The 144,179-nt window shown below is 39.3% G+C and overlaps 2 protein-coding genes across 9 annotated transcripts; one reads left to right on the plus strand and one right to left on the minus strand.

Annotated features, from left to right (window-relative positions):
• The first annotated feature begins 2,556 nt into the window (after positions 1–2,556).
• Positions 2,557–45,649, plus strand: GATB (glutamyl-tRNA amidotransferase subunit B). 8 transcript variants are annotated; one of them, XM_075149502.1, is made up of 14 exons: positions 2,557–2,687; positions 4,761–4,911; positions 16,016–16,063; positions 18,222–18,335; positions 21,417–21,615; positions 22,620–22,742; positions 26,513–26,626; positions 27,708–27,792; positions 28,164–28,208; positions 29,654–29,843; positions 36,362–36,495; positions 36,910–36,988; positions 42,507–42,641; positions 45,178–45,649. In XM_075149502.1, the coding sequence occupies exons 1-14, from the start codon at positions 2,584–2,586 to the stop codon at positions 45,304–45,306; spliced, it is 1,650 nt and encodes a 549-aa protein (XP_075005603.1). In that variant the 5' UTR covers positions 2,557–2,583; the 3' UTR covers positions 45,307–45,649. The 8 variants fall into 8 exon arrangements, with proteins under 8 accessions (XP_075005603.1, XP_075005605.1, XP_075005604.1 ...); XM_075149504.1 differs by lacking the exon at positions 26,513–26,626; XM_075149503.1 differs by lacking the exon at positions 16,016–16,063.
• Positions 45,650–50,431: 4,782 nt separating this feature from the next.
• On the minus strand, positions 50,432–94,916 carry FHIP1A (FHF complex subunit HOOK interacting protein 1A). Its single transcript, XM_075149501.1, has 11 exons — positions 94,815–94,916; positions 92,784–93,410; positions 87,693–87,851; positions 85,284–85,370; positions 72,565–72,732; positions 68,864–68,943; positions 67,218–67,405; positions 65,669–66,709; positions 61,306–61,484; positions 60,878–61,016; positions 50,432–56,794 (listed from the first exon to the last, which is right to left on the minus strand). The coding sequence occupies exons 1-11, from the start codon at positions 94,914–94,916 to the stop codon at positions 56,544–56,546; spliced, it is 3,021 nt and encodes a 1,006-aa protein (XP_075005602.1). The 3' UTR covers positions 50,432–56,543.
• Positions 94,917–144,179: the final 49,263 nt, after the last annotated feature.

Raw genomic sequence — 144,179 nt, forward strand, 5'->3', positions numbered from 1 at the left:
AACTATCATTGTACAAATCTTTATGCAGTGCTGGAGATATTTTCCTATTCCAAGCCACAGCATGATCTATAAACACACTGCAAAGTAGAGGCTGCTGCCCAGGGTACATAAGGAACAAATATGTAGCCTTTCCTACCTCAAAGTAAGCTGCGGGGAAAGGCAATTATTCCCTGCTTGTCTGTGATTGATCAGCTTCCTGTATATGGATGTGTGAGCTTTCATTTATTACCTGCTTGGTCACTGGCACAGGGCTGCAAAGAAAAAGGTCTTTCTAATAGGATTTTTCCTGGGAAAGGAATTAAAATAGCATTGAGACTATTTAAATCACAAACAATGGCACTTTCCAATCCTCCTCTCTATGTAAGACAATACCCATAAAGCTAAAAATTCTAGGGGAATTGTTTGGGATGCAGAAAGTGGACTTCAGCCTCTTTGTGCTTTTAAATAATATGCGCAAAGGGCAGAATGTGCAATCAAGGCAGAGTAAGGCTTTAAGTAACATGATTTTAATATTCATAAGGTTTTAACTTCTTAGTGATTATTTATGAAATCTTCTATTACATCAGGGTAACAGGCTTAAAAGAAAGTAAAATGATCCAAAACTTAACATTTTTATACCAGTAAAAACATTTTAGAGCTATATTTAGAACCTATCCTCATAGCTGCATTTAAATGATCTGTCAATCCCTACAAAGTATCAAATAATTAAATCCAGAGTTCATGGAGGACAATTGTTAAAGGAATAAATCTGTTGCAGAAATAACAATCATATACTAAAGCTTCAGCCTGAAATGCACTCTTCATCACAATACATTGCATAGGCCCCCACTAAGTCCAAAAGACAATGGGGGTTTCCTCATATCAAAATTATCAAAAACTCTTACCTTTTCCATTGGCCTAAAGACTGCTATACAGGCTTTACATTAGGTTATCTCATACGTGAAGAGGTTCACCACAGGAAAGAAGGAAAAGTGTCGCTCCAATGTCCTTTCATTCTCCACAACATGTCCGAGATGGCCTGTGGCCAGTTCTTCTTTACTGGAAAGGAATTTTGTCTTTGTCACACTTTGATGTACAAGGGAGGGATATGCCACAAGAAAAGGAATGTGACAAACTAATTAAACTAAGCTATATTGTACAAGTAACTGTAGATCAGTATCTGCTGAAGGTATCTCTCAACTGGTTCTTCTTATAAAGAACCTCCCCTTAATTTCATTCATTTAAAATATATTAGAAAATTAGTGCTATGGAACAACCATTATAAAACATTTTCTTAGCTGGATAAATTATCTTCCACATGATTCTGAACCACTCAGCATCTCATATTTGAGCTTGGGAAGACAAGAGGGTGTAAAGGTTGCAAGATACCGTCAAGTGCTTATATGCACCACTGTCCTCTGCTGGAAGAAATCAGTCTTACTCATATGTTTGTGACTAATGAGCTTCTATTAGCAGTAGCTGACATAAAGCAAAGATGACATAAGCAACAGCTAATGTACCTTCCCGTTTAAGCTCCACAGGCCTGTGGCTTAGGACAGAAGGTTGTTAATTCTATTGTCTGTGCAATGTAGCTGCATAAACAGCGATTAGGATGTTTGCATATGCCCCGGACAGTGTTTTTTATTACCATGTATTTGTACAGCAGTAACACACCCAGGCCCTGCAGAGACTGGACCTTGCTGCTCTACATACATGGAATTAGGATCCAAGATTGCAACTGCATGATACCATATCATTTGATGTCCAAGATTTGCAAAATGCCATCTATAAAATAGCAGCAGGTTTTGTATCAGCGTGACACCAAAGGAAAACCATACACAACTCCTTTGAGGACCTGAGCCCAAGACATTTTAAACAACAGCTAAAAGAAGGACACAAATGCAGTCACTGTCTCTTGCTCCAGCATTTCTAGGACAAGCATTGATTTTCTCAGGATAGGCACAGGACCTGTAGACCCAAGTATCAAGGCCTCTTGAGACCCTCCTCAGATTGCAGTGTAGCTGCTTCCCACACTACCACTACCACATTTTTGGGTGCCTGGCGAAACACCTCTCTGAGAGGAGGTAAGCAGGAGAGCTGCATGTGAGGACTTGCACCCGCCTGGCAACAGGGCACCATTACAATGAGCCATGAAGCCAGGAAAGGCCTTTCTACAGCAAGGGTGAGGGACAAGGGCCCCATATTCACCACCAGCTGAGCAGAGCCAGTCTTCACTCAGCCCCTGGTGAAGGCGGGGAGGCGTGCACCTGCAGCTGGCTCCCCACCTCTTCCCTGAGGTGTAGAGACCCTTACGGGCCCTTATTTCACAGACCCTTCTCCTCGCCAGAGCCCCCTCCGCCACAACTCTCACCCGGCTCGCCCGCCCGCCGCTGCCGCCCTCCTGAGGTGGCGCGCGGGGGCACACCCCGACCCTCCCCCGAAGTGCCGGGCCGTGCGGGGAGGGCGGAGCCAAGGCGAGGGGCTTGGCGGGAGTTGTAGTCCGTCTCCCGCTCCGAACCCGCCGCTCCGCGCAGCCATCCCGCGCGCCGGACTACATTTCCCAGGGGGCGCTGCGGGAGCCCGCTCAGCAGCGAGCAAGGCAAAATGGCGGCGGCGGCGCGGGGGTACAGTGGGGTCTGGCGCCGGGCGTGGCAGCGGGCTGTCGCCTGTAACGCGAGAGGCGGGGCGGTGCTGGCGGGGAAGAGCGGGTACGGTGCCGGGCCGGCTTGGGGAGAGGGGCCGGTGGAGGTGGTTCTCCGCTGGGGCATCGCGCCCTCGGGGCGTAGCCGCAGGGTGGGGGCTAGGCCCGGTTTCGGTTCACCGGGCTTGTGCGCGAGACCAACGGCCGCGGGAGCTGGGCGGTGCCGGCGTGTCGGGTCCTGGAGGTGCAATTACGGTGTCACAAGCAGCTCGCAAGGTGGTAGTGGCAGGGCCTGCTTTAAATACCATCTTCTGAGCGGTGTAAGGCATCTACAGCTTGCTGATGGCTGGCAGCACCTTCTCAGCCCGCATTTATCTCGCACACCCCCAAAACTGCATTTGTCTTCGCAGTAGAGCTGTTGTCCTTTTGATACGTTTGGCTATGGTAAGATTTCCACACAATGCAAGCAAATTGGAAAGCGTTAGTATTCCCACGTTCGGAGTATAGACAGCAAGGGCTGCACCAATTTTGCTACGTATTTTTTGAAGCGTTATTCTGGTCCAAAGGAAGCTTTCTCCTCCAGTGGAGAAACGTGAAACTTTGACAGTGTGCCTGGAACGGAGCATTTTATTCTGCGTGCTGCGACTGAAAGTTAGGGCATGTACAAGCTTTCATATTCTTTGGTGAGATTCAGGTTTCTCTCTGCATAACTGATCACCTAAGTGAAGTTATGCAGACACCAGCAGAAGTATGCTGCTGATTCTTTAGAGACACAAGTAAACATAAACCATGAACAAACGTGGCAAGAAACTCCAGGTTTCCCATCAGTGTTGTTAGTAGGACTCGAGGACTGACTGATGCACATATCTTTTTATCTGAGTGTAAGCCAACACACTAATTAAGTGAAGCCTGATGTAATTTTTAATGCCATGATTTGGCAGGGATGCATTTCATAAGAATGTGGGAAACAATGAAATAAATTGGCCTCCAAAGTTAAAAAACAAGTTTTTTTTTCTAAACCTTGAGGTATTTTTATGAATGGTTGAAAATACCAAAGAAAATATTATGTTTCAGTAAAAGAAAATGTGTTAGCTCCTTTAAACATCTGAACCTTAATCCTTTATGAGAATAATCTTCCTAAAGCAGTGATATAAGTGGCACCTGCATCACTATTTTGGTGTTTGTAGGGATGTCCTCAGCTGTTGGAGGGCAGACAGAGAACTAAAATCTTGGCAATGTATTATGTTCACCTTTGGAAGGAACACTGTACTTGATATATTTGTTTGATGTTTTTCCATAGCTCGCTTATCTCCTATAGCTATCTGGGTACTTACACTGCTGAAGTATTCTGCCATAGAAATGTGATTTCATCACTGAAATATTATTTGTGCCACTTCATTTGTACAAGGCCAGATAATTACTTACAGAAACTGTCAAGCAATTCATACTGTAAAGGTGACCTTTTTCTCTTGTCCATATAAAGGTTATGAATGTGAGAATTGCAATTACTTTTTAGATGATATGGAGAAGCTTTATTCTGTGGAGTGTGTTCAGAGAGCAGTAGCTCTCTAGTTGAAATTATGATTTCTCTATTACCGGATTACTAATGTTTATGCTAATATGCTACTAACTGCTCAGGAGAGCCACCTTTCCCAGCATGCAAGTGGCTAGCTGAAAAAGAATATATAATTTATTATGCCACATGTGTGTTGGAGTTTTATCAAACTACCTAAGAAGTAATTGATATTTATGATGATTTTGTGATTTTCACGAGGTACCAAATTAGGGTTCATCCAGCATGCAAGTTTGCCTCATTAATTTCTCTAAGATTTATCATGTAGGGAAAAGTTAAAAGTTTCATTTACATTTATTTTTTACGGCATTGTTTTCTGTATATAATGAAGACTTTGCCATACAGTCCCCTCCGTATATATTGTCAATTAGTTTCAGTTCTCCAGTATTGCAGCACAACTTTTGCCATTACACTGTAGATGTATTTGCAACATCATTTACAGTTTTTTTACAATTACAATTTAATTTTTGTTAAAAGAATAAATGAAAAGTTCTTAATTCTTGTATTATTAGATGTTTATGGGGTTTATATTTAAATTGTATTTCCCTTCTCCTCTTTCCTTTTTAGGCTTGCTCCATGGGTACCAGTTGTGGGTCTGGAAATTCATGCACAGATCAGTTCCAACTCAAAACTTTTCTCTGGTTCCCAAGTCCAGTTTGCAGCACCTCCTAACTCTTTGGTATCTTTCTTTGATGCTTCTTTACCAGGAACTTTACCAGTAAGTTATGCTTCAACTTAATTTATATCAGGATTAATGTCAGACAACTTTGAGTATGTTTCTAATATTCTGTTCTTCCCAAGATTTGGCTATAGAACTACTTTTACATATTTTTCTATTTTCTGGTTGTTTGGTAACATGAGATGCCTGGTACTGTTTCTTTTCAGTTTACTCACTCCGTAGTTATCACTACAGATACTTGATATTCTCTGCAAAGGAAAAAAATAAGAATTGTCTCTTCAATGTATTGAATGAATCACGGTATTTCTCTGATGCCAGAGTGGGTGTATTTGGTTAGTATGCCACACAGGAAATTCCTTAAATATGAGAGATACTTAAAATCCTGAGAGAGAAGAACATCTTAGATTTCCGAGTGGCCATTTGATGTTACTTTGCCATATGTTTGTTTACATAGCTGTCATTTGCCGTTTGGAATGACTCACTATGGAGGTACTTTTCTTCCTAGTAGAAAGTCTCTGATTTACGAAAGTGTCAACTATTCCTATTTCCAGGGCAAAACAATTATTTTTAAAAAAAAAAAAAAAGGAATCTCACTTAGCAATGAGATTTATTAGTGACAACGTAATAAATTTTTGAAGTCACAGCTTAATTATAACTTTGTGATGGCTATGACAGTACTGCTGTCTGTCAGAGTAGAATTCTCTGGGAATCTAACAAGTTCAATATAAAAATAATAGTTTAAAAAGTATAACATAAGCTCTTACTATACAGTGAAAATAAATATTGAATAGAGTTAGCATTGCCTCATGCAACAAGCATGCAGAGACTGTAATGGGGTCAAATTATTTAGTGCAAAAGTGTTTCACTGAGTATATTTATTAGAGTGGAGGTTTGAATTCCAGTTGCAGATATATTTTTTTAATCTATTGGAAGCTTTTCATCACCATAATACCTTAAATAATAGCCTTAAATAATATTCTGAAATTGAGAATTAACTTACAGCTGGATTTCTAGGGTCTTGATATATGCTGTGTGCTCCTTAAAATGAGAAATGAGTTGATATATTCATTCTGTATTTTCAAAGGTATTGAAACCTAAGGAAGTGACTTTTAGATGCTGATAAAATTTGGTCTTCACTCTGGTCTCCGTGGCAATTCAGGGCTGAGTTTCAGATCTAACTATATGGAAATTTTGAACACTTTCCAGAGAGAATGGGAATCTTATGCAATCGTTTGGTTTTAGAAGAATCTGGTTAGACTTAAACACGCAAAATTAGTTCCTTTCATTTGGCGGCAGGGCTAGGTTAGGGAGTTAATAGTCACAAAATTTAAAAAGGTTCAAGATTTTTATTTTATACCTTCTACTTAACGTTCTGTTAATGCACACAAATCCTGGTAAATTGTCTAATGCTTATCTTCAGTCAGGTAGAAAAACTGTTCTTGAATGAACAAAAACGAGTATTTATGAAGAGTATCATTTTATGTATGTTACTATTTATCTGGGGCTTTTTTTTGGCTTTTTCCTCTGTTAAAGTGCTTTACAAATAAAGCTTGGTATGACCTTTGTGAGAAGACCCCAGTACATATGGGCTTTGGCGGAGAATATAACTGCACCTGAGAGGCAAAAAATGGGATGGTTAGGTTAATTTAAAAGTAGTGATGCTATGTTAGCTTCTACCAGCTGCTTTTATCGATACAAAGAGAAGAGAGATTTTTCTCACTGTAGTACTGGTGAAAATAGAGTTGAAAGTGAATGTTACAAAATACATGTTCTTGCATGTTAGAATGTGATACAAAATCCAGTCAGTAGTCATAGCTTTATTTTCCCGTTGTATTTGCTGCACAGGAATTAATGTTAGAGACCGATTGTTCTGGAATCAAACAGTTGGGCTTATTTTCTTGAAATAATTATATGTGTGTGTATATGGCAATAGTATCTGAAGTAGAATTGGATTTTGGTGAATTTTGAAAGAGGGAAGGTAGTTTTTGAAAATTTCCAAGTATTTGTGGGGGGAAAAGAAAACACAACAAAGCAACATTTTAACAAATATTAAGATTATTGCCTGATAAGTCTGTTTAGAAGGTAAATATTTGGCCTTTCCTTTTGACTCTGTTTTGTTGAGAAACGAAAAAAATAGGAGCAAAGTTTTCATATAGTAGTTGTGCTGTCTGTAGCTGAGAATAACTGCTGTTATAAACTGAGAACTATAGGGGCAGTTTTCAATGTCACAGGGGTTTAAATTTACTGTGGGACCATGAGATGGTTGTGATAGACAACCATGCTAGTATTTGCTGCTTCATGAGACCAGAAAGAATGGTGCTAAAGGGAGCTTTTCTGGTTGCTATACATTTCTGGCTCACTAATGAGTGTGGGCATGAGCCTTTGCTGCGCTCTGTACAGGAGAGGGGAAACTAGAAGAATGTGCTTAGCCCTCCTCCATATTTTCTCTTTATATTTTCTTCCTATACTGTAATACAGCTTATTTTATGCTTTTTTGCAAGTAGACCTTAGGAGGACCATCACAGTGTTAGTGTCATGGCCATTTCATTATGCTGCTCTCATAATGTGCCTCTGAGAGACAGCTACAGGCAAGAACAGCTATGCAGGTGCACTCCTGTTTGGCATGAGACAGAAAAAGTGATGTGGCAAAGCTTTGATTAAAAAAGTAGATTTAAAAGTAGTGAGGCTGGACAGCGCATCCCATGCTACTCTGCACACTTTTTGTGCCCTGCGGTGATGAAGCCCCTCACCACTAGACCAGATAGCATCTTACTCAAATTACTGTAAGGATCTCCTTTCTTTGGGACTACATGACTACATACATTACATTTCATGTAATGAAATGTGCAAAGGCCTGTTTTTTTTATCTGGTGAATGGACTTGGCAATGATGTTAGCTTGGTGTCTTTAAAGCACCTGTTATAAAGGAAGTTTTATGCTACACGTGGTAGCATATAGTGCGTCATTCCTCCAGATTGATGTAAAATTCTTCTGAGGATCATAAAGGTGGTTGCACTCCCAGTCTGATTTGTCTTCTTTGAAAATTCTGAGAATCTTTATAAAGGTTTATAAAGATAAGACTGGGCTCACAGACGGAGAATGATTGAGGTGGCTGACTAAAGGTTAATTATAGCTCAGCCACAGGAATAAGATGGTAGATCTAGTAGCTAAAGGCTGAAACCTTTTTGTCTGTGCTTACAGTCTTTGTTGCTAATCACATGAAAAGATGCACATTTTATGTTTGTCTCCTGCATGACTAAAGTGAAAGCCTGATCCTATTTCTTTGTCTGCAAGAGTACTAATAATCTAGTATTAACATAACCAAGGCTTAAATTAATAAGATTTGAATGAATGTTAGCCCTACAGTCTTAAGTATTTCGAAATTTTTGATACCTTCTCATGCATTTGAATTTCATTCTCTTCACAGTGTGAACAGCATCTGTTTTATCTTTTCTTAAGATAGAGTTTTTGGAAACACTTAGTAATGATCAAGCTCTCTTTCTAATGAAGAAAAGATAAATACCTTCTTACCTCAAGAAACAGAGTAAGATCTGTGTTGAACATTGCTGTAGAATATCATGTGAGATGCATGATTTTACCTGAATATACAATTTTTTCCTGCTCCACTGGACATCCTTCAGGGCTTGACAACTCACTCATTGCTGCTATCCTGTACTGAGATTTTCATACCTTCTTGTTTTAAACTCTTTTAGTTTTCCCTCTGTAAATAGTGTTAGAAGGAAGCATTTGGGTCCTACTGTATCTTCTCTCACCTGTATAATGACAGTCGGGCAACCAGATATGCCTTTTCATGGAAGCAAGCAGGGCTAGAACAGCTATTAGCCCTTTTTCCTTCTGGTATTGCACCATTGGCAACTTAAACTCCAAACTCTGACTTCTCCAAAGCTGAGGAATGTCACTGCAACACTGTGCAGTACCAGAGAGCGCATGTATCGTGCTGTTTTGCCTTCCCCACCCTACAGTGCTGCGCTGTTGAGATGGCTGCCCAGGGACGTGACAGGGTTAATACCCAGTTTGGGGCTGTAGAGAGTGCTTTAGTTCCCCTTCCTATATTGGCACTGCATCCATTCTTGGCAGTGGCAGATACCCAGTGTTTTTCCAGATGTCTTGGGTGATAGATTATCGAACTTTATATACAGAATTTACCTGATGCATTTGCTTTCAAAGGCACCGAGAGGTTTGTGTGAGATTCTGGTGGATCTGTCTGTCAGCTATACATACTGGAACAGAAACGGCATTTGAGACCAGAATTTATACTTTACAGCTTTAAACTAGATTTTTTGATATCCTGTGCCTGTTAAATCTGGTAATTGCAACAGCTGCTTTACCAACTTGTGATTTCAGTTTTGTTTTGACATTCCTGTTGGCATGCATATGAATTTACTCCTTTCTTGTACTACTTCGCTTTAAAAAAAATGCTGCTTCTTAGCTTGACTTTTGATAATTACATTTTTAATTGCATGTACCTTTCTTGGGGTACATGGACAATCTTCTGATCTTTGTATACATGTTGGTTTAGCTTCCATTATATAAATTTTCTTCTTTTCTTTGAAAACCATGTGATGCCTAGGTTGTATCCATGAGCTCTCCTCTAAAAATAAATTAGTGGCAGTACCTGAAGGAAAAAGTGAGTTCATGTTTGTTTTAAACCATTTGCTTATGTCGCGGTTCACTTTAACTGCTTGTTACTTCTTTCAATAAAACTGTAATAATTGTACTTAGGGGAATTAGGAGATATTTTTTTAGAAATTGATGGTACCTTTCTCTTGCAGTCCTTTCTTTCCTGATAATATTTGGGTTTGTGACATGCATTGTATCATCAGTGGTTAACAGTCTTTTGTTGCTCACACAGTCCCAGTTTGCTGGACTTGCAGTCCCAGTAAGCCTCTAAAAAGAAAATCCCACATAATTTAGAAAAAAACTAGGGGAGTGAAATAGGCTTTCAAACCATTGCTCCCTGAGAATGCCTTTGCAGTTCATAGACCCTTAAATTTCTGAGTGCATGATGGATTAAAGCCTGCCTGCGTAATTTCAAGCTGTTAATCAGTTCAATGCTGTTGTACTGGTCACAAGAGGTCTTTGAAAGATGAGGGAGGCCTGCTTCAGGTGACTTTCAGGGCTGGGTTGTGGTGGGGGTTGTTCCTCATTCTATTTCTTTCTCTTTTGTAGGGTCATTCACAGACCCAGGGTTACCTGTGGAACTAATCTCCTTCACTGGGATCTGAGAAGTGTTATGCTTCCTCAGTTACTGCAGTTGCTTAGCTCAACTTTATTTCATACTTAACTATAAATGCCGTTTTTCTGGAGTCGCCGCTGCTTTTGTGCTTTGAAGTATTTGGTAACATTTGTTGCTCTTCTCTCAAGCTTTGAAGGAGTCCCCTGTAAGGTTTTCTCTTGATTTTTGCTATGTCTTCTTTGTGAGAAGTTCTGACACTCATTCTGGATGTTTTAATCTTTTTGTCAAGGCTAACAATTCCTGTAGGGCTCTGTCTCCTTAGCACCTCAGTAACTGTGCTACCTATTGAGCTCTCTCTTTTTGTTGTTGGTTTTCCTGTTCATCCTTAACAGGTCCCTCTGGCTCATGTAAACTTGCCAGTTAGAACAGCATTGAGTTGATAAAACATCTTGCTATCACCTATTTCAGTAGATCCTTCAATGCATCAGTGATATTATCTGTGTATTTTCTCTTATCTCCTTTTGTGTTGGTTTTTCTTATTGCTTTACCTTTTGCTTTATACAGAGATTTTTCTACTTCTTAGTGGGGAGCAGGAGTTTGCAGTATCTTGTTCCCTTTCTTTCACACAGTTCTGTTAGTGCAGAAAGTATCCTTGATACTTTTGGACAGCACAACCATTACATGATAACTAGACAGATTGATGTCCCCTCTTTCTGGATTCAGTCTGAAATTGCTGCTGAAACGCACATTAGCTTTTTGCAGTAGTTTTTCTCAGTGGGCTGGGAATTTCTTTATTTTAAGTTCGAACCATGAGTGGATTTTTTGGGACAAATTTCTATTGCTTCTGTTATCAGTCACTGTATATGCTCTGGCATCCTTAAGTGTTTGATTTAATTTTCTCTCAGTATGTAGACAAACAGTCTGGTTCCAGGTGACTCCCTTTGAGGAAATCCAATGTAGGATATTGTATATATGTGTATGAAAGCAGTGCTCTGTTAAGCGAAAGTTTCTGTAACAACCATGGTTCTACCAATTTCTTAGCATTTTAACTTTGCAAACTGACATCTTGTTTCTTTGTTCTTCTTAAGAATTTTTCGTCGAAGAGTATTTAGGAAACATTGTCCGACAGTAATGACAGATAATTGTAGACTGGATCTTTGTTCTGTTCATGGTTAGCTGTCTCGTGTGTAATGTTGCGTAACTGTCAGGTTTATGTATTTTGTTTGAAACTTATCTTGGTGCAATTAGGCTATAATTGGTTCCTGGGGTAAAATTAATTTCTTTCTTTCTATAATGTCTCTGATTATCAGCCAGCTTGCCACCTTAAATATATTATGACTATGTATTTGATTTTGAGAAGATTATGTAAGCTTCTGCAACTGGTGTTTATTAGTTACATGTGCAGATTTTGCTACTGCAACTATTGTTTTCTGTACAGAAACACTAGTTTTGCAATTTCACTGCTAAGTTCAGCCAAATTTGCCTCAAGAAATTTTAGGTTTGTAGAGGTTTTTGCGAATATATTAGCAAGCACATGAAGAGGAAATTAGCAATTGAGTCTCTTCTCCCCACTGATCTCACCTTTATTCAGGCTGCTGCTATTCAGATATTTGTGACACTTTATACTCAGTTTGGGATGTTTGATGAAATGGGGAGAAGACGGGGGAATCATTGAGGAGAGAGTGTTGAGGTCACTGCTTAGGTAAAACAAACTAGGGCAATTATTTTTAGGAAATTAGTCTTCGTTGGTTCTGCTGTTCCAGAACAACTTCGTTAAAAACAAAGAATTTTAGTTTGCTTTTTTAATAGCTTTTTGCAAGACTTGTTGCATTATGTCGCCTATTGTTTTCCTGAATTAGTATATTCTTGTCTCTATGTGTGGTAGACCACTTCTGGTTTACTCTCAATTTGTATGTTGTGCTCTTTTAAGAGATCTGGGTCAGTCTGGAGGGAAAGATAGCTACCTCTTTGGGGAGAAAATAAGCGTGTTTCAGGAGGCGGCAAATGGAGGAAAAATGAATAAGGGAGTCAGAGCAAAGGGCTGGGAGTTTTTAGTGTGTGTTTAGTGTGGGCTCTCAGACACACAAGGATTGCAAGAAGGAGCAGAGGGCAGATAGCCAAGACTTAGAAATGATAGAAAATGGCAGTCAATGTGTATCAAAGGTCAGAATTTGTTACAACTCAGAAAAACACAGAGCTGTCCCTCACCAAGCCTACAAGCGAAGCACCATCTGCAAGGATAAACAGGGCAGGTGTTGGTTTATAAACTCTATTCTGTCTAAGTGCTCTGAATTTTCTCTATTTAACAGGCAACCTAGGTTATATTGAAGAAGGCAGATGTTACTCATGTTTAAAAGCCTTTTTTAGCCTTTTTTGTGGAGCTCAGTGTAGGAAGAAAGGTCTGAGAAGGTCCACCTCAAAGCTCTGGTTGACTTTGGATTTGATCACATTCTGTAACTTAGGTTTTAGCCATTGCTCAGTTCCCTACCTCCAGAAGCAGTGAAGTGTTTTCACTGGATCTTCCTGTATTTAACTTGTTCTGGATCAGATAGCATTAGCGATGGTTTAAATTTCCATTGGCACAAGAGAGGGAGCATCCTTATGACAGGTCAAAAAACCCCATGTGGCAGACACAAAAGACTGTACTGTCAACAGGGCGGGCATGGTTTTTAGGGAGATACTGGACTTCTTGATGGGAACACCATAGAAACACAGTGTTTGATTATGGATATCATAAACCGTTTATCGCCATTGCGTTGTTCTGTCTTCCTGTGGGTTCTCCTGCTTGGAATTGGTTCTGCATGGTAGAAGTTTATTTGATTTTAGCCACTGATGATGGGATCTGAGACACGAAGATTGCTGTTTTGGGCCAATGCCACTGGATTGGCCGGTTCCCTACCACTTGAGAAAATAGGTTTATTCCATTGAGACCATTGAACGCTTTGCCCACGCAGTGGTCTGAATGATTTTTTTCCTTCTGTGTTTTTTTTTTTTAGCAACCCATGTCTCAAAGGGCTGAGAAACGTAGAAGTCGGTCAGTATTTAAATAGCTTTGTGTCTCGTGATATCTCTCCGTTTTTCTTACTCCCGGGGTCAACATTTCTCCATACTGCTGCTGAATTTTTCTGGTCATCACTGACACTGGACGATGCTTCCTTCAATTCTAAGCCTTGTGATGGGAGCCCTCAGACTAGCTCTTCAGGTTCGAGGGAGTGGGCCCTCTTATTCTTTGACTACACATAAAGTAACATGTTTGGGAGCTGGGTACTTCTTAAAATGTCGGAGTTGCCTGGTTTTAAGATATGACTTGAATGAGTGCGTGCTGCATCACCAGAAGCCAACTTTGTCACCAAGCAAGGTTAGGAATAATAGTAAGTTTTGTATAGCAGCATATGTCTTTGGTGTCAGACTGGAGAAAGATAAAGTTACAGAAGATATTAAGGTATATTTAATGCCCCTCCCCCCAATCTTCCTTTGCTGCTTCAGCTTCTCAGTTGCCATTTTGTTCTCTTTTCTTAAGCTGGAATCTCCTTCTATTAATCTAAGATCTTGATTTAAAATGTCTGGTGCTTCTTCCCCTACTCTCTTGCCCCTTTCCTTAGGGATAAGAACATAATGCTCATATTAGGGCAGGAAATATGCTGTGAAGTAGATGCTGGACTGAAATGCAGAAGACCCTAAACTGAAGCTGGCCTTCTTTTTAAATTTCCCCCGCAGTTAGAGACCTCAGTTTTTGGAACATGTGGGCTCTTTGCAGACCAAACAAATGACAAGACTTAGGTTGGCTTGGTTTTTAAATTTTTACTGTATGCTTAGAGGGATGAGGTCTGATTGTAGACCTATTGAAATAAATGGATCATTTGGGAAATGGTTAGCTCTTCGTTTATTTTAATGTACATTCTGTACATGCACAGCTACAAGATAGTTACGCCCTTCTGTGTGTGTGGGAGGATGCCAAGGAAGAACGCTGCGTTGAAGTACTCATCTGCAGTGTCAGACTGAACAATCGCAATTACATTTGGACTAAGTAGATATAAGAGTAGTTTATTTTGAAGTTTAACTTATGATTGCACTTCCAAGAACCATATATTGGAGCAAGTTGGTACTTCTATCACAGCAAGAATAGTAAGACTGAATATATCCATTAGTGGAAGCAAATAAAAATCAGAGTGATACGAAATGGGAGTACTGGGAAATATGATTAGATATAACTGTTGAGGTTTCTAAAGATTACTGCCTGGTCTACAGAGAGCTGGCTAAGTACATTGCACTACTTCCTTCTTCCAGCTGTTATTTTGAATGAAAAGGAGCTAAAATTAAATGTTTCTTAGATAAACAGTCCTGTAGTTAATCTCATTAATGCTGATTTCTTCATGATTTTAAGTAGGAATGAAGGTCTTAAGATAGCCAATTAATATGAAATCTACTTTATTAAAATGTATGACCTAGAATAAAAAACTTTTAAAATTTCCGAGGAATTATTTTGTTTTTACTGTGTTTAGTACAAAGAATACTTTGTTCCATAACTTAGGCTTCCTGGGTGCCACTGTCATAGCAAAGATTACTTTTTTTTTTAAAAGTAGCAAAAATAAACTTCTTCCAGGAGAGAGATCTAGATGTTTCTTCCCCCCCCCCCCATTTATCTTATATAATACTCATTAGCAAAACAAGAAGCTGCATACCTACTCTCTTTAAAATGTAGAAATGATAATTTACTAAATTAGAAACATATATCTTCACCTAAAAGGGGGCCAACTTTCTTTAATGTATTAATAGAAGGAGTAAACCTGCTGTTAAAGAAAAAACTGTTAAAAAATTGCTTTTGGTGGGAATTTATGCCGTTGAAGGTATTGTGTATAGTTTTGTATAGTTATTGAATAGTCTTGTATTTAAAACCAAGGTCTTGACTAAACTGACCTTGCAAATAAAGACGATACATTTGTAAAAGGAATCTTTCCACTTGTGAGCTAGATGTAAAGAATAGACAAGTATCAGAAAAAGACAGAACTTGGTTGGATTGTTCTTTCATTCCTTTAGCACTTCGTTACCATGGTGCTCTAGCAGGATAGTGGAGCGACAAGGGAAATAGTGCTGGTGTTGTGATGCCATTGTTAAGGTTTTTCATGACTTTCCAATACAAACAATTTACATTTCCTTTTGTGATAGGTCTCTAGGAATTTCTTTAAATAAATACCTAGGAGAGACGCTTCAATTTTAGAAAATCAGAAATATTTAAGACGGCTTTTTAGGCTCTTGTGTTTTGTCCGAAGCTATTGCAGGAACTACATAGCTTTCTTTCAAGGCCAGTACTTTGCTAACATACCAGACTGGCAGCTTGTCTGTTCAAGCCAGTAATTTAAATCTTTGGTGCTAGTCAAAGCTGTCAACTTAATAACAGCTTACTGCATAAACAAGCTTGGGGGACTTATTCTAGGTCATTAGTATGGGAAGTTTCACATACTGAATTGATGTTTATCACTGCAGATTATTTGAAAAACTAGGCTTGTTTGAAGGAAAAGTAGTAGTTTGCTTAAACAGCTCTGCTTTATGTGCACAGCCTTGATCACTGGAATGGGTAGTAGTAGTCACTTCAGAAATGGAGCAATATTAAACAGATAAGTTTGGATTTTTGAGGAAGTAGAGGGTCATCTGGTGTTTTTTTTTTTTTTTAAAAAAAGTCAAACAGGGCTGAGGAAGCAAATTGGCATGTTAGACATCTCAGTAGGCCATAGTGGGAAAGATCTGCTTTGCAATGCCTTCTATGACCACGGAGGTCGATAAAGAAGTAGCACAGGAAGTGGCACTAGTGCATGAGTAATGGTGCATATACAATGATTTGGCTAGTATGACCCAGTACACTGGGGACACATACACAGTCATCTAAAGGCTTAGTAATATACATAGAAAATAATCAGTACTTCACATTTTTATGCCATTTTTTCCCCAGAGCCACCAAAATGGTTCATCAGCAGTAGTGCAAAAGCTTCTCACTGGTGTAAGTAGCATGTCTGGGGGAATTATTTCCTTCACCTCAAAACAATGTTATCCCTTAGGGCGATGAGTAAGATACACTCTACCTTGTTTGAAGCAAAAATTGAAGAGCAAGTGGTCAAAGGCAGTAGTTGTAGTGTAATCATTAGCTAAACTCCACCTGCGTTTGAAGAATGCGCTATGAGGCTCTGACTGACTGTGACTCGGGAGTTGGGTTTTGTCTTACTCTACGATTACAATCAGTCACAACTCCTGCACCATCAGGAAACACAGCAAGACACCGGTTCACTACTTTGGTGCAGTGGTGTTTTAAGTCTACCCAGTCCTTATGGAGCCTTAATGTTTCTGGTGACCAGCTGTTAAAGGGCTGACTGGCATGGTTCTCCCTAATTTGTAAAGCTGGACAGGATCATGCCATAAGGCTTTAGTAGAAAGAAATTTTGCCTGTGTATTTAGAAATATTATATTTTAAACATTGAACAATTTGACTAACACAAGCTTCCTTAAACAGTAAAAAAAAAAAAAGTACCTGTATTGTCTGGAAGCATTTAATTGTTGAAAACAGGAGCATCTACTATATAATGAACTGCAGCTATGATACTAAAATAAATTAGTATTTTGCAGTTACCAATTTTACTTTAGATTACGGTCAGGACCAATTGCGTTAGTTTTGCTGCAGATCAGTATTTCAAAGGGAAATTGTTGTCCCTTTTTTCTGATTTAAAATTTGCTTTATGTATCTTTTAAATTTTTTCATAAATAAAATATGCCCAAACAGATGTTGTGTTCTAATTAGCCATATATAGCTACACTAAAGATCTGAAAGTTCCCTCGTTAAATGTCTTAAATATTTAATTTCCTGTCTGTATAAGCAATTTTAAGTTTCTGTTACATGAAGAGTTTCTCATATTTTCTCTTATTATTTTGATTTTTGAAATATTAGACGAGTAAAGCCAAGAGATTCTTTTTCCAACTGAAGACATGGGATGATGGGAAATGTACAGCTGCTTAATCTGTTTTCAGAAATCAGGCTGGGGAATATAAAAAGTACATACTGTCAGAAACATAGAAGAAAACATTATTTAAGCCTTTTATGTTCTGGTCAAGGCAGATGAAGTCATGTAGATTCTTTTACATAATGTGCCCCTTTAATGGTCCTGCTGGAAATTGACTTCTTGGCAGCTGTACAGTGCAGAATAAGATGGATAAAGTTCTGTTCCTGTTTCAAAATACTGTAAGTGTGAGCATCTCAGAGTTGTACTAAGACAAATTCAGTCTTTTTTTCTTTTCAATTTTATCCGTTTGATGTTAGTTAAACCAACTGTTAAATTAATAAGAGCACATTTGAAAAAAACCATAACTTTGAAACATTGCTTGTTAGTCCTTTTCGGAGTGGAATTTTCTTTCTCCTGTGGATCCTGACCCTGCTGAGGAGATAGAAGGGTGTAGCACTGAGTGGTGGGTCCATGGTGAGAAACCACATTTAACTCCGTTATTTCTTCATGCAGGCCTTGCTGGGTCTTCAGATAACGTGGCATTCTGCAAGAACCTTAATCCCATGGGTTATCTGGGTGCTGGAAATGATGTATATTTGTAGCCATGGGATCAGTTGATGTCTCTTTGGTTCTGTTTTAGCAAAGCATGTAAGCATGCTTAATGTCATCTTGGTTAAGAAAAGCATTGAAATCTATGTGTAGATACTCATGAATTCACTGTGGTTCTGTGGTTACAGATGTTCTGAAGTGTTCTACTGAAATGGCACTGCAGTCCCTAATGCAAATCTTCTGTGTTTCCAGTTCTCAGTATGAGTTGACAGCTGGTTACAAGTCAATTATCATTTGCTATGATTTGTCTTTTGAATCTTCAAGGGTGCAAGAGTACTGGGATGTTTGCGAAGGTAGCAAGCCAGAACAGAGCACACCTCCTTATGTGGCATAACAAAACGACTGAATGAATGGCTTGTTTTTTCATCTTAAAGCTTTGCAGATTTGTAGCTACCGTGACTTTAATGATGAATAAGAACTACCCACACAAGGCAAGAGATATAATGGTGGCTGAAGGCAAGCAAAATTGAATATATGCTCCAAATAAGGCGATGTGTGGGAGACACATTTGTTACCTGCTGAGTATCTTGAGCAAAACCATGTGTCATGTTCCCTTAGGTTCTCAACAGGAGATGTGTAGAAGCAGCAGTGATGACAGGCCTGGCACTCAACTGCAGCATAAACAAGAAGTCCTTGTTTGACAGAAAACACTATTTCTATGCAGATCTGCCTGTAAGTATGCAGTATAGCTGGTCCCTTTATGGCTGTAGGAAAGGACAAGTCTGGAGTACGGGTGGCAACAGAGGATGGTGAAGAGATGCTTTTTCTGTTTTCAGTCAGTGTTCTGCTCACCCCAATAGGATGCTGTGCTGTGCCCTGATGAATAGGCAGCCGGACTCTGGTGCTCACTGATTGAATGATTGCTCTGATTGCTGACTCCTTGCTTAGCTGCACGATTCCAGTAGCTTAATGTAATTGAATTGGGAGCTTTGCCCCTCAAGTTCTCCATTCCTGGTGTTTAGTACTAATTGTCTGTTAGGGTAAAAGCAGTCTGATAATAGTCCTTCATTTAAAGTGAATGTATAACAAACACAGGTTCCAGTGGTGTAAAAATAATAGCGGGGTTTTTTGTGTGTGCTGAGGGACCTAAAAATATTTAATTTCCCTTTAAAACTTTCTCAGTCAGTAGTTCTAATAAATGAAAAAAAAAAAAACTGAGAAACTGAGTCTTTGCGGTATGGTTTGTTGGTAGCTTTCATATTTGGTAGAAGGTGTCACTGGAAGTCAAATGCATTTTGCCGCACTTGATATAGGTGTAGAAATATTGAAATCATTTAAGAACTTGACTTCTGTCATTGCAACAGGATGGTTGAGCCTTTTTTTTAATTCTAATGAAATTAAACCTTTCTAATTTTAAACATTTTTTTTTCTGTCAGCTTATTTGTTCTGAATGTTCAGTTTAACGCTATCCTATCAAAGGGAGGACACTAGTTTTACTTACTCTGATTTTGGGGTGAAGATCTGATGACTGCATTAAAAGAAAAAAATCTGTTTTTATTTTATCTGAGAAGGATCAGGCATGTTAGCTTATCTTCTTTTTAGGTGAGGTGTCCCGGACATCCAGAGGAGCAGAGTGGGAGATTTCTCAGGTCCCAGATTAATGTGGAGAGGTGCTGTATTATTAACGAAACTTTCTTTCCCACTCTTTTGTTCAAGCATTGGAAATATTTTGAAGTTACACAAAACATATTCAAATACAATTGCTTCCCACCTTAGAAAGAGAATTATGTTATAGTTGTCCACTGAGACCTGGATCTCAGAAGAGATTTCTATTCTGTTTTCTTCTGTGTTGGGAACTTGTGGCTCTTCTGTGAAGTTGATGTAATTAACTGATTTGGTTTCTGGGGATAACTTTCCTAATATTTGTGAGCCATTAAGAGGCCCTTTTGTTGGAGACCCTGTAGTAAGCTACTGGGAACGTGAAACACAAACTTACCAGTTTGAATTGCCAATACTTTTTTTTTTTACTTGTAAAACTATCTTAAAGCGCATTTCCAGAGCTGAAAGAGAAAAAAGTAAAATAGCGGGAAATAAACATGACTTTTAGAATACCTTTACACATCATAATGAAACAGCAAAAACATCACAGACTTGTTTGCAAGCCACTTTGGTGTTCTGCTGTTAAACTGAAAACAGTCTCTCATATTCTTGTGATGTCTGCTGCTGTTGGTCTACTGCATGGAAGCTATATGGAAGAATGTTGTCATAGGAAAGAAACTACATCCATGTGTTTAGAGGAGAAGAGCGAGGTGGAAGAAGGTGTGTACAGCGCCAAGTGGGCTGCCGTTGTCTGCAGACATGAGTTACAGTATCCTCTGGTCAGATAAGCATGGAAGTTTGGTCAAGGAGATGCTGACACATTTTATTAGCTTGAAATGTGTAATTCTGGCTTTCTACTGGCTGCCTTCTGCAGTTTAAGCACTGACAATAAACTGCCCAACCTGCATTTCATAGTGAAACAGTCTAGTCAGGAACCCTGTAATAAGATGCAGAGTTGAGGCTAATGAGCTGTATAGAACAGATAAAATAAATCCAGCTCTTAGGGTCATTTGACAAGGGGATTATTGTTACTCCTGAAAATGGGGCTTTGGATGGGAAATGGGATTCTTGTTATTTATTGTCACTCACTATTTCAGGCTTTAAAAAAATCATTTTAATGAGAAGTTTTAGGAGATGGGAAGAGCTGTGTCATTAGCATAGGCTGCATAGAGTCAGTTATTTTATTTTTCTTATAGTGATTATGGCTAGAAGGTCATGCACTTCATTGCATATATAAATTGAGCTGTTCACAGGGCCAGACCATTGTTCTCCATTCCAATGCACTGTCACCATCTCTACATTTTAGAGTAAGCTTGTTCTTCCTGCAAAATATGCAAATGCTCTTCCCAATTCATTAAAATTGGGCAGGCTTTTTTTTAATTCTCACCACTGGAGGCATGAGCAGGCAAGGAAAGAGGAAGAGATGGGGACCCTACCTCAACAGGGTAACTTCTATATTTTTACATCATTGGGATATTCCAATACCTTGTCACTGGCAGCCCCTTCTCTGGCTAGCAGTTTGCCCTTTGAGTGGAGTCCCAGGCATGAGGTGGCATTTATCAGCTGTGTGCCTTATGGGGGGTTGCAGTGTCTGTCTTTTAAATTGCTACATTAATGAAATTGAGCTTTCTCATTTTCTTGATTTCCACACCCCCCCTTCCCTCTCCATCTCCTCCCCTGTAATGAGTAAAGTTCTGAACAGGCGGAGACGGATATTCAGCCTGATGGGAGGATGAGTGATAGTCCCAGCTTGGGGATCGAGGTACGGTAACTGGCTTCAGACAAGATTTAGCATGACCACGGAACACAGGCGTGGAAGAACCTCTTGTAGTCCATTTCCTGCCCTAAGGGCAGTATCAGGGAAATTTATGTCATCCTTGACAAGTGGTTGTGCAGTTGATTATTGATTGTTTCGGCATTTAGTATAGTATCTTATACTTGCCTGTATTGAGGAGTGCTCTTATTTTTTCCAGACGTCCAGCTTCTCACAGTTATGTTGAATTCTAGACCCATCTTCTAGCTTGCTTCCTTTCCAGCTAAGCAAAATAATTTCTGAATTTATGTGTGCATGTGTTCTATCCTCTTATATAGGTCACTGTGGAAGATGTTGCATTTTCAGTTTTATTCTTAGTCTATAATATTTGCACTTGGCTGTGCTGCTACTTTCTGAAAAGTGAATGTTTTATTTGAATATAAAGCTAATTTTGTTGACAGGCTGGCTATCAAATCACTCAGCAAAGAGTTCCTATTGCGGTGAATGGAAGTCTGTCATACAGTCTCTGCATAGACAACAAAATGAGCCAGATGGTGACCAAAACTGTGAGGATTAAACAAATTCAGTTGGAGCAAGACAGTGGAAAGAGTCTCCATGATGACACAAGGAGCCAGACTCTCGTTGACTTGAATAGGGCTGGTAGGCTTGGATTGTTTTCCTATTTTTCTCCTCCTTTCTGTCTAAGATGAGTCTTTAAAGGTAAATGGGTGACAGGGAACAGGTGAAAAATAAAACCAGCCTGATGTCTCTCTCCTTGAAAATAAAAATTCATCAAAATGACTGTTACACTTGAAGCAAGGGAATACTTGAATTTTTTAATGGCCAGTGGACCTTTCCCATTGCTGTTCGTTGATGGCAATTGGCAATAGCAAGTTAGAAATCTGTTGGCTCCAGTTTGCTCAAAACTGTATGTGTCAGTCACAGACAGCCACTCAGCTATTTAAGCTCTTGCCGCTATTTGCATTGTTGTTAAAAAACAAAAACCAAAAACAAACAAAAAAACCTGCAGACCTAGTGAATCAGGTTTTTGTATAGAAGGAGCAGCTGTTGGAATTTGTCAGTGCATGAGTCAGACATTTCTTTTAATTATTAGCTTTGAAAAAAATGTAGATTTTCTCTTTAAACCTTGAAATTGTAAACGGAATGAACCAAATTAGCACACAACATGGGCAGCAACCTGGACGGCCCAGCCTAACCGGGACGCAGTGCTCCGGTGTCCACTGAAGTTAAGAGCTGTGCTCATATTCTTTGAAAGCTGAATCCTGAAGCTAAAAAACTAAACTACATCTGTTCACAGTTCTGTCTGTTCCAAAATTAGTTTAAGATAAATAAATTTGAGTCTGGAATCAGATTGGCTTTAAATGGGAGTTCTCCCAGAGAAAGGCAGAAGAGGAATGCGTCCTTGTGATCTGCATGTCATCAAAGGGTGGAGGATTGTCTGCCGTTTGTCCGTTTCTTTAAAAAAATAGGAGGAAAAGGTTTTCATGGCATTCTGCAACCAGGTCCATAGTGACAGTTACTAAATAATACATGGGGGTTTATTTTTTTTTAAAAAAAGCGCTTTCATGTGTTTAGCCAGTTGCACTCTAATACGCCGAGATCAAAAGCTATTGTTGAAAATCTCCTGTCTCTTTCCCTGGTAGGAGTCGGCCTCATGGAGGTTGTCATGGAGCCTGATATGTGCTGTGGGGAAGAGGCAGCTGCAGCAGTCAGAGAGCTTCAGCTCATTCTTCAGACTCTTGGGAGCAGCCAGGCAGTCATGGCAGGTACAGGAGGGGGAAGGGCACGTTCCCTTGTCACCAGTAATTCTCTGCATTTCCAGGAGTTTTGCAGCTTCTGGTTATTTTGCTCTGTGATTGCTTATAACGCATAGTCTTTTCTAGCTGTTGTTTTTACAATCCTCAGAGCCTGTCCTAATGTCTGCCATGCTTCAGGTGTCCTTATGGGCCTGCCTTTGTCTGCAGAGCTTTGCAGTGCTAGATTTTATATGGCCTCACACAATAATTTTACAGGATAAACCTAGGCAGGAAGAAATGTCCCCAGGGTTCTTGTGGTGTTTCTCCCTGTCTGTCCTCATCTTGCTTGCACAGCACTGCAGCACAGAAGATCTGTAGTAAGGATTAGTTGTAGAATATGGAAGTTATGGGTCAAAGTAGTGTGAGCATGGATCATCTTGTAAGTTGCGTGTCAAGTCTCAGCTAGTCATAAAATGGATGTAGGCGGTAAACTTGTGCTGATGTCATGGGTGAGATGGAGTAAACGACAGCGCATAGCAGATATGGGTGCCGGGGTTAATTTAAGAACCAATGAGATTACGGCTTTTACCCTACTTGATCATTTCACACACTCACTCTGTCCCTCCCTCCCCTCCAGCATTATGTTCACTAGGTCTCAAATTCTCTTCCCACTAGGGAGATCACTGCTGGTCTGGGGAGGTGGGCCAGAAAATTGTGTTTGTTCGTGCTGTGCAGCAGTCTTGCAGATACCAGTCTCAGATGTTAGAGGCCAGGGTACCTAGGCATCCCCTGACATTTGTCTCCATGTATCTCGCTGATCTTTGGAATCCTGGATCCCCTCCAGGATCTCTCTAGCCAAGATTGCTACTATCTTTCTAAGACCACTTCCTCTTTTGGGAACACCTGCTTTTGGCATCAGCTTTTCTTTCTGGAACCCTAAGGCCCCAATTTTCGCAATAGGTGATGTGCAGAAGCACAGCGTGTGATCAACCTCCTAACTGATCATTCTGTCTCATGTCTCTTTTAATTGGAGGATTCAGGTCATGCCATTTTTGCTCAGTCCTAATGTTATCAAAATTCCAACCAGCCCGTGGTTACAGCTAGCAAATAGCAGGCTTCTGCTTGAGACTTTAAAAATATATTTTTGGGCATTCATCCCCTTCACACATACACCAAATTATCAGCTGTCTATTAGTGTTCACAATGTAAGCTATATTTTTGCCTGTGGCAGTTGTCCTCACTGTTCTGGCAACAAATTCAGGCCATAGTATAAGTGGATGCATCTCCTAGAGAACTGAGTCAGAGTGGTGCATGTATCACCCAGTAAATGGGATCCAGTAAATATTTGCTAGTGATGCAAATCTGATTTAATATAGGGGGAAGTAATAATTGCTAGACATTATATATGTCTCTGAATCTTTTCTCACACTAGTGTTACACATGTCAAATGGGGAACAGTTAATATTAAGCAGCCAGTTTGCATGCTTCTTCAAAGGGCTTTGCAGATATACATATATACCATCATTTATCACTACTGAATTTGGCCCTAAGATTGTGTCGTGGTTTAACCTGGCAGGCAGCCAAATACCACGCAGCCGCTCACTCACTCCCCCTGCCCCCCCAGTGGGACGGGGAGAGAATCGGAAGGGTAAGAGTGAGAAAAACTCGTGGGTTGAGATAAAGACAGTTTAATAGAACAGAAAAGGGAAAATAATGATAATAAATAATGATAGAATATACAAAATGAGTGATGCACAATGCAATTGCTCACCACCCGCGCTGACCGATAACCAAGTAGCGATCGGTACTTCCTGGATCACGCCTACCCTTCATATACTGAGCATGACGTCACATGGTATGGAATACCCCATTAGCCAGCTGGGCTGGCTGTCCTGATTATGTTCCCTCCCATCTCGTGTACCTAGCTCAGTCAGTAGGCACGGGAGCTGTCCTTGGACTAGGAGGGCACTTAGCAACAACTGAAAACATCAGTGTGTTATCAACATTCTTCTGGTACTAAATCCAAAACACAGCACTAAGAAGAAATTTAACCCTATCCCAGCCGAAACCAGGACAGATTGGCATTGGAATTGCACTATGATATCTTTTATTGCAGTGAGATTTCTGACTTTAAGGAGAATTCCAGTGTTGGGAATATTTTTCCTCCAGTATAGTTGGCTTTAAAAGTATTTGGATTTTTTTTCCAAGGTGGTGTTTTTAAGGGCTTTCTACTGTGGTTTTCCCTTATCATAATTACTTGCTTTCAAATAAGGGCTTTACGTTCTCATATTTTACCTTCATTCTACCTGTGCGTTCAGTAAAGACAAGTGCCCAGTTTTATGAGGTGTTATTTCGTTAACAACAAGCAGATGAAAAGATGATTTCATTGCCAAGTGAAAGGAAAAGAAGCTAGGCTTAAACTGGGCTTACAGGAAAAAAGCTTTTTTAAGAACATTTGGGGCCTGGCTTTCTTTTCACTTATGCCTGATTAACTTTATTGTCTTGTCACATTGACACCTACATCCAAGTAGAAGCAGGTCATGTCTCAAAATGAAGCAAGGGCAGGACAAGACTATTCCTCTTTTGGAACAAGTACTCATTTCACCCCAAAGAGGGAGCACATGCAAAACACTTCTCTTGAAAGAGATGTTGGGTCATTCCAGCACCTTTGTCCTTCATTTGCATGTCTGGCAAGACTCTATGAAGACAGAGGAAATTAGTGCGCTATCATCCAGCCTACTTTTACACAGTGTACCAAGGCCTCTCTAGTCAATTTACATCTATTGACCGGAATGGATTCTGAAGCTGTAGACGTCTTCACAGGTTTAACTCTGAGCTATTTTGTGCTCTGTTTAATAATGCCATTGTATCTAAACAGTGAGTGTTTGTTTCTTTTTATCTGTGTTTGAAATTAAAAAAAAAAAAACCCGAAGAGGAAGGCTACAGATGTTCACTGTGCAATGTGGGAAAAATGATGTTTCTTTTTAATACAACCTCTCCTCTTTGTTTATTCCCACCAGTTGAATAACTGTGGCAAGCCTTTTCTTCTCAGAAGGGATGTCTTTAGAGGGACAAAACTTAGAAAGATACAATTAGGAGTTACTTGTGGTTGAGTCATTAAAGATCTCTAAGGACATTATTCTGTTTTGGACTAAAAGCGCAGGATGCTTTTATATATAACTTTGTATTCAGTTTCAGTTTTTGGCAGCTGGGGAAATTTGGGGTGGGGAGGGGAGATTGCAGTTTCTGGAAGGAGAGGAAGAAAATTACAAAAAAATCCACTACTTCTCACATTTTGTCCTTGAGTTGTAAATTTCCAAGAACACCTTAGTAAATCTGTTCAACATAATTGTAAGTTCTTGTGTTCCATGCTAGGGTAGTATATATCCATCAAATTGTAATTCCAAAAGGTATTTTTATGCTGCTTTTAGAGGAATGGAAGCTCACAATCCACCACTTTAAATTGCTTGTCTAATTCTGCCCTTTATTCAAGAGCTGTGAATCAGAAGCTTTTTTCACTATATGGCTTAAAGGATCTGTGCTGCACTGCACCATGCAGTTTTCTCTGAGAGGAATTATGAGTAATAATTTTTTTTTAAAAGTAGTATTCTCAGAAAATTTTGAATGATTGGAGGAATCGCAAACAGAACGCTATGATGAGGTGGTTGTTACTCCTTTCTGAACATACGGAAGTCTACTATTAATGCTCTGCACATAACATGCAGTTTATTAATGCATGCCAAGGTTTTTACTCTAGTTTACAGGGCAGACAATTCTGTTGACGAAGTTTCCTTTTACAGAGGGTCAGCTGAGAGTGGATGCCAATGTTTCTGTGCATCACCCTGGAGAACATTATGGAGTGAGGACTGAAGTGAAGAATATCAATAGCATACGATTCCTGGCAAAAGCAGTAGGTAAATGATGGTTGCTTCATTACAGGAGCATTGTAGATATTTTATGTGGTCTGACATGAAATATGTCAAGCTCCTGAATGCAGTAATTGGCCTTAAATGCCCTGACTAGCATCCTCTGGGTGTCCCATCCATGCAGCTTGCCCATGGGTCCAAAAGTCCCATTTAACCTTAGGCTGAGGCCTTCAGACTTCGTCTGGGCTACATCACAGGTGTGCCAGTTTTCAATCCTGGCTCCTGATGGACCTTGGACCTGTTCTGTAGTCTTGTTCCCAGTCCTGTCTCTGGACTTACCTCCTGCTGCTTCTGATTGAACTCCCTGGATGGACCCTGGACCCAACTCATCCCCTCACCTTGACTGAGACTGTCAGTGGACCCTGTTAATAGCACATGCCTCTGCCCATGCTGTTCAGACTAGTGGGACTGCACCAGACAGTAAGGGCACTGCCTGTGCTGTGGTCACCCTCAGCTCCTGGCTTATCCCTCCTTGTGGAGCAGCCCTGCTCTTGCTGCTTCCTGACAGAATAAATCTTAGTATGGGGTGGTGTGGGGATAGCAGCCGTGTAAGTCTGCAGTTTTCTTGCAGAGGTAGCCCTCTGCCTGCAAGAAGAATAAAGGAAATGTTTCAATGCCTAGCATGTTTAGCACTGAAATATGTTAGAGTAGCTCTGTGTCCTCCAATGTAGATGATTGCTTTCCACTGAGTAGGTAGGTGGCGTGTATGAAGTTCAGATGCAGCTTGAGTATGAGCAAGAAAGGATGATTATTACATCTCCAAAAGAAAACTCAACTGGGTGATTGGAAGGTCACTGGGAATGTATGGCTTGGCTGCCGAGCCTGGGAGAAAATGTTTTCTATTTAAAGGGAATGAAAGAAGATGAGGAAAACACACAAAGAAAGAAACAGTGCTGGAGAGAGAGACAGTGATTGATAATTCTGCCTGTAACTACTGCTGTTGATTTCATTAAGGTTAAAACAACAAACTATTCCATTATTGCATAGCAGTGAAAAATGAAATAGTGGAGTGTACAAAAGCTAATAGTGCAGTATAACAAGCTTACTCTTTTTTTTTTGTTTCTATCAGACTATGAAATAGAGAGGCAAATTGAAGAACTTGAAAATGGAGGAACAATTCTGAATGAAACAAGAGCCTTTGATTCCAAGCTTGGGTGAGTTTTTATTTTGGAGGAACATCAGGAATAGCAGCGTTAGAGTGCCACGGATACCTAGTGACATGATCAGGAGAGGTAACATGGTATTGCTCAGCTTCTGTCTTCTAAAGCTAATGTTCTCAAGCATAGTCTCCTCATAGGTAGTAATTTATTCTTAAAGTTGAGGCTTTTTCACAACAGATTGTGTGCTACATCAAGCAGTGTCTGTGTGGAAATGACTGCCCTCTTACATACACACATTTTCTGAAATAACTTTAAGAAGCTGTCCTGATCTTCATGAGGCAAAGTTTTTGTTTTGTGTTTTTGACATAAAACTAATTCTGTGGTGTACCTCTTACCACATCTTATTTGTTTTCTTTTTATTTTAGGTGCACTGTACCAATGAGAGACAAAGAAGGAAAACAGGATTATCGGTATTTTTTTTTAATAAAGTTAACATTTCAAGAATTGAGAATTTATTTCATTTCTTAAGTGTGGTTAGTGTACTGAGCATGTAAAGTTAGTCAGTATAGTGAGTACATATTGGAAGTTTACCTTCCACTGGAAGGGGAAGAGACCTATCAAAATCAGTGCTAGTCTGAATAGTTCAGATCTAGAACTGTGTCTCATCTCTGCTAAAACCCATAGACCTTTCCCAAAAACTAAGCAGGAGTACCTTAGCTCAAAGTGGGTAAGTTGAAGGTTTACTTTGTGGCCAGTACAAGTGTATTCTTAAGAATGCCTGACATAAAATGTAAGAATATTCTGAGTTAAGCATTGCTCCCGCTTTAAGTAAATACTGAGGGAAATGATTTTCAGACAGCAGGCCCTGCTTCTCTATGCTTAAATCTACGCAAATTCTACCACTGATCTTACTAGAGCAGAGCAAGGATTTTGAAAACAACCCACAGACTTTAAATTTAAATCTGCTTTTTAAATTATTGTTTGTAGAAATGCAGCAGAAAAGGCAGTGATCATTTTATGAGTTCCTTATTATGGTAGGGGCTGGCACGAGGATTATTTAACAAGACTAATTCAAACAAATGCAAAAGAAAATTCATTAAAACCTAGGCAAAACTGGTGAGTCTACGATATTTCAAATAAAGACCAGAAAGATTATTACTAGTACTAACATTATTATCAGTATTAAATGGTGTTTTTCAGACTTTTTGTAACTTAGTGCTGCACATTGTACATTAAACTTAGAATCTACGTTTAGGCAGATTTGAAATAAAAATTATTGTAGTAAATGTAGAGGGTGCCCAATGTCCTTTATTCTGATATTTTTGAACCCTTCATTTGATCATGTAAGAGTGAGTTTTCTGCTTCAATTGCAGTTACTCGAGTGGTTTGAATTGGCCTTCTCTTTAAGGGAGCCTTTTGTTCTGTGATGGCACCCTGCTGAGCACAGTAACTTTGCTTTTAGCACAGCATGAGATTTCATCAAGATTTTTGAAGTTAGTCTGGAAAAGGTTGCAACCTGCCCAGATCATTCCTGGCAGTTGGCTGTCAATCTGTGTTTTTCCCTGCCAGTCTGCTCCCGTTTTGTCCAGATCCACAGTTCCTGCTTGATACCAAAAGGAATGGGTTGTTTCCATATCTATTATTGTTGTTGTTATTTATTATTATTATTTTGGGTGCAGAAGTGTTTTAATTACCCCTTTTCTATCACTGACTCTTTGACAATCCGTGGCAAATACTCAAAGAAAGAAAACACGGGGCTGATCTCTTATTACTTAACAGTGATATACTAAGTCATGAATTCTTAATATTTTGTTTGGTTGAAATAGTAATACAGCTTCCAGGTAAGCATAAACTTGTGATATAAATTTTATTTCTTGTTGTTTAGCTTCTGACTGAAAATAGTCATTTTCACTAGGTTCATGCCAGAGCCAAACCTTCCTCCATTGATTCTGTATGATGCTAAATCTTTGCCGGCTAATATGAACCATCAGCAAGTGGTAAATATTGATTGGATTCATGAGAGACTTCCTGACCTCCCCAGTGTGAAGAGAGCAAAGCTCGTTGAACAGTATGGGATTCTTCCTGAGCACAGCTTCACCTTACTGGTAGGTCTATTGATCAAGTGCTGAAATAAGCCTAGAAACTTCAAAGTTGCACAGTTTTTGAAAAGATTTACAAATGTCATATTAACCAGCTGTCAGTTCTCATGGATGTTTTTTAGTTGGAAATATGTCCAATGCATGCTTTGTACCTTGGAGCCATATACACAGAAGGGTGGGGAAAAAGAAACCATACACGTTGTGCCTAGAAGAAGCATTCTGCATGCAAGGTGCAGTCAAATAACTATTATTTAATATTGATCTTGTCTGTCTACACATGGATGCACCCGTAACTGACTGCAGCAAATGTACAACTTCCTGCTGACAAATCCTTGTCTGCAAGTGCCTGCTCTTCTTGTCTTCGGTTCTGGTACAAGGCTGGGCACATTGTCAGTATTTAACAAATTAATAGATGTGTTTTCCTGACTGCAGAAGCAAAACCAAAGTTTAAATCTTTCGGGTTCACATGCCCCAGTTGATCTGGCCTCCATATTATTTTGAAATAAACCAGACTTATTCTTAGGTAAATACACAAAATAGCTGTACAGTATCAACTTTGACCTCGCAATGCAATTTACCAGGGTTAGGTTCAGAAGAGGGGATGAGAAAGAAAAGGATGTGGCAAATATGGATATAAATAAGGAAATGACAGCAAAATCTCGTAAATTATTCTAAAGGACTTTGAGCTTCTTAAATACAAGCTGCATCATCTCTGTTTGCCAATGATAATGCTGTGTGGGGGCTAGTATACCCACCCAAGATTAGACATTTCACATAGCCAGTTAAGCTAGGACAGTATTCTGCTATGGTTACCTCTGTGATTAGTGGAGACAGAAGGAAAAGTAAGAGAGTAAGATTCAGAGCAGAACCATAAGTACTTTAAATTGTCCTCTGGAGGAGTTCCTTTCCTTTAACTATAAATGGAGGGAGAGCAGTGCACCTAACTTAACTACCTAATATCCTTCCTTTGTATGTCTGTAATTTAATTCACTTGTACAATAGCTGGTTCTACAGAAAAAAAAAATTGTTCTTTCTTCTGAAGAAAGCTGTTAGGAAAACTGCTCTTGTGGTGGTGTGCCATTTTAGTGAGTTGCAGATCTTCTACTGTTTGGTGGGCAGGTGAGTCGTAAGTCTCATCAAAGTAATGAGGCTGCAGTGATATCATCAAGAGGTGTCAGTAGTATCCTACCTTTCTATTTCGTTTTATAAGCTGGAAAATGTGATTTCGCAACCAGTATTCCTGTCCATGTATGCATTTTTTCACATCAACGTATTTCTCACATATTAAAATAAACCGAGCTCAGAAGGACAGGTAGGTCCTGAACTCTTCTTTCTGACTTTTTTTATTCTTCTCCCCCTCTGTGGTGGGTTGACCCCTGCCAGCTGCTAAGCACCACAGCTGCTCGCTCATTCCCCACTGCGGGGGGACAGCGGAGAGCATAGGAAGAGCAAATGTGAGGAAACTCATGGTTTGAGATAAAGACACTTAAATAATTTAAGGAAAGAGGAAGGGAAAAACCCAAAAGTGATGCAAATGCAATCACTCACCACGTTCCACAAGCAGATTGATGTGCAGCTAGTTTCCGACCAATGACTACCTCCCGAAAAATTCCCTTGCCTCAGTTTTTCTTGTTGAGCATGGTGTTGTATGACATGGAATATTCCCTTGGTCAATTTGGGTTAGCTGCCCAGGTTGTGTCACCGCCCAGCTTCGTGCCCACCCTCAGCCTACTTGCTGTGGGGGGCAGAGTGGGGAAAAAGAGAAAGCCGTGATGCTGGGCAAGTCTTGCTCAGCAGTAGCCAGAACGCCGATGTGTTGACAGCACTGCTTATTCACAAATCCAAAACACAGCACCCTACAGGCTGCTCTTAAGAAAATAAACTCCATCCCAGCAAGACCCAGTACACCCACTCCTTTCACTTGGCATCAACCCACTTCTTGCGTGTTTCAATTTTGCTCATATTGATGGCTTCTGCTGTGTGGTTTCTGTCATCTCTATCGACTAGCCCTATGTATTTGCCTCATCAACTGCCCTTTCTTTCCAGTTGTTCTCTGAAATCCACTATTGCCTTTGCTTTTCCCCTTTTAACTTTTTTTTCTTTTTTGCAACGTGTAAGACAATTAATGAGCTCGAAGCTGAAATTTGGGATTCAGCTTGTAATAAGATAATGCATCCATTTGAATGCATGAAGTGAATGTGTTCTTCATTGCGGGTCTTCTTTTATTGTGCATTAGAATGTCAGCATGTATACTCTCCATAAAAGTTGCTTGCCTGTTCACTGGGAGACTAGTTAACCTTAATTCATCTGAAAACGGTATGTCCATTGCTGTGTTAAGCTTACATCAAAAGTTGCAGAAGATTGCTGATAGGGCCAGATGCACAAATCTAATGAGCATTCTTTTAGGTTAGAGCGCCCAGGAGTGCTCATTAAATAAATGGCAGTGGTAGAGGGATGACTCTAAAATGCAAAATCTCTGTTCTGCGCCAACTTGTTAGAGAAAACATTATGCGCCAAAGTTATAATAAAACAATACCATATTTCAGCATGCAAGTTAGTTTCTGAGTTTACTTCACGAGCTCTGTTCTCATATACAATAGCTACCTGTATGTACTGCAGTACTGAGAATCTGAGACTCTTGCTTTGCCTAATTACAAGATGTACTGAAATGTAAGGAGACCCTTACCTATTAATATCTTTATATTTGAAATTTCGTAAGTATAAACTGCTACATTTTTGACAGTTTTGTATAAATGGCAAAAATAAATGAAGTTTCTGATTTTCTTCATGCAGAACCCTTCTTACTCGTAAAGATACTATTCTTTGAGCCGCATAGACTCCATGGTATTTGGGTACTCAATTTCTGCATGCAATTTCTACTTTGCTGTGTAAACTGGTAGGCTGGCAAATACTTCAGTCAAGAAGGATCTCTGACAACTTTGCCAGTTATGGTATTATAGTATTTTTGTCTTACTTCCTATTGAGTCAAAAAAATAATATGTATTGGCATAGACATTAATGTGACGTTTTGTTTTCAGAAAGCATGCTGAAGTCCAGGGAGGTCCAACTGAAAAATAGATCAGTTGTCACAGTACAGCGTTACTAAAAAACAGTCTGATCACTTCCTTTCTCATCTGAATTCCAAGTCTTCCTGTACATTTACTGCTCCCCTGCTTACTCAGATAAAAGCGGCGGTTCCACTTGGGCTTTGGCTTATTGCTTTGGTGGAATAATTTCATTGGTGAATCCTTTGAATAGTCAAAAGTGGGATGCTGTAGAAGTTGTTTTTGACCATTTTGTTTATGACATGCCATCCTCATACACGTTGGTGCGCAGGTGACTTCATGCTTATTTTTAGAATTTAAATCATTTTATAAGAAACTGTAGGAAAAAGTTTGAACTTTCTTTGACTGCTCTGCTTGTCTGCTTTAATAGGCTAGATTTTCTGTTTTTTTTTCCCTGACAATCTTGCACATTTTTGCAGCAGTTGTTACCTCACAGTTGGTTATTGTGGGAACTGTGATGGTGAAAATGGGAATAAGAAAGCAGAAAATGACATTTTATTTGTTAACATTGATGTAGTTTTCTTCTTTGGTTCTTTGGGAAACATTATTGGTCTTTAAAAGCATAAGTTTGCATTACAGACCCAATGTCCCTAAAGATTGTACCTGTGGTAATTTGTAAAACAATGTATTGTTTTAGACTTGTTTAAAAAGCACCTGGAATCACTCCACCACTAGTTTTTTTGACATCTCAGTACAGTTAAATGGTTGTTTTAAACTATGTTTAAGAAAGAAATTTGCACCTGGTTGAAATACTGGTATGTCAGATTTCATGCCAGTGAGACTCTAATGAATAAGTTACAGTGTATTTGGTGTGTAATGGGAGCACCAAGTGGGCCTGGATCACAGACATGGTGCTGCAATTCCAGATTTCTGGTTTTCCTTCTATGAAGATTAAAATATGTTATTCAGAATTAAGTGAGAACAGTCAGTGTTCCTGTAAACCAGCTCGTTAGAGCGTGCAGTGGTTTTCAGCTCAGATCTATTGCAAGGGACAGGTGTGTGTGTGTTAGTAGTTGGAGTGAATTTGGCATGAAGAAAGTTGACCAAAATGCAGAATAAATTAAAGTCAAGTTCAAGTAGTACAGTATCTAGAAATTGAAGCTAATCAAGTTATGCCTGCATTTTTTTAATATGGCAAGAAAATAAGGAAAATGTTTCATTTCTGTCAGTCATTTTGATGTTTTGACATCCTGTCGTATTCATTTCAGTCCAGCATTGCTGGGTTTTCCTACTTTTTGGCTACAGAAAATGACAGTCACTTTAAAAAACCTAAAATGAAATGCAAAGGAATTTTAGGGAATATGTCTGGTTTTATGTGCACAAGTACTGGGTATGGGGTTCAGTACCTGGTAGCATACATAAGTCTTCTGTCTGAGTATTCCTGGGCTTTTCTCTTCTTGCTGCCTGGAAATCATCTGATTAAAATGTGAAGCCTGGGTGTGTTTGTCCTTGATTTTCAAACGTCTGGCAGCAGGGTCGGAGCTGTAGCTCCAGCCAGGTTGTTGGTATCCAGAAGTCTGAATGTGCCCGCTGCTAGAGATACGCTTTCCAGCCTATACATGATGAAAGTGTTGGACATGCTGCATCTGACTTGTCTAGCCTGCATTCAGACGTATGGTATCCGCAGGCACTGTTTTCGTGTGCATAATGTTGGAGCTAGACCTACTCTGCCTGGAGTGTTTGTAAAACCTTCTGCAGCATGTGTAAAGAACCCAGCATTTATATGTGCTCACTTTTTCCTACCTAAATTGGACAGGTGTTTTTGTGGAAAGGAACCTGCTGTTTAAATAATCAGTGTTTGTTTGTGCTAATGAATCCTGAGGTGAATTAGAAAGAGTACAGTATTTAGTAATGCATCATTTTAGTATTTCCACTTCACACACACACAGTTTTTGATCAAGTTTACTGTAGTTCGGTAATCATGTCATTCCTTTTACTGTTTTTTTTAAGCCAAATTTGTTCCTCTAGTCTATTTAGCCTTAGATTTTACATTATTTGATTACAAAGTAACCGCTAGTTAAATTTGTAAGAACACTGGAGAAGGAAATTATGTCTGTGTGTATTAGATAAATAGGGGGAGTTACAAGATTTACCTTGGTTCACAGAAGACCTCAGTGGCTTTCCTAGGCTGAGAACTTGGTTTCTTTGCTCACAGTCTCAAGGTAAAGGGGATGGGTCTGGTTTTTGTCACACCAGTTTTACAGCACATCAACCATTAATCTAAGTACATTTTGTTCTGTTTCACAGAACAGAGAGCAGTAGTCTGCAGTCTTCTCAAAAGCCATACATCATTACCAATGAAAAATGTGGTATCTAGAGCTGTTGGAAGTTTGTGTTGTGAAAGTTTTGAGGAGGAAAGTCTAAAATTCTGTATTGCTGTGGTGACAAATTGCCTTTAAAACAAGGGCAAGTGGGACTGTTTTGACAGGATGTGTTTGAGTGGAAAAGTCAGGCCTTGGTTTAGTGTGTACCTGCACTCTTTTTGCTCAGAACTGTTTAGAGAGATCTGGCTGCAGTCAGTATGTGCTTGGAAAATGTTTTTGCTGTGATGATAGTATACTTAGAATAGCTCCTTGGCTGTCTCTAAACTGTTACCTCTCACAGCGTCTGAGACCTGGCTTGTCCTCCTGTGCATTTATGCCACACACTGCAGAAGTCCAGTGGCACTCTGGATTTGGATTCCGTCTTGAAAAGGAGCTGCCACTTAGTATCCCTTCAGCCTTCAGTAGACCTAATGAGTTCTGTGCTACAGTTAAAGATCCATCAATGCCTTGATGACAAACAGCACAGCGTTCAACAGACTGTGCAGTATCTGTTCTTCTAAAAACAATCTCAGATTTCACTTAGGCTATAAATTGAATCCCCTAGTGTCATACCTTCTGAGCATTTAGGGTGCTGTGGAAAAGCTTACATAGCTTCTCTGAAAAAACTAGAAAAATAAAACCTTGCTTATTACAGTGTGACCTTTCCATATTATTGAAGGGCGAATGCAAGCTAAACTTACTCCTTCAACCCAAAATAAATAGAAGTGATTGCAAGATCAAGAACTATCTGTAGACAGTTTCAAGAAAAATCTCTTCTTGGTAAGAGGTAGCACAACAGCCTGTTAGATGGAGCATTATATTTTCTAGCATTATACATATTTAAAACACATGAGGAGATGGGAAAGCTTCTCCCCAAATGTTAATTTTAGGGAGGAGTTAAGAAAAAAAGATCATTTCTTTATTTGAAGTTCTGTTGAAACAGCCAGGCTGGCAGATAAGCTGTACCTATTCTAGACGTAACATAGTTTGTTTGCAGTTATATTAATAAAATTACTCCGAAGTCTTGTGACTTTACAATGAATTCACAGAAACAAGTTTACTTTAGGATTGAGTATTTATACTCCGAATGTAATTGTATAGTTAAACATGTTGGCACTCTGGTATCTTTTTGATGCATTTAACTTTTCTTAAACAGAATGAAGACGGATTAACAGAATTCTTTGAAAATGTGGTAAAACAGACCCAGATGAAGCCAAAGAAAGTGATCGGCTGGATTCTAAATGACCTGCTCAGTTATTTGAAACAACATTCCCTTACAGTAGAGGAAAGGTCAGGCTTCTTGATTACTACAGTGGTGAAACAAAAGTGATCCTTTTCTCATGTACCATGAATAGTATCGTGTCACTCCATTGCTCGCTTTTGCTTTAGTTATTATCTGTGAAGTTTGTTAGGCTAGGCAGTACTACGTAGGTCTTGACGCTGTCGTGCTGCATGAAGTTAACCAAATATCTTGCAGAGAAGAGGACCACATAGTTAAGAGTAGTAATCAGAGTCTTCCTTCTTTGGAATATGAAGATGGTAAAGCGTAATCAGGCAATCAATACCAAAGTTGAATATAGTGTATCATGAGGAAAAATACTAGCTTGTCATGCTAAACTGTGTGATCTTTAGGCAAGCAACAGTGGCCTAGATATATTACTTCACCTTATTCTCTGAGGTAACTTCTGCCCCCTTTTTCCCTAGCCCAGTCAGTTCTGTTCTCTTGGCTGACCTTCTGAACCTTCTAGAAAAAAAAGAAATTTCTTCTACAGCAGCAAAGCAGGTAAGTACCTTTTTGATTTTACCTACTGTACTTTGAATCTGTGGCTGCTTACTTCATTCGTGTAGCAATTTTGTAATCAGTTAGTGTGTACCAGTACATCAGTTGCTTTAAAAGGAAATTATTTGGAATGTTGATGAAGGATAAATTTTGTATCTATTATGTACATAGAATAGATGAAAATGCCTCGTGTGTATATAATCTTACAGATACATCTGCATATTCAGTGTTAGAAGGGGGCACAAGCCAAACAGTAGATTTAAGCAATGTCAACTGAAGTTCTGCTTCTCAACAGACTGGGCACTAGATCTCAATTTCACAGTTCAAGTCAGACCTAAGTGAAAGGTCAGTGGGAGTTAATCCATGACTTGCAGTTAAGCTGAGAGTATCTACTAGGTACTAAGGGACAGTAAGGTCTAAGTTCCCAAGCATTAGCGTGTGGAAAAGGATATAATTCACCTGAGTGTAGTCACAAAAAGAGTTCTGCTTTGGTGTACCCCTGAGTCAAAAGTGGAGAGGTCTGGCCTTTCTTTTATCCTTGCTTCTTTGAGCAAGTGCTATCATGGACCTCTCAAGTGATTACTGATGGTAAAGCTAGCTTTCCTCTCCTTTTAAATATCATCTTGTTTAGGACAGTCTGAAAAATCAGCTCTTGATGATCTGTATCTAAAATTGTGAACTGCTTATGATGGGTACAGTGACTGTTTTGTCTATAGACAAAATTTGGAGGTTTTTTGTGATAGGGAATAATCTGTCATTCACCTTAAATTGTTGCTGGCTCATTTATGTGCAATGCATTGTCTTTTCAGATTAATTATTATCCTCTAGGCAAGTACATTAGATGACTCCTTCTTCTCAGATGTCCATCAGTGAAACTGTTAATGCAGATATTCTGCTTTCAAGCTTTTAACACTCTGAAATACACAGGGCGGATTTCCATCTTTCTACCACATAGTGATTTAATCCAAGTACAACTTTGGAATAGTATTGAAGTCAGTTCACTTTTTTTTTTTTGTGTGATTATAAGCCAAGTTTAACTGTTGCAAATGTGGCTCTTTACCCTACTTGGAGACACTTAAACTTCCTGGTTTGTTGTTTTCTTTTTTGGAGATGCTTGGGCTTCTTAATTAAGTTGGTCTTGTTGTTGGTCTGCTTCTGTGAATAGCCAGCTGCATATAACAGGCGTCATAAATAAGGATTTAAGTGCCTGACTTCAGGCATGTGATTTGGAAATTTTGCATTGGAAAAGTAAAAGCTTCAAAAAGGAGATAAAGTATTAATAGGAAAAACATTGGAATGCAGCACAGTCCTGTGCCTGCGGGGTTATGGCACACCCATCAGTTTGGTGTTTGCATTTGAAAGGAAGCTTAAGAACTCCAGTCTTAACACTCGGCTTCCTTGTGGAGGTAGAGACAGGGTACTAATGCTCTTCTAGGGGAGTTTCTTGCCTTATGATATATTTGTGTGCCAGCACTTCTGACAAGTTATGAAATGTCAAGAATTTCAGAGATGCTTTTCTTGTTTAATTACCAACTCCATGTAATGTGCATGTTGTCCTCGGTGTTCCGAAATTGGACACAGAGGAATAACAGTACTGTTTGCCCTCACTGAGTGATGCTATCAAACTGCAGAAACCTTGCCACATTTAGAAAAGTATTTTGGTTGCCTGGATGTCGGAAGAAAAACAAATGTTTATAACAATTCTCAGCAGTAGGCAGAGATACTGGATGGCCCGAGGGCAGAAAAGGCTATATATACACAACAGCAGATGGATTGCAGCACTTGGGGTGGGGGAGAATGAACTGCAGTGGTAGAGACAGATCCAACGAGAAAGGATGGAAGGGTTCGATGGGGTGAGCGCGCAGACATGCATACACATACGTGCTCGCTGCAGGAAGCTGTTAACAGTTTAAATTTTTTAAGAGGTTTTGTGTTTGCTCTCTGCTGTATAAGGCACTAAACACAGGCAGATAAAAGCTGTGAGCGCTGATTATAGACACAGAACATGGTATGGTAGGATGCATATGCCAAGGAAAGGGCACTGTGTGCTTACATAATTACCACTTAGGTAATTACAGAGCTCACGCCCAACTTGCCATCAAATATAGCATCCTACTCCAGAGGTCTCCGAAGCAGTTTCAGACTGGCGTGCCTGTGCACAGGGGAGCAGCTTCCAGCTCTGCTGGTGTGCGGGGCTGTGGGGTGAGCGTGTCCTGGATCAGGGGACCTGCGCAGGCACGTGCCATGGCCCACCCCAGAGGCACCGTTTTGAAGCCCACAGTGGGAGCTGCCGGTGCTGGTCACCCAGGGCTGAAACCAGTCTGATGGGGAGTATGCCCGAGCTGGGGCCTCGGTCCTCGTTTGCAGGGCTGGCAGTGAGTACATCTCTGGCATAAGGGGCCTGCCCTTGAGTTACGGCATTGTGGGAGGAGGCTGGTTCCTGGGCCAGGGAAGCAGAAATTTGTCCCTGCTGCTGAGCGCCATGCTGGAGCAACTCCGCGTGGACACCCTTGTCACGCGTTCATCGGGGATCTGTAGCAGGGTATGGAGCGGAGCAGACCCCAGGTCTTGTTTGCTTCTGCAGTTGCATCGGTCACCCACATAGGAATAACTAAAACAGACCCACTTGGCACCCCGACTTTAAAGGAAATGAGTACAGCACACAAACCTAAACAGAACCATCTGCTTTGACAATTACGGGTATACCATCTGGAGGACTGGACCCAGCCTGCCCCTCACTTTTGTCAGAGGCTGAGGGACAACTGCCAGACATGGAGGCTTCCATCACTGGAAGGGAGAGATGCCCACAGGACTGACTCGAGTGGTACTGCCTGCTGCTTCCTTCCCACCCTTGGCAGCAAATCACTGCAGATAGGGTTTCCAGTTGGAGCGTTCTCAGGCACAGCAGTGAGCTGGCACGTTCACCAGTTGCAAAATGTTTGATGTGATGCCCGTGGCAGCCAGACGTGTAAGTCCTGATTAATTCATCTTGACCAATGGTTTGCTGCTATGCCTGTGTAGGTAGAGACCACAGAACATCATTAAAATCTAATCACGCTCAGGCAAGAATCAATAGTAGAAACTACTGAGATTTCAGTAATGGAAATGGGGCCTGAGATTCTCGTTTTGGCTCTGGAGACTTCATAATTTGATCCTCCTGTTCTGGTGCAGGCAGTTTGTGTAAATGAGTTGAAATCATTTTTTAAACTGCTTTCTTTAGATTCGTACTCCTTGCCAAGTGGAGAAACACATTTTTAAAAGTGCCTCTTTGACAGGTCTTGGCCACATCTCTTTCTGCTTTCCTACATACCTGTAAACAAGCAAGGGCCTTGATAACATTGTTGCTCTACTAGCTAAGTGGAGATGCTTGTTACCAAATTGAAAAGTACACATGGTGCAGATGTCACAGGGAAAATCTGGTGCCTTCAAAGTTTCTAATGGGCAAGCTTTTCTCAGTGCCAGGAGACGTTTGGCATAGGAATAGCAGGGAATCAGAGCTGGATGTCTGACTGTCAAGCTGTCCTGCCCCTGATCTAAGTCAGCCTGATGTATGAGTTGCTCCTGGGTAACTCTGCCATGGTCGGCTGCTTAGATTTTGTTTGTTGCAGATTTCCCCCTCCTGCAGCCCATGGCATCCTGCTTGAATACAAACCAGTCCTAAAAATCACATCTGCCTTTTTCCAGGAGAGCGATATGGCTTATTCATTATCCAGCCCCTGATTTGTGCAGCGCTTCAGACTCTCCAGGGTGTTTTGCTATGGGCTGTGCTGTGTGAAGAGGACAGGGCTCCCTCTGAGGGGTGATGTACCGTCCCGGTGCCTCGGGAGGCCTCGAGGACAGAAAGCTTCTGGCCCGGTCCCTCAGGGAAGGAGCGGGTGGGGGCTGCCTGGGGTAGCAATGGAGTGCAGCAAAAAAAAGGCAAGCGGCTGCAGACAGGTTGAAGCTCTGTTGGATGTATTTCTTTCTAGGGGTATTCCAGGTAGCACTGGCATGATGGTTTTTAAATACTGCACTAGAAGGAAGATCTTGTAGAAGGCATCATATACTGCACTGATTTATTTAGATATAAACAGCTGAAAGCTTTACTTATAGCGGTTGTAACTCTGGCTGCTTATCAGTAACTTTAATATTGTGATCTGCCTTTAACCCTCTTACAGGGAAAAAACAAGATGTAGCTGCCACAATACAGCTGCGTCTCATTACCCTCTCTCAAGGTCTCCAGCAGAGTGATAAGATCCCATAAAAAGCTTTGGGGTACTGCTGGCAAACAAATCTCCTCTTGCAGGAATTGTGTTGATGCATGGTTCTTAAATACCTGTTGTGGCTACAAAATTGTTTAACTGCAGGTCTTTTGTACCAGAAAATTCTTTATGCTGATGAAAATTGCTGGGGTAGTTAAGATACCATCCCACGTGCTTCATTTTTCCTAAGTTGTCTTGCTGCCCTGCTAATTATTTAACATGCAGTTTGAATGTCCCTTCTCGTGTCCCCATCCCAGCCTTGTCTCCATCCCACAGTGAGTATTTAATGCTGAAATTTTGATGTGACATCCATTTCCATATTGGTACATAGCAATGGCCCAAACATACAATTATATTTTCAGCTCAGGATGGAGCACAGGCAGCTGTTTTCATACGGGTTTTCTTTCTCTCCTTCCACAGCTCTGAAACAAGAGCAAAGGGAATACAGAAAATGACTGCCCAAGGAAATTGGTTTTTTATAAATGTTCTTTTCTCTCAAGTTTATTCCAGGGCGATAGCCCTGCTACAGCGTAGGAAAACACACTAGCATTAACAAGTGATTATTCCGGAGGCCTGGGTTCGCCCGCATTCCAGTACTTGGAGGTGATGCATAGGTGGGCTGGAGCTGCTGCATTCATTCCGCTCAGCACTATTTGTCTTCTGCTTTGTCATACGTATCCTTATTACAGCTTGCTGATGAGGACTGGTAATGGGATGAGTTACCTGGCATTGGACTTGGTACAATAGTCAGCTAATCGTCAGTTCCTAGGCAGAGACATTTCTCATGGAAATGCATCTTCTTACTGCTCTCAGGCAGTTCTTCTGAATAATGTGAGACGAGCGCGAGTACTGCCTGAGGAGCAGCCTTGCAGTCAGCGACAGCCTCTGCCCTGGTGCCCCCCTCTCCCAGCGAGGGGGCGGTGGCTCAGTGCAGCGAGGTAGACGGGGGCTGCGCTCGGCAAACTTCTTTGAACAGGTGCCGTCACTGGCAGTAGCGGGCAGCTGCCGGTAGTGCGGTAGGCTGCAGAGCACCAGTTGCGAACCATTAACCTGCTCTCATGCAGTGAGTGAAAATGCTTGTTTCAGGATGCAGAAAAGGAGGGAGGGTACAAGAGCTCTTTCAGCAAGGCATAGGGTTAAATCTTAGGTTTGCTCACGTTTAGACAATCTGCTCTTGCTTTAACTAAAATCTGGCTTCTTGGATCAGTAACTGAAATACTGCATGTAAACGACATTGATATGTCAAGACACTGACCTTCGCTATTCATTGTGATTTTCAGGTGCTTGCGGAATTGTGGAAGGGAGAAGGGAAGACTCCTCTTGAAATTGTTAAAGAAAAGAAACTTGAACTGATACAGGATCAAAAAGAGCTTGAACAGATCTGCCAGGCGGTGATTGATGGACAGGAAAATGAGGTGATTATGATGGTGCTGGGAAGCTTGTGCACTATGGCAGTCTGTGGCACTAAAAAGGGGGTTAAAATGGCCTTTTTTTTTTTTCTCCTTTTGATTGGCATTTGAGCTCTAGAGACAGTATAGGAGCATTAAAGCTGCTGCTCAGATATTATAAGGCTTTTCTTCTCCTTTCTTATTTTACTAAGTGTTTTTGTGGAAATTGAAGCATACCCAAAATGATCAGCAGAAGAAATTATCAGTCTGGCTAATGTGCTAAGTCATTCTGAGAGACCATAAAAATTTAATGCAGAAATCCCCAAAACTGTGGGGCTCTTTCCCTCTTCGGCTATACTGCCATTAACCTGACCTGGCCACAGAACTCTGATTTTTATGTCATCTGTTGTGATATTAGGGCAACACTGTTAAACTGTTCTGAAGCCGGAGATTGAAGTTAACCTCCAGCAAGGCATGTATTAGTTATGGAGTTAGAGACTCTATTAGAGGCTGGCAAGGCAAAAATTTTACTTGCATCTGTCTCTTCGCCATGTCCCTGTCTCCCTCCACTGCCACAGAGATGAGTCTAGCTGCCTTTCCTGCCTGACAATGTCTGTGGGGTGGGGAGGAGCCGGACCCCCGTGGCAGCGGCATCCAGAGCTGCTGTCCGCCCTGCTGTTCTGCTGCTGGGCTGTGGCAGCAGCGCAAATGCTGCAGCAGGAAAGACGGGGTTTTGGCTCTTCCCCATCTCCTTGGAAGGACACGCAGCAGCCTGCGTGGCTCATCGGTCTAACGAGGTCTGAGCCAGGAAAAAGGGAAAAAAACCCTTGTTGATCATGAAGGGGAGGAGTGGGAAGGGATCTTGACAGAGTCTAAAATCTGCTTTATAAAAAGCAAAATGAAAACAAGTGCTTACATGTTCTCTGGAGCGAAAATGTAGAAGCAGAAGTGAATAGCTTACTTCTAATATAAACATTGTCTAGATACATTTGCCATTTGGAAAAAACCATTAACATCTTTTGAGAACAATACCACCCACCCCAGATCTCATTGGGGGATGCTAACAGCTCTGCAAGAGCTTTTGATAAAGAAAATGAGCTTGCAGTAGGTCGGTGTGACCTCCATCAGACTGACTCATTTGCAGAGCCTGATAAAAGTGCTGCTGTATTTTCAGACTGGTACTGAAGCGCAAGTGTGGATAGAAAGAACATTAGAGCTGATTGGGAAGTGCAGAAGCCGAAGGTCCATAATACACTCCCATTTCAATAATAATGCTTTCTCTGAGAATGTAATTCCTCTCTGTTTTCCACTGTTCTAGTCAAGCCAAATGCAGCAGAATGGCCTCACTTCCCTACTTTTTCTAGGTGATCTTTCGCCAAGGCAAAAGCTGCCTTGAAGGCCTGTAATTCATTGCTTTAAATTGCTGCGAGAGCTTACCTTACAAAATAGTTAGCTGAGTACTTGACAGGGTGAAAAAAAAAAGTATGCCTTGCTTTTTGACAGTAGATTTCTTTAAAATGAACTAACTTACAAACAGTTGCTCAAGCCAACACTGAGCACTTTATGAAAATGCAGTATCTGGATTGTACTGTATTCTGCCCCATATAGGTAATTTCTAGCAGATCAGGAGTAATGAGTCCTTTCCATATTGTGACATTACAGAGAAGATTTTAGACTGCCAATAATTCGGATACTGTAATGAGTAGCAATATTTGCATTTGTGCTTGGTATTGGCACAGTGGCCGATTCATATGTTCTCAATCCTTCCCTTAATATCTGTAAATATGACATCCTGTTTAATTGAAGCTATCGTGTTTTGCCCAGTAACTCTGACAATGTAGAGAATGTCTTCCCTGCCACACAAACAATGTGAAGGCCAGAAGCTTGTCTTTAAGCAGTAGCATCTCCTTTAGAAATGCCCAGAAGTTAAAATGCTTTTTTCAGTGTCTTTACTTAACTTTTAAATATGGCCCTTGCTATTTTGCAGGTGATTGTGCATCAAACACTAGATATCTGATAGGAGGTCATACTTCTGATCAGTTAATTAATGGCTATATTGCAAAGGATTCCTTGCTTAAAGGAAATAGCATGCTGTTACAAAAACACCTACGTCTGCACTTGAAGGACCTCACAAATACTAACAAATAGATTGTGATTCAATGCAAATTACTTGTTGTAACTGAACAGTATATTGAGTAAAAAGGTAGATCCTATTAGCAAAAAGAAGACAGTCTCATTTTGTGGACCCTTTTCCAGGAAGTCGCTGATTCAAGTTGCAGACACTGTTAAAATCCAAAAGTGTTTTCTGACTTTTTCAATAAGAGGAGATCTTTCTATTAGTTGTAAGGCCCTGCTGCTGTAGGGACTTGCTGTTGTCTCATGGGAGCAGAGCAGGAGCTTATTGCAAAGCTGAAGGCAGTTTTTATAAATAACACCTTAGCCCAAAATATAGTATTCTACCACAGTGGTCAAAGGACAAAAATATTCATACCTTGGCTATGAATGAGTGAAAATGTCCAGGTTTACTCTAACAGTGGTGTCTGTTGATTTTTTTTCTTTAAAGGTTATGGCGATAAAAGCAGGAAATCGAAAAGTTCTAAATAAGTTAATTGGCCTGGTTCAAAGAGAAACACAAGGACGATCCAATCCTGTTCTGGTGAAGCAATTATTAGAGAAGAAGCTGTCAGAGTAGCCGAAAGAGAAAACCGCCCACGTGTGTCTACAGAAGACATGTGCTTCGTTCTGTCTGGTTCACTGCAAATGAACTTTGGTGCCTCCTTGTGTGTCATCAGGATTGTTGGTTATACTTCAAGTGGCATGACGACCTAGCCTTCCCCAGATGCATCAGCCAAAGGCAGATGAGCAAAAGTATAGCAGGAGGTGATACAGCCATTTGCATCTCCCTCGCTTCGGTGTGGCATTCGGAAATGTGATTTCCACGCAGCCATGGGAAACAAGTTCCCAGAGGTGCCTGTGAGTATGCAGAGAGCGGAAGCTGTAGTGCTTAGTTTTGTAATAAAGCAAGTATAAACTCAGCTTTTCTAGCTGCTTTTTTGTGAGAAGGGAAAGTCATAGATCTTGAATGCAAAATCTGGTGGTGCACACTAGTAACTCACTGTAAATTAGTGTGAGCACACTAGTAACAATGATTAAAAGACCTAGCAGTAATTGAGAAGACCACGTGTGCCTCCGTGCCTAGCAGATGGGGAAAAAAAGTCCACTGCTATCATTTTTCCTGTTTTCTGAGGGATAGGGAAAAGATGAAGTCACTAGCCGCTTAAGTGCGTGCCTGAGGCTAGTGCCACAAACAGGTGTAAGTGCCTACATCTAAGAATGAGCGTCAGGTTGTTTGCTTGCCTTCTCCTTGTTGTGTGCCCAAACATCTGCTTTGCCTACTAGCAGCTCCTTCCGTTCTGAAGAGTGCCTAACGCATGCATGCCTGAGCCCTTTTGAGGCTCACATCCCATTTTTTTTGGCCTGTGAGGTTCAGCATAGCAGACGTGGTTCTGCTGGCACTGCACGACCTTCACAGGAACAAGTATTGCCTTTCTCTTATGCGGTAGCTAAGTAAAGGGACTGTTTGCTCCAGTTTGATTTTTCTCTGCTGATGAGAACTTGTCCCTGCGTTAGAAATGCTCCAAGCCCAGGGCTGCATGCTTCTCTGGCACGTGACTTTCTGCACCACGTTGTGGAAGGAATTGAACATGCAGTTGCCTTACCAAAACTTAGCAGGATTCAGCTGGATTCCAGGGTCTGTTCCACTGTTTAATCCTAAGGAGTGTTTTATGCTGGTTTTTTTTAATACCTTCCATTTTTCACCTTCTAACTTTAAGTACCCACTGAAATCCAGGGTCCTAGAGTTAACTTCCCAGTCCCAACCCACTTTAGCTGATTAAACCATTAACAGGAAATGCAACTAGAGGCAGCCTATCAAATTTACATTTGCTAGGGGAAGAAATCCCATTTAGTACCAGGGGTTTGAAGTTCCTAAATCGCTTCTGGAGGCTGCTAAGCCATACATTTTAAAGACCACATTTACCTCAGAGATATGCCTTCAGAATTGTTCTTTAGGATCTGCCTGCAGGGCAGACCTTGTCACAGGAGTGCAGCAGGTATGGCCCTGGGACTTCAGTCACCTTTTGCAAATATGGTGCTTGCAACACTAGTTCAAACTAGGTTGATGGCGGTTCATTCTCATGACTAGTAGTGCTAGTGTATGTCTCGAGGAGGACATTTCTGTACAAACTGGCTCACGGTTCAAGTGTGAATTCTTAATTAGAAGGAAAAAACCCCCATGGTGTTCAAATACATTTAATGAATAAAACGTATACCCATTATTCACATAAAAATAACTTCAAAATTCAAAAGTCATACAGCTGACAAAAAGCAGTAACATAGTTGCAATCAAAAACTGTGACCCTCCCCGCCCAAACCTCCAAAACCAACAAAACCCCAAACCAACCCCTCCAGGATTTTTCATGTAACCTTCACACAAAAGCTTTTACTATCACTTTTCACGTCATGAGCAAAAAGTACCATTTTTCCTTACGGTGGTGTGAGTTTTCAGGTAAGTGTTCAGTCAATAAAGGTTTAAATTATACAGCAAACTTTAAATTTTGGAATTCTGTTCAACTCTTGCCATGGCAGCAAGAAATGAAAAGGCACAAAGGCTTCTGCATGAAATCTTGAATCTTAATTTAAAGGTGCTCCCTCAGTTTAGAAAAACATGATTGTTTCCAAAAAGTGGTCCTCCAAGGTTAACGCCTCTTGTTGCACAGCTTGATGCTGCTGTGCTGAGTTTCCCCTCTGCTGTAGTGGGTGCCTCTTAAAAAAGAGAAAAGCAAAACAGCGATGTATTTGGAAGAAGAGTAATAATTAAGCTGTATTTAGAAGAGGGAAGGATCTCCACTACTGTAGCATGCCTACTGCTGGTAAATGTCTTTTTAATGGCTACTTCTTCTTAGCCACTCTCTTCCTACGTAATTACACTTTGCTAATATGGTACAAAATCTGTTAAAAATCATAAGCCAAATTCTATACAAGTACAGCGTTAGATCTTTAAATGGATTTACTGTAAATCTCAATCTATTTTCACCTCCACCTGCTAGACACAATGGATAACCAGAAAGGTTAAAAAGGGATAATTGTAATATTCTTACCCTTCCAGGGAAGGGAAAGAGCAGCTATAGTCTGTAAATTTTGCACTGTATTATGAAACGGTCACTTCTAAAATTTTTAAAGAAATGTTTTGCAGACACACACAAAATGTAAATTTCTTTCTGATAGAAAAAAGCTGTTTGAGTCAAATGAGATCAAGATGATGAATCTTTTTAACATTTGTGGAGAGACCAGCTACCAACTTTGAAGCAGTAGTAGCTGGCAGTGCTAGGACTGAGAGACGAGAAGGCTCAGCAGGGCCAGCAATGTTAAGTGCTCCCACTATGGCAGCCTGCATTAAGGAAGGGGCTCATCAGTCACCTTACACCATTGTGATCGAACCAATAGAACCAGAACACCGGATCCTTTTTTTGCCTGCCAAGGGCCTGATACAGCAGCCTGAGTACAACCACCACCACTCTCTGTGTCCAAAATGGAGCTAAAGGCAAATTCTAAATACTCCACAAGTGAACTCTGTACTGCGCAAAACACTTTGGTTTATATTTGTATAGCAGTAGTAGATGGAGCACATTAAAAGACAGAAGCAGCAGCCTCAAGGAATTTAATATCTGCTATTGTAAAGACAAATAAAAAAAGCCCCATAGGACACATGGATCCGCAAGATAAAAGGCAGAGCCTGACTATGAAGTGTTCGATGTCAGAACATTTTGCAGACCAGGAGGCTTTTTTCAGTGGGGTTGTATGGAGGCTAGGAGCTCAAGAATTGAGATTGAGGCTTTGACCCCAACTTGCAAGTCTTATTCAGCTACAGTACTGATTGCAGATGCCATCTGTGCAACAGCATTAGGCGGGGTGAATTAAGGACAGTTTCGTGCAGATTTTCGGCAGTAACCATCCATGAACAGAGAGCCAAGGAAAATGCTTGCAAATTAAAAGCTGACACGAGACACTGTCACGACAATCTCACGTACTCGTTGCTGGAAGTCCGTTAGGAGGTCACTTCTGATGGTGGAGAAATGATACTTGCTATCCTGTATAGCTGGAGTATCCCATATCCGAGGTTGCAGAGGAGGAGAAGAAAGTTGTCGAAAAAGATGCTGGCAATGCTGAAGTAGTGAAGAAAGAATTTCTAGTGCTCAGCCTTGGCTGCAGAGTTTAATTTTAACTGTGTTAAAAATAGAAGCATATGATAGGAACCTTACCTAAAAAATTTACAGCTAGAGTATTCACGCTGTGATTTCACTGTGGCCCCTTTCCACTCCACTTCTGCGGTGTGGTGTAATATTTTCATTTCTGTTCTGAGCACCCCTCTACCTACACACTTTCACAACCACTGACTTCAGCAGCACCTTTCAGCGACTTATGGCCTTGTGTGAATGCTCGACATGCAGAGTGTGTGGTTTTTTTCACATAAAGAAAAACAAATGGGGTTTTCACTCAAACTGTGTGAGGAAGATGGAGTACCATGCTGGTGGTCTTTTTGCCCTTGTTGTCTGCATCTTCCTCGCAGTGCTATTTACAAATACTCCAAAGTTCATTGGATTCTGCTTCACATAATGGCCGTATAAAGCCAAGTTACAGCAGACATGAGGTCAAGATTCATCTTAGAAACTTAACCTGCATTGGGTTGGCTGTTGAGTGCAAGTTGTCCCTGTACCCAGGTAATATATATAGAGAGGGAATTCTATGGCTAAACAGTGTGAGGAAGGCAATAAAATACAAAATCCCAAGTTGTCATGACCTGTGATTTGCTGCACCTTTTTCTGCCCATTGCGATGACAACTTTAAACTCCACATAGAAGAGCCCTGGGCTAAGCCAGATCAGTAATTAGGGAACACAAAACCTCTTCTGACTGTGCTCCAACACACACCTGTCACGAATGAGTGGTTTAGAGGCCGCTTAAACACCCCACATCAGGCTGTACAGCCTGAATTTTAACTGCAATAAAACAAACCTACAGCAATGCTCAGGTGCTGCCATGAGGGAAAGAAGATGCAAAAGAAGGTAGAGTTTAGTGAGCAATGCAACTGTGCATGGTCCCAGCGAGTACTGCCCGAGTCCTCCCTCTAGGACTGTCCTAGTCCCAGACCCTGAAGATCTCCCATAGGATGTACAGGCATTTCACAATTGCCTGCAGCATTTGCTGACCAGTTGTACATATAGATGACTTTGCTGTCCCTCCCCTTTATCTGTGCCTGTGAGGTCCAACTCATGACCCTGCAAATGATTCCAGCTGCTGGCTTTTCCCCCAAAAAAAGACTGGTGACAGTTGTGCCAGGCCCCACGTTACATACAGGGGCACATAGAGGGGCAGCCAGTTATTTCATGCCACATCCATTGCCTTGTCATCGCAGCCTTTGGAGAAAGGCCTAAGAGCTGGATTCAGTCCTTGGAGCTGCAGAGGTTGTACTACCATGAGCTAATCCTACAAGAACGCTTCAAGGCCAACAGTTTCACTGTAGGGAACGCTCCCTCCATGCACAGGTATTTTGTGTAAGCACGAAGGAAAGGTTCTCCTGACATAACAGTCGCATCGGCCACAGCTTTAATCATCTAAGGCATTTAGACCCACTAAGCAGGCATAACTGTCAATAAGTTACATTTTACTTTCTCGTTTCTAAAGCTTGAGGGGCCGTATTTTCAGACTGGTCTTAGAGGCTGCTAGGTTTTTCACACTGAAGCTCAGACTGATGTTACGGGACAGGAGTTTTATGACAGACACTGGTCAGAGTTGCCAACACCAAGCTGCGCTTGGACACCGAGAGACACGAGTCCTTGGCTCAAGCTGCAGCAAGGGATACCGAGACCCGGAGCCGCTCCCTCTCCTTTGAGGACGAGATGGCATTTCGTCTGAGCTCTGGCCAAACTGACACAGCAGCACTGAGCTGGACACAGTTTAGTTGTCTGGGATTTGACTCCTCCATGTTATTTTTTGGTCTATATCCAAGCTAGTTATTTTTAAAGTAGACTACAATAAAATGCAGCTGCTGTGGAATTGGCTTTGTCAGAAATGTAAGTTTGCAGGTATTTAAGTCCACAATATGTAATTGTATGCGGGCGGTTTGCCGAAGCCCAAGAGAAAGTTACTTGGTTGAGAAATGCAGCCTTTGCACAAAAGTTTCATCAGGGCTTTTAGCCCAGAGACTTCAGTCTTAATTTAATCCAGCTGCCACACAAGAGCCATTATAATCAATGAACAAAAAGAAGATTTGCACAGTCAGCAGCAAAACGCCACTTCAAGTACCTACATATTTGAGAATCCAAGAAATGCTCCTATTCATAAATAAGAGGCTTCCAACTGAGCATATAACAAATAAAGTACATTGATGCTGGGCCACAACGTGTTTAGAAAAGCTGGGGGCCCCTAAAAAATAGAGTACATTTAGTCAGAGCTGGGCTTTCACCGCCAACAAAATCACTGAGATAGCGTTGCATTCTGCGGCTGGCTGCGGTCTGACAGCTGGCACCACCGTCATATTATCTGAATACCTATTTATGCAGGTCTGACACCACCTCAACGAGCAATTTTTACCCTCCTTCGCACAGTTCTGGCCCAAAACATTATATAGCAGTGCTGCCCACTTGGACAGTTACCATAGGATGTTGTCATATTCATTTTTCAAGTTTGCTATGAGCTTTTTCTTTCTGATCCCTGGTAAACCAGAGCAACACAAATGTAAATTCTTACTGCATTTCACACAGAGGCAAGTGCCCCCTGCTAATCTGCGGTGTTTTACCTTTGGTTTGCTCATTAATGTAAGCAGCCTGAGTGTCACGTACCTTCCATTTCTGCTGATAATGCTCAAAAGGTGCAAGGAAGAACATACTGTAATTATCTAAATCGGATCTGGACACAGCAGCAACATTACTGTACTGTGCCACAGCTATCTGAGTTAAAAGAAAAGGAAGAGGGAAATCCCAGTATTCTTCTCATAACCGCGGATGCAGTTTAAATGTTACAAATGTAATAGGAGCTGTCATAAAAACTGCAGGCATGACATAGCAATTTCAGTAAATACAGCACAGTAAATTGCTTATTAAATCAAGCTGCCCTCAAACAGGAGCTGTGGCTACAAATTCAAATGATACAATGACATAATTTAACTGCACCAAATCACACCGCTCCCATCCTTTTCTTCCCAATCCTGAGATTTTAGAGCTTCTTAGAGGAGCCAAAAAACCTTCCTGAAGCACGAAACCTTCTGTGAGGCATAAGCAGAGTGCACAAAAGGGTCGTGAATGCGTACGTGCTGTGTTAGATGGTATATATACTTCTCTTGGTAAATAGAACTTAACCTCTTGAACTTAAGCCCTTGGACTCTGCGGGATGCAGTAAGTTTGTTTGCAAATGTTTTTCTCTGAAGGAGTGAACAGACCACTTGGGCATTACGCCCAGGCCAAAGAACAATTAGAATGGCGCTGGTGGTAGAAACGCTGTTCAGGCTTACTGCCTATCCAGTCCTGTTCCCATTCTAAAGCATGGCCCCTGCCGATGTCCGAGGTCCACCCCAATCACACCACGTTTTCTCCCACTCTAGGAAATTTACCAATCTTACTAAAAAGATCAAATCGCATCTGAAAGACAAATGCACCAAGCGGGTATGGCAGCACACCACCACTGAATTCATCAGACTTTTTACAAAGTGACAAACCCCAATGAAAGAGGAAATGAGTAACTTGTGAACTGGATGCTCTGAAGGATGTATCTGGGTGTGCTGGTGGGAGGGACAGCGCCTGCCCTCTACTGGGAATTTTCTCATCTCCATGGAATACAGCTGAGAACAGAAGCTCTCAGTTCTGTTCTTCCAAACCAAGGTCAGAAGTTACCAGGACAAAAAAGGCAGTGCTTCTTTCACATCCGAAACTGAAACACCAACAACTTGATCCCATTTGAAATCCCATATTTTTCTTTAGAGCACACATGGAAAAGATCAAATTTAAGAAAAATGCCTAAATACAATAATGAAAAGGCAGTAAGTAGGGCCAACAACACAGCACATAAATTGCAACTGACTGTACATGTCCAAAGATCAGCACATGCAAAAGGTAATGCTGTTTTGAATGAAAGTTGCCAAGTGCGTTAGCCCAATTAATACAAGCCGTGTGTGTGTGTGCGCGTGTGTGCTGAGACTAACCCACAGGGCATCCAAAAATAGTCAAAAGAGAATGACTACAACTGCTTTAAGACAAAGTGTTCACTCTATAGGTAGGTTGCAAAAAAAAACAGGTTGAAATTGCCAGAAAGATTCCTTGCTACAGCAGAACAGCTTAAAAACACACTCAAAGGCTACATCACTGGAAATGTGGCATTCACAGTTTGAAACATCTAGCAAGAGGCCGGAACTTAACTTTGGTACCACTGAGCCACCACCTGCATGTTTTGGAATAGATCTGCCAACCCCAAGACACTTCATTTGTGACTGACACAATGCACCGAAGAGGGGCTGCTCTAGTCACCCTCACGCGTGAGGGTGGGGAAATCCAAACCATAGAGCACTTCCTTACTCTTGGAAAGACCAGCTGTGTCTTCCGGGGGCCGACCAGCTGGACCACAGCTTGGACCATAGGCATAAGGTTTTTTTTGGAAAAAGATGTATCATCAGTGAGAGACGGGATAACACGTTACCTAACTGGAGGGAAGCAGCTTATTAAACAAGGATTTGGCTGAAGAACTTATGCACATAAAGGTGATTAATCTCAAAAGATCAAAATTTTCAAGCTAAATGACAGGTTCTGCATTTTGAAGACAGGAAGGTGCAATTCCTGCCAATATTTTTTTTTGCTGGGTGCTGGACATTATGCTAATATCACAACTAAGACATAGCAGCAAGTCTGATCCCACTCAGGAACCAAGTTACACATATCATTGCCATCTTTACAGTCCTGAGCCAGGGTCACTGCACTCGTCCACCTCTTCCTTTTGGGGACCTGATAGATTCCCCATTTACAAGGGGATGCTGCGCACAAACACAGTTCTGGCCTTCCAGCAAGAAGTCTTCCACACGACTCCAGATTTCAAAGGCTGAATTTATCCTACTGGATGCAGAGCATAAGTTCTGCTACAGCTTATGAGGTAAATCCTCCCCTTCCTCAAATTTACAGATGCTTTTTTGAGCAGTCCACGTTTTAAAATCCCCATGTAGCTTAATAGACCTGCTGAGATGAAACTGCCGTGACTTCGTGCATTTGTTGAAAACACCAGTTAAAATTAACAATCTCAAAAGAAATCCCTTCTACCCAGCAAATAAAGATTCTTATTTTAGAATAAAAACAAGGGAAGGGAGTGTTCACATAGTAACCTTACTGCCTTGAGCACTGGTCTGCAGAATTCTTTGTTAAAAAAAAAAAATTCTTTTTCATTCCTTTTTAAAAAGTCCTTCAGAAAAAGGATTGGATTGCTTCTGCAATTTAGCACTCGTTTCTGAACCACTAAAAGTTAGCTGATCACACTCATTTGGTACTTTTTCTTTTGCTCACATGAAGTTCCTGCCAGAGGAGGTGAGGAGCCGAGCAAGCACTGACCCTGCATCCGCAATGCTAACACACTTTCCACACACAACACTACTGAACCCCTTCAGGTCAGGCCTGCGAGTACAGCATGGAAGACAGCACGACTGGTAATACTGGGAGCGGGAGCAGGGGAGTCGGGAAAGAACCCACCACGTCCTAGGACCAGGTTAAAAAAAATAAAGATGATCTTAATTTGCTCATTGCCCATTTACAACAACAATGCAGGGAAAAAAAGAAAAAGAAAGAGCTCTCTCAAACCTGGATAACTAAGATTTAAGAAAAAACCCACAGCCTCGGCTTCAGCTTCCAAGGAAGCTTGTGAGGTGAAACAGGGCCATGTGGAGGTCAGTAGGTGATTTACAGGATGTTGATGCAACGGTGCCTAAAAAAAAAAGCAAGTGAGAAGTGAGAGGAAACCAGAAAGTCAGCTAGGAAGCAGCATGACCCCCAGCCATCGCGGAAGTGAAGACTATACAGCAAACAAGTGAAGGTGGACCCAGAGAAGTTCTTGAGGTGATTTTGTTAGAGGTACACTTTGGGATCTTTTTTTCCTTGGAATAGCCTACACAATGTCTGACATTGTCCTAGTCTGACACAATGAATGACACAATCACAGCTTGTAGATTAAAGGTACAACTTTTCAGAAGCATCTAAAGGATTTAGGAGCTTAAATTGCACAGCAAATTCCACAGGAATTTGACCTGTAATTAATTAGACTCTTCTGGAGTGTCTTTGTGGTTTTTTTTTTTTTTAAAGTGTTCTTTTCCCTTGCAATCTCTGAGAAAGCGTGTTTCAAAATCAGGATGTGATTAATTGGAGCGTTACAGAATTACAATGAGCAGGAGAACTAATGTATGCAAGTGTTATTTCTGATTTCTGTTTCTTCAGATTTCCTGGAGTCACTGTTAGTTTCTTCCCTGGACAAAGGGGTTTAAGGCTTTCTTGAACTAAGCCCCTCTTTATGTAGCCAGCTACAGCACAATTATGCTACTAAGATAAGACGAAATGCAGTGGTGATGCAGCAATTCATCATGTTTGGGTTCTTCTAATGAAGCCCATTACTCACAGAAGAGAATTTTCTCAAGCAGTTAGTCACCAGCAGACAGATTTCCCTGTTACTTCTTCCTTTTCTACAGCTGGTGAATAGTCTGGTCCTCCCCTCACCATCCCAAAAGTGCAATATTAGGAAAAGTCAACACCTAAATTAAAAGTAAACAAACAGTATTTAACTTTCCCTTAACCAAAAAAATTAACAATAAAACAGAACAGCTTTCAGGAGCAAGCCAACCTTTTTCATTTAAAAAAAAAAAAAAAAAAAAGACAAAAACAGCCTGCTGTCCTTTTAATACTACTGAAAGATATTGAATACCTTTCTTTAGCTTATTAAAAGAAGCATAAAAACCAAACTACATACTAATTACAGCTTGCATAGAAACATTTTGTTTTGTACTTTGTGCAAATCTTACTAAATAAGGCATGCTTGAGAGTTTAGGTAGCAATGCAGTAGTTATCAAAGAATGCTGAGAAACTGCAAGGAAAATTCCAGGCAGCCTGCAATCCACATCCACTTACACAGTTCATTTGACTTCAAAGACCAACAGCTGATAGCTGCAGATCTGTCTGCAACATAAGGCAATATGGTATGTGTAGGGTCCAGCACCTGCTTTCAGCTAGTCATGGGTTTAATACACATAAGATCACTTGAATTCAAAAAACCTGAGCTGCTAGTTAAAAAGAGGGCTTCAGAAGTGGATTGGTAAGAACCCTGTTTCAGGGAAAAGGAAGGGAAAGGGGGGAAGAGGACAAAGACATGAAGAAGCACAACCCTTCGCATAAAGGGGTTTTGTGCAGATTTTGCATGTATTTTTATACCCTGAACTGTCTCTGTGAGGCAATGTTTTTACAAACAAACTGTTTTCTAACAAGTTATCCAGAAGAGTATTTCTGGAACAGAAAAAGCTAAAACATTTGCCTCTCTTAGCCAACCTACAAGTGTCTATTGCAGAAATTCAACAGGAATCAGTGACACTAAAGAAGGGTGGCTGCGTAAAGAGGAGGAGGTGAAGTAGGAAGCTGCAGTAAGAGCAGTATCAGAAATCTCTCAAATAAGTTATGTAGCACAGAGGGAAATTATAAGACCTAATAGAAGGTAATGTGGAATAACATTTTGCCTCGTTCTTCCCCCTCCAAATCAAGTATTTTCAGGAAATATTGAAGTAGACCTTCTTTTGTAAGCAGCTTTGCATTGAAAAATCTGTTTAAACTCCAAAAGCTTTTTTAAAACACATTTAAAAAACCCACTAATAATAATCCTCAAAATCCCCCAGTATTTTGTAACATAAAATAGAATGTTCCTGGGCAAGAGCTGCCAGCTCCTTCAGGAACTCCGGGAAAAGGGCAGCTGCGAGTATGGCATTCCTCACGTGCGCGGGAAGGCCAGGATGAGCCAGGCCTTTCTTTCCCTTCTGTCCCAGGAAAGGCTGGAGTACAGCCGGGTAAGCTTCAGAGAGGTTCCTTCCTTTCCCTGCGTTGCTGCTGTGCTGGACATTACCTAAAGCCAGGAAGAGAGGAGAGGAGAGGAGAAGAAAGAAAAAGAAAAGAAAAGGAAAAAAAAAAAAAAGACTCAGTATATTAAGCACACACAGTATTGGTACAGTGTCCAAGCCCAGTTTATAAGGATTGTGTTTAGAGCTGTAGTTTGCAGTACCCAGACCGTGCAGGGAGATACTCCACTAATCCAACATTTTAAAGTTTTACATGGCCTGATTCTATTGCATTTTTTATTAGCTATCTTTCCCCAGGTTGTAAATTATTCAGTTCCAGCTCTGATGAGAGAAATATGTGGGCAGAAGAGGAGTCAAGGGAAAGAGTAATATGGATTTACCTTATGAAATAGCAGATAATATCTACCCATCTAGACCCAGCATGGTTGTCTCAATCTAAATGATACTGTGCTCTAGCCCTCCCCAGATCAAAATATCGTTTGGACTCTACTTCTCTCTCTCTTTCTCTACTCTCATCATGTAAACGGGTTTCAGGCTGAGCTATCACATCACCATGGGAGTTTGAAGTAACGTAGAAACTAAGGGGAAAAACATTTGAAAATTTGATTTTTCTACAGCTGTAGGCCCCACTAACTACACTTACCTTTAACTCCCTGTAAAGCAATTAAACATTAAAAAAAGAGCAAGCGAAAACCACCGTGTGCTCTGCTATATGATCTCTGCTGCCAGAGTTCAGAGGATCAGGGCTCAAGCATCAGAACGCATGGAATTATTGTGACAGCAGCACTTAAATTTCAATCAATTGCTTCTTGTTTCAACCTGAAGCAGAACTGCACTTTAATTAGTTGATAATTAATTTAGTGAAACTAAAAAGGTGATAAAATTCAACACTGATGGAAATAAATACTTTACAAAGAAAAATTAACCTGCAGAACTCACTGCCACAAGATGTCATTGAGGCCAGAAGCAGAGACAGACAAAATCCTGTCTAACTTACACGTGGATGTTCTCATGAGCTGTATAAGTCAGTCATTAAAAAAAAAAAAAAGGACTGTCATATTAACTCACATACTGCAGATAAGGCAAACGCTACATTGCTGCATTAAGAAGAGGTTTCCCTTGAAGTGTATGCAGTTTATGTTAAAACAACTCAGTCTCAGGTTACACCACCATTTTTCTGAAACCTCTCCAAGTAGCTAATGCGAGGACCCGTAGATGAATGCCTCACCTGACGCAGCAGAGCAATCCCTCTGTTCAACAGCTTTGCGCTTTTGTTCCTTTCCTGTAGTTCTCCTAAGGCACTGTGGAATTACTGTATGCTTCCAAATCTCGAAAGAAATTTCCATCTTAATCATCTAACAGAGTTGTACTTCTCTGGAGTTTCAAAAAACCTTTCCAACTCCAGACTTATCAATCATTCATATTGTTATTCTACAAATTTTTATCTGCTAGAGACAGAGTACAGGAATTTCAGTTCTGTGGAAAATTCTGACTGTGGGAGGAAAAACAACTTAAATTATGAATTACAATGAAAAGATGAAGTTTTGAGCTTCCCTTAAAGATTTTTTTTTTAGATTTTCTAACATCAAAATGTTTCATAATTAATATTTTAAGTTTTTTAAATAGTTTAGCCAGTATAACCAGAATGCTAGTGTATTGTCAAAGCTTTTCTTTTTTTTTTTTAAACTCTTCCCTTCAAAAAGCATCAAAATTGATACATTTCCCTAAAAACATTTTCATTTAGATTTAACTGCTTATTGAAAAAAGAAAAGAAAAAAGCACAGAAAGCTAGTCTAGGGACAAGAGATTTGATTTTTTTCTTTGACCAGGATTGTCCACTTCTTTCTAGGGTCAGGATGCAAACTGATACACACAACTGAGAAATTATGAAAATGAGTACTCTGGAGATATTGTTACCAACGCACTGAAAGAGGGCAGCATTTCATATGGGATCTACGTCATGACAGGTCTACCAGAACCCAAGCTACTGTGTAAGGGAACCACATACTACTGCAAGCAGAAAATAACAAATCGTCCATTTCTGCTCAAACACCTTCAGAGACCATCACCTTCAAGAGAAAGGAAATGCTCTGGAATATGTCAGTTTTACATTTGCGCTCCCCACTGAGTCTGGCTGCCACTTTTCAGATGTGAATTCTGTAGGAGGCCAGTTATGCTCAGACCTGTAGAGAAAACTTTGGGGTTATTCCCCACTTCCGTCTGGGGAAAAAACCCTCAGAGAGAGCAGCTAATTTGCATGACACCCAAAGGTGGCATTCAAGCTAATGCAAAGAAATCCTGCGGGAGTTCCTCTTTTTTTTTTTTTTTTTCCATTTACCATTATTGTAGCAGTTCCTACCTTGCGCTTCTTAATCAATATAATGAACTCCTGTGGGTTGATGGACTACTGAGCCAACTTGCCCCAAGGATTACAGTTTGATTACTTGCATCACCAGTCTTCTGGGGAACCAAGTCTGTAGTTATCCAGGCATTTATTTACTCTCCATCTGTTTGTCAAGAGGTGCCGCCTTTGCAGGAGTTGCCACAACACAGAATAAAATGTACCAACAGGGTGACTAAGCAGCCTTGTTTCAAATTCCTAAATAATGACCAGCATGAGTCAACCTGGCAAATTCTGAAGCCCACAGAAGAAAACTGACATAAAATAGGAAGTATAAATAAATGCCATTGGGAATGCATTATATAAAAGTTCTTATTGCCAGCACCTGAAAAAAAGGACACTAAATGTTGCCTCCTAATCTCATCTCCCACATGCTAGCTACAATACCATCTAATTGTAAGGCTTTCTAATCTATGGCACCAGAATGTAGTGCCTAAAACGCTACCAATGTTTGCAATACACAGCTCCTTTACAGCAGGCACCTTCCACAGACCAATTCTTCAAGAAGCAGCCTTAGCAAGATGATAATTTTACAGACTAGATGTACTCCAAACCTTAGAAATACGTACCGTGCTGACTAGAAACTAGGTAACTTATTATTCAGAGCCTCGAAAAATGAAAACACAATTAAAATGGCATATAAAAAGTCCCGCTTTCCATACCTGTGGAAATCCAAGAAACATATCAACATCTTCACAGAGGTATGGGCAGAGTGGGTGATTATTAATGACTCCCAATGATGAGTAAGCACACACCTGTAAATGCAGCCTCTCTTGAACCCGGTTGCTGAGTCAGCTCTTAATCACTGTGGTCACTGCTTTCACCAAATTCGACACATTCTCATCACATGGGAAGTTGGCTTTTAAGGGAAACCTGCACCCAACATTGCCTGCTCAGCAGCAAGCTAAGAACAAGCACGGCCCCAGGGCACGGCCCCAGCTCTACCAGTTGCCTGGCTGCATCTGGGAAGTTTTCAGTTAGAACACAAGATTCTTCATCTTGGTTTTTTTTACTAGTTTCCCCCATGGCAGTGTAAATACTGGTAACTATCAAGAGAGGTGTAGTGTGCACTGTGCTTAAGAAGCAGCAGATGTTACAGAAGTCCCCTGAAAAGCTGGCTTGTTGGGATGATACCTGTTTAACTCCCCACAGCTCTCGAAGTGTCCTGACTTTTACACTCACCCATCCACCCCCTTTTTTTTTGTTGTTTTGTTTTGTTTTTCATTCAAGAAAGCACATTCAAAGTTTTCTAGCTAATATCTATCTTCTTCAGTAGTAGCCCAAACCATGATATGAAGCTTTATTCAATTGTTGCAGAAACCAATTCATTCTGGACTTCTGTCCTCCCTAACATTTATCAAAAAAGAACCAATGACTAGCTGAAGGTCAGGCTAAAAATAAAACGAAATCATGCACATATGCCATCTCACCTCATGCCTTGAAAGCAAGTTTGTTTACAGCCAACTGACAGCAAGCCAAGAGCTGATTTTGTTACTCCTTTAAACAGCCATTTTCTGTAGCAAATAAAAGCTTCTAAAGAGCAAAGAATATCCAGCTAAATCCATATACCGTGGCCTGCTGAGCATCATCAGTTTAAAGTCAGAAGGGTACATCTGGTTAATGATATTCACAACGCACCACACCTACTTTTAATCATGCTGTAGAAAACGAGAGAGGTAACTCGTGAGTCATTCCACCCAGCACTCCTCCGAGTGTGGTTAACATTTACCTTTGGTTAGCAATTCTTCCGCAGCATCAGACATGTCCACACGAAAAAGCAAGTACTGTTGGGCTTCCAGGAGAAGACCTGGGAAGTCTTTTTCAATGGAAGCAAAATGTTCAATTTTATTTTTCACAGATGCCAGCACCTGCCAAAACAACAGTAACAATTACTTCTTCCTCCCTTGCTCCCAGTGCAGCCACAGACTGAATACTCAGGCTTTCTCTAGCTGCATTAAAATAGAGTTACAACAAAAGTTATGGTCATACAGAATTTCCAGTTCTTTGCACAAATGTAATTAAAACATCAAAATGAGATGAGAGGCTCTCAGACAGGTGGGAAAGCAACAGGTGGAACTGAAAAGAACTAACGTAAGGTTTAACGAGACACCAAAAATACTGTTCCAATAGGCACGACTAATGCTTGTGGTCAAATACCTGATAAAGTGACCGCACACTAGGCTGGAACACCATGTTGGTGTTGAGCAGAAAGGAGCGAAGAAGAGGCTGTGGATAACTTGCCAGCTGAGTAATAATCCCAATAAGCATTAAATTTACATGCAAGGAATTCTCCAGCATGTTCTCCAGCTTTGACAACACTACACTGATGAATGGTCCTGCAAGAAAAGAAGAAGGAACCAATGCTTTTGTTTTCACAGAAGAAAAATCCTAAGATCTAGGAAATAGCCATTTAAAAGGAATTTTGACCAGCAAAACCAACCAAATCAGACCTCCCACACGCTAATTAAAGCCAGCAGGGAGAAAAACCAAACTGTATCTGAGCAGACAAAACAGACTTAACAGAGGTGTTAAAAGCTTTCATGAGTAGAAGCACTTTTGCTAGCTAGCCAATGAGTTTACATTAATGCCATATTTAAATGCATAACTATTCTACTTTACATGTGCCAATAAGGATTTAGCCTAATATGTTCTGGTCCACTGTTCTATAGTCCTTGAAGTTAATCAGAATGGTACCATTAGTTTCAATGCAAACAGAATCTGCCCTTTTTACACTTGTGCCTAATTTCTATGCAAGGACCGGGCAAAGTAAATTATAGCTAGCTTTCTTGTTTTATCAAAAAACTGGGGTGTTCTAAAGAAAATATGAAAATGCTACTCTAAACAAGAAAATCAAGACTTGTGATAGTTCACATCACAAGAAAAGGCATTTTTAGTACTGCAAACAGTCGCACAAAACAGGGAAGACATTAAAATAGATTTATAAGAAAAATTATTGGTAGATGTAGGCTTTATCATATAAATGTCACCAATAAATAATAGCTTTAGTTTGTGTATTCATGCTACAGGTTAACCACTGAAATACAGAAGCATTTACCATGAAAGTACATAAACCTGTAGTGTTCAAGCTTAAGAAACCTTTGCAAGAATGAGCATGACTTTAACCAAATAATACATATCATTAGATGCTACAGCCGGTGAGATGCTTGAGGCAGTCTGTAAGAGTGACCTAATCACAAGTAAAGTCTTAGAAACATCCCTTGTCCCACACCCAGCCTCACCACACTATTCTGGCTGCATAAAAGCTAGGGAAACCACACAGAAGAATCCCTGGGTGACGCAGTGACAGCATTGCTAACTTTGAACACCCCACCCTAGTCCCCGGCACAAGATGCATGCCACAGGCATTTCTAGGTTCAAGCAAGTAGCCATAATCCAACCCCATTCCAGCTCCTTTCAGCTAGCAAATGGCTGCCATTCGAGCTACCTGGGCATAGTTTAGCCCAAGTTTAATACGCCTGCTGTAAACGATGGCAGAGGCTAAAGCAATTCTGGGCCAGCGCAACAGTAAGGATCAAATCAGAAGTGCCTACATTGCCACTTCACCTAATAGAGCTAAAGGTTGAAGTCTATCATGTTTTATAGTGACCATGAGTACAAAGCAAGCACCCCCTCAAGACTCATCTATCATGGCTAATGCCAGCACAGCTCCACTCACAAGAGGAAACGTAGGAGGGCCAGTGTTGACAAGGCTTTATGTGGCTGCTACCTTTCAACCACCATGTCAGCCATCAAAGTGAAGGTTGTGTCCTGGTTTTGGCTGGGGTAGAGTTAATTTTCTTTCTAGTAGCTGGTACAGTGCTGTGTTTTGGATTTAGGATGAGAATAATGTTGATAACACACTGATGTTTTCGTTATTACTGAGCAGTGCTTACACAGAGTCAAGGTCTTCTCTGCTTCTCACCCCACCCCACCAGCGAGGAGGCTGGGGCTGCACAAGAAGTTGGGAGGGGACACAGCCGGGACAGCTGACCCCAGCTGACCAAAGGGGTATTCCATACCATATGACATCATGCTCGGTATATAAACTAGAGGAAAAGCTGACTGGGGGTCCACTGCTTGGGAACTGGCTGGGCATTGGTCAGCAGATGGTGGGCAATTGCATCGTGCATCACTTGTTTTGTACATTCTTTTATCATTAATATTATTTTCCCTTTCTTTTCTGTCCTATTAAATTGTCTCAACCCATAAGTTTTACCTTTTTTTTTTTGATTTTCTTCCCCATCCCACTGCGGGGGAATGAGCGAATGGCTGTGTGGTGTTTAGCTGCCTGCTGATTTAAACCATAACAGTCGGTATCACATCCTGCAGGAATTCCCCCCTGCCTGGGTACCCAACGGAGCAGCCCCAAAACCTTTTGCTGAGGTAACAGTTTCTCCTGTCCCACACAACCTACTGCTTCCCCTCTCATGTTCATGGAGAAATTTTCACAGAGCTCCTGAGGACCACAGTGCAGTGGGAGCTCTACTGTATCAAGAGGGATGGCAGGAGAAGGAGTTCAGATATATCACTGTTTCTGTCCTCTAGGTCAGACTTCAAAGCTGAAAAGGTAAAGCTGAAGCTAGTACTTGTAACAAAAGTGCTGTATGCCACTGCAAGAGAGGTTACCAAGATATATTAAAAAATTTCTCGGTGGTAGAGTGACTTTTTCCCCCCAAGAAATTATTGGAATGAGAATCAGAGGAACTAAGCAGAGTTTACAAGCTTTGTAAGAAACAGGGTAAACAGATGAGAAGTCAAAAAATTATTCCTTTCCTGACTGTGCATCTCTATGTGGCCTGAAGTCAAGCACTGATTTGGGGCCGTGGGAGGAGAAGAATCTAAATTCCTGTTCCTGACCACCACATTCTTTCTTGCTCAGGGGAAAATAGGGATGATGGCATTTAATGCTTTTAAACTGGACATAGACACCAATAGAACATTTTCTTCATAGATCCGTAGGCCTGAAGAGAGCACCTTTGCACTGCTGACGCTTACTGGTTGTAGGAACCTCTGTCTGGTTATTCAATTCTGCAGAGAGAAGCCTGGTTATTCGATTCTGCAGAGAGAAGCCCCATCCCATGACAGCATCCCAAAACAGTGAAAGCAACCAAAAATCCTTGTCACACACATCTACAAACATAATATAGCATTCCAAATTAAATATATTGTTATATTTGAAAAACACTGCAATCTCAACATTTCTGAGGTATTGTTGTGAGCACCTCCTTACTTGCAATCACTAAGATCTCCATTAAATCAAGGTAAACAGCCTAAGAGTAAAATATGTTGTGGATGGGGAGCAAACAGCAAGGCTTTTTTTCTCTTCCCCCCCCCCCGTTTTACTCAGTTGTGGGTTTTTTGTGGGTGTTGGCAGCGGGTGGGGGGGTGGGGGTGCTGTTGGTTTTGGTGGGGTTTTTGAAAAGAAACAAATGAAGGGAGGGACTAGATGAAAAATGAGAGACAGGGACAACATTTTTGAGCTACAATTGACAGCAGATAAGGGGAAACAGAAAGGTTTGAATATGATTAGCTTCTGGTACAAGGAAATTGTCATCACAGCAAAAATAGCAAATTGATTGAAAGGTTGGATTTTTCAATTAATAAATGGTGCCAGGCATGCTGACCACAGCTAACCAGAAAGGGCTGCATTTCAATGGGCACAAATGAATGTTTTCCCCCTCCTTTCAAATGAACGAGAAGCCATCTTATAGAGGTTTTGTTTTGGATGAGGAAACCTAGCTACATTGTTATTTTTTATTATTTGCATTACTGTGGTACCTAGGAGACCTAATTAAAGCTCAGGGGCCTGCAGTGCAAGGAGCTGTATAAATACAGATCAAAAGCCCACTCTAACCTCCGGTAGCACTGTCATTCCTGAATGGCTTGGACAGTCTGCGGAGACCAAGCTTAAATTGCTGCCTGCCACAAGACAGAAAAGCATACCAACAGCGAGGGCAGACCTGACATTGGAGGAACAGGATGCCAAGGCAGAGCATGGAGGCAGGCACGTCCAGCCATGGCACCAGTGCTGCCACCTCGTGCTAAAATGTGAAATAGCAGAGAGGAAAAAAATGGCAACGTGATACCGCATCCATAGCATCAGAGATGATCAGAGAAAGCCACCAGAAACAAGTTATTTATCCGGGCTCTGTATATTAGAACAGTTACTCCAATCCCCTTTCGACTGCAAAAGCTTTCTCTAGAATGATGAAGCTCTCACATACAAACAACATAACCCCTGCTCAAGATTTTAAACCATTACAAAAAAAAAGCAGCCAAAAAACCCCCTGAGCAACCACCATTTGCTGTCACCACACCAACTGCTCTGCTCTACTTTCACGTTGGATCTCTCACTCTCCTTGGACCGGTCTCACCTATTTGGGCTATACCCTCTTTAGTGCCAGGACTGTTCCTTGCTCTATGCTTGTGCTGTGTGCCGCACAGTGTGATCTCATCTGGTCACCTTTAATCACCATGCCTTCCTGTGTTTGTTATGTAGGTAATTAACAGGACATTCTACCTGTAAATGGAGCACTCTGGTTCCTCGCAGCGTGCTTGGGAGAGACATCCTCCTTTGGTCCAAAGGGAGATGACATGCTCTCCGCAGAAGGGGTGTCTGCTGAGAAATTCTCAAAGTCCTCCTCCTCTTCCGCAGGAGAGGCAGGGTCAGGAGTATCCAACTTCTGCTCCTCCAAGCTTGCACTGTTTGGATCCAGTTCCTTAATAATTTTGTCATACTGTGCAATGAAATCCTCACTATCTGTGCTCAGCAGTCTTACACTTAAGTTACGATCTGTCTCCTGAGGAGAAAGCTTCAACTCTAAGTCTGGCTGTGGATCAATCTCAATCATTTTCTGGTTTATTTGTTCTTTCATTACACCTTGAGTCAAGCTTGAATTTCTCTTACTGTGCTCATCCAAGTCCATTTCCAGCTGGCTCTTTGCAAGAGGCCCATTGACTACAGTCTGGCTTTGGACCTCACGTTCTCTGGCTACATTTAAAGTTTTCTCCTTAGAGTTGTCATCATCTTGAGTATCCTTCTGGGCACATAACCTGTAAACCATAACATCATCCTGAAAGTCTGATTCCTCTATGTAAGATCCTTTGATGAGCATTATGGCATTTTTTTTCATTTCTTGAATGTGTTTTGGTGGCTCTGCAGGTGGTTGCATCTCTGCGCTTCCCAGATCATCATACGGTTGCGGTGAGCTCACATCAGAACCAGGAGAAATCCCTGTGTCATAGCTATCATCCCATTCTAGCTCCAACTGCATCTTCTCACCGAATGGAGTTACTTGAGAGGAGCTACACACACTAGGTGTCCTTTGCTGAAGCCGAAACATGGGGTGTTCTACATCTGTACTGTTCTCCTCAGCAAGCGTTTGGATAAAGGTGTCTGGATCAGGGTTTACTCCATCATACAAGGCAGACCAAACCTTACAATCTTTCAGACACTGGAGGATGGCTTCTTGAGCTTCCCCCAAGTACTGCAAGTAGCTGATGTCCACAGCTCTTCCATATTCCACAATGCAAGTAGATTCAGAAGAACGTCTACCAGAATCTGAAAGTAAAGAACATTACTCATATCATGACATAATAAAACAACCCAAAAGTTCTCTAGCAAGGGACTAAGACATGGCAGGTAGAGTCTTTAGTCCCAACCATCCAGTAAAGCAGGAAGATCAAATCACAAAGATTAAGAGATTTGCTCATAAACATACATAATTTGTTCCTACTGCCAAGACAGAGCTGTAACTCAAGATTTCCGAGAGACCAGCCTGCATTCAAACCTTAAAACAGCACTGTCCACTCTGAAGCAGCAAGAGTTGCAGTCATGTATCTGTACATCACTTCCATGAATGAACATTCAAGTCAGAGAGCTGTTAAAATAAGGTTTCAATAGACCTGGACACACGGAAGGAATTAAATAAGCTTTCCAGTCCAGGCTTGCCCAGTTTATTGTTGCCCACCACATTTCCTCCCCCGCCTATCGTTCCCCACCTCCACCCATGAGCTGCTACCAAATCAAACTTAGTTCATGATCTGGTCTTCCCCTGAGCACCAATTACCTTTAGTTTGTACTGCCTTTGTCCATAGAATATAATCTTTTCCCTGGCTTTCGAGTGTCAAGGTGATCCCAGTGGAGCAGCAGACTGGTGTCAGGGCAAGCAGTTTTGCAGCAGATACGGAGTAACAGTCTCTCTCTTTCACAGCCCACCGCTGGCTCAACATCATGTGGTTACAGGGGATCAGATACCTGAAACAGCAGTGTCTAGCATTACTTCATCGTCCTTTCATGTTAGAGAAAGCAACAATATACAAATTCCCTTCCCACCTTCCTGCCTTCTCCAAAATAAAAGAAACAGTAATAATAATCTTGAGAGGTTTAGAATATGGATCACTGACAAGAGCATGAAACCCTGACCCTTTATATTGTGAAGCTATGGTTTGATGAGAAACTGTCAAGATGAGTAGAGATAGGAGATCAGTTGCATCAGAACGGGGAAGTGAACAATCCTTCGCAGGTCAGAGCAAACTTGCTGTAAGTAGGGATGGAGGAAGTGTGGGATGGGCCAATGTCAAAGGCCAGCAGGGTGGTTTGGTCCCACTATGAATGAATTCTGTCTCAGAATCCTTAATTTATTTGTTTTCCTGGGAAATCCAGAGAGAGCCAGTTTACATGCACCAGGCAAGCAGCCAGCAAAAGGGAGGGAAGGGTCATCAAGGTGTTTTACTGCACTAGATCAAGACTGAGCTCTCAAGGCAGAAGAGGGAATAAGCTATGGGGAGTACAAGGAATAGAGGAAGCACAATTTTCTTTAGAGCACTTTTGTTCAACTTTTTAAGAGCATTTATTAAGAGCCTCAGTGTTAACTGGACTGATGTTTTGCCATTTAAAATGCAAACAAATTTTAAAGGATTCCCTAAACAAACAAAAAAATTAAATACAGCACTCTACTGCTGCTAGAGCGGCAACATACTTGAGTTCACAGAGTTCCTAAGAGCATTCCCAGGCACAACACCCAGAGCTATAAGGAATTTCACCTTAATGCTTATGGGTGGAGGGACAGACAGTATGTGAAATGTTCATGTGATCTATGGTGCTAAAAGCCCAATTTAATTACACCAATATTTCCAAATAAATAATCAATTCTCATCTAATACACACACCAAAATTATAAGTGAGTGTTCCGAAGCAATGCATAGAACCATCAGTTAAAAGCAAACATAATCAATGCATTTAGTACATTACATAACAATCTACCTACGACAGTTCAGGAACCTGCAGTATTCTCGGTGAGAGAGGAATCAAAGGGGTGGAAAAGAACAAGAAAGAAGGTGGAAGCTGCAAATGAGTATATAGCTCTGTATCACAGTGTATAATGCACTAGAGAAAAGATGCAGGAGAGAAGAATTATGCATTTAGAAGCAGGGAATAAGCAGTTTGGAGGTGATAAATATATTCTCAGCTTCTCTTCTCTCACTTTTATAGAAATAAATCACGAGAAAAATCTCTTGTTCCTGAAGATCACAGGATGTAAATCACACTTCTGCAGGTCTGGTAGACTTTTGTCAGGATCGTAAATATTCTTATCTCTGTAGTTGCTTGGATTTCTGCTCTCTTAGAGAACTCTCATCCAGCTCTGCATCCATAGGCAGAGACTGTATGTCCCAGAATTAGGATGAAGAGTGGAAAAAGAAGTTTGGGCTTTACCTTAAAACTAGCTGTAACATCACATCTTCACAATGCAAACCAATGAGCGTTCTGAACAGTGCCAAGGAGACCACACAGAGCTGGAAAATGATAAATGTTGTCAGTTTTTCATCTGGAAATTGTACTTTTGCAATCTTCCCTGCATACTACATTACAAAATGGCTCTGCCAGAACATCATGCTTTATAAGATACTGTTAGTATGATATTTCATTTTGTCAGCACCCCTATGGGATTTTTTTTTAAAGTTGTCTAGAGCCATACACATAACATGTTACATTTTAACAAAATACAATCCAGAATCTTCCTTCAAATAAGCTAATAAAAAAAAAAGCAGTAATGTACCAGTCTTTAATATTATTCAAATTTATTAATTTAATTTAATTCAGCATGAAGTAAACCCTGTAACTTCCAAGATAGTGTGTTAGTTTTTACCTCTGGCATAAAATTTGAACCAAATAAAAGTCTTTTCTGAAAGAAAAGTTATAAACCACCTCAAGTTTCTGTTGCTTTAAGTATAAAGAATGATTAGTGTTCTACACATTAAGAAGCTGAATGCTTCAATACCTATAGCTTAATGTACTGACATAGACCAGGACTAAACAAGTCATTTTTATCAGAATCTACTCCATATGAAGTGTTCACAATCCCTCCACTACAGGTCACTTGAACGGCTGGGAACCATAGCAAGGCGTGAAGATCCTTTCTGCTTGCCTTTTCGGCAAAGGTCTGATCGAATACACCCATAAATAGGAATTTCAGTAGTGACACTCAGCAGAGACAAAAATCATACCCATTCTGTGATAGGCATCCTACTTGCACACTGGCTTTAGGACAGACTAGAAACATGGATTTCGACAGGCTTTTTTGTCACTAATTAGACATAAAACACTTTCAAAGCTATCATACACTACATTTCTACCTGCCAGATGCTTGCTAGACCGCACAGTTATGTCCAACATGGTAGAAGCATGAGCTGTAAGCTTTCACTGGTTTTCATCATCTCCATGCTTGTTAATGCATATTTCTTTGGGCACATTCTCCTGCACAGCTCTTTCCTAGAAGCAGTATCTCACAGCTGGCTTAGACTCCAGGACCAGGCTGACTCTTGTGAGAATTATTTAGCATAAGTTGACCCTTTGCTAGCGTTTCAAGTTGGTGTTTAAATCTTGCCTCTCCCTATATTAATTACGTAAACTCAAATAATTAATATATGAAATTAATTGCACTTTTCAGTAGCTAACAAAAGAAACGGATTAAGACAAAATAAGGAAAAAGCTACTGATTTTTCTCTACCTCATTTTTTCAGTCACTGAACATCCTTTGTAATTCATTCATGATTAAATCCAGCATCCTGCCTGGGCATGGCTTCTCCTCCACACTATGAAATTTCCTCCTCTTCTCTGCAGTCACTTCCCTTACTCCTGCTGTTAAAACGCTCTGTTCTAGCTCTGCAGTAGGACATTGCTATGTTCCTCTTTCCAGCCCATGCTTTCTCAAGAATGTCAACTTAAAGACTTTTTGTTTCACCATTTCCAGTTTTCTCTTTCAGATGAGTGACTCAGCTCCCCTACAATATGATTAGCTACCCGTGGTGACCAAGACCAGATGAATGCATATATTTCTTGAAAAATATATATACATACATGTATTTTCCCTTACTTGGTAGCTGTATCTGTGCAAATGTTAAACAGCAAAGTTTAAGTAACCCTCACTCGATTGCCTTCCCTAGTTTGGTCATTGAACTAACACCCAGCGAAGAACAAGAGAAAGGGAAAAAGCAGACAGAAGAGAACCAGGGAACGCTCATGAGTTGGCTTGCAGTGAAGCAAAGTCGAGCTCAAACTCATTGCCCTGACACCACTTGTCCACTGCTTGTACTAGGAGCCAACAGCAAGGTGCTAGTTAGTCCGAGACCTCATGTCTACAGAAATAGATGGAGAAAGTAAAGGGGCAAGAGAAGAAGAAATAACCAGAACTGGAGTTCTTAATAGGAATAGGAGTTGAAGAGCTTCACAACAAGCTTTTGGAAGAAGCCAGATCCTTTCATGAAAGGTGTGTTTTAGCTGGGAGACCGAGGGAAATTCTCATTTCCTCTGTGAAATTTACTGAGAGCCAAGTCTAACTTTTCTTCATACTGTGAAAGTTCAGAAAAACTGCTACTGCCTTAAGTTTTCCTGTATTTAGGAAATTTCAGTTTATAGGGAAACATTTCTCATTTGTCTTTGCAACCATACTGCAAATCAGGAATCATCTGAATAAGTAAAGCTAGCCTATTTTTGAATTTTGAAAAAGAAAAGATTTAATATATGCTCAGGAGACAAAGCGCATAGTATTTTTACAAGTCCTTTTGGCCACCTGTCTGTACATAAGTTTAACCCTGTGAATAATTAATAAGTATTTTCATCAATAATAACGTATCCAGCTTTTGTGCTACGGAAACACAGAAGGCCTGCCGTTCTGGCTTTTGCACTTGGCCAAGCTATACTGCAGAAAACTCATTTAGCATCACGGAACCATTTTGGCTGAGATCCTGAGTTGCTCAGGGCTGCAGAATTCTTTACAATTCCCATCTCGTTTGCCTGTGGAACAGTAATTAATGATTAGCAGAGACAACAGCATTTGCATTTTTGTCGACAGAAGCTGTTTCCGTTTTCAGAGTTAATCCATCTTAGAGATGCAGTAACAGCAGCATATATCCGCATTTGCATGCACTCACATTTCAAAACAAATTTCAGATGAAGCTGCTGTCCCTAATACACAAATTTAATGCACATGCTGGTGTTCTGGCTTTTGTTGTACCTGCACTAAAACAATATTCTTTATTTCACCCATGAAGCTGTGCATCACACAAGATTCAGCCAAGACTGCCAGCCAAGCAAGGCTCAGAAGGGTAGTCCAGTGCAACAAGTAGTCATTTTCTCTGCCAGAAGATCCAGCTGTTAGCAAAGGTAACTACTGTCTCTGTCAGCTAGCTCTCCAGCCACTGTGGTGCATTGTGCCTAGGCTGAGAAGGAGCTCACTGTAAATTTGCGATAAACCTTACTACACAGGGGAGTGAAGGCAAAGAAAAGAAAGCAGCAATCCGATCACTTGAGCAAGAAAGTGCCTTCTTTTAATCAAAGAAGAAAGTAGGCAACATCACAGTTAAGCAAACATGCTACAACAATACAGACTTGATTCCTGAGAAATATATTGGCAATACTGCAGTTCGCAAATTGGATCAATTTGGAGACATCCTTATAGGGCTTCCATCATCTCCCACAGGGACTATTTGAAAATGCTTGTTGCTTGGCAAAACTCCAAAGATCAAAAATGCTCCTCACCACAAGTATATTTATAAGTCCCAGGGTGAGTTATCTATGGCAGCACTAATTCAGCAGTATCCAGAATAAAAATGCTTCCAAATTTACCTTTAGTCTTCTAACAGAATCCAGACTTCCAGAAGCCCTCATCTCCCGCTATCCCATTTCCTGTATGTGTGAAACCACCTCACGCATTTGTCAACTTGGTATAGTGGTAGCTAAATATCATCACACACACGCACAAAAAAAAAAAAATTGAAGGGGTGGAGAAATCACACATTTGGGTGGGGGGAGAAAATTCCTAGTTAAATATAGGGAATGAATATAGGGAATCTCCCATTTAAATATTTAACCTACATCCATGCTGAGTACCTGAACTTCCTTCCTGCGTGTCTTACCCGGAATGGTGTATTGATTCGGCTAGTAAGTGTATCTAGGATATGCACATTCTCATGTCGGTGCAGCAAAATAAAACGGAGGAAAATCTTGAGGAGAGCTGGCTCTGAAACACTACGCAAAAAGAGATCCAGATATGCAGTAGTAGTCATCACTTCTTCCACAGTCACCTACAAGCAAAAATAATGTAAATGCAAACATACTGCATACACAAAATATCCATCCATCCTCTGCAACTGTATACCTGGCAAACACTCTAAGCTCTCCATACATAACACTGACACAAAAACATTGATGTCTTTGCTTTTAAATTTGCAAAGAGCATGCTTCTGAATGACTCACAAGCATTTTGAACCCATTTCTTATCTGTCTCGCTTCCCCAGGAGAAAAAACCCTCCCCCAAACTGACACCCCAAATCTCACACATACTGAAATACCAAGAGCCAAATCATGCTAGAAGCTCCCCACCACCTTTCTGCCTGTGTCAGCTCTTTTGCATCACACTTCAGTCATCCTTCAGAAGCGTTTTCAGATGTTGTGAATATCTGCATCTACCACTTCATTAAAAAAAAAAGACAGAGCACAATCAAAGCACAGTACAAACTCATGGTTCTAGAGCTTTAAAGAAAAAATCCCCATAGCTATCCAGAATTTTGCCACAATTTTCGTTCTTTTTATTTTCCCACAGCACAATTCCTCATCTCACTCAATTTTTAAAAGGAGTATGTATATACATACATACACACACAAAAAAAACAAAATCCAAAATCTTCACCACTATTTGGATATCAAAATGCAATTCAAATATCCATGAGACATTTCCATACCATAACGGACACTGCTCTGCTTATGGCAATCCTTTGGAGCTTATCTATTCACAGTATGCACTGGCAAAGCACAGAAAATTCCAAAGGCCACCTCTGCACCATGCACTGCTGTTGCAAAGTCAGCTTTTTAAAAATAGTTACCCAGGAACCTAATAAGCTTAAGTGCACAAAGATAAACCCTTTAATACAAGAATCTGCCTATATGAAAGGAAGTATTAAACATCTTTTGTTTACCAAACTTAGCTGGATAAATGAAAAGACTGATTTTATTAAAAAAAAGAATCAAAGCTGTCACTTAAGAGCTAAGAGGATTTAGAAAATACTCAGAAGGGCAGCATTTACGTAACATGCTGTAAATATTAAAATCCCTGTTCCATTATGCTGCATGTTAGCCACGTACACAGTAATGTCATGCTGCAAATGTTCTCTTTAAAGCATTTAAGATCACAAGCTGCTTCTGGCTGGTTACACAGAACATAGGAATGCTGTATGCAGCCTGCAGACGTTACGGAGAGAGAGCACCAATGAGGAGAGCAGAGAGAAGCCCTAAAGTTAAGGTCATTGATTCACCCTCATTCTGAGGCTTTAATCTAATACTCAGTTACACCATCCTTAATACAGTGGCCTACTAGCTCATTTTGGCATTAGAAACAAAGCACCAGTGAAGTAGCAATAGTCGAATTTTTCACCAGGATGGGAAATAAGTTCACCTTCTTGGTTTATTGCAGTAAAGTTGGTCAAAATCAAGCATTAAAATATAACAGTGAAAGGAAAGGAATGAGGCACACTTTCACAGGATCTGTGAACTTTGTAAGGCTAAGTAAGCAACAGCTAGATATATTTTCTAGATCTGTAGTTGTATATTCAGTGCTATCAAAACCAGAAATGAGAACATATTTCTTTCACAAAATAATATCTATTAACATATACTCCAACTCAGAATACAGTTTATGAATTAATTGTTCCTCCTTCCCCCACAAGTGTCAAGTGGAAAAAAAAAATTGTTACTAGGTTAAGCACCCCAAAGTTACAAATTGCTAGAATTAGCACTGTGGCTACAGTCCCAACTCAAATTCTGTATTACTGTAAATGTGATAAAACAAATGTGCTTATGCACATACACACACTTTTCCATAGGACTACTGCCACATTTCAACCACCAAAAAACCTGCTCAGGAAATGAGCCAGGGTTGTGAAACAAAGGAAATTGTTTCTGGTCGCAGCCAAGATTCTTTTTTTTTTTTTTTTTTTTTTTTTCCCCAAGAGCCAAAAGGTGTGGGGACTTGTGGGGTAAAAAAGAATGGCTTTCCGATGAAAGCTGTTGACTGTTGCCCTGAGAACTGGCTTTTTTGTTTTGTTTTTTAATAGCAGCAAACTGTAAAAAGCAAAGCCCAAGAAATCCATCATGTGACATCATTATGATAGCATACAGTTCATCGAAGAGTTTAAATCCTCTGCCAAGGAAAGGCCAGACAGAAGTAATACATCGTTATGTCTCTGTGTCACTTCTCCTTCATCCTTTATGGGGAAAAGGAAGCACGTTCTCGGCCTGCAGGTTTCACAGATGTTCGCTGACAGCAGAGGAATGGGCCTATGTATGTGTATAACATACCGAAGCTGTAAATGAAAGCAAGAAAAGCCAGCAGATTCACAAGGGCAGTGACCTTTTTCTGAAACCGATGCTCTTTGGACAACTCATCCTACATTTGTATCAGTGAGAGAAACCCCTATGCTTTTCAGAGTGCATATCATGAATGAAACAAAGAGCAGAAGAAAGCCAGCTAGAGACTATTTTAGAAAATAAATGTTCTCTCCTGAGAGCATGTTCAGTGCTCCTAACAGCTTAGGGACTAGACAAAAAAAAGAAATCATGTTTACTGTAGCCAACACTTCACTGATACCACTAAACAAAGCTAGAAGCACCAACCAATGATTAATGAAGCCCAAATAGTTCACAAAGGAGTTCCTTATAACCTTGTTAAATGTTAATTGTTTGAATTGAGGTTTTCTGTGGAGGGTGCCATGTTCACTTAATTTTTAGTTCTTCTTGGGAAAGAAGTTGCTGAATCAGCTTAACCATTTTCTGAGAAAGAGGGAAGACGACTAAGTTTTGTCAAGATTTAAATGGATTTGTAAGAATCTTTTTTCATTTTTCAGTGGAAACGCACGGCCTTATCCAACACACTCCTTCAAACTTTCACAATAAATGAAGCTAGGATCTATTTCACAGCTCACTCTGCAACATTCAAAGCAGGCAGGTTATTGCTGTACAAGCGATTTTAATGCTATCATGTTCTAGAAGTTCCAGTGCTCTCTCAGTGCATCTTTGTGCACAAGTTGTCCATACAAACCAGCACAGAGATCATCCTTCTGCTTCCTCACAAGAGCAAATCAAACAAAAATATTGCTTTTCAGATTTGAAATGAAAGCTACATATGCAGCTTAGGAAAAAGATCAATTAATCTAGCAAGCAGACATCTGTGTTTTTACAATTATAGCTTATTTTGCCATCGTGCATTCTGGGTTTGCTTCTCCCTTTTACCATATCTGACAGTAAGTGTAATTTCTGAAGATTTGAGGCACCTAGAAAAGTATTCAAAAAAGTAATTTTAGCTCCATTAGGCTAATTTTCCTTTTGCTCAATGGGATACATTCGCCTGCTCTGAATGAGCCTCTAGAAAACTCACTTTTTTTGCAATTAAGTAGAGAAGGACGTTGGAAAAATCAGTTACACTAGGCAAAATCCAGCCTTGGCAAATACCCTTTTAACTCTCTAAACCTTTTCTACAGATCGCATTATACACAATACATCAAATGTTGAAAGTGAGACTTGCACAATTTGTGCAGTTATTACTGCAGATCTCTGTTTTCCAAGATACCAAAGCCACGCTATTAAGCTTCATTCACACTACCTGCTGGTTGTCTCTCCTTAAACTAATGTCTTGTGAGACAGATTTGGGGAAAGCAGGGAAATCCTTTCTAATAAATTCAAATCAGTACTTAGGTAAACAACAAAAGAACAAATGCTTCTAGAGAACAAAACATTTACTACCCATGTCAAGCACCTCCACTACAGTCAAATCCTGAGGCAGCTTACAAAAGCTTTATATCATTGCAAACATTGATTACAGTATAATTTGTCCAAGCAACTTTTAGCTAGCCCTCAGAATTGAAGTGAACATCTTTGAAAGGATGATAAAAAACAAGCCAAAACTTTCATACATCCACAAATCTGATATTTAATTTGAAAATTCTTCACCTTTGATAATTCAAGTATCAAGAAAAATACCATAACAAAGGGAGATGAATAAAATTAAGACATGGTAGTTTTCTAGAAAAGCCCTTTGCTAAGTGAGTAAATTTCAAGCTATATTTTTATAAAGATATTTCAGCAATATTAAAATCCACCACAGCCACAATTGCAAAAATAAAAACCCACCAGCAGCATCCCTTGCATTAGATCTTTCTACTAATGGTAAAGACTAGAGATATCTCTGCTCCCAAGATAAAATTGTAGGATTGAAAATGAAAAATGAGAAAAATCCATACCCATTGCATTAATCAGACCAGTATTCTACCATTTCTATTTTCATTATCCATAGTTGTAACAATTAAAAGTTGTTGGAATTTTTTTTCAGTATACATACAAATTTAAAGTGTCTATCTAAAGATATCATCCACATGTTTTTCTTTACAACAATCAGTTGTTACAGACATTTTTTCAGATGTAGTCTGCTACAAAAGGGACTACCTCAGATTCTTCATAGCCAGACAGATATTTGATTAGAGATTATTGAAAACAGAAAGCCACTTTTAGCCTTGTAATACCCTTCTCTAATTATATAATAATTTTTAGCAAACCTTTTCTCGCCTCCTCTGATGACTGATTAGATGGTGAGGCAGAACACTGTAAAGAGATCCAGCTTTTACAAGTCACTGTGCCAAGTAATAGCAAAGAGCCAGAAATTATTGTCATTGCGAGTTCGGTTTAATATATTACACTCACTGTGTTAGACCAATTGCACTGAATCTTTATTACTGGCTATTTTCCTTTAGGATCCACACAATATATTTTCTAATTTACAACTTCATGCCCTCTTACAGGAATATGGCTATCATGATTCCTCTTTTCCTTCACATTTCCCTTCCTCACAAGTATTTCATATTGCCTACGAAGAGACCATGAATGTTCTTATTAGAACTTATCCTCTAGATCCACAGGCTAAACCTGAATAAGCCCACTTCACTGACAAAAAACTCCAAACATTCCCACTTTCTTCTCCTTTCTATTCATTTTCAGCTTCTTGCCCCCTGCTTATACTGGCAGAAGGGTTCTCGCTTCATTTCACCGCACAGTGAATTGGCTCAGGGAACTGATTCAGGTTAAAACTATCCAGGAAATAAAGGTGAGTTTTAACCTCAATCAGTTTCCCATATGTCGCTGCTCTCTTTGCCCTGGCAAAGGAGAGCAGGGACAAGTGGAATCAGAGACAGAGGAAGTTTGAAGACTGGGGGAACCAGAAAACCAGAATTGCTTCCACTTTCCTCAGCTTTTGTTTATAAACTGGTTCAATTTATACCAGGCTAAAATTCAACTCAACTGCAGTGATTGATACAAAAAGTGAAAGGCACCTTTAACAGGTATCCACCCCGTAACTGGTAAAATTAAGTTTTGTAGCTATTGATGGGCTTCTCCAAAGCATGAGACTATTCAAAGTTTTCCAGTAACACTTGGTTTAGACCTTTTTACAGCAGCTGTCCAAACGCTTTTCAGTAAGGTGGAAGATGGTATTATTTCTAAATGGGAACTGACAGTCTTGTAGGATATTTTTAAAGATGCTCCTTCTAATCTGTACAGTATGATTTACAGGTCATTGCCCCCTAGCTGAGCTGTGTAATCATCAAGCAAGTATTATTGAATTATCACAGCAGCATACCGTGTTAGAGTTTTTTGTTTAGATGGGTTAGTGCGCAATAGAATTGAGGTCCATTGACAGAGCTTATTTGACAGGACCATGCCAGCGCTTCCACAGAGTGGTTCTGTTCACTTGGCCAACAGCAACATTTTACACTAAAAAGCTGGTACAATTTTCCATTATTGAGATTAAAACAAGCCTTCCAAGTAGAAAAAGAATTATATCGTAGTTAGCAATTAAATGCCATGTAGTATAACAATAAATGCTAAGACATTAAAAACTTGCTTTTATCATATAATTTGTCAAATTTTTAGCACCATCTTCAATAAATTGAAATAACACAAATTACATAAACACTCAAGATGTTCTGAATAGCTATCTTTGTCACCCAAATTCTCTGAATGCCAAATTAAAATTAAATCATCTCTTAGAGGAAAGAGATGTATATAATCAATCTGAGTTGTATCAGATTCCTAATTATCTAGTACATGGGTTTGACTGCAAAATATGTACATATTAAAGACCTTCTGAAAAGGATATCACTGAGCAGATTTCTACAAAAGTGCTGCAACTACCTAAAAGAATAAGGCAAATAAGCACTTTCTACTACCAAATATATAAAGACTAAACCAAGGCAATATGGCCTCTTGCAGAACCAGTAAAACTTAGACTTCGATAGTGTTATTCTGGATTCACCCTGGGATTTCAACTAGGTTTTAACTGAAGAGAAAATTAGCCTGATTTGATTACTTGGACCCTTGTACAATTTGGCCCTGGAAGACCTTATTTTTTTGATAGAGCTCCAAAAAGTTAGTTTTGAAAGTGAAGCAAGAAATAACCAATGAGATATGTCACAGAAATTTAATGGTATGGCTCTATGCCCGAGCAGAATTATACCTTTTCACAAGTATTTTTCTCCTAAGTACCAAAACCTAGGGAAGAACGTTCAGAATTGCATAATTCCAAGTTGTAACTGACATGCCACCAAAAAATACCAGACTTTAAATTAAAGAACAGATTCTGCCAGAGTGTCTTAATTTTCTTAAATCCCAGACACTTACACCAGAAAGAATAAAAGATGGTTTGGGCAAAAATTTAAATCATGGATTGTTATTACAAAAAGAAAACTACAAAATTAACTTTTTCTTCAGCTCCATATCTTTATGCAAAAAATATTTTATTCCTTCTGCTTTTAACTGAATTTGTACAGAAATAAGGAATTTGTCACCTTGCATAAAGACAACCCCCCCCAACAATGTCATTGAATCACTTTTTTCAATGTCTCAAGAAACTCAGATGTCAGAAGTAAGGGAGGTAACTCTTTTGTAAAAAGTACAATAAAATCCAGCCAAACAAAGGACAAGACAGGGCTATCCAGCACAGCCAGTTAATGCATATCTCTAGCTACATAATACAAATCTGGGCTCTGTCTACCCATTCAGCAATGTGCAGCTTCTGAGAAACGAACATATTTGTCAGTCGCTCAGTACACATGTAGGTGGGATAACCTACACAAACTGACAAGACTAGTACAGACCAGGTATAAATTAGGCTACAAGAACGTGCTATATTTAGGATACTTATCTTTGAGAAATGAAGCTAGGGAATCATAAACTTGAGAATGTTTGGGTTATTTAAGCACATTGCAGTTAATCTGCTACGTAAATAACCTTCACAGAGCTCACTGTGAAAAACAGGTTATTTCAAGCTAGCTAGCCAGCCCAATCAATTTGAAACTTCCTTAACTGGAAAAAAACTGCACTAGCAAATTCTTTTTTCAACTCCATACTAGCTTCCTGAGATAAAACCATAAAAATCACACCAAACAAAATACGTTGGTCTCCCCACCCCCTGACTTTTTCATAGAAACACATCTCTACCCTCAACACTCTTGTACTGTTTCATTCACACAGTGAACTGTGTACATAGTAAGTATGTATAAAGAGACAATCTGCAAAAATTACAAAAAGGCAGAGCTTACTACATAGTTCCATAAATGTTACAGACATTTCAAGATCACACATATACATATCTCAAAGCTTTGGACCACATACTGAAATTCTGAACTACTTTTACTGAAATTGGCCATGAGCCAGCAATGCGCCCTCATGACAAAGACGACCCACAGCCTCCTGGGCTACATTAAGAAGAGTATTGCTAGCAGATTGGTGGGGGGCATCCTTCCCCTTTACTCAGTACTGGTAAGGTGCACCTAGAGTGCTGAGATCCCCAGTACAAGAGATGCACTGACATAGTGGAGCAAGTCCAGCAAAGGCCCACAAAGATGATTATGGGATGGGAGCATCTATCATACGAGAAGAGGCTGAGAGAGCTGGGACTGTTCAACCTGGAGAAGAGAAGACTCAGGCAGGATCTTATCCATGTGTGCAATCAGCTGCTGGGAAGAAACATAGAAGATGGAGCCAAACTCTTCTCAGTTGTGCCCTGTGAAAGGACAAGAACCAATGGGCCACAAACTGAAATCCAGGAAATTCCAACTGGACATCAGGGAAAAAAAAGCAAAGACAACACAATTTTCTACTGTATGGTGGTCAAACACTGGAACAGTGTTGCCCAGAGAGGGTGCGCTGTCTCCAGCTTTGGAGATATTCAACATCCAACTGGACGTGTCCCTGAGCAACCTGCTCTAGCTGACCCTGCTCTGAGCAAGGGGGGTTCGACAGGATGATCTCCAGAGGTGCCTGCCAGCCTCAGCCGTTCTGTGATTCTGTGAAGAGAAAGGAGGAAGGAAGAGACTGGCCAGCACCTATCATCTACAATATAGGCTTAGCTTTAATCCAAAACTAAGTAACCCTCCTCGACCCAGACATTTTGCTCATATTTGAATACATCTGTTGCAAAAGCAAACTGATGTTGTTGTTACTCCACGAGGGATTAAAAGCTAATAAGACTGTTAGCTACACAATTTATCTAATAGTGCTTGTACAGCTGTTTGGCTTATTTTATTTCATATACTTGAATCAACTAAATTTGATTTGGTGATCAGACAGGAAGTCACATTAACATGATTTGTTTATGTTGCTGCTGCTGTTTTAAGCAGAAATCAAGTTCTATCACATTGAGAAAAGAAAAGATTGAAGACTTCTTTCCTAGATGTCTACATTCTTGACTGGAGCTGTCTTTGCAAAGACAATAAACGCAAGTCTGTGTCTTGCTGCAGAGCAATTTTTTCCTCAAACCATTACTTGTTGAAGAAAAACTAGAAAATGGTACAGAGAGAACAGGTCTGAAGTAGTATGCCTACCCAATGGTCATTCAAGAGCAGAGCCAGAAGCTCATCTCCCTTTGGATTTTTACATTAAGGTAGAACCATGGGTGCCAGATTGGAAGTGGGATGTTAAGGCTTGAATGCCACATGAGGTCTGGACTCCCTTCCTTCCTTCCATGTCTATCACCAAGAGTTATCAGAAGCAGCTGTTCCATACCGGTTAAATTCTAGACATAAGATTTATAGGAACACCTTCGGAAGATGTACCAATAATTATCATCTCTGCTTACTACCCCTCCCTTTAACCTTCCACAGATCTGTCTTCCTAATCAGGTATTTATACCATGCTCCATTACTCATTGTATTTGAGCTCATAAGCCAGAATGAGTCAGAACAACCAGAACGGAATGATTGGATAAAAACTAAAATCTTCAGCCACAAGTAGACTTTAGGATACCAAACCAACTTCATTGAGTTTAAAAGAAATAAATCAAGATCCATTTAGTATTGTGTTCAATGAAAGAACTTCTTTTTTAAAAACCACCACGGTGCATCTGGCCTTTCTCTTATTTTGGCCCTTCACAATTTTTTCTTAACCTAAAGGTTAATTACAACACTTAAGTCCCCAAATGGGTGATACAGTTTTCAAAGTCTACTCCTCAATTTAGCATGAATCTTTTCAATGGCAAATTTTTTTAATGTATGAAAGACCTGTTACAGCATAATCATTTGTCTTAGCACACAGACATCTGTCCCAAAAGCAAAGACGTAAAGTATTTGTTTTCTGTTAAATTAATGTGGGGCACAGCACAGAAAGACTGAAGAGCTCAAATGTGCCTCTATTTACTTGTTTCCTTTTGCTATGGAGTTTTGGTCTCTCATATGTGAGAGCCGTGTATCAGATCCACTAGATGGTGCAATCCATCTTCTCCATTAAATGCGTTTGAAGTTTATACACATAAGTAGTTAATTTTTAAAGAGGAAAAAGTCAAACTTAATGCTAATCAAGGGAAGGTTTGTTACTGGAAGAACAAAGCACCAAACAGAATGTAGGGGTTCAGGAAAGATCTAGGCTTGAAACTCACATATGTTAGCAGCCAACATCTCCATTTTCAAGAGAAATATGATTTCACCCAACTTCAGAGTGTATAAATGAGGTTCAAAAAAAATTTCCATGACATAAAAAAACTAATCAGAACAGCATGCTTTAAATGATTTAAGTAACATCAACAGGAAAATAATCAACCCAAATGGGGGTTAGCAGATTTACTGACCAATAAGAATGGCATTCAGCAGCATGGTAGTATTCAAAACAACTTAAAATTTGTCTTAAGTACTTCAGAGGTAAAAACAGTATCCACTAAGACCAGAATCCCACAGCTACATTCTGATATCTCCCTTGTTGCCCCTCACTATAAGAAGGACTTTGAGGTGCTGGAGCGTGTCCAGAGAAGGGCAACGAAGCTGGTGAAGGGCCTGGAGCACAAGTCTTATGAGGAGCGGCTGAGGGAACTGGGACTGTTTAGTCTGGAGAAGAGGAGGCTGAGGGGAGACCTCATCATGCTCTACAACTACCTGAAGGGAGGTTGTAGCGAGGTGGGTGTTCGTCTCTTCTCCCAAGTAACGAGCAATAGGACGAGAGGAAATGGCCTCAAGTTGCGCCAAGGGAGGTTTAGACTGGACATTAGGAGAAATTTCTTTACTGAAAGAGTGGTCAGGCCTTGGAACAGGTTGTCCAGGGAAGTGGTTGAGTCATCATCCCTGGAAGTATTTAAAAGACGTGTAGATGGGGCGCTTAGGGACAGGGTTTAGTGGGCATGGTGGTGTTAGGCTGACGGTTGGACTCGATCTTAGAGGTCTTTTCCAACCTTAATGATTCTATGATTCTATGATTCTAAGCCTGGTTAGCTTTTCACTTCTGATTCTAATTCCCAGTCTTGGTAAGGGATTAAGTCAAGATACAGAAATAGAAAAAATTACTGCCAGGTAAGGAGGTGAACTATCTCAATGACAGACTACAGCCTTGATCTGGATCGCAGCCAAATTTTATTTCAGCCCTCGCCAAGTTCCCAAATGTTTGAGGTCTGTTGAATCATTGAAGAAGATTCTATACTGCTTATTACTTTCTTGGGAAGTGACTACTTACCACGGAGAATTGTGTGCGCTGCCAAGACAAGTCCTAGACTAGAAAGCAGGGTACAGTATTTCATCGGCCTTTCAGAAAATGGAACAGGTGCAGTGCTTTCTGCTTGGCAGGCTCAGTAAAAATTAGTAGACCTTCAAAAAGTAATTTGTTAGTCCTCTCCTGGCAGTTTTTGGTGAATTTTTACTCACAGCAATTCCTACTTTTTCTCCTCAAACAAGGTGTTCTTTTTACAGAGCAATGAAGACTGTTAAGTGACGCATTCTGCAACAGTTGGAAATGTAGTTTTCTGCAGCCTAACAAATAAAAATAAAGTAATTCACCAACATCAGTGATGTATTTTGCAAAGAATTCAAAGAAAAATGGATTTTTTTTCTTCAAAGCAACATAAATTGCACCCTAAATTAATACCAAACTCCATTTCTTCTCCAGTTTATGAAAATAACTCTACCAATTGTGATAAGGAAGTACAAAACAATACCAACTTTGCTAAAATTAGCGTAATATTTCTTGACTGAACATTTTCCTTGTGGGCACTTTCCTTTTGGAAAATGTTCATTTGGAAAAAAAAATATCCTTATGGAAAAAATCTGCCATGATGAAATGTTGTTTAAAAGGTCACTGCTTTTCATAGAATCATAGAATCATTAAGATTGGAAAAGACCTTTAAGATCATCGAGTCTGACCGTCAACTCAACACCACCATGCCCACTAAACCATGTCCCTAAGCACCACATCTAGACGTCTTTTAAATACCTCCAAGGATGGTGACTCAACCACTTCCCTGGGCAGCCTGTTCCAAGGCTTGACCACTGTTTCAGTAAAGAAATTTTTCTTATGTCCAATCTAAACCTCCCTTGGCGCAACTTGAGGCCATTTCCTTTCGTCCTATCGCTAGTGACTTGGCAGAAGAGACCAACACCCACCTCACTACAACCTCCTTTCAGGTAGTTGTAGAGCACGATGAGGTCTCCCCTCAGCCTCCTCTTCTCCAGGCTAAACAGTCCCACAGTTTCCTCAGCCGCTCCTCATAAGACTTGTGCTCCAGACCCTTCATCAGCTTCGTTGCCCTTCTCTGGACACGCTCCAGCACCTCAATGTCCTTCTTGTAGTGAGGGGCCCAAAACTGAACACAGTATTTGAGGTGTGGCCTCACCAGTGCTGAGTACAGGGGCACGATTACTTCCCTACTCCTGCTGGCCACACTATTTCTGATACAGGCCAGGATGCTGTTGGCCTTCTTGGCCGCCTGAGCACACTGCCAGCTCATGTTCAGCCGGCTGTCAACCAGCACCCCCAGGTCCTTTTCCGCCGGGCAGGAATTTAAATTTTTTGATGATATGTCAGTCCAGCACAAGAAAAATATTTTGGTTCTTCATTTCACTTAAGAATTTTAAACATTTTCAGAAATACCTAAAACTTGCTTAATACTCTGTATAATGTAAATAGAAAGTATGGAATGAAAAGATGGAAAGTTAGCCTAGAAACTTACTCAATTATATGGAAGTCACTCCTGACAGTACATTTAATAGTATCTTTACACAGAGATCATCCATAATGCTTTTTCCTGTTATTATTTCGTGTCATGCTTGCATACACCACTGACCTTATGGAGCGCAGGAGCCATTACTGGCACCAAAAATCCATTGTAAATGTAATTCACAAGCTGGTTACGTATCAAGGGATGTGCCACCTAAGAGGGTGGGGGAGAGAAAGACACAGAACAGTTCCAGTGAGATTTAAAACAAGACGGGGCACAGACTACTATTCTCCACTACCAAACCCTGTTCCCATTTAACAAGACAGGTTCATTTGTCCTTCTCACCAGCATTTGCTATGATTCAGGTTCTTAGAGATTTTTCCTTCTTCAAAGAAATACATAAACTATGTTTAATTACAGTAAGCCTACCAAATTTAGAGATCAGGGCTTTTCAATCTTCCTGCAAGCTGACAAAGATGAATGGATGGACAGAAAAGTGTGTATACCCATGCATCAAAGGAAGATTTGAGATTCTAAATTTAGCTCCTGCAACCTTGTTAGGGTCACTTGAAGGTGGATTTGCCATTGTTAACTTGTCCTCTTACAAGAAAAAGCAGAACAGCTGCTTTCCTATCGTTCAAGAGCAGGTAAACCTAAGCACTCTCTAGCTAGGGGTAAGAACATACTGTTCATATGCCCTTCTCCCAACCACTGTAAAACAAACAGAAATGAAAACAAAACCTGCATTATTCATTCAATATGTTGCTTAGGAGCTTTAAAAAATGAACTGATATTAGAAGCCAAAAAATTTACTTTTATAATGAAGCATTCATTTTGTTTTCACAAAGAAAACATATTATAAATTCATACATTTAAAAGAAATTTGATAAAAGAAATTTGATAAAAAAAAAAAATTCCATTCAGAAGCATTCTAAGTTAATATATTCTGTTTGAAGTTCACATAGAGACTGGAATGTCACAGCCTACATGCGGCCACAAATACATTCTCCCACTTGCAATTCTTCCCAGACTTCCTTTAATTTGTAACCCTTACTTTGGAAAGGGGAAGAAAAAAGGTTGCCCTTCCTATGCTGTGATCTAGGGAAAAAGTAGTAAATGGCAAGAGGTCTTGGCTACACTGTCCCTTTTTAATCTCTGGCCAAAGTTTTTGGATCAACACAGAACAAGCCATACCACAAAAACCATTCCATGCACAGAGTAAAAATTCCTGCAGTAACTGAGCTTTCAATTCAGCTGAAGAAAGACTATAAAGACACAATCAAGCAGCGATCAGAAACTGCTCTTTCTGCATGTCAGCTGAGGATCCTTAACCATTTTGAGTTTATGTGAAAAGTGGTTTTAAAATAATATGCTCTTCTTTAATTTGTCTGCATTAATCTTTATATCAATTTCAAAAAAAAAAAAGGTATCAAATATGACCTCCTACAAATGTAGATCTGTAGAAAAATTCCGCTTCGACACCAAAATGAACATTGTCTCCTCTTCTCGTTTAAACATGCATGTTAAAAATCTTGTATATTAAGTTTAAAGAATGACAGTTACAATTATTTTTGCTTGTTCAATGCTTTAATAGTCAATCAGTTGCTTTACTGTATTTCACACGTCTCACTAAAACATATCTTTTATTTCACAGTAAATGTGAGTAAATTTTCAACCCTATTCAGCACATTTTTTCTAGTAACACATAAATCCACAGTTTCTGTAGAATTTATGTCATGTTTTACTAAAATATAGACAAGGGTTCTATAAGGTTTTCTAGCCTTAAAAAAAAAGACAACATTTTACGTTTAGATCAGAGAAAAAAAAAATTGTAAGGGATCAAAGCCAGAAAAAAAAATTGTAATCAAGAAATAATCAATTAAGAACAGAGATTCAGAACAGGCCAATCTAAAATGAATTTATATTTCTCGGAAGATACCTAAATTCTGCTTGGAAAGCTTTCTTTATGCACTACTCGCCAACAGGCAAAACAGACTATTTTCTTTTGTACGCTATTATGAGAGGTTAGAAAAACACTGAATGTTTTTCAGCACTTAAATATATAAAGACTACATTTTCCCACATGTAAAAACATGTAAACATTTAATACTTTTAGTATCAACAGTGGTATTAAAATGCAATAAACTTTATTCTTTTTTTTTTAAAGCAGAAAATCCTCCCTATTACATAATGAAATATCAAGCCGCCACACAACTCTACTGCTTTCATTTGAAACATAGAATCATAGAATAGTTTGGGTTGGAAGGGACCTTTAAAGGTCATCTAGTCCAATCCCCCTGCCATGGGCCGGGACATCTTCAACTAGATCAGGTCATGTGTCACCTGAAGACCAAAACCATATTAATTCATCCTTATAACCAGGACAAACAGCACAAACCATTCACTTTATAAGCAACTTATTTTAGTGTAAGTTAAAAAGCCCATGCCATTAATAGAAGTAAATAATTTACAAGCTTCTGCAGAGTACATAAACAATTACTACTTCAAAAGGACAGGCCAACTCTGCTCCATTACCTGTATCACAGCATTGCAAAATTCAAGGGAATTCATGAATTGTACAAGGGCTGGTGACAAGAGCCAGTCATCTTTCAGCAGACAGTGCCACTCTTCTCCTTTTTCTTCCAGTTTTGTAGGCAAAGATGAATAGAGGCCACTTAGTCCTGTTGCTAGCACCTGTATTTCAAAAACAGAAGAGAAGTAAGTTGACTTTCCAAACGTCCATCTGCTTGAATGGCAATGCCACAAATCGTTTCTCTTACTAGTTTTAGTAACATATGAGTGTTGAGATTAATTTCATTTCCTTTTAAGAGAGTCCTGTGGCAGAAAAACATGAATATTTTAAAGAGCCTTCCATATAATATCCTTATTCCAAGAGCTGGTATTTAGGAGAAAGTGATGGGAAAAAGCAGGTTGTCTTATAATTTTTTTTTAATGCGAGATTATAATTTCTTTTTAAATATTTGTAAAATCATTTCACACTTTCCTTCAGTCCTTTCCACAAGAAGCCATCACTGTCATATACCTACAGCTTGTCTTTCATTGGTGATTTGAATGTTACTGCTTACACATGCCTATATGAAGTGATTTCACTTGAAATATGTAACATTAGAAGTGGAGGGGGAAAGTGCTCCTATGAACAAAAATGAAAGTTCAGCCTCACATAGACCACAGATATATGCTGACTTTCATTCCTAGGCACTTGAACTCAGCTGAATCCACTTTAAAAAAAAAAAAGAAAATTCTAACTGTTCGTAATTTCTCATTTTCCTTTCGTATTTATTTGGAAGGGGGAAGGGAAGAGATATAAAAGCCTGAAATACATTATTGTATAGACATTGTCTCTGTGATATTAAGGCTCACAGATGATTTATGTAGACTACAACACTGAGGCACAAGATTGTATTTTTATTTACAATTTAAAAAGCTTATTTCCAAAAAGGTTTTTAAAATTTTACTGAGTATATCTAGAGTATTGGTAGTTTCAGACCAAGTTTTTAATTATTAAAGTTATTTGAAGCTGGAAACTTTCTAAATACTATTTACAACTCTTATCCTTCTGGCATGATTTTATACAACTTCAGGAAAATTTTTAAGATGATCCTCATTTTAATGGGATCATTAAGACTCAGTCTGATGGAAATCTTTTTAGTTTTCACCAGACCCTTGTAAGAATTTTTCCTCTTTTTACAAAGGGCTACTTGGCATCTAAAGAACTAGATAGTCAAAGCTCAGATGAAACACAACTGTTTTATCTATTAGAAAACAAACAGTTAACTATGTGCAGGTCAAAGACCAAGAGTTCACGGAAGGGGATTCAGGTTTCGATCATATGCAAGCGTAACAAATTATAATTGCTAACCCATGCAGTCAGACAAAGACTATCTTTCTGAATGCTTTCGATTCCTAATTCACATAATTTTGAAGATGGATTTATTCTGGCATACATAATTAAGCCAAATATTAAGGGGGTGGGGGAATACTGTGGAAAATTCACTTCTTTAGCACACTGTGCTACTTTTTTATATACATATATACAAAGATATATAAAGAAAGATGCTGGAGATATGTTAAAAAAACTAAGAAGCTAAAGCCATTGAACAAAGCTTTTTTGTACAATCACATTCTTCTATAACTTTGCTTCTTTGCTTTTTCTCTCTCTCACGGTAGAAGACCTCAAAGCAAAAAGTTAGGAAGATCTTACTGGGCTTATAGAACTATCTATACATAACCCCCACACACTTACACTTACAAACCCAGGCTTCAGATGATTCAAGGAAGGAAAAAATTCTGAAGAGAGAACTTGAGTTTCTTTTGTGTTGCAACCTGTTAATTAATGCACACTTAATTTTCCATTGTCTGCTTAAAATTTAATTGCTATTCATAAATGCATACTTACCCTCGCAGTAAACAATCTGATTTTCAGAGCTGTGTACTATGCACATCTCTCCTTCATATGGAAGTTTAGTCCTTAAGCACAAGAAACTGACCTTGAGCAAAACATACTACTCTCCACTAAAAGGAGCAGTGAACTCACAATCAGTCAGCGTCTTGAAGTGAGGAATTCTTTAGTTTGTCTGATTTACTGAAGTAAGAAGGGACAGATGTAGCTGCTAAAATCTGTAAAGTTTAAAAAGCTCTTATTTTTGCTATGATGTACAACACAAATGGCTCTATGTGAAGTTACAGTTTCTAATGCACTGAGACAGAGGGGAGCCACTGGAAGCAATTTCATCTCTTTAGGTAAAAAAAATTTGAAAATTTTCATAGAAATATATGGTATAAACAAGATTACCATTTGAAATTACTATCAGAACCCTTCACATTCTATAAGCAGGCATATAAAATAATGTACATATATAAACTATGTTACGGATTTTTAATCAGTAAAATGATAAACACTAATGAAAAAAAAAAATCTGAAAGGGAAAGAAATCAATGAGTTCACATGCCAGAAGGGCAAGATTGGTTTTATTTTTTATTTTATCCAGAGCAGTGTCCTTTTAAACTTCGCCCGACATTTGTCAAGTCAACCCTACCTGCTCATCTACTTTTACAAGCATCTCCAGCAGTTTCTTTCTTACCATCAAGTCATGAGTCTCTCTGCAAACCAGTCTCCTTGATTTATTTACTTTTTCTTGACTCACAGAAGACACTGACTGACTATGTGATTTGTAATCCCAGACACATTATATGATTAAAACGTGCTGTTAATATATAATCAATTGCTATCTGGCCAATTCCTTCCCTTTAATAATTCCCTTTCCTCCCACATCCATAGTCTTTCTATTTCTGTGCAGCCTCAACTTTTCAAGGACATTGCAGAGCCATACCTCCTCCTGCTTTAATACTTTCTTTCCTAAGCTGTGAGGTATTTACAAATACGAAGTTTTATGGAGAGACTTTGAGATGCTATCCTGCTCAAAATTCTTTAGAAACGTTGTTTTCTTATTATAATGCGGAACAGACAATATCTTCAATCAGATTCAGAAAACTTTCAGGTCAAAACATGATAAAAATGATACGGCAGAAGTAAAATCAGAAAACTTTGCCCAATAGTTTGTCTACACATTCTATGTTAAAACATTTGTTAGTGATGTATCTTACTGCAGTCTATCCCCTTCCTTCTTTATAGTTTACTCACCTACAGTTTTGAATACCATGGACAATCTAGTTCCAAAAAGCTGCTAACCAAAGCTAGCTCAAAAAATAGTATCAAGAAAGCCTTCAGGTTCACTTTGGCACAAATCTAACACTGATTTGGGTATATGAGGCAGCAGAGATTTATGGCCAGATCCCATCCCAGGGCACGTCTATACTATGCAATAAGGCACGGTAAAAAAACCCTTACATGCTACCAACCAAATCGGACCCAGAACCAGAGATAGAGCTCAAATCAGTGCCACCCAAATGCCACTCCTATCAGCACAGGACTGCGCTAGCTGTTTTGCAGAGTAGCTGAGGCCGCATCTGCACTGATTTGAGTGATATACAGCAATGCCACTAACACCTACAGAGCCTTCCACCAGAACAAAACCTGTTCCTTCAGCTCCTTACACTCAAAATTCAAAAAAATCACACTCAAATTCAAAAACGTTTTTGTGCTAGTGAGCTAATTCTATGGCATTGCATTAAAGTTTTATTATAGACTTAGACCAGTCTCATTACTGTTCAGAAAAGTCTGATTTTAGCACATTTTGACAAGAAGCCTTCCTAATTAGAATGATTGTCAATCATGACTCCCTGCTGTTAGAAGGTTAATATAGCTGGCTTTTATCTTCAGTGTAAAAAGGCTGCTTTTTTTTTTAATTAATTGGAGGATGTAATTATGGAAGTTATAGCATGGATCCAATAATGGTATCTGTCTCAGGGACAGTTTGAGAATCAAGTTCATATTCTTTAGCAGCATCTATTGAACAAGGTCAACTGGAGTCTCTCAGCACAAGAAATTCGATGCAATATTTACAACTGACAAGGAAAATAATTTAGAAGTTTTGCTTTGGAACTTGTAGGCCTCCTCCAGCCTCCAAACCTGGTTCTGCCGTACTGCTCAAAGGACATAGCAATCTCAGTGTAAATGGAAATCTATGGCTAGAATAGCTGTCACGCACTAATGCTTAAGGCAGGGATTCTAGTGTTCTCTGCCCTAAAGCTCTCTGCTTTAGTAGCTATGTAAAGCTCCCTTCCGCTTCATTTTTCCTGGCGTCTATTAAACAAAAAATGCAAGCTACGCAGAATATAAAAGAATCAGTCCAAAAACTGGCACAGAAGAGCAACTTTTCTACAGAATTATATTTGGTTTTGAACCCATCGATTGCAGATCTCAAACTGATTTTTGTGATAGGGCATGAAGAAGCAGATGTTGTCATGTCCATTCTGCTTTAGCTTTAAAACTGCAGTAGGGCAGCTTTGTTTGTTAAATTAGACTATTTATTTGTTTAACAACAAAGGTTTTCTATTATGTAGTAAAATTGATTTGCCAGATCTAACAACGCAACACTACTACCAAGTTTTGTAACAGAGTACAACATAGCAAGATGGCGGTTTGCCTGAAACAGCCATAGAAACGTCCAATTCTGTGACAAAGAGCAAGTCTCCCTTTTATCTTGCAAAAATATTACATTTCTATAACACTGACACTATTTTCACACTTATTCTTTGAACTGTTGAACTGATGTTTATAGTGTGGCAAGCACAGCCCGCCTAAGCTAGCACTGCCACCAGAAGCAACAGCCTCAGAACACCTTATTCCCATTTCTCACTCCCTTCACCCCCAGAATCTCACAGGGGCCTCACAGCGAGACAGAACAGGCTTCCCTCCCACCAAGTTCTGCTACAACTTCCATCAGTTTCCCAATTCAATTCACGTGTGACTGCAAAAACACTTGTGCTGGCCCAAAGGCACAAGACACTGGTATGGAAACATGGAGCAAGATGACATTTGGCAGTAGGGCTGGCTTAAACAGCATTATAATTTGTGAAATAGCTGTTAGCAGAAACAAATGTGTTACAACACATCTTTATCAAAAATGACAGAAAAGGATGAGAAAAATACAGGAGAGACAGTTAGTTTAGCATTGAAGATCAAGCAAACCAAGAACAACTTACTGGGCAAAAATAGGTGTTTTCTGCTATGTGGTTTGCAACAACATTGTTTTCTGCAGAGAGAGACATTATGAAAAGCAGCGCATCACGGGCCTGTTGGCCTACTGTTCCTTCGCGATGGATGAAGGGAATCAGCAGGGAAAATATGAGGAAATTGGCAGCTCCTTGGTCCTCGCTGGTGTGGAAAAACAGTTCTAAAATGGAGGGATCTTTGGCTATTATAGAACAGAGCTGATTCAAGAGGACAACCAACTCAGTTTCCACTGTTGGAGTGGCTGTTCCAGAGCAGGAACTCAGCAACATCATTAAAGGCTTCAGGATGGGCTTATGATGCAGCAAAGGCTGATGAGACTGGGATACTAGCATTTCATACATTTTGAGTTGCTCGATTTTTGTCTCATCGGTGAACTCTCGTCGTAGGCTCCAAAGAAAAAGCTTCTCCATGATGTTTTCTGAGACCACAAACTCCAGAATAGGCCCCATTGAGGCATCCTTTGCTTGTTCCTCAATTAATAAGAAAAGCATGTGCTCCACATAATTCTGAACAGTGCTGGCCTCATCAGGTGAAATTGCCCCATACTTTGCCTGAGTGTTTTTCAAAGGATCATGCTTCTCTAAGATTTTCAGAACCTAAAGAGATACAAATGCAGATCAGTTATTTGGATGTATTTTTAAAAAATATGCACTTACCCCTATAAGGAAAAAAACATCGAAATTCTTAATACAAAAACCCAAAACATTTTATGCTTTTAGTTTTTGTCTGTCAAGCTTTCTAAATTTAAGTTTCACAATTGGTATGTACGAGGCCAAAATGTAATGCTTTTGTTCACTTTTATAAGCTCTTAAATTTGCCACTTGTCCTATTGCTGAAAACTTGGGGTTCTCTGAAGTATGGATAAACTAGGTTCCCTTAGCCTTCAGAAACTGACTTTCAGTGATGTTTGCAGTAAGTTTCTTTGTCACAGAGGACTGAAATCAAAGGGCCTGCTCTTCAGTCAGAGTAACTGTGCTCAGGAGTATCAATATCATGAGATGTCTTGCAGAGTAAGAGTGTAAGAGTGGCAGAAGCCCAGAGACCTGATCTTTCCTTGCACATCTTATATGATACCAAATGGCCACTGATGCCCACAAATTCTTGCAACATTCAATATAGATTTAGGATTGAGTAAGAATTGTCATCCCAGCACTTCTACCCCTGGATTAAATTCTGTTCTGCATGCAATCTATGAAGCTCCTTGTCTGTGAAACAACCACTGTCTAGCTTTTTTGTGGAGGATAATTGCCACAAAACCACAAAGGAACAGCAGCTCCCCTAACATGACAGCATCACTAGAGTTAGGTGAGAAAAGGTAGCTCTTGAATGATGGCTCCTCTGACACTGGAAACATCTCAGAAACACCAGCATTCGTCTGGCTTGCTTCTCAGGGTAGCCGAAAAACAGCAAAAGCAGCAGCACAGAAATCAATTTTACATAAGCCATTAGTTATTCATATTACTGCAGCAAATAAGACCTTACATTATGGTGCTTGGAGCAAAACATCTTTGCCTAAAAGCAATTAGAATCCTGATGACATGCAAACAATTTTTAGAATATGCTGAAGTGCATAATCTACATCTATCCATAATAAACAACACTGCATACAGCTTTGCACCGTGCGTCTAATATACTTTACAAAAGCTAGGCAAGCCTTACCCAGCACAAGGAAAGGAAGCACAGAAGTTTGCAACAAGGTCCAAGTGACAGTGAATCACTAGGAAGGCCAGTAAGAAGATCTAGGCCTTCCAGAACATCTTACCGTGTCCTACCACTTCCCTTTTACATCCAAATCTGGAGTTCAAAGTGTAATTAGTAAAGGCTAACCATACCTTAAAAGGTCAATTACCTTTGTGTTTTAAAATGTTTCAATGTCATTTACTACATTCTGCATGAAAGACATTTGTTCCTGAGCAATTCAGGATTTTCCCAAAAGTAAGAATGAAGCAAATTCCTATTAATGCAGCCTACTTCAAATCAATAAAACTAATTAACGTTACCTGTGCCCAGTGTGTTCTAAATACTATCATGCATGTTTCTGGGTCAACACCCTGCAGGCTTGGAGCCTGCCGATTTTTGCTGATACTGGTTCCAGAGGACATTATAAATTTTCCAAAGGTCAAGCCAACTAGGCCATGCTGGATTTCTTCTGAAAATCCTGTTGTTAGCTACAGATGTTCAAGCATCATGTTCAGATTGATGTCATGTTTTGAGCTTTGGTATCCACAGAAATCTGTTTAAAAAAAAACAAAACACACATATACCTATGCACATCAAATTACAGTGTATAACAAAAAAGAACATACTGAAGAGAACATTAAAACCTTTTTTCTTTTAATTCAGTTTGAGGATGGAATTTTTAAAATCATGTTATATGGGACCATCTTCTCAAACTTTTCCTCATGATAATAGTTTCTAATGATCAAATTTTTAAGATCAGGGACTGAATTAAGGTGCTACTGAAATAAATAAGCATAACAGAAGCTCATGCAGTAAACATTTTATGCATATGTCACTACATTTTTAGTTTTTCATTATGACACTTTTGCCATCTGATCATGTCTCTTTTCAGAATTGCTTAGTAACTAATATTGCATAGGCTATACAGGTAAAACAAAGTACAGGCTATTTCTATATTTTTTAAAATAATATTTCCATAAATAGATATAATTACAAATACTTAAAGTTTTCTGTCAGAAAGCATATCATGAACAATTGAAAACATCTGTAGAACACCATATGCAAGTAGAAGGATGCATCTGTATCAATAGCAAAGTAACCAAAACCAAACGACATAAAAGATAAAACCTTCATGTATCTAAAGTCAAATAAATTGAGATGTCATATTAAAGGACTATGAGAATAAGACCAAACACTGAAACATGCTTTTCATTCATTATTTAATATCCTAGATATCTGAGTATTAAAGTAGTTGCACGCCTGCAGAGGAAAGTTAAAATGAAACAAAGACAGATATCTTCCAGATATTCGGGAGGCTTAAGAGAACATATTATTCCCTCAAGCACTAATATCTAAGTCACAGAGTTCCCCTTCTTTCTTTTTTTTTTTTCCCCTCCGTGAGCTTTACATTTTTATTCTCCTTTTTGCAAACCAACTAGGCTTTTACTTTAATTCAGTTTTGGGCCAAAGCAAAAAAAAAAGCTCCCCAAAACCCCAAACCCACACCAAAACAAAAACAAACAAACCAACCAACCAACCCAAACCAAACCTCCACAACACCAACATACAAAGAGTTTAGGAAGAAGACAAATGCACTACAAGTTCCAACTGCTCATGTAAATCATAGCAGATTTTTATTTTCATTAGAGACTGCATTTTGAAGTGCTCTCCTTTTCTCCAGTCTTCGTTAGGATCCCAGGGTCCCTGGACATTCATTGTCTTGGTGAAATACATGAGGAAGTTTTTGTACCAGAAGTTGCTACAGCCCATATAGCAATTCTTTGCCAGTATAGTAGGTATTTCTCTGCATATATCTTAAAAGATAAAAATCTTTTCTCTACAGTGGACATCTCACACAGTGGACAAGTGTGCTCTGCTCTTGAAACTGTTAGCACATCAAAGCATACAGCCTGTCTCAAAAGCAGCAGCAATTTTTGCCATTTTCAAAATGTCCAAAAATACACGGGGCACAATTTTAAGATTTCTGAAGCAAGCAAAAAGCAAAAGATGTTTATGCATTCCCTTGTATCTATATTTGTATATTCATACGCTCAAGATTCAACAAGATTCAACTGCATGATCAGGATCTCCCCTCTCCATCCCAGCCCTTGCTTCTTATAGCATGTAAGATGCATTTCCTATGCATTTTCTAAACACTCTCATGCAATACAATTAACACGATCTAGTTCATCCTTTTTGCAGATAAAACATTCCATGTGTGGAGAAGCCAGCATAAATCCTGGACGGCTTATCTGTTTGGGTAACTACTTCCAGAATGAAGCTGGCACTCCATACAAGCTACTCCCCAGATAACAAACCACCTGGAACCAGATGCACTGGACAGCATTGTGCAAAACCAGTGAGAATTAGCTCGTGAGAGCCAGCCAACGCTGGGAACAGAAGTAATCCCTTATAAAACATCATCAAAATCTCTCTACTGCTTGCCCCTCTACTCCACTCGCACTTCTCACCTGCCTATCTTTTCCATGCTCACACTGGCCTTACACTTTCAAGCACTCTCCTTTCCAACAGTTTGGTTCATATGCTCATTTACTTGAGGGCACCTACCAGTATACTGCTACTTCATAAACAGTCCTAGAAAAATGAATAGTACTATTTCTACATTACTGATATTCCTGCATGGGGGGGGGAGGGGGGGCGGGGAAGAAAAAAAATTAAAAAAAAAAAAAAAAAATCGGAGATCAAAGTAGCATGTGGATTTGAGAACCCAACTTCAGAGGCCTAGGATCTGGTATTTTTTTATCGTTACTGACTTAAGTAGGTACGACTATATGTTCAATGCACAGCTTCTGGTGACTTTTGCTTGCAGCTCTGAAAGCTCAACATTTCTACCAAAAACCACTCAGAAAACAAGATGCATGCTTAGAGACCATTTAGAAAAAGCCTGCTTTAAGTAGTTTGTCTAATACCATACCTAATAATCCAAAGGAATATTTAATTGACCTATTCTTCAGATCACCTGTCCACTTCCTGCCAGTTCCCTCTTTGTCAGCCCTCTCCTTCAAACAGAAATCTTCCCATTTCTGTAAAAGTTCAGCAGACTCCTCCAGGCAAGTGTCCTTCACTGCACAGCCCTGATTCACCCTTTGAGCAGATTTGTCCTGTGCATGAAGTGAAGCAAGCAGCTTTGGAAAAACTAATGTGATAGTGTAATTAAAGATGGTATCATAAGATGCAGCAAGAGAACTTAATTAACAAAGCAGAGGCAAGCTCAATTCTGGAATTTACGAGTTGCTTGACTTTGCAACTTAGGACTTGTTTCAATGTAGACTTTGCATGTTATTTAAGAACTTAAATAAAAGAAACTGATATTACACGTCTAGATATCACATGACAAATTCTACCAACAGTACAACAGTACGATACCAAGAGTAGAATCAGAAACTTCGGATCAGTCTCCACTATTTAAGCTAGTAAACAACAATAAGGGAGATGATGGCTTTCTTCAAGAATGCTGATTAAAAAAAAAAAAAAAATCAAAGATCAGTGATGTAAGACTCTTGAGATGCATGCAAAGCTCTAGGATGTACCCCACACAGGCAATCCAAAACTATTTAACCTGTCACCCTCTCTTCTCCTCTAATCTGTTCTAATTCTCCATTCTCCCTAGCCTTTGCAATTTTCTTCTTTCCTTACGCATCTTTCTATCCCAGCCTCAGACTCTATTCCACAAACTTCAAGACAGTACTCATCAGACCCTCCCCATCAGACCCTCCTTTAAATAACTACTTTTATCTTGTAGCTCTCTAAACATACTTTCTTGGGATAGAGGTTCCATACTGGTGCTTTGGTCATTACAGACGCCTGAATTATTGCCCTACTTTTCTGCAACTACTTTTCTGACCTGAAGTGAACAGAAATGGTACATCTCTCACCACACATTCAAAATACAGGAAGATGCCAAGAGATCCAGCGACAGAGCCACTGTTACATTTGTGTATGCAATAGAAAAGCTCACTTTCCACAGAAGTGCTACTTAGTTATTGACATTTATGTAAGAATTTACAACTACCACTATGTTACTGAACGCTCAAGTCCTGCCTCTGTTAACAGCTGCCTAAGCAGATGACTGCTACAGTCTGCACTTGTAGTATGGACATCTTTTCCTACACAAGGATATTCTAAGTCTCACCACCGTATATAAAGAACAGACATAGCCTTTGTGAAAAAAGCCTCCAAGACAAGCAGGTGTGTCCCCTCATCTCCTGCATGAAGTCCCCCAAGGTCTTATTTATCCAAGATAGCACTTAGGGACATGGTTTAGTGGTGGACTGGGCAGTGTTAGGTTTATGGTTGGACTCAACGATCTTAAAGGTCTTTTCCAACCTAAATCTATGATTCTATGATATTTAAGAGCTTCCTGCCATTTTCAAAATCTAACTTGGGCACACTCAAGTTATGACACTGGGAGTTCTCAGATAAATGGGACATTAACAACTGGCAGCATTTTGATTCAGATCAGATCTTTTTCAGAGTTTGATGACATCAGATCAGAACAGCAAGGGCTTTCAGTGTTGCCAACTCTAGAGATGTCTAGGAAAACTTTTAGGAAAGTTCCTCTGAGCTGCCTGGTCCATTTATGGTATTTGTTATTAGATGCACAAACACTACCCCATCGCTTGAAAAACATCTTTGGGAGTATGTGATTGACAAACACTGTAAAATAGCAAATTTGTCTACAGCATTTATGTATTCTAACTAAAAACTGCACCTAACAGTATACTGCACATACATACAATCACAAGATTAAAGCCATTTACATCTTTAGTGACAAAGAATCATGAAAAAGATCATTTGTCCCTTGGTGACAAACAATAACATCTCAGAAAAATTCAATCAAACAATTCATTCTGAATGTTCACTCCTACTGCACAAAGTCATCATAAACTGACTGTACAAAGCATCAAATGAAGAACAAAAATACCAAATTTAAATTATTAGCTGAAAACAACTTGCCTGCAGCAAACTTTAAGTTGACAAGGGCTAAGTTCACTTGCATGTAGCCCAGCTATCGGATAGGAAATCTAAGAGTAGTGAGAGAACACAGACATTATCCTCACAGCAGCAAATACTATGGCTTTTTAATCATCTCTAATTTAAAAGTAACAAGACAGCAACAAGCAGTCTGCAATGTGACATAATATTTCTAAGATCAAATCAATTCCCTTAAAGAAGCAAATATTTCCAGTTTGGAAAGCATCTTGGGATACTGGGATTTCCTTAGTAACACAAAACACTAATAGGTTGTGTAGGCTTCAAAGACTTTAAACTCTGTAATGCTGATTCAAAAAGCATAAAAAGCTTTTGACAACTTAAGTGGTCACGGAGTAGATCCTAAAAACAGCATACCTATTTAAAAAAGAAAAGTAATTGAATTGGAAGAGATACTATCTTTTAAGATACGTATCAATCTAAAGTTAGTATGTTCTAGTTATAGCAGTAGCAGAAAGAATATATTCATTATATTTGTGGTAAGCAGATTTTGTTACTAGATTAGTAGCTTTTCTTGATTATTTTGCAAGGCCAAGAGTGCCACAGTAACTGCAACAGCACATTATTCCCTGTGAAATAAAACTAACTCCAATTAAACAAGACAAATAACCTAACCATATTGAGTTCAAAGGTGAGAAAATAAATTAATTCATGGAGGAAGGGGTAGAAGTGAATTTAGGGGCCACTAAAGAACCAAAGTAACGGTTTATTTTAATCAGTTCATGGTTAAAATTTTACAATAATTTAGCCTTTCCTCTCTGCTAACTCCTGATCAAGGTATTACTCCACCATTTGATAGCTCTGACAAGTGCAAATACACCTCTCCTGCAGTCCATTCAAAATTCCAAAATTCTACTTCCAACAACCACTGCTCAGTTTAACAGTTTGACCCTGCCACACAAAACCAAAACCTTCTCAGCAGGTAAATCTTTCTGCAATTCAACCGTATCTTATCTATAAGTCATTTCACTCTGTTACAAGGGCAATTCCACTTACATATGCCTTCTAAAGCTATTTCAATTGCCTATACTGACAACACTTTTGTCTCTAATTCCTCCTCTCCTACACTAGGTACCTGCCCTTACCACCAAGGGTTTATACATTTAACAATCCTCACGTGGAACAAGAAGTACCACAAACATCACACACATGAGAAACTGACATTCAAAGAGACAAGTCACTATCTCCCCTAAGATCTTCCTATATTCTTTGTGTAACTGGCCAACAGCTTTTGAAATTAGGCAACTAATTTGCACTACATAAACTTTGTTGGTTTCGTATTAAATACCTTTCAATATGGACTTGGTTAGTTGGTTGGGGTTTTTTTCCTGCAAATCTGGTTGACTGTTGCATATACAAACATGCTAACAAGCACCTGTCTTCTCCCTAAGCAGCAACAGAGAAAGTTATACAGTCACATACATAGGTCTATAACCACGTCTGTGCAGTCTCTGGTAAGTGAATGAGAATGGGAGGCAGAGAGCGGAAAACTTTAGCACAATTCAACCTATTTCCAGTTTTAAAAAAAGCAGCAGTCCACAACTGCACTGAGTAGTGTTAGATTAATGATGACATTGAGACCCAGTCATTGGACTCGTGGAGGATGTCTGGTTTCAGTTTTCCTTCAGAAGACTGTAAATCATCAACCCTTTTTCCACAGCTGATTACAGGGCTGAACTCCCCAATCAACAGAAGTACTTATTTTACTGCAAAGTACACTGGAAGAACAGCCTAGCAGAGAATTCCTTGTGAAGTCCGCTCCCACTGGAGTGTCTCTTTTCAAAAGTTTCACTTTTGAATTTAAAAAAAGTAGCACAGAAGTTTGCAGGACTGGGGCTTCCCAGGCAATGCACAACATACAGACAAAAGATACACTGCCTAATACAGTAAGGTAGACACAAAATATGCTGCAAGGCTCTGCAATTTAATTATCAAAGTTGTCTTTGGTTGAAATGCTGAGATGCTATGTTCTCCAACAGTTCTCGAACACAAGTGTACCTCTTATCAGATACTGTTTGCTTTTGCTCCACCAGCCAAAGCTTTCCACCCTGTCAGTCCAGGTACACAAGAGACAATGGAGAGATGGGTAAGAAGCCTCAATGGCAGTGAAAGAAACAGCATATATAAAAACATTTTCATGGATCAGTGTGGCATAAAGGGGCTTGAAATTAGACAACTTCAAAGAAGCAGAGGGAAATTATACGGTTTTACGCATAGCTATGCAATCACGTCTCTGCAGTCCCTGATAAGTGGATGAGGGAGGGTACGAGAAAAATAAGTGGCAAATTTTAGCATGCCTCAACTTAGTTCCAGCTTAAAAGGGACCTTGTTCAGAGTTTGTTTATTTTTGATTTAAAAGAAAGCTGCCTGCATAAATTTGTCAGCTTTTCTTTAGGGACTATGATTAGGGAGAGGGTTTAAATTTTATTAACAAAAGTGTTTCAAAGGAAGACATCAATCCTTTCAAAGGAAAGAATTCATCCCACTTGTGGTAAGTTTTGCTACAAAAGCAAAGCCTTTGAAGAACAGTGTCATGGTTTAACCCCAGCCAGCAACTAAGCACCACAGAGCTGCACACTCACTCCCCCCTGGTGGGATGGGGGAGAGAATCGAAAGAATAAAAGTGAGAGAACTTGTGGGTTGAGATAAAGACAGTTTAATAGGTAAAGCAAAAGCCATGCACGCAAGCAAAGCAAAACAAGGAATTCATTCACCACTTCCCACTGGCAGGCAGGTGTTCAGCCACTTCCAGGAAAGCAGGGCTCTGTCACGTGTAACGGTTACTTGGGAAGACAAAACACCATCACTCCAAACATCCCCCCTTCCTTCTTCTTCCCCCAGCTTTATATGCTGAGCATGACATCATATGGTATGGAATATCCCTTTGGTCAGTTGGGGTCAGCTGTCCCGGCTGTGTCCCCTCCCAACTTCTTGTGCAGCCCCAGCCTCCTCGCTGGTGGGGTGGGGTGAGGAGCAGAAAAGGCCTTGACTCTGTGTAAGCACTGCCCAGCAGTAACTAAAACATCCCTGTGTTATCAACACTGCTTCCAGCACAAATCCAAACCATAGCCCTATGCTATCTACTATGAAGAAAATTAACTCTTGTGCCAAAACCAGCACAAACAGTCACATCCCCACCCTTAATGATCCTATACATTCACCACCAGAATGCAGAAGGATTACTGCTTGCTCACTGGAGAGCTGTAGGTCTGTGGCAGGCAACTGAGAAAACGTCAGTGGTTAAAAGCCACTGCATCAGAGGATCCTCTTTTTGGTTAAGTACTACTCACCTTCAGAAGCTCTACTAGCAAGAAAGCTGCAGCAGATTACTAGAGGAACAGTTTAAACTAGATTGACAATTATTCTCCTTCTTCATTTGTTCTTTCATGTTTCAATGCTGCAGTCCACCAATTTTCCCGTCCTTTGTCTACCTCAAGCAAACATTTCACATTTAGTCAGCTTTCTTCAATCTGTCTTTCCTACCCAGTATCTGCAATGACACTATGCCTTCCGTGTGTGAGTGGGAGAAGATATGTCTTACACTGATAAAGCTATCTGCTTAAAAGCCTAACAGAGAACAAGTCACCATGAATTGTAAAGCAATGTAGTTAATCAAAGTATCAATCTGTTCTCATCAAGCACAATTTAATCCAACCTGCTAACATGAAAGTAAAAACGTCTTGTGATTTGTCCCCACAGAGACTACCTAATAAGATCTATCTCATGAGAGAAACTACACGCAATATGTTTTATAATGAGACAAAAATCTTACTGTCCCATCTACAGTCAGACTGCTGCAGTTAAAAAACACAACTCATCTTTTGTCAAATCTCCGGGGATCTACACTACTCACATGTTTATTGTAGATTGACATCAGCCCAGTCAACTAATTGGGGTACCACTAACCTCTTCATGTGATCTACGTAATCCTATGGTATTATACGTTAGGGGATCCAGGTTACAGCATTAAATAAATACATGGTTCTCCAGACACATGAACGGGCAATTCCCCCACAGTAAGTACAGCAATAGGACAGGCAAGAGGCCCACCTGACCGCCCCAGTTCAACAGTGCTGCAATGGCATAAATGTGTAAGGGCAAGCAGTGGGATCAACTTACACTGGCAGCCTATGCACTGGGACACAGGCTAAGCCAAATCCCAAGCCTTCAGAGACTTCTGCTGCGTGGGTCAGCCAAAATGAAAGGTCAGAGAGGCAGAAAGGTCCAAAATGCATTGATGGGTTTAGGCTGAAGTTATACCCCGTGGGTCTAGGAAGGTATACAGCTAACCAGCAAAGATGATTCATTAAAGGGCATATTACCCTTTCTTTACCCTCAAGAAAACAGTAATTAAACAAAGCAGAATACTTGACAGAGACCTTGACCTCCTCAAGGAGGGCTCTATTTACTTGATACACCACAGGGCATGTTCATCTTCCACATGCATTTGCACATAGGCAATTTCACTGGAACTCAAGAGCATACAATCACTGAAGTTACTCTTGCAAAGTCCCAGGAGGAATGAACTACACGTTCATATCCCTAGGTCACAAATCTGAAGCTAGGGAGGGAAAAAACAACGTTGCAATTCTAGTGGTATGACATGTTTCTTTTAGAGAGAGATAAGGAATATAATAAACCTGTTTCTCTGTTGTATTCGATCTCCTTACATTTGGCCTACTTACTATTTGGCCTAAGAAAGGCAACAATTCAGTAACAATTAGTGGTTCAAAACACAGATTATGTTGGTTAAAAACTTAAGAATGAAATAGCAGCTAGGGTTCTTAAAATCCAAGATGGATATCTCTCTATTCTTAGTAGCACTCAGGCACAGCATGACTGAGGTATCTTGTCTGCTACTAGCAGAAAACTACTGCAAAAGGGATATTAAAACCTTCAACTAAACTGCAAAAAAAAATTAAAAATAGCAGCTCAGAAAAGTTAATTTCTACCTATATACTGAAGAAGGCAGATGTCATTGAAGTGAAATCAACTCAAAGGCTTTAACTTTGCTGGTTCATTCCCAAATCACCACCAAAATTGCTGACCCAAGAAAAGCATGTTTCCATAGAAAACCAAGTCATTAAAACATCTGAGGCCCATGGAACAAAGTGTTTGGTGTTGTACTGTGTGAGACAGGCATTACAAGCAAAAGAAAACTCAGTTTAAAACTTTGTACTGTGAATACGCTTTCATACCAAGTTTCAAAGAGAAAGAGAACAACCCCAAAGGGTATAGCACATGTCAGTGAATGAAAGCTACCTTCCATTCCTTGATTTATAAAGGAATTGCAGATATCAGCTGCTGTGTCCACACTAGTAATTTTGTTTTGTCATAATTGCAGTGAATTATAGGGAAAAAATAGTTGTTGCCAATCTCCCCATCTCTTCCGAGAATTTGTACAGGGTTTATTTCAAAATTTATCACTATCCGGGAGTGGGAGGGAGCAACACATCAGAAAGCAGACATTTAACAAAACCTACTTTATGTTCTGATTAAGCTAGTGGAAGAAAGAAATCAAAATGATCCATAAAATCTGCAACATCAATTTTGCTTTCCAAGATAATTCTGATATCTGTGTGACATACAAACTTGGCCCCCAACATGCTCATAATTTAGGAAAACCACATGCTTCTTGAAGTTCTGATGCTGAAGTGAATGGAACTTCTTTTCTTTTTTAAAGTTTTTTTTGAGAAAGGTAGAACAGTATCTATAACTAAAAGTATAAAATAAATTCATAGGAAATGATTAACTTGCCTATCTAGAAAACTTTTCTGACAGGAAGATGAATGAGACCAGCAAAGCAGTAGAAGACTCTATACTGTGAAGATTTAAAACTATTTTCAGAACACTAGCATACAGAATAGGAAATACTACCTTCCCAAGAGAAAGATGGTTTAGAAAAAAGTTACCAATATACCTGTAATTATCATATGTAGATTACAGAAAACAATATTAAGCTACGTATTTTATGGCTACAGCAATAATACGTAAGACAATTTTTCAAGTGATTTGTATAACATGTCAAACTAGTCATTATAATAAGCGTAAGAAGCCCAAGAATAATGTTCTCCAGTCTACAAAGTGACATTAAAGACGACATGTATGCTTTCAGCACTAATCCACAATAAAATGCAAATACACATATATTCTAAACATTCCACGTTTCATGATAAAGAAACCATAAACATGTTTTTTTTTTATTTCCAAACTCTCAGATGATTCTGCAGTTTAAATATAGTTTAAGCACAAGAATCAGTAGTAAAACACCATTAAGATTATCCTGATTACTTGATCAATAAACCAATAAACCAACAAACAAGCTTCCCCAGAGGATTGTCACCAATTCTTCACTGAGAAAAGAACTTCCACTTTGCAGATGGAATTCCTCTCTCTTGTCCATATGCACAGAAAAGGACAGAATATGCCATAAAATCAAAACTGTTAGGTATACAAAAGACATTGCATAGTTGTTAACATAATACTCTAGATGCACATTTATTTCTCCTCCCAGGGCTTCATTCACAATACAAAGTTGGGTTTTTTTCCCTGGAAAAACAATGGTTTTAAACTGCATATAAATTTAGGTAGCTATCTATCACACTATAGTAATTGACTATAGTAATCGACCAGATGACTTGAATCTCATTTATCTTTCTGTACATGATTAACTGAAACTACTCATTTTAGAGAGAATTACCATCCCAAGATACTTACCCACCAAGTCAACATTATTTCCTACACTCTGAAGTGATAACCTGTTAGTGATGTGATGAACTAATGAATGAAGGGAATGAGCAAAAGGATATCGTTACACAGCTTCAGGACAAATGTTTCATTGCACTGTTGGATGGCAGAAACCCGTCAAAAATTACTTCTCAAACCCAGTAAACTTAATGAGCTACTAAAACCTGAAAGGTCATTTTCATATCTCACCCTATGTACTGCATATCACCTGACATTAGGTAGGGGGTTATGATAAAATGTTATATTTAGTGGATTGACACTTTTGAATGTAAATGTACTTGTGTAGTCTTTTTTTTCTTCTTTTAAAAAATAAAAAGAAGAACAGAAAGAACAGAACACTGTGTGAACCAACATTGTTTGCATCAGACATTTGCAATTTAGCTTGGAGAAAGCTCCAGAAGCTAGTGAACTCCCTTTGTCCTAAATTATGTTCCAGGCTTGGCAAAGAGAAAAGCCCTTGCAAAATCCTTTTTCATTTCCTCTTTATGACTATCAATTACCAAATTGGGGAAAACCACTGAATAAACATTACTGTTTAAGATGAGACCCACAAATTGCTATAGCACACTGTTCACTGAAGAACAAGGATGAGGAAGAAGAAAAGAAAAGGAAAAAAAAGGCAAAACAAGCACTCCTTACAAAATCCTATCCTGTCCCTCCGGCTCCCCGTTCCCATAACACACAAAACCCCACATATTTGGTCTCAGATGAAACTGCACAGAAACGCTGTTCTCCCTCTCTCTTTCTATTCCAACTCAGAGCAGACAAGCAGAAGTTGAAGATTCATTTTATATTAGTTCCTATTGCAAAGTCAAGAACCTCAATAAAATAACACTTCCCCCATCTGTGAGCATAGATTCACGAAAAACCAACCTCTCCTCCCGCAGTGACACCCTTATTTAAAAATACTAGTACAGATTTGCAAGTTGAGTGGACTTTGACAGGCTTTCTATATGTATGTTGAATTTTTTGCTTTTAATACACATCGTAGTAAACAGCAAAATCCAAAGTGGATTGTTGGCATTTTCATTATGTTGAGTGCATAAAAAGCCAAATCAAAGAAAAATCCCCATATTATTGAATTTGTATTTCCTTTTCTATTTAGTTTCATTGCATTTTATACAGGTGGTAGATGTTTTTCCCTCTAAGCTTCTCCAGCTTTCCTAGGAATAAAATTGTGTCATGTAAACAGTGTTAAGTTGTCCATTATGCAGAGTAGAAATTAATACTTCATCTCTGATCTCATAACACAAGTGTACTCTACTACGAAAATGTATTACATTCTTACACCACCTAGTCTTCTGCAACTGGAAGCTGAATGACATTACAGCATTCTCCATTCTTGTGATTACCTTTGCCTGGATAAGACGACATATGAATGCACTGGCAAAAAAGAAACTTATATAGTCCATACAACACTTGTCTCAGACATGTTGCCAACATGTAAAAAAGAAACTGCTAAATAATCAAGGGAACAATTTAAAAAAAAAAAAAAAGATCCATGTAATCTGACACTTTCATAACAATTCTGTATAATTTTTTTTCAGTCTTGCCTTTGAACCTTTGGGAAAACATGAATAGAAATACAGGTGTCTTTTTAGTCCAGGGAGGAATGAAGATAAACTAGCAACTTTCATGCCCTAGAGGGTAAAAGACGGTAAATAATAGCCCTTTCCAAATTGCAAATGAAGACCATACATCTTATAAAGGGAGTGCTCTGAAAAACACGGAACCTCACAAATTTTGCAGGAGAACAGTATCTACTAAAAGCTGGGGTAAATATCAGAAGCTAGTAAAAATAAAATTTAATTACTATTTAAACTTTTTAACACTTGGAATGCTCAATACTGAAAGCCTAGTAAAGAAGACAGTTGGATGCCAGCCCTAGCAGGAATGCTTCTTGGTACAGATAACCGAAAGTCAAACCACAGCCTCTCCCATCTAATTTTGTAACACCTAAGGAGACTTCCACAGGCATGGGAAAGCACAGGTTCCACCCATCAATAGGTTGTTCTTATTCCTGCCTGAACACCTCCAAAAGCGGGGAGTGTCTTGTGTATGTCTCTGGGAACCCTGCTGCTTCTCACCTCTACTACCATCCTTCTGTCTGAGCTACAGAAGCTACAGCATACGAATACTTTTTTCTTTTTTTTAAAATAGTTGGGGTGTACTGTTATCTCCCATGACTGAAATCCAGCACCTCTCCTCTCCCATTTCCCCTTATCCCAAATTTTTCAATTCACCTTTACGATATCCTTGAAAACTGGCCATAGATGTGCTATCCAAAATTGCAAACTAAGCCTTATGCAGAGTGATGTGCGACATACCAATCCTCACAGAGCTCCAAAGGAGAAACACAAGCTGAAGGCAGGAACAGTTTGAAGAGGCATGAGAAAGTCTGACTATATGCACAGGCCTTGAACGTTAGTTAGTTGTAACGACAGCATGTTTGGAAGCAAGACCTCCAACTTTATTCCTGAGGACACGGTACTTGACACTGAATTACAAATTTATGATTTTTTTTTCCAACCTCTCATTTAAAAGGGGAAATAGGCTATGAAAATTAGAAAGCATACATCAAATCAATTTTTTTTGTTTTGATATATCAGTTATAAAAGTGCTTTAGTACATGCAAAACTATTACATCATTTAACAGTTATCCCTCTGCTGAAACAAAACTTACAGTATTTCTACTGTCACCAGATATATTGCCATCTCTGTACTCCGTTTTATGTTCTTCCATGTTTTTCTGTGTTTTATCTTCAAGTCCACCTCTCCCCACAGACACCATTTTACTTGCATCATAATTCATGCCATGGGCACTCCAATAATAAAGCACTTCAACACTGTTTCGGAATATGCCATCTCTCTGCTAGTCTGCATTCGGATATCCCTGCTGTTCTGAAGCATACTTGTACTCTAAAGAACATTAACCTCCAGTGCTGAGAGTCACAGAATGTCCCAGGAGGGCCTTCATTGACTTTATGGGAGAATTTGCATACACTCAAGCATCTGCACAGAAAAACTAACTGAAAATAAATGGTGTTATTAGTAAGTCACCACTAAGCCAAACATATATGACTAATGACAAATTAATGATGGATGGTAGAAAACGTCTCTTCAGGAGTGCTGGTACCAAAAGCGCATCCACCTGCAATTACACATACCACAACAATCAACCTAATTGGAAAGAACCAGTTCCCAAAGTTGACAACATTTGAAAATTCAAACCCGCTAGATTCAACATGTACAGATGGGGTTGCGGCAATGCCTCTCCATCCTCTAACTCAGCAGGACTGGGAGCCAAGTTCTGTGGTTTTCTCTGACAAGGCAAAAACTGAGTTTTCCCTGTGACAGTGTACCTATCTACCAACTTCACCATCAATAAGATCAATGCAAAAAATAAAACACAGTACTGTGATGGATGAGTACTACCATAGTAAACCTACCACCAGAAGCAGTCAATGGACTCTATGGACCCACAAGGGCTGTAGCTACTGCTATTAAAATACAGTGCTACAGCAGCTGTCCCATCTCACACCCCTCAGAGTACTACAAAGGGTTTTAAGTATCAATTTAACACGGGATGGTAAGAAAAGAGATTCACCTTGTACCTCCAGCAACCATTTAAACCACGGATTCTCTCATGATAGATCGTTTCAGAGATATCTCAAGTACTGTTTTAACATTGTTCTACAAAGAGGTGCAATCATTAAAGAACTCAACCTGAGAAGATTAGTGTAAATTTTTCAAAATAAAGACCACATGGAAGCAAACCTGAATCAAATCAACTTACAAGTGGAGTGATTGAGTTTTGTTGCCTCAGACACCAGAACCAACCATGTTCACTCACAATCACTGAATCTTATAAACATTTATTGGGAAACTTTCAAAGTGTGAAAGTTTCTGGATGGATTGAACAAGTTTCTTTGGACTCAGACAAAATTGTATGAGCAATTTGGTGGGAAAAAGTATTAAATGGACTTGCCAGAAGAATTCCCTCAAATCTGTTAAATTCCCTCTTACTTGCTCCAAATAGCATGCTTGGGACACAGTCATCATCACGAGCCACAGTGGTAACTGCCTACATGCAAGAGTTCAAGCCACGAGATTTAACGTTCTCCTCCAATTATCTTCCCTTTTATGTGAGCCTAAGGCAAATCACTCAGCTCAGTTTCTCCCATAAGATGAGAGCAACAGACTTTTGGAGAGCTCTGATTATTATTAAAGCAGCAAGTCATCATTATTCAGTTGACAGTCTGGCTATTCTAACTACCCAGAAAACTCTGAGTCCCTATGCACCACACTCAGACAACACACTTAGACTATGGCTCCCATCAAAAACTCCTACTTGGCAAAATGTTTCTAAGCCCAGGGCCTACAAGTAATGAATTCTCATCTTACCTTCATTTCTATATTTTGGCATTGCGCAGAAAAGATAAGACACAATCAAGGCCCTCTAAATGAAGAAAAAAAATACATTAAGAGTTTCAGAACACCAGTGGGAGGATTTCATGCAATGTATGGCTATTATTAGAGTGCTATTTTGCTTAGCAGATCAGAGGATATAATCAGCAGATGATACAGCCATGATTTGCGAAGCACAGCCTTATTAAATACTAATGAGATAAACGAGTTAAAATTTACATTTTGCTCCACTGATAAAGTTCATTGGCACACTTATCTCCAACACCATGGTTTGAATATTAAACCCACTTATTAATGTCTAGTAAAGCTAATTATAATGCTGAGTGGCATTAAAGTATAATAACCAAGCAGTATGTTAGAATCACATCCTTTAGCATTACTGTAGCTATGAAGTTAAGCATTCTGCATCTGGAAATAAACACCTGTTGAGCTGACGCTGTGAGAAAGCACTAGCCTTCTGCGCCTTTTTCCTGACCCTTCTGAAAGCCCAAAGCCATGTTCTAACAATGCAACAGGCAGATAAACATTGCTCGTTACTATGATTTCAATGGTGTCTGTCTGTCTTATCGCAGTAACAGTAAGGATTAAGTGACAAGTATTTTTGTATCTACAATGTATTACATTACACTTGGCATATACTCTCTAATCCTTAACAGAAAAAGCACTGAGGTACTGACAAAATTAACAACAAAAGCCTGGAGACCGTATTTGTTTGGTTTTACTTGCCTTTTTTACCATCTTCCGTCAAAACTACACGTTATTATAAAATACTCACCAATTACTGAAAAGGATACTGAAAATACAGTTTAGGCCTTACATTATCCTATATACTTTTATGCCACATCTATCTAATGTGGACAACGATCATTTTTAAAGATAATGTAAGAGGACAAGGGCCATAACATTCTTTCCATTTTAATCTCCGCAATGTATCTGTCCTGTGACAGCAATGGAAAGAAGACAAGATAGGGGATAATTAAGTGCCAGCTATTCGTGAATCAACACTAACCCGTGTCAGGACCCACATGTGCCAGTCCAAAAAGAGTTTCTGGTAAGCACAAGCTTAAGATGCACAGTTCCTCTAGGAGCTCCCCATCCCAACACAAGAGCGGCACCAGCTCTCCTTCCATGAGGAAAGGTACAGGACTGCACAGCAGCCATCATTACCTTTTCAAAGTAAAAATATACAAAGAGAATGACAACAAAAAGCATAAAACCACTATAGATAAAACAACTCCACTTCTTATTTGTAAGGTAATACTCAAAAGCAAATACTCATTATGCACATAAAAAAGGCATTGCAGAACTATCAGAATATTTTCTTCTGTGGGGAAAAGTGAAAAGGCACTTACAGTGTGACAATAAAAGAAACCAGCCGAGCAAATCACGTGTGAAGCATTAAATGCAACTGCTTTTTGGAACACGCTTTTGTTCCTTTCAATTTATGACCCGATTTAAACATTCAGCTTGTAATACAATCCATTCCACTTTCTTCAGCCCAGCTTTAAAATACAGGCATGCCATATTTCAGCAGTACAAACAAAGAAATGCAGTGGAGCTCAGAAACAGAAGATAAGATATATGGCTTGATGTGAAGCATTCCACTGCATCTCTGGTTATAGGAATCCACAGGTATACACTGGTATCCACAAGTCCATGCTGTAGCCAGGCACAAAAAAAAAAAATGACAGCAGTCCACTTCAGTGGCAGGTTCTAGTGACACAAAACCACCAAGTCAGATAAGCTCCACCGGACCCTTTCAGCTACTGGTAGCATGAATTATGTCAAAAGAACCCCCGGTGCTCTTCACATGGTTCCTATGCCACACATCAGGTCCTGAAACCAAACCTGGAAAGGAGTGCTTGTTGAGTGCTCAGAGGATCCCTCCCAACAATCTGTCTTGAAAATGGATATTTGTGACTTCGGAAAAGCAGAACCATCAAGCCTTTCCCGAAGGGAAAATCCTGCCAGCCTGATCCCACAGGAGTTCCTCTCTCTACACAGGTCTTCCCACAGAGGAGAAAGTGGCTCTGCAGTCTTTTTCCTTCAATACATTGCAGTAGATCTGGCTTTTCCCAAGCCATTTTATGAGTATGGTTTGTTTGCTAAAAGAATAATCAGAGAAGCTGCTCCAATTACTCTTTCAACTATGCTAATACTTAGGTATTAGGTATTCTGAATCAAAATGCTTCAATATTTCCCTGCATCTATAAACAACAGATGCATCTAAAGCATATTGTATTTTTGAAAGAGAGACAGCCAGCAGCACAGTATTCCCACAGGCAGCCTTGTCAGGAAAAGATGCAAGTGGTAAATAATTAATTTTCCAACGTTAACTTGAATTCCAGACTAGCATTTTTGAGCAACAGTGCCATGGAAAGGTAACTAACAACTCTAGTTTGTATTCCTGTCCAGTAAGGAGCTTTACCTTACATGCAAGCACTGACAGCACAAGTCTTATCATCTCAGAGATAGGAAAAATAAAGAACACTTATGCAAGTCCAGCAAAGACTCTTCTGTGAAATACGAAGAACTCATAAGTCTGTGCTCGGCTACTACTCTATTTTTTATTATTTCCTTTTTTGACAGTTAATGGGCCAAATACAGATAGGTGCTAAGCACTGATGACACACTACAGCACACAGAACCCTCCAGTACCATCTACCCTACAAATAATTGAAGACATTTTTCACTGCTTAGTATGCTTTTTTCTCCTGCATTACAGATGTTTGGCAGGAAGGTTGGGGACAATTCTAAACATGGCCGGGGGGAGCACATTCCAGCCAAATCTTCTTTTCAACATTGATCTTAAGTTTAGCAGTTTAACAAGTAAAGGTTTAAAACAGTACATAAAATGTTAGGAATAGTACTGGTGTACATTCAACGTTTGTTGTTTGAAGTGACTGAAGTTTTATATAGACTATCAACTGATGAATTGTGATGCCATCTCACACTTAGAAAAGGTGAATAATCTAATCCTTTTACCACTTCTATTTGTTGCCTCAAAAGTGCTGGCAGATCATAACGACAAATAATAGTTCATTCAATCAGGAATAAGCTAGCCTTTGAGACAAGACTTTATAGAAGGTAGTTTCTTTTCCCTGGAAATGGTCCACAAAAATGGACTAGAAAACCATCTACATAAACATTTAAGAAACAAGCTTCATTAAATTATTGCTTACGCATTAATTTTCTGACAAATGAGGAATTTCTTAAGTAATTCTGTACCTGGTGGTACCCATAAAGGGAAAGGAAGAGCATCTCATACTTAGCTTCATTTTCAAGCCATGGAACTAGATCTAATAGTCCAGGAATTTTTCTTCCAAGTCTAATTTTATTTCTTGTGCTTCTAGAACAGCCTTGACTCTGTGATCAAGAGCAAAATTGATGGACCTCAAGATCCTATTTCCTTTCATTTCAGTTGACTGAATTTTTAGGATCAGAGGATCAGTTATATATTTCTTTATAATATAGCTGCATTACAACCATGATAAAGAAATGGGAGAAATGTTCTACTCTGTTCATTACAATCAATAGATTATGTAGCTCAGTCAGAAAGCAGAAGGAATTATGAAAAAAGAAAGTAATCTTTAAACTATTAATATTTCCAGAACAACTTTTCTTTCAGATAGGCAGATTCCCACCTCCCAAACACAGCTAATAATGTCAGAAGTTCTGAGATTCATATGGTCAGAATGACTAATATTTACATTAAGCAAATGTATTGCCATAGTAACATAGACACCATAGAGCTATCTACCTGCCACAGCTCACTAAATTATTTAGCATGCCAATACTACTGTGACACTGTGTAAATGATCACATTCATTAAGAGCAGAGTATGTGCTGAAAAACTGAATGTTAGACAGCTGTATTTATTGCCATGAAAAAAAAACAATGGCACCAGTATTGAAAAGAAAAGCAGAGAAGCATAGAGGAAGGCTACAGCCCGTAGCAGAACAATGCACCTTGAACAGTTTCATTTAAAAAACATGTCTACATCCCCATCCCTGTGCAAAGCAGCACAAAATATAATCCCACTTATGGGACATAAGGCTGACCCGCTGTGGCCAGAACAAACTGAGATATTAGTTACTTCCCGCATTACATTTTTGGAATAATCATTAAATTCATTTAACATGCATCTTACGTTCCCAAAACAGTATTCTACATTGTGGAATTATAAGAGCTAGTGCACATGAAATATTCAGAAGTAACTATGACACACTCAGAAACCTGTAGTTCTTCAACAGTCACCACATTTACAGTTAGGAGAGAGGTGCAATATTCTGGTTGACGGTCTGCCACATCCTCCAAGTGGTAGATGATGGCAGGGATCTGAGTGGTTTGTGTAAGTCGCTATCCTCAACCTGAGTTACAGCAGTTTGGAAACATCAAGCATTTCCTGCACTATGGATATTTTCCCTTCGTCATGTGCAATGGCAGAATCAATGACAGGTCAAGAAAATGAAGGGACAGATCAGCTCAGCTCCTGCGACCAGATGGATTTCTTCCTAATTCTTGGCAGCTGTAGCCCCTTCTTTTGTGGGACACAAATCATGTTGTTTTCACATCTCTCTTTGAACTCAAAACAACCATGAGGAAACCTAAGAGTCATAGCACAAAAATCCAGGCACAAAACTAACCCAGCCTAGCTCTAACTCGTGTTCTCTCTGATCTTTTTAATTCCTCATATGCTCAATTTACAGAATTTCAATGCAAGAGAAAGTTTTAAATAATTTCTTCTACTAAATTTTTATGGAAAATAAGTCTGGCATACACCCTTCCCCTATTGTTATTCACCTGCATGGAAATGCCAGAAAGTCTTACTTAAAGACATTTTTATAGTACTAGCAATAATAAAATCTAACCTCAAAACAAGAGATTACCGTAACAGAGATTCATGTAGAATTTGATCTTGAGATACCAGCTTTGTAAAATATTGTGGTGTTTGATGTTTGTCTGCTCTCCAGAGAGACTACTGCTTAAATAACAAGGATCTGCTTTCCTTAAGCAAGTTATTTTAATTAAGAATTATTCAAGAACTGACTTGATCCTCCACTGGAGAATGTCAGGAAAGTATGGAGAACAGCACCATGGTTTGAAAGTAGTTTTAGAAAGTAGCCTCATGGGACCTACCGATAAAATCCATTCCACTCTCTACCAAGTATTTTAGATCTTCGGAATATATTCCATACCTGTAAGACAACGTGACACGCATAATTTATTGTTTTAACTCATTCAAACAATGAGTGACATTGCATATCTCACTGTCACATGAAAGAAATCCTCCCTAAATGCTCCACCTCTATAGACCTCCATCTTTCCCTCCATTCACCAGCTGAATCTTATTTCTGAGGTAAAACAGTCAAAGATATTCACACCAAAGTAATACTGAGACTTCCTCTTTGTCAGATAGAGGATTAAAACAAACAAACAAACAAAAAAACCCAAAAAACAACCAAAAAACCCACCACAACAAAAACCCACAAATTTTTCATTCCATTATCTTTAGAAGATGACACTAATAAAATCATCATTTTGAAACATGCTGTTGACAATCGGCTTCATTCTGCTTGTCGTCCAAAGATCCTCTCCTCTACTGGAATCTGCTACAGGAACCACTTCTAAAAATACACATTTTTTCAGTAGACAAAATAAACAACTCATGGAGTTATTTAGTGACTACTTGTACCCAAGAAGTAGACAGAACTATAGTTAATGGCATATCATAATGGACCAATCTGTGCTTACAGTTTTCCTGACCTCCTGACAATTCTTACAGCTGAGAACATAAGATTTGGCACTTTGAATTAACTAAAGCATCTTCCAATGCTAACTAGAACATCAGCATTACTGTTACTAGCAATTTTAGCCAAGCTTCTTGCTCTCCTAGATTTATTGCAGGAGCTTAATTTGCAAGATTGCCATAATCAGACAAGAGGTATCAAGGAGGTTGAATAATTTGAAGTATGAGAAATTAAAAAAAAAAAAAAAAGGCAAAACCAAACAAAAAACCCCCAACTCATAAGCTGACAGTTCTTTACTATGGAAACAATGCAAGCATTGGGTATCTTTACCCCTATGTTCTATCTGTTCCTTTGAAGCAGTACTATAGAAATGTCATATAGGATCAAAACAGAATTCTGAAAGCTATGCACACAGTACAACTACAGAAAGACAAAAGCATCCATAAAAAGCCATACTCAGCCATAACTATACAGACAGCTTCCCAGTATTCAGACTAGAGAGGGGTACCTCAAATACTGGTACTGGAGAGCACAGGTGTGGTGAAGAATGCCCAAAAGTTGACTGCTTACGGAAGTCAATTCATCTTCCAAAAGTATTAGGCAGTGAACCTGTTACACGGAGTCTCCACTCAGTATCCCACTTGAGATCATGAGTTTAACAGAATGTCTGCTGGTTTTAGAGAAATATCTTAGTCTGTGAAAGATGAATACTGCTGATAGGACTGTCAAAATATAAATTGATCAGATGAGAAGCAACTGACTAGTAGGCTAATTAGCAGCAAGGAATAGAATTATGCAAAACCTCCAAATTCCAGGCAGAGGTATCACTTACATTCACATGTTACAAATCACCTTGCTGATAAAGTGCAAGCTGGAAATAGGAAGTCATCTTCAAGTATTCAGCATCTTAAAGCACATTTGCAATGGAGCCAGTGGGGATATCTCCTCGGTTCACTGGAATAATACTCTGCACTAATACTTGAAATGTTTCTATGACAATTGAGCACCCGGCTAAAGTGGCTGAGATAAGCCTTTGACAATTCTAGATAAGAAACACTAAGCAATTAAGAGAGGTATCCAAACACTAACCTTAAATTCCACTTAGGTTGAATTTTCTCCTGCAGCTTCCATTTTTCAAGCTTATAACTGAAAGCACTAGAAAAGTCAGTCCTGCTACATAAACCACAATTAATTCTAAAGACAAAACCTGTAATTTTTTTTTAAGCCAACAGTGAGTAGATGAACTCAAAAGTAACAGTCCACAGGAATACTGGCTTAATTTTATTAGATTTGGCTCAGCACCACTACTACTGGATCCAAACTGTCTCCTGCAGAACAGCAACGCAAAACACTTTGCTCAAACAGGAGTGCTTTACAGATCAGATGTACCATTCCCAAAACAAATTCACGTTTTTGCATGGTGCTATATCATGCTATAACAAATCTTCTCAAAACCTAATATTAAGCAAGCTTTACATGATATCATCTTACGTCAGCAGAACGAGAACTAATTATGACCGCAGATGAAGCTGAGCTGACTTCAGGCAGAACAGATGCCTCTGTGCTGAGCCTCCCAGTGCTTCCTGTTCCAGGAACACATATCCAAGCTGGTTCTGTACAGTAACCGTTTATTAATTTTGATTCTGTGTCAGGCAAAACTGCTTGCACCATTACCAGAGACAAACGAACTTTGGAAACATTAAAGCCGGATTTTCTGTAGTGCTATGTCATGCCATGACAACTCCAACATACCTAAACTATTTTTGGATCTACAGCATGGTTAGCCCACAGTCCAGATAATCTGGTGACATATAATTGTGAGTTGACATTACACAGGTATGGTCAATATGGATTACAAAAATTTTGCACAGTATAAATTATATAATTATATAACCAGACATAAAGTATACTGCACAATAAGAAAGATTTCTTTTAGGCTTTACCAGTGATCAGATATAACTGCTGCTTGAACTCCCTTAGCCAGTACACAAAGTAGCAGGTTCAGAAGAAAAGCAAAGTATGAAATTTCAGTATCGCTTACCTTTAAAAGATGATTTTGCAGCAAAATGCTTTTATTGTGTAAAAGGTGACTCAAATCAGAATCTTTTTTTACTCTGTCTATACAATAAAATCTGACCCAACTATAAGGGTTTTTGCATCCAGGTTGTAAATAGACCTATCGCGCATCCTCAGGTAAATTAAGCTGGATAGCTAAAAACTCATATGTGTACCCAGTTTTAATTTCTGCATGACCAAATCTGTTCTGTATCAGCAAGGCAAATTTAAGCCTGCAGAGCGTTACTGGGTAGTCTTCTTTGTATATGCCTGCATGTGCACACCTGTGCCCACTGCAGCACATTTAGACGGCTCAGAGAGTATCCTGAGATTAAGAACAAAAAAGTCAAAATACACCATTTCTCTGGCTCAGTTAAATTTAAAAGTCAGACTAAAGCATGCATAGGAACTGAATGGCAGCTCTCCTGCAGTTTCACATATTAAGGTTAATAAGCAGCAAGTAGGCTAGCTGACAAGGACATAATCGGCATTAAAGGCAACAGCAGCACATCTAATTTCAAGTGCTACAGTCACTATCTCAAGGGTGTTTTGTTAACACTGAAGTATCAATGACTGTACAAATAGAATATTTTACATCAGTGTTTTTACTTTTAACATATTCAAGAATCCTGTCGTGCCTTTTGTTACTTTCTCATGCATTATTTTGATAGGAGACTTGGTCTCGCCCAGTGCGATGTGTCCTGGTCAGTTTAATGGCAACTTGATTCCTCTTTCTTAAAGCAGAATAGAAGAACCATAAAAGGTTCATTTTTATTATTATTTGTTACTATTGCCCTTCCTTCCAGGCTCCCCCTTCAAACCCAATTTTTCAAGGGACACACTTTAACACTGACTGCTTCAAAGCCCTGCAACCTGACAAGCCAACAACGAAAAAGCATCCACATGTTTAACACGGTCATCAAACTGATGTAGAACCTCCAGACTTGCAGAAGTGAACATGTTTAAATGCCTTGCTGGACCAAGGTCAACTCAGCACTTTGCAGGACTAAGCCCCAAAAGAGCAAGAAGTCTGGAAAGAAGAATCAAATCCAGGCCTTCCATATGGTATAAAAGAGCATTAACTGACACAAGGTTGGCCTATATTTGATCAAACTGTAATTTGTTTGGTTTTATCCACTGATGTATTGGCATGCCAAAGCAGGCTCAAAAAGGTTCTTGAACATGAGGAGCTCCAGAGACCTTTTGCTTAGTGGTTCGGAATCCAAAAGGTGAAGACATAGTCAGTGGGCAGAGAAGACCCCAAAACTCAAATATCTCTCATCCACATCTTAGTCCTCCAATCGCTTAATTTTAATGAAAGTACCAAAATCCTAGTTCTGCAGAGCATTTTGCCAAAGAACCAAATCACTTCAGACAAAACAGAGTTAAGAGCTGATACTGAGGTTTTTGTTTGTTTATGAGGTTTTGCAGTACCTCGCTAAATGCAACTTGCAAGAACATCCTAAGTGTTCAAATGACTCATCAAAACCCACAGGAAACAAGAAGAGCAAAGAATCTGTAGTTATAGCTGGGGAGTGGGAGCTTTTATTTTTACTAACCCAGAAAAACTTCTTCCACGTTCTGCTCTTCTTCTCAGCCAGGATGGGAACAGAGCCCTTTGTCAGGGTTAGCTTAGCCAGCAGCCTCTCACACTGGCAGCTGCTTTTATTCATAGCAGGGAGACTGAAGAGGTAGAGCAAAGCTTAGCGTTATTGGCTCAAGCCCAGGACTTTAAAAGGAATAAAGTATTTTCCCACTTTGCATACCACAACTCAAACAACTCCCCGGTGCAATGAACTGTGCCCTTTTCCCCTTCCATCCTGCCCCCACAATGAAAAAGTATCTTTGCCATGTTCTCTAACTGTCAGAAACTTGCAGTCCGGACCCACTAAACAGGATTAATGGAGATATACTCAGCACGTAGATGAGATCCTTTCTTTTAAGTCATGATTTATTTGTATCTATGCATTTCTCCCACTCTTTCAAAAGTACCTATAACAATGTTCAGGGCAATTTTCTTATAATTCCTGTACCTTTAGAATAATGTTTTTAATTGTTCAATTATTTGGTGTCAGCTGATCTCCCGCAGACAACCTGCCATGTTGCTGAAGGTGTTGTGTGAGTGATAAAAATAAAATGGGTAAAATCAAAAGAGGTGTATAAAGGAACAGACCAGGCAGAAGTAATCAAAGTTTTTTTCAGACCGCCCGTCCCTGCACCCATCCCACCCTCCCTACCCCCCAAAAAATATAAACCACAAACATTTTCTCATAGTAAGTACTTACATAGTGCAAAACGCCTATCAGCTTTCTTCTTTGCTAACCCTAGTCCTTAAAAGCTTTCTTTGTTTCATTAAAATAATTTTCTAATGAACTTAAATATCCAGAGAAGATGCATGATCCAGGGTAGGTCTGAAACAGGAGTAGCTTTTTGCTGCCATTTCATATTTCAAAGTGAAGTTGACTTTACCACTTACAATTATTAAAAAAAGTTTTAAGCTTTCAGCCTCACATTTTCTGATCACATTTACATAGAATTTCAATTTCTCTCTCCCAACATCAGAAAAGTAAAAATTATAATTATTGTTTTGTATCAAAATGCTCAATTTGGATGCCTGCTGTGCTCTCATTGACACTTTTCCCACAGGTGCTCCAGGCAGTGCAGAATTAAGATAGTGAAGTAGTTGCTACCATCCTTTTGCTTTTAGTTGTTGTCACTGCCCAATTAAAAAGAATTAGAAGTACAAAGCATGATCTTCCATGGCTGACAGAGGAAGAAGAGCCACAGAAATAAATGAGACAACAAAGCAAGAGGGAAGAAAAATTAGAGAGAAGCAGAGTGAAAAAGGATAGATGCAGATAAGCAAGGGCCACTTAACAGACTGGAGTCTGTCATCTCTTCCTCCAGTTCTGGTGTCATTCCTGCAGAACAGTGTTTGGTTTATCAGAACAGAGTAAATGGAGGGAGATGGAAACAGCAGAACTGAAGGAAACAAAACCAAGCATTTTTTTTTCCAGACAAAAAGGCATGGGAAGAAATAAAGAAGAACAATAGACGGAAAACAAAAGATAGATTTATATGATTTGCATTGATTAAAACACTAATCAGCCTCTTCTGTACTGTACAGCAGTGTTAAAAAACCCTACCACCACCACCACCCATGCACATACGTACCAGTACATACACAAGCCAATACACGTTGCTGTTAGGAGTCGAGCTGCTGCGTACTTAATACAGAGGCAGATTTGCTGAACAGATATTTCTAAATTCATGTTCAAACCCCACAAGTGCCATACCTAAAGCACATGAAGTCCTCAATATCTACATCTTGAACTTAAAAATGACAGTTTCAGATGCAGATATCTTGCTATTAAAAAAACCTGAACAATTACATATGCACTAAATAAACCTTATGCCATTTATTTCCTTGATACTTTACGTGCCAAAACATTAAAAAACCCATAATAAAAAACAAAAAAACCAAACAGACATGGGTCCACCTTACCATGCATTATTAAAATGCCAAGCACAGTAGGTTGTTAATTTTTCACTTGAATAACTGCATAACTTGGTTGGGGAATTATTCAGTTCTAAAAACTCTGTAGCCATTTCATTTCACCTTTCATTTCTATCATCCACAAATCAGAATCTTATATGCAGTTTAATAAAAAGTGCACAAGTCCTTGAATCCCAGATACAGATGGGATGTGCTATGAGCGATTTTTCTTACCACAACTGATAAAAAAGAAAAAAAGAAGAAAAAACACAAACAAAACCAAAACAGAGATGTTAGTATAAGCATAGCAAGTCAGAAGTTATTTTTTATCATACTGGAAACAAAATCTCTTCTTTCTATAAGCCCAAAATATATTTTAAATGTTTTTATCATGTCTCCATGCTATGCATCATGAAGATAGATGGTGATAGATGAATAGCAATAGAATGGTGATAGACTAAAAATAGTGACACTCAGGAGTACAAGAAGCTTTAAAGAGTACTTGGAGTGTAAACATAAGTGTATGACCAAAAAAAATTATCTATATGCCAACAGACAAACACAGCATATGCCCAGGGACAGATTCTTTTTCTGTGAACACCCTCCTGCTATGGAAGAGTCAGGGTAGGATGCTGAGTCAAACTTGTGGTACATAAGAAATTTAACCACAACAGATGCGCATTTACCTAACCACTGTTCTCCTGATTCACACAAAAGAGGTCTTTCAAAACTTCTTAACTTGTAGGCCTGTAATTGATGCCTGCTTAAACATTCTAGGAGATGGGAAATGTGCATACTGATCTCCTGTAAAAAGGGGGTGATTGGAAGATCACAGATTGGGCTACTCTTTGTATAAAATGCTAAACATCCATCTGGGCAGCAATTTGGAGGCACAGAAGCTGTCACCTGGTCACTTGCACAAATAACATCCTATCTTTGTATCCTCTACTCAGGCTGTGAGCATGCTGAGGGGAGGGAAGATTGTGGCATCATCACTTATTCCTGACTTAAGGTAAGTGGGAATCCCACTCACAGGGATCAGTAGTTCCAGCTACTCCCCCATAGATAATTTTAAGACAATTATTCTACATCATGAGATGCTTACTGCTTTTGCATACTACTGTAGCACTCTTTATTAAAAGGCTCAAGAAAGAGGTTATACCATATAGGTTTTAAAAAAAAAGATGTAAAAGAAAAATCACACAATACATAAATTCTGTAGTTTGAAAGGAGATGGGGTTTGGGGGGCCATGTCCTCCTCCAGAAGCATCCAGCACCGGGCTTGTCTCAATTAGATTCAAAGCCCATATTGTTTCATAATATTTAAGAACTTTTTTGGAAGCTGATGGTGACATGGTAAATGAAACATCCTGACACGTACAAGCTCAGTTGTCTTATTATTAGTAACATGCTAGTCAATACATTCTGAAAAAAACCAACACACTTTAAAAAATGTAGAACAGATGCACTTACATGACCTCCACAGTTTGCATTTTGGAAGACACAGATATAAGATACAGTACCCTATACCAGTTCAGGTGATTTTCTGGGGTACATACTTGTAGGATAATCATGCAAACAATCAAAAAATTTCCATTATAAAAGAAAAACCAAGGCATTCATAAAGCACATCAGTAACTCTGCTCAGGGTTTGTCAGGTTATTTTTTTGTTTGGTTTTTTTTTCCCCTTCCAGTTTCAGGAAAAGTGAGAAGTTCTGAACAGGGTCATTCATGATACTGATTCAGCTGCCGCCTTGCCTTTCAAAAGTGCCAGACCAGTTTTTCTCGTTTCTTTTAAGAAAGCAATGCAATGGGACAATAGCTTCATCTCTCGAATTAACTATTGTTGGGCACCCAGCTCTAGGCAATTGGCTTACTCTGTGCAAGCACTTTATTACTACCCTCCTACTTGTTTATATTTCTCAAAATGCAGCGTATTATTCTCTTCGACTGCAGTTGCTTCCCACATGTTCATTCATCTTAGTTTGTCTCACTGGATTTCTTCAACTCTGTATCATTAAACAGTCTGAATTTTTCTTTCCATCTGCATGCTAGGTTGACTTTCAGTGAAATTATGGTAGATTTACACCAATGAAAGGAAAACAGAATCCAGTCACACAGTCTTAAGATTTAAGAGACAACAAAGCTTTCTAGGCTATGAATTTTAATGCTCAAAGATTAGCTATTCATCTTAATCTCAATTTTATCCTTCTAGGACAAAACAGTTATTTAGAGAGTTCCTGATAGGGTTTTTACTAAAAGCATAGTTCCAAAAGATGGGATGAGCCAGTAGAACAGTTCATAGTTCCCAAGAGAACGAAGTCCTGTCCCTTGCCCCACATCCCTAGCACATTTATTTTGTGCATGGAAGTGCACTTGGTCACTCCTGAGCTGATTCAGTTCACCAAACTATCAGACACAAACCCAGGAGAAAAGAAAAAGGGACTGTTTCCTGTTCGGTTCACAAAGCAAGTCAGCCTAACAGCAGCTCTAACAAGAGTCAAAACGGAAGGGAGTAAGCCCACATCACTGCAAGCTGGGAACAGAGGGAGAAGCAAAGGCAGGCAGGAGTGCCGAGGGGGCAGAGAGGGAGCTGTGCAGCTTCCACCTTTGACAGAGACTACACCAGCTCTGCTGCTCCTGGAATTAGTCCCCAACTTTTATTACCATAGCTGTATATTTAGAGCCAGCAAGTGAAATTCTGAAGATTCACAGCCTTGTTACTGAGCCAGTAATTAATGATACGTTAGTTCTTCTGAAATAATGTTGCAAGAATTCAAACTTATTAGCAGTAAACATTTCAAAATGTTCAAAATGTCAGGAGACACTGGATCCCCGGTCTCACTTTATTCCGAACTGACCAAATCATAGAATCGTTCAGGTTGGAAAAAACCGTAAGATCATCGAGTCCAATTGTTAACCTAACCACCACTAAACCATGTCCCTAAGTGCCACATCTACACGTCTTTTAAATACCTCCAGGGATGGTGACTCAACCACTTCCCTGAGCAGCCTGGTCCAATGCTTGACAACCCTTTCGGTGAAGAAATTTTTCCTAATATCCATTCTAAACCTCCCCTGGCACAACTTGAGGCCATTTCCTCTCATCCTATCACTTGCTACTTGGGAGAAGAGGCTGACACCTACCTTGCTACAACCTCCTTTCAAATGCAAGAGGAATGCAAGAGAAATATTCCCTGGCCTGACAGCCACTGTGCCCCAGTAAGGGACACAAACTGATAAAGGAGATGTATGGAAATATAACCTAAAACATTAGCAGAAGTGGACAAAAACTCCATAATCAGACTGAACATGATCACTAGTTTCTTTTTGCAAATAAATTAATAAGAATTCCTTATTTTCTTAAAATAAACTTTTCACATCCTTTCCTCCCCTGGAACTGGAAGATTTCTGGTTTCTCAAAGATCGCTTTCCTGGTTTATTTCTCCAATATTAAACCTGCAACTCTGCATTTGGCAAATGGCCATTCCAAGTTGAACACAACCCTTGGAGGCCAGCAGATTCTTTTGCCTATCACCCACCCCAGCAACTAAGAGTAGGGCTGTGCCTCTCCCTACCTGGCCACAAAGAAAAGTAATAAAGGATACAGCAACTTCCTCATCTCTTCTATCCCATCCTCAAAGATCCTTGGTATGGAGGGAACCGATTCCAGAATGCATCTACCGTGACTCCAGTAAAAAGACTTTAGTTCCCACCTTAAAACACACTTTGCTGTGCAGTTGACACAGTTTTGAAAGGGAAAACAGACTGATAATGTTACAGCCTTAAAATAAGGGGAGAAGCAGGAAAGTAAGTTGTTCCTCTCAGGCATAATACTTTTTTGAACTACTCCTGGGGTGACACCTACCATTACCTTCCTTGATCACAGCAAAATAAAGTTTTTCTCTTGCCATTCATGAATAGCAGAAAGTTATGCTGAAGTTTCTAAGCTGTTTTCAGAACAGAAGTATTTCAATTACTTTGGCTTTTGAAAGTTTTTTCCCCACGTCGTGACCTTGGTAGGGCTTAGAACTGAAAGATTTCCTTGGTTATCAAGTACCCCCATCTGCTATCACAATTTATAATCCTTCATAAATTGATCAGGCTCCAGCTTTTTAATGTTCTCTTACATTCACTGAAGATACTATGGCATTTCCAAAGCAGTGAAATATCAGTCCACACATTTTTTTCCCCCAGTATCATATTGTAGCCTACTTACTCACTAGAATCACCCATAGAATCAGATAACTGTCAGAGTGTTTTATGAGTCTGGTTTTTAAATGAGAAGATAAGTAATTAGATCTTTAAACTGTACTGTAAGATAAATTTTAAAGTTACTGAATTCACATGTAAAAGCTTCATTACCACAGCCTCTTCAAAAGATTAATTTTTTCAGTTGTAGCTGGTCGCTCAAGGGTATACCTAAACAATTATTTCATGAGGCTAAAATGAAGGCTACTCTCCAGCACATCCTACAACAATAATACTCTGCTGCTGGTGTGTAGAAAGTGTATTTTGCATAGGCCACTTGAGAATCTACAACATTTTACAGATCAGCAATGTAATTTCAGCACACAGGGAGAACAAACTCTCAACTCAAGCAAAGTTCATTAGGACTTAAAAAACAATCAGCAAAACTAGGAATGATGAAATATCAACATCCTGAGATAGAGTTGTGGGGTTGGTTTTTTTTTAAATACTGTTGTTATATGCCTTCTCAGTATAACTGGGTAGCCATTAAGTATGAAGAACAGCTATGAAGTGAGAGAAATACTATGGAAGAAAATCATTATCAAGTGGTACTTACTAAGTTATTTTCCAGTATCCCTTTTTATATCCGAAGGATCCCAAACAGTCTCAGTAAGCAATCAGATTCTAATTGTACAATGATTAAACTGACAAACACCAACTGTTCTGCATTGAAACAAAATATTTATACATTTCTTGCACTTTAAGTTCAGAAGTTGGTAAAGTAAATCCCAGAGTAGTACCAGTCAAGTCAATGAGTTACAGTAATTTTACCTGTGAGAACATAGACTTTAGGACAAAGTTTCAATACTGTTTCTGGTTAGCCTCCTTCTGCAATAAGGTAGTCAAAGAATTCCCCATTAGCAAAAGATTCAACCAAAAAAGACATTCACATACAGTCACACACAGGCTCTCTGCCACAGCTAGAATGTAGTGAAAGACTTTCCCTTCCCCTTGAATGTAGTGTTCCTGCTAGAAGAGAGGCAAACAAATAATATGTTTCATAAAACTGTTTCCATGCAAACCAGTTTAAAGCTTCAAAACCTGGGACTGAAGTAGTCAGCTGGACACCTTTATAATACATGGAAATGGCCTACAACAAACCAGCCTGGATATAAGATGCACTGTTGCACTTTACTGGTAAGAAAAGGAAGCTTTAGAATTGAATGGACATAAAAAGAATATTACAATAAATCATTTTGCAAACTACATTCTAGTTCCAGCAACCAGTGCCCTTCAGGAATGTATCATATTTATCTGATCAATTCCACCTTCTCTGGGTTAAGATAAGCCATAGTTCATTTTAGTTAATAGAGCCACAAAAGTAGGATGAAACAAGTATTCTGCTTAGCTTGCATTTTGTAAACTTGAACATGCATGTGGCAATGGAATTAATTAATTTACTACCCAGTCTATTTCTTCACTTTGAACTTCAAGCACTGCCAGCAAATCTCATTTATCTAATCTGGGTAGTAAAAAAGTTTCTCCAAAATTCCTGCTCAATAATGTTATACTTATAGTGTCCAAGTCTTTGTTTTAAAAGACTTACAACAAAAATAACATTCAATGTAAATTTTACAACATTCAACTTAACATGAAACTAAGACCACAAACACTGCTTTAAAAAGCCCAACAGTACACTTGAAGTAGGTGATAGATTACTTTTTCATTAATCCAATTCTATTTCTAGCAAACCATAGTTTAAAAAAATTCTCAGGAATCCAGGGAGATAAATGACAATGTACATTCACAGCCCTGAAACATACACTAGGGCAGAGACACAGAGTCCTTTAAAAAAATTACAAGGAGTATATGATACATAACTTAAACACCTACAACTTTGATCCTGCATTCTCCTCCCTCTGGATATCTCCTCTTCCCATCTCTGTTCCTGCACCAGTGTTAATTTGTGACACAAACTATGGGACTCATTGGTACAGGCCACAGCAGGAACCAAAAATATACATTATTTTTAAAAGCAATTAATCAAATTCATGAAAGAAAAAAAAAAAACACCAAACTTACAGAACAGAAAGACTATTGCTTTTGATTAAATAAGCACGAGCTGCACATGGCCAGAGATACCGCCATACGCTTGGACTATGCACATACTCCGCCCTATGCAGCTGCCACTGGAAAACACCACTGTGCTGAGTTGATTTTTGACCGCAGCCAGTACAGATGCTCTTAAGCTCTGGTTTCAGTCGCAGGTGTCAGCGCAGCCGGTAGGATGGAACTCAAACCCAACCAACAGGAAAACATGCTGAATAGCATGCGAGGCCCTCTCTGGTTTTAAATCAAAGCAGCATTTCTGAGACATGGCCACTGGGAACCCCAGCTTTTGTGCTTGTGCAGCACAACTTCAACCAGGCTCCTGCCGCCTTCTCTCAAGGGCCATAAGCCCAGCATCTCCTGTTGTAAGGACAGTTCAACTTGAAAACCCTCACCGGTCCCCACTGCTCCATATACAACAAATGCATCGAACATCGTTATCTCCATTCCTTGTCTGATTAACAAGAAACTTGTCTGAGAACAGCTACAGAAAGGTTTCTCTGGTGTTTTTCTGTTCAGCCCAACAGATTCTCAGACTGCAGAAACAAAACCAAAACCTAATGAACGAGTTTACATTTAGCCTTCCAATTCAATCAATTCTTGCAGACCTATATATTAAAAGCTCTTACTCCTCTCTTTCATTTATTCCAAGTTTATATTTTGAAATAATAATGCACAATTTAAAACAATTTAATTAATCTACACTTGGAAAAATGGAATCAGCTTTAGCTGAAAACCTTCTTGTTTTAAAAAAAGAACAATGATACATGGGAAAACATCCTGTCAGCTGAGAATTTGACCCTTAGAGATTTTATTCTGCAGTTTTATTTTATATTAGCATGACTTTTTCCTTATAAGTTTGCTGCCATCAGAATGGTGTTTTTTCCTCCAGAATAAACATAAAAACACCATGTTGATAATGCTCACTTTTATTATGAAAATCATAATAACTTTTTTTGTTTGTTTGCTTTTTGGTTTTTTTAGGACTATCATAAAATCTCTTAATTTCTAACATTGAACTTACCAAATCTCCTTTATTCAGAATGGTCACAAATTCCCTGAGGTTTCATAGGACTGCTACCAAGCACAATTTACACTGATTTAGTACTAATGTGAAGCCAATTCTGGAAAGATACCTACTTACTATTTTTATTTCAATGGGACCAAAGTTGAGAAAAACAGCTGTCACTATTGAGAAAATTAGTCTCACTTTTCTATTTCATCATGACAGTGGCCTCTTCTATCAACCATTACACACTGCTAACTTCCCTGCACTGTGCTTAATTCTTCAGGGCAAAATATGCACTTATCTAATTAGACTCAAGACACAAGCAATGACAAATAAGTCAAGATGGTTGAACAAAACATTCTTTATGACACACCCTGAAACTTTTCAATGAATAGCCCACATTGTGTGATATATACGCAAGTTTTTCCTTGTTTGTCTTGAGCTGAGAAAGACCAAGTGTCTTATGCATTACTAAAGCAATGCATACAGCTTTATACTTCTCCAAACTGCCAGGCAGATGCCATCCTTTATGGACCTATCCCTCAGCATCATAGCGAGAGCAAATTTGTACACTAGTATATAGTGATGAAAGATTAGAAATAAAAACTATTTAAGTTATTTATATCATCTCATTGGCTCCTAAAGAAGGCCATGCCAAGTAGCCTGCCCAAGGAATCCTATGAAAGAGTAAAATCTAAATCCTGTAATAGCTCTTTTCTATTAATATTAACATTTTGTGAAGCTCAAGGCAATTTAAAAATTACCTACATCAGTAGAACAGGATCTTCCCCTATAATATTTATTTCAGATAACTGATAGTAACCAAGTTTTTACTGGATTGCTCCTAAGATCAAACTCACTGCTGAATGAAAAAGACACTTCCCCCCAACAAGTCTGAGTCTTCACAGTTTTTCTACTACTACTTTTTTTTTTTTTTTTTAAATCAGAACAAACTCAAAACCCTACAAACCTTTCACCAGAAAACAAAACAAAACCAAACCAAACACAAACAAAAAAAACACCACAGGAAGAATACAGCTGAAAGGAAGCATGATCCTAAGATCATGCATAAAAACTAAGTAATTTAAAAAAAGGGCTTTTATGCATTTTGTGTCTTTGTTCATCCTGAAATTTCAACAGAATCTAGGAAAGCTTTCCTTAGAGAAGTTTAATTGAAAACAAAAATATATGGGAACATACTTATTTCAAATGCATTAATATTTTCTGATAAAAAACATTATCAACTCTAGTTCCCAACTGGTATTAAAGCCTTAATCACAGATAAACTTAATAAACTTAAACTAGATACTCAAGCTCTTACATTAAGAAATTAGAATTTTTTTCATTACTATTGTTAGCTAAACCAAGGGGAATTCAAACTAGTATATATACTAGTATAACTGATGACTTGAACTAACATGGAGTAGGAACTAGTGGGAACTAGAGAAAGACTTCACATCATTGTGTTAGTTCATGTCACTTCCCACAAAATGACTGTAGTGCCTTTACATTAGCATAACTAGATTTTAAGCCAGGGACAGAAGAAACAACTAACTGAAAGTTGTACACCGCTATGAACAAAGTTACAGAATGAGACTGGACTATAGTTTAAACTAACAGTTGTTGTTCTTTTGTTTTCTATCAGGAAAAAGAAACAGACTTGCCTTTACTGCACAAGATATTACATTCTAACACTATAAACCATCTGAAGAACAATTTTTATTCAGCAACTGATTGAGAAATAGTCATTTTGGCAATCAAAGCTGCTTCCATACAGCCACAGAACCATGGATTAGCTGTAGCTCAGTACATGTAAAAGCAGATATTAAATTTTGGATATAGTGCCATCAGTCTTGGGAACATGTAGTTCTTCTGGACAAACACCCTGCTAGCTGAGCTTCTAGACAAGGCTTGACATTCAGAAACATTTAAATGATTTGCATTGAATAAAACAGGTTTACAACACTGTCAGAGCTGCCAATTAATTCCTTCAGACAGTGAAAACAGTAAGATATTAAATACTTAACTTGTCAAGCATCAGCATATCTACAGCCCCTCAGTTTCCTAAGGATACTTTGATATGATACTTTGGGAATTTGTACATTACAGAGAAACCAGATGCCTCCCTAACCATTACAGAGCAGCACAGGTTAATATGAGAAGAAGAATATCCTCGTTTCCAACTTGACAAAAGAAAAGTCTCCCGTTCACACGTCAGCATCAAGAACTGCAACAAACTGCATCAAGAAAGAGGTGGAAGAATGAATATGTAGCATTACAGGGGAGGATAACACCAGACATATGTACATGAAAGGATGCTTAAAGATGGTGTTCATTTTCATAAAGCAAGTGTTTGGAGTTTTAAAAATAACAAACAAGGCACAAGGGTTTCCAAATAGTTAATATTTAGTTAATATCTACCAGCTATTCCTATTTTTTCTAATCAGTTCCAAAGAAAAACCGGGTATACAAAAAACAGGAACTAGTGATTATTGTAAAGTATCATTTCATATTTGTTCCCCTTTCTAATGTTATTTGACTGGTATGAATGGCCTACCTGATGTAACCAATACAACTCTGGAAACCAAACATACTGTCAGATTTCAAGCTTGTCTGTACTAATCCAAGTCTCATTTCACACCCACACATCATGCTCCCTCCTACTAGCTAGCTTGGGCTTCTCTTATGCATACAACTTCCTTTGTCAATCTTGCAATTAACTTCCACATCTCCTCCCCAAATGATGCCAACTCTTCTGTGAAACATTCAAGCTATGAATACCACACCCCCCTTCATGCTCTTTCATCAGCCTCTTTTGCAACCTGAGAACAAGCTTCTCTTGGGAAGGCGACTCATAAGCGTTCAGCCCTTTTCACCTTGTAAAACAGCTTATTTAATAAAAAACTGCACATGTACAGTGTTGCACCAAGAACCAAAAGATACTCATGCTTGTAGATCAGGTCAGGGAAGAGATTTATCTGAATTTTCATCTGTCAGTTGACTAGTTCCACTGCAGAATAGGATAAAGTAAGATGATCCAATGACAAACCAAAGTCTAGGAGCCTCTACCCCTTATTCAGTTTTTGTGGCAAAAGTATTTCTAAAAGTTTCTGTACTCAATTTTTAAGTGCAGCCAGAGAAGATGAATCTTTCCTCCTTCAACCCTTTCTGTATCCTTGTCGTGGTTTAATCCTACAGTGCACCTGTTAGAGTCACAGGAAAAAAAGAAAACATACATTCTTCACATGACAGGCTTTTCAACTACTTCACATCCTATAGTCCAAATGACATGGAGATACTCTGAAACAAAAAAAGAGGAGTCTTGCCAACTTAAGAAAATCCTGGTGTACGCTCTTTTGGGTTCTCATCAGTGTGCCGCGGGTAATCTATCACCAACTTATAGGGTATGTAGGTCACATACTATTGTTCTCCAGAAGTTACAGGGCACTAAGAGACAGCTAAAGTGCATTTGATAATTGCTATATATTCATTTCACATGTAAGCAATTACGGTGGTTGCCACAGGAATATTATGCAACTGTCATCCTCTGTGGAGTATACTGTATAGGTGTGAACAAAAAGAGAACTGAAACAGGACACATTAACAGGATGCTCCAGAGCCCACGTTATCTAAATGCAGCTCAGTGCTACTAGAGCCGCTATCTGACATTTTAAATAAGACTGAAGTCTCAAGCCTGCTTTTCAGAGGGGAGGTGTCCATACCGCAAAAACCTACTGTGACACCCAGCATTCCAAATAGAGAGCTCATGGTTCAGCAAATAGACTTCTATTATGAATTACCTATTACACGAACATACACACACACACTTACTTTACCTGCAGTTAAAGCATGTCAACAGGTCAGCAAGGAAAATCTTGCTCTGGCAGCTGTTCCATTTGGTGGACAATTTAGATCTAAAGTTTCTTCAGCTGACACCTTTCAGCAGCATTCAGCTTTCTACTACAGACAAGGAAAGGCAGAGAAAGTAGAAAAGTAAAAATTATCATTCTCTATTAATAGAAAGTAACTGCCCAACCCTTGAATGAAATTTGGCAGTTTAACAACTCGGCGAAAAAAAACAAACCATCTCACAGAGAACAAGATGATAAAATCTCAAGTATACAAAGAAGCAGTAACAAAGTGTATTCCACAGCACGAGACAGGACTGCACAGACAAGATCAGAGCTTTCAGACCTTCCACCATTACCTTGGTGAGAAGTCCTTCAAAACACCGAGGCCATAATCAGCTATGAGCCCATACCACTGGAGAAGCAATCCACATTTCCCTCCCTTGCTGCCTTCTGTTCACTGCTGCAACCCAAAAACATTTGCATACATGCAGCACCCCAAAAACACTTGTGCATCACACACTGAATACGTTTGGGGCAATTACGAAACTGTTCTGGCTAAAAAGTAAGCACTGGGGAAAAAAAAAAAATAATAAAACACAAAAGTAGAAAAAAGTGATGTGACACTGAATGCTAAAGCTGGCTACGCTGCCAAAAAGCTAATTACAAAACTCAATTTTCAGACAGGAAATGCATCATAACAAGATCTTGCTAAACAAGCTAAACACATGCAAAGAAGAAGGAGAAACCCACACCTTTCTGTCAACACTGGAGTCATTTCTATTGAATTTATATTTGACATGTAACAAGGCCACACACATACAAAAAAATGCAAGTATGAAAAGAGTGTCTATTCATTTACACAGTGCTTAGCATTCAAAATTGATTTTACAGACATCTTGCTAACCTGTCTGGCAGAAATTCCTCCAGACTACACAAATTAATTCAAAATAGGGAGGCTGTCAGTTTTTCTCTCTTATAAGCAAGGAGGTAAAATTCTGAAATAGTTTTCAGCATGCTGAAAGGAATCATGCAAAACTTAAAAAGGTATATACATCAAGTAAGAAAATAATTATTTTGCATAAACATAATTTTTGGCCACGAACTCATAGTTTAAACCAGGCTCTTAAGCAGCTTTCCCATCAAAGTAGCATGAACAAAACCACCCAAAAATTAAGAGCTTATGGGAAGACACTATCAGTTTATAGATCACAAATATAACATGGTTTCAGTACAGGCTAGACTAGATGATCCAAGAGATCCCTTGCCGTCTTATGCTTCTGAATTTCAGGGAAGATTATACCAGGTTCCTCCACGGAGTTAACTAGAAATCTCATAACACTCTTTTAGCATCGTTTTTCCCCTCTATTAAAACAAAGATGTAGTTCTGAAAACTAGCCAATTTCCTCAAGTGAAATGATACCAGGGTGAATCTCTCTATCCCTCAGATCACCTCCAAAACATTTCCTGCCAGTGCCTTTAATGTAATTCTACTCCAGCCTGTGCCTTTAAATAACAGAAAATAAAATATATACCTAACCCCAACATGGAACCAGATTAATCCAGAAAATGTTATGAGCTAAGGGTTGGGGTTGTTTTTGCTAAAATACCCTTTAAATAGTATGTGGGATTTTTTTTTTTTAAATTCCACATGAATAAAAAGTTTGGTGGTTTTTTTTTTTTCCTTTGACCCCAGTTCAGAAAGGTATTACTTTGCATAGCTCACTAGAGAGAAAAATCCATGAGACCCATGACAACTTCTCTACATGCTTTTATCTGCCAACATTTTGTATGGCCTTTGTTACTACTAGCTGGCTTCCACAGCCTTCTTGAGGATGTGTGCAACATCACTGAAATAGTAAAATACTGTTCACAAAATGCTAGTTCACTAAACCATGATATTTTCAATATATTTTCTTATTACTCAAAATAATTCTGAGTGAGGGCTCTAGAGGAAGGAGATTTCTCCATAATTTGTAGTTAACACTAACTCCCCGCCTGTCTGCTTCATACATCCATTATGTCTGGTCATAAAAATAAGATTATAAGTTTGATTTGTTAAACACAGTCTTTCTATTTTTGTTTTGCTGTATCACTTATCTGTGTAAATTTATAAGTGGAGCCTATAATTCTGTTCTTGACCAAGCTGTCCTTTAGCTTAAATAATTATTTTCTCCCTTGGATTTATCTTCTTTAATTTGCAACATAGCTTAAAAACTACCGTCATACACATAAAAAAAGGTATAGTCTAAATGAAGTCCTCATGACTGAGATTTACAAGTTGATCAACCTGCCATTTTTCTTTCCTTTTAGCTACATGTGAAATAGTCCATCACAGGGAACAGAAAAGAGGAAGAGGGGAAAGGAAAAAAAAAAAAACAGTGAGGAGAAATAGCCTCTACCCATAGTCAGAACTAAAGTCTAGCACAGAAGGTAACCCCAAGCCTCTCTAGAAATCATTGTTTCCAGCAGATGTGGGAAAGAAGCATGCAAGAAGCACCCATGAAGGGGCCTCAAGTGATCAGAATTAAGGGGGGAGAGGGGGAATGAGCCTCTTAGCACATTTGTTTTAAGGATTCCAGTGTGCTTCAACCTGAAGGACATTTCTTACCTAAAATCACAAGCCTGAAACTGAAAATTGGTACAAGAGACTGAAACCATAGTCAATGAAGAACAGAATTATATGAGGAACAATCCCATTTCTGATCTGGCTAGTGCATGTTTTCCATTATATGCTTAATAAAATACTACACATATTTAAGAGTGGTGCCATATTATCCTAACATATTCAGTGTTTCAGCTTCAAAGTACTGCAAGACTGCAATGAATCTTTGTTACTACTACTGAGGCAATAAAGAAAAACACAAAGGTCTGTTCTTTTGTAGTCTACAAAAGCAGGATTTCTCTACGATATGCAGTTAATGTGCAGATTTAAAGAGAAGGCACTCAGAAGATGGAAAGATTCTCTGATCACACATATGTAAAAAATCTGGATCTGAAACCTTAACATCAAGCTATGGTAACTTTCCAGAACCTAAGTGCCTTTAGCTTCCCAACGCATTTAAAAACAAACAAACAAAACCAAAAAAAACACAAACACACACCTTAGGTTAGAGGGCAAAAGAAGACTCAAGTCTAGTATATGAAATCAAAAGAATTTGAATAATCTAAAGAAATTCCAATTTCCAAACAACTTTTTTTTTTCATTAAAAAAAATGTAATTAAATTAAAGAAGCACAGTTGTAATTAAACAGAGAGCTTCCTCTACTTGTGGCCCAGGAGAGTCATATTAATCACACAGTATTGCCAGCATGTACTTGTTACCAGCTCTCATTCACCTCCAGACAAAATTCAGTACTGCCAGGTAGAAAATAACACATCCTTATCTCCAGAGAGCACTGACACTTGGATCTCTTTCTAGGCACTGATAAACCATTACTGCCAAGCACAGTCTTGCCTTATGTAACATATTTTTGGAAGAACAAGTATTTTGCTTTTGCATCAAATACATAGCTCTGTAAAAGCAAGCAAGCAACACTACACACCAGGTAAAAAATGATACACATCTGGCATTCTGTATCCTAAAGTAGGGCAGCGGGGAGCAGAGGGAGAGAGAGAACACAAAAAGTTTGCCTTCTCATTTCTGAAAACTGAGACAAATGAGGAAAATATGAAATGGTAGAGGAACTGTTCAAAAAAAAATTGGAACCAGATACAAAAAAAAAAAAATTAAAATTATATGAGTATCAGAAAAAAAAAAATCTGCCTACATTGCTTGGATAGCCTGAAATTCTGTCCTAAAAATCAGTGTGATAAGGATATTTAAAAGTTTTAGAACATAAAACCAGTCAATTCATAGTAGTAACCTTCGTGAATTAAGATGCTCTATTTTATATCTTGATATCATCAATATCATGACAGCAGGCAGTTTTCAATGTTTCTTCAACCCACAGCAGAGCAGTCTGTCAAACCTTCTTTTAATAGGCAGGTTACAGGACATCCTCAGAATGGCAAAAGCCTTTTCAAGGATTTGTAAGTGAATAGCCAAGAGCTAGCCATCCTCTCTTACACAATTAATTTTGAGCTCAGGATTATACTGCATTTTATTTGAGATGAAAGTTGTCCTTAGAGACTATATTGCATCCCATGTATCATAACCTACACCACTACCCAGGCTAGATTATGAAAGATGCATAGCCTTGTGGTTTGGGAAATTTAAATTGCTTTCCTTATCTTTCCCCCTCATGTGAAAGTCCAAGAAAATAACCCCAGAAACCATAGTCCACAGATTTATGAATCAATACAAACACTCCTAGTAGCAATACATGCCATTTAAAATCTCACAAAAACAGCAGATGGACTTTAAAATATTAAAAGGGAAGTATGTTAAAAATTAGCTCTGTTTCATACATGCATGGTGGTCATTAAGAGAAAGAACACATCATAGAAGCAATACATCCTGGGAAACTTTCCTCTGTGAGTAAAAAAAAAAAGTCTCCTAAACTGTTAATTTTACATAAAATTGTGCCTATTTGCTTTTGATTTAAAGATCAGTTGACATTGCAGGACTTCCTCAAATCTTTGTTTTTCTTCTGCTATTCACAGCTTTGCCCAATAGCAGCCAACTGAAATTAAAACCTTTGTTTAATGTCACTGTTGTTATCCCTAGCATTCAGACAAGAAATCTCACACAGTGGAGAGCCATCTCTGTTTTGTGCTGTTACTGGGCAATTAATTAAAGGAAAAGAGTTGGTGCACCCAGATAAACACAATCTATAAGGGCAGCACAATAAAGGGTTGTTTACAACATACAGTGGATTACACAAAAGAGTTTGCCAAATTGTCACTAACACAAGCTGATTAAGTCTGCATGGCAGAGAGCAGACGTTAGCACAGGTCTGGAAGCAGTAAAACCACAGTGGTTTGGATGCAACACCATACAAATATGACTAAACTGCTTTTGAAGCTAATCTGGGCATCTTCACAGCACATTTCCTAGCCCTCCCTGTTCTAGGATTTGCTCCTGCAGAGCCAGTGTGGGTATAGGCATGCCCGCAGTCCTTTTTTTCATGTTGTTGTCTTATAACAGGGAGTTCTAGCTACTTTTCAACAGCCACAGCGATGTGAAGTTCTACATCTTGCTCAGCTACTCCATACAGGGAAAAAGAAAAAATAAAATAAAAAGAAAAAAGAAAAAGAGGCATAATGTTTTAATATTTTCTGAATCCTCCCTGTCAGATGAGATGTAAGAGTAGAGGTAGGGAGAAAAGGAATTCTCAGTACTGCGGTCTTCCTGGATTTTACAGATCGTGCTGCACCACAGTAACCATCTCCTATTTACCAGTCAAAGGATCAAAAATCACCTCAAAGTCATCTAGTCCTTCCTCCTGTGCCATGGTAATACCCATCACATTTCTGTCACAACTCACAGAGGCTTGCATCACCCATTCTTAAAATTATCACAACTTTTCCTGATACTATATACCAATGCAACAGTGTTTTACCAACCAAGGAAAGAAAACAGATCATTGTGAGAAACACGTATATTTCACATACTTAGACTAACCTTCACTCTCTCATTTCTCCACTACCTCTTTCTCTTCTTTGAAGCTAAAATAACAGCTACTGGTTCATTCAGTCATTCCTCCAGATAGTCTTACTGCTCCTCTCCAGACTCCCTCCAATGGGGTCATATTAGCTTCTTTTTTTCTTTTTTTTTTAAAATAAATTCCACCATCAAAACTGGACACTACCTCAACACCGATTAGAAAGATTACTTCATTTAACTTGCAGAATATACTTCTATACTCACATATGTGATGCAGTCACAGGACCCCACAGTAAGAACTAGAAAGATCCTAAACATTTACTGAGCAAGCCTCAGGAGGAAGCATTTGGTTCTTCTGGCCTTCTCCAATTGCTCCCATCAACCAGGAGGCAGGCCTTTAAAGAAGGCTTGCTGTGTTTGAATTAAGAAACTGGGCTGTGGGGCTCGTGCTTTTGCTATGCAAACCTCGGTCCCAACCTGAGAACCAGCCCTATTAAAAAAAAAAACCCTTTTCTAAGGGCAGAATTCAATCATTCTGTGACAATATCTTGGTATAGTATTCCCAAATTTTACAATTACATAACAGTGCTGACTCTTACTATTCTTGTCATCCACTATACTACCTAAATCCTTCATATATATAAAAAACAAAAAAAACCCCACCCCAAAACCAAAACACTTCTCTAGGAATGGACTCATGAGATAAACAATGTTTTTCAAACAGTTTAGCACTTACCCACAGTTAATTCCTCCAGACATTCTTTAACAAGAGTGAAGTTTTGACATTTTCTAACATAAAGAGTCAAGCTATCAGAGGTCAACGGCTCCTCTTCTGATTGCAGGGCCTGTTAGCATTTTGGAGAAAGAAATTGCATTAGTCTAACATGGTTTAATCTTAAAAATGAATTCATGTGGGCTACTGCTCATTTCTTTGTCATCTTTACTGCTTTAGGAAGGTTTAATTCCCAGGAAAATATACTGGAACAAATAATCAAAGTTAAACAACTGGGTCTACAACTGCTCATTTCCACTTCTCCCCCCAACACCTGTAAAGACAGACACTATAATCACTTTTCTCAGTCTCACAGTATTACATGCATCCTCCGTGAGTTAAGTAACTGCAGCAGCTCAGGGATTACATCAGCCAGCTCTTACCCTTTCAATAGTGTTTTTTAAACACTTCAAACTTAAACTTATCTAAGTGCTCTGTAACTCATTCCTCCCTCACACCAGCTTAGGATTTTAGCACTTGCCTTGAACACCATGTTCACCTCCTAGTCCCAGTCTCTTTTATTAAAGACCAGGTAAAAAAAAAAAAAAAAAAAAAGACCTCAGTCACTTTGCATTATCTGTCCAGGGTTCCAGTCTTCAAAGAGCAGCAAACCTTCCCCGTCTTTCTTTTTACTAACGTTATATTTCTATAATGATGTCTTGTTACTCTTTTTGAGTTGCCATTCTGAATGTTGCATTTTAATTATATGTGTTTGTGCTATATTTTTACACTTGTCCTTGGCAATCCAGCCTGGATTCCCTTTCCCTCTTTGTTGTGTTTGATGTTAAAGAGCTCACTAGTAGCCAAGCCAGCCTCTCACTACTTTTCATATTTTCCTCTGCGGAAGAATATTTTCAATTTCCTGAAGAAAAAATCTCTCTCCTAATTCTTTTTTTCGCTCTTAACACACAGAACTAGTGGATAAGATTAATCTTAACCAGACTTACCCAAAGTCTGCCTTTCGAAAAATCCATTGTTTTATTTTAACACAAGTCCTCCTTTCTCAGACTCTCATTTGCTCACTCTCGCACAAGTTACTTATCTTCTGGTTATAACAAAGCTTGGAAGAGCCTATCCTCTGCTTGCTTTCTTCATATTTAGTACCAGAAAAGCTTTACCAAGGTCCTCTAGGAACTTACTATGAACCTGCATCCCACCGTACTCACTAACCAACACACCTAGGTAATTAAAATCCTGTGATCTGAATGATTTCTGTTCTGTCCACAAACACCCTCATCCACAGTGTGTCCCTGATTTGCCAGCCTTCAGTCACCTCTACCAAGATAGTACCAATATTCTTTTCCTTTTTATTCACACAGACTTTTAGTAGAATTGTTTAGAATGGAAAAGTGTATTTATTCTGCCACCAACTGTTTTTTCAACTCCCTTATGCCACAGACCCTAATAATCCTGTTCTTGAATAAATAATATTTTTATCTCAGAATATCTGAATGTACTTTGCAATGATAACTGCTTAGATCACATTATGTCCTGTCACTGAGCCCAATGCTGAGTGCTCCTGAAAGTTGCTGTTGAGTTGATGCCTCTTTTAGACCTAAACTGCTGTTACTTTAAATGTTTGCCAAAAGTCCGTACGAATGTTACTACTAGTAATGGAATATGCCTTGCTGCCAATACCACAAAATTTTATCCCCCACACTTGCTGCTACTTTAAAATCAAACAGTAACTTTCCACCTATTGAATCATTGCACATGTACCTTCCAGGGTAATGATATAACGCACAGCAAGTACTGAATTTAAGCTATGCATAGTTTATCACTTCCTAAACTAATACAACATCCATGAAATGGGAGGCATTACTATCACTTTAGAATTCTAAATTGTCAAGAGGAAGAATCAGATAACATTTCATTAACCTTTAATTCATTTAACTTTTTAAAATGTATCTGCACACAAAGTAATTCAAATGCTGTTGAATTTCAGTGAAGGCTAATGGGAAAAGTTAATGCAAATAGAAGCCACAAATTCTGCTAACAATTTTCTTCCTTATAAGCAAAGACTAAAAGAAACATTAATACCTGGAAAAGTGTTCAGATAGCTTCTATATACACCAAAAGTCAAATAATTCAGTCATTTGAACTGAGCTGACTTGAATGTCCGCAGAACCAAGGTCTGTGTGCCCAGAACTTTTTCTACTCAGCTACAGAAATCGATCAAACGAAGAGCATTTACCACTTCCTTTGACCTTTGTCCTTAATGTTGGGTGGTGGATGCAATTTACCATTTCTGATTAACCCATTTTACTAACAAGCAAGCTGCTAAAAACAACACCATTAACAAAAGATATAACTTGCGAATAGCATGCATCATAAATGCAGTGTTTGCTAAACTGCCTTAGTTGTTTCTCTCTGAATACTTACTTTTTTTTTTTTCAACAATAAATGTTCTTGTGAAAAGAAGTAGTTTTCCAAGTCCAAGGACTCCACTGGCATCCAAGCAAAACAAACCTAGTTCTATCTAGCCTAAGGAAATTCTGCAAAACCATCTCAATACTACGGTGTGTTCTGCTGTATCAACACTAGCAAGTCAGGAACCCCTAAGCACGGGGCTCTTGTTGGCAAACATCACCACTGTAAAAATCATGCCAGCAAAATACTGCTGAAGGCAGATGTAACCACTGACATCCATAAAACTTCTGCGGTATCTGGCAGCCAGCTCATGCTAACGTCTCCCAGTGTTGTTCACATTGCTGGGACTAAAACATTAAGAACAGAAATCATTGTGAGGGCAAACCAGTTTCTGGCCTCCATGTTTATTTTCCTCCATTTAAATTTTTAATTTTTTTCACTTTTAAGAAAAGGTACTTCCACTTCATATGCTCCTCATCCTATGAAAATGTTTCAAGGAGCTGATAAAGAACTTTCTAATTGTTTACCTGAAACCACTCCAAGCAGGCAAGTATAATTAATCTTAACGCAAGTCAGCAATTTAGAAAGGAAATTATCCTGTTACACCTATTGCTGACTATGTGTTCTGTGCTTCCCTGTACTGAATGGCAAAATGGCCAATTAAAAAAAAAAAAAAAAGAAAAAGGCAAGACCACTTCAAAGTAACAGACTAGCTGAATCCACTACTTCTTTGAAACTTGGACTCACAAGTCCCAATATGACTGATATTCCCAATCCATGCCACAGACATTGCAAGGACATTTGGGTGGTTCGGTAACAACATCAGAGCAAAACAAGGAGCAATGCACCCTTTTTTGAAGGCATTAATATTTCACAGAAAAGTCTTTGGCCACTTGGCACCTGTCATAGCTGTACCTCGGTCAGGCACATAGGAGAGAGAACCCACCATAATTCTAAGTCACATGCAGAGAGGAACAGAGCCCTCATCTCCGAAACAAATCCACATCTCGCTGTGGTTAGGAGTATGTACTTCCTGCAAAGTCCAGCACTGAAAATAAAGGGAGTTTTTCACAAGGGGAGATAAGCTTTGGTCCTCCATAGGTTTCCTTACAGGAATACTGAATTTATGACACTGTACTAAAATATATTTATGGCATCGGCAAAGTGTAAAAGTGTCACAAAAGCACAAGGAGGAAACAGCACAGCTATGTTTAATAAAGCACATAGGTCCAGTGTAACAAGGTAACAAGCCACGGATGTTTCAACTTCAACTTGTAATTATAAAAGCAGCACCTCCCTACTCAGGCTCCCATCTTCCCTTACGTTCAAGATACATATGTTTACAGAAACACTACTCTCAATGTAATGCCAGTACAGTGGTGAAACAGCAAGCCAAATTATCTCTCCCTCTCAGGTTTGTTGCATTAGGGCAAGAGCCTGCCACATCAAAATGAGTTAACACAATTTAGTAAAAACCCACGCTACTTTTCGGACGTGGCTGCACAACAGCAATTTTTCATTTGTTGCTCTGTGATCTGTATGTCAAAAAACAAATATCTGAAAAATGTTTAGTTATTACAAACATATTAACTGTTAATTGTTAATAAAACTAACTCAAACCCACAGAATTCCGTTCCCTTCTGCTCAAGGGTACCTGAGGTTTTACAAAAAATTTTGTGAACGCAAGTCAGATTGATTCTTCAGCACTTCAACTCTTCAACCATCAGCACAGTGCAATAAAAACAGCCAACAGTTAAATGTAGGTTACAATTCAAAAGTTTACTGGCATATAGGTCTTGTCAATAGCTTAAAGGCTTTTTTTTTTTTTTTTTTTAACATACATTGGGAAATCCTTGAGCTGTGATCTCTTTCGCTGGCATCACTTTATCAGTTCCCCAGGCAAACTACACTACTACTAGGTTAGTCACTACCTTAGGTCTACTGATATAAAAATTTTCACAGAAATAAATCCTACCCTCCACAAATATACAATACAGGCAACTTATAAAAAATGAACTAGAATTAGAAGGATAAAGGGCACAAGTGACTTTCAGCAATGGTTATTTATGCAAAGAACGTAGCACATGTTTTTATTATCACACAGCTTTTTTGCCTTTTTTCTTTTTTTTTTAAACCAAACCAGACAAGTTCTTCTAAGGCATGCAACTGTTCCAATAAACAAAACTATGTCTGTGATACTATTTGGGGACTACGGTAAAGGTACAAGGGGAGAAAATGACATTTGACTATGCTTCTACAGTTAAACGGCAAAAATTACATAATAAGAATTTGCCTAATACTTTTAGCACTAATCTAGCTATGTATTTCCCCACACAGAAGCAGATTACA

This window comes from Calonectris borealis, chromosome 4 (genome assembly GCF_964195595.1).
Source record: "Calonectris borealis chromosome 4, bCalBor7.hap1.2, whole genome shotgun sequence".
NCBI classification, from domain to species: Eukaryota; Metazoa; Chordata; class Aves; order Procellariiformes; family Procellariidae; genus Calonectris; species Calonectris borealis.

Bases quoted from the DNA above. Each gene is read 5' to 3' on its own strand.
- GATB (XM_075149502.1), top strand. From the start codon at position 2,584: ATGGCGGCGGCGGCGCGGGGGTACAGTGGGGTCTGGCGCCGGGCGTGG. The intron at 4,912-16,015 runs GTAAGTTATGCT...TTTTTTCCCCAG, and splicing joins CTTTACCAGGAACTTTACCA to AGCCACCAAAATGGTTCATC. The intron at 36,496-36,909 runs GTCAGGCTTCTT...CTTTTTCCCTAG, and splicing joins TCCCTTACAGTAGAGGAAAG to CCCAGTCAGTTCTGTTCTCT.
- FHIP1A (XM_075149501.1), bottom strand. From the start codon at position 94,916: ATGTCCTCTGGAACCAGTATCAGCAAAAATCGGCAGGCTCCAAGCCTG. The intron at 87,852-92,783 runs GTAAGTTGTTCT...TTTGAAATACAG, and splicing joins AAAACACCTATTTTTGCCCA to GTGCTAGCAACAGGACTAAG. The intron at 68,944-72,564 runs GTAAGACACGCA...ATCATTTTCCAG, and splicing joins GAATCAATACACCATTCCGG to CTCTGTGTGGTCTCCTTGGC.